This window comes from Dromiciops gliroides, chromosome 2, assembly GCF_019393635.1.
Source record: "Dromiciops gliroides isolate mDroGli1 chromosome 2, mDroGli1.pri, whole genome shotgun sequence".
In the NCBI taxonomy this organism is placed as follows: domain Eukaryota; kingdom Metazoa; phylum Chordata; class Mammalia; order Microbiotheria; family Microbiotheriidae; genus Dromiciops; species Dromiciops gliroides.
Window position 1 is genome coordinate 605,099,927 of NC_057862.1, and position 144,179 is coordinate 605,244,105.

The 144,179-nt window shown below is 40.1% G+C and overlaps 3 protein-coding genes and 1 long non-coding RNA gene across 5 annotated transcripts; 2 read left to right on the forward strand and 2 right to left on the reverse strand.

The window, feature by feature from the left end:
* Positions 1-3,213: 3,213 nt before the first annotated feature.
* On the reverse strand, positions 3,214-20,165 carry CRIPT (CXXC repeat containing interactor of PDZ3 domain). The gene is made up of 5 exons (XM_043990149.1): positions 19,983-20,165; positions 8,125-8,190; positions 6,979-7,033; positions 4,910-5,013; positions 3,214-4,441 (listed from the first exon to the last, which is right to left on the reverse strand). Exons 1-5 carry the CDS (start codon positions 19,996-19,998, stop codon positions 4,377-4,379), a joined length of 306 nt encoding a protein of 101 aa, XP_043846084.1. The 5' UTR covers positions 19,999-20,165; the 3' UTR covers positions 3,214-4,376.
* A 28-nt stretch (positions 20,166-20,193) lies between these two features.
* On the forward strand, positions 20,194-55,535 carry PIGF (phosphatidylinositol glycan anchor biosynthesis class F). 2 transcript variants are annotated; one of them, XM_043990148.1, is made up of 6 exons: positions 20,194-20,386; positions 22,729-22,980; positions 26,511-26,602; positions 29,121-29,237; positions 37,000-37,108; positions 55,193-55,535. In XM_043990148.1, exons 2-6 carry the CDS (start codon positions 22,753-22,755, stop codon positions 55,304-55,306), a joined length of 660 nt encoding a protein of 219 aa, XP_043846083.1. In that variant the 5' UTR covers positions 20,194-20,386; positions 22,729-22,752; the 3' UTR covers positions 55,307-55,535. The 2 variants fall into 2 exon arrangements, with proteins under 2 accessions (XP_043846083.1, XP_043846082.1); XM_043990147.1 differs by lacking the exons at positions 37,000-37,108; positions 55,193-55,535 and adding an exon at positions 33,217-35,200 and having other exon boundaries at positions 20,254-20,386.
* RHOQ (ras homolog family member Q) lies at positions 54,878-97,697 on the reverse strand. The gene is made up of 5 exons (XM_043990146.1): positions 97,517-97,697; positions 96,742-96,800; positions 57,610-57,774; positions 56,743-56,838; positions 54,878-55,879 (listed from the first exon to the last, which is right to left on the reverse strand). The coding sequence occupies exons 1-5, from the start codon at positions 97,656-97,658 to the stop codon at positions 55,724-55,726; spliced, it is 618 nt and encodes a 205-aa protein (XP_043846081.1). The 5' UTR covers positions 97,659-97,697; the 3' UTR covers positions 54,878-55,723.
* Positions 97,698-100,499: 2,802 nt separating this feature from the next.
* On the forward strand, positions 100,500-121,386 carry LOC122740023. Its single transcript, XR_006354703.1, has 3 exons — positions 100,500-100,646; positions 117,071-117,306; positions 121,148-121,386. It is a non-coding gene; the product is annotated as an uncharacterized LOC122740023 (long non-coding RNA).
* The last annotated feature ends 22,793 nt before the right edge of the window (positions 121,387-144,179 follow it).

Here is a 144,179-nt window from a genome sequence, read left to right on the forward strand (position 1 = left end):
TTTCTGGCTGCTTGGAGTATTTTCTCCTTCACCTGATAATTCTGGAATTTGGCTACAATATTCCTTGGTTTTCCTTTTGGGGTCTCTTTCAGGAGGTGATCAGTGGATTCTTTCAATGATGATTTTATCCTCTGATTCTATGATACCAAGGCAGTTCTCCTTAATAATTTCCTGGAATATGGTGTCTAAATTCTTTTTCTGGTCATGGCTTTCAGACAGTCCAGTGATTCTCAAATTGTCTCTCCTCGATCTGTTTTCCAGATCAGTTGTCTTTCCAATGAGGTATTTCACATTTTCTTCTATTTTTTCATTCTTTTGATTCTGCTTGACTGATTCCTGGTGTCTCATGGATTCCTTATCTTCCAACTGTCCAATTTTAATTTTTAAGGCATCGTTTTCTTCAGTGAGATTATGCACCTTTTTTTCCATTTGGCAAGATGAATTTTTTAAGGCACTGTTTTCTTCAATGGGATTCCTTATCTTCCAACTGTCCAATTTTAATTTTTAAGGCATTGTTTTCTTCAGTGAAATTATGCATTTTTTTTCCATTTGGCCAGTCAATCTTTGTGCTTCCTTTTCCAAGCTGCTGATTCTTTTTCATAGTTTTCTTGTTTTGCTTTCATTTCTCTCCCCATTTTTTCTACTACCTCTCTCAATTGATTTTTAAAATCCTTTTTGAGCTGTTCCAGGAAGGCTTTTTGTTCTTCAGACCAATTTACCCTCCCTCGTGAGGCTTCACATGTAGGCAATTTGAGGGTATTGTCCTCATCTGAGTTTGTGTTGGCTTCTTCCCTATTGATACAGAAGCTCTCAATGGAGAGGGCTCTTTTTTGCTTCTTACTCATTATTGCAGCTTATTTATTTATTTTTTAAGTTGAGGTCTGCTCTGGGGGCACCAGGGTCCCTGTTTTGGGCTTCTTGTACAGGGGTATAGGTGCTGTGTGACTGGCTTTTTACTCTGAGGCCTTTATAGTGTGTGCAGTTCTCCCCCCTGCACTTCCTGTCTGAGTGCGCTCGGTCAGGCGCCTGATCTGGCCTGTCCTGTTAGTGGCCCTACAGCTAGCAACTTGCCCTCTTGGCTGGTGCAGGTAGGTTTTTCCACCGTCCTTCTTGGCCACCAGATTTTTGAGCCAGGTTCCAGGGGCCTCAGTTGTTCAGCTGTGGCCCGCAGCTCCTGCTGACTTGCCCCAACCCCCTTGGCGCTGGGCTGCTTCCCTGCGCTGGGCCTCCCTTTTGCCCGAGTCAAACCGACCTTTTCCTGAAGTCTTCTAAATTATCTCTGGTTGGAAGACTGTGTCTCTTTGTCTCTTTGCAGGTTCTGTAGTTTCAGAATCTGTCCAGAGGCTTGATTTAATGTTCTATTTGAGGGAACAGGAGAACTCAGGCAGCTTGCTGCTTCCTCTCCGCCATCTTGGCTCCGCGCCGCGCCCCCCCCCCCCCCCCCAGTGCCTTTTCTTTTAAATTAAAAAAAATTTTTTTTTAAAGGCAGTTGGGGTTAAGTGACTTGCCCAGGGTCACACAGCAAGTAAGTGTTAAGTGTCTGAGGCCGGATTTGAACTCAGGTACTCCGGAATCCAGGGCCGGTGCTCTACCCACTGCGCCAAGTAACTGCCCCGTGCCTTTTCTTTTGTAATTGTTCTTTCCTTTCCACTCTCATTCCCCCGACGCTAGGTCAAATCTTATCATCTCGTACATAATCTCTTAGATGTTTCTATCTTGCCTCTCCATCCACTTGATCCATTCTGTATGTTATTGCTAGTTTTATTCTCTTAAAACTCTAAATTCATTCATTCATTCTTCTATTAAAAAAAGAAAGAAAATGTGTAATGGTTCCTCATTGCCTGACTGAAGAGTTTAAACCCTTGACCTGGCATTGAAAAGCTTCTATATTGAATAAAGCAGATCTGACCAAGCTGGTTTAGTACCTTCAGGTGGGAGACTGGAATGAAATGCGACAATAAGAGAGCTGACAATTAACAAAAGGATATCTACTTGGGGAAGGACATTGTGAGTGAGGAAAGTTCTCCACCTAGCACACAGTCTTGGTTCCCTGCCTGGGCGCTGCTCATAATGATGCTTCAACCAAGCATGATGGAAGAGCTACAGCTCCTCATGCCCTGACTTTTTTTTTTTTTTAACTCAGGTGACCAGGAATCAATCTCTCTCTCTGGCAACGAGGTTTAAGTGACTTGCCCAGGGTCACATAGCTAGTGTCAAGTGTCTGAGGCCGAATTTGAACTCAGGTCCTCCTGAATCCAGGACCAGTGCTTTATCCACTGCACCACCTGGCTACCCCAAATTCTTTTTTCTTTGGACCAATTAAGTCTCAAGGATGGTTTCAATGCCATTTAAGAAAAAACTCATCTATCATCCATGTCTGAGGGACCATGGTAGATACTTGGAGCACACACAACCTATCTCCCATTCCACCACAAATGAAAGTGATCCAGACTTCTCGATGTCTGACCCCACACTGCCTTTGCTCATCCCGTCTCTCTACCCCACCTCTTCTTATATTTAAGGGACTCAAGGTCTTTTGCCTTCCTAGTTTCCCCCTATGGAACCCTCCACTTTATCAATGTCCTGAAACGGTGGTGCCCCCAAACTGAACTCAATATTGTGGGTACAGTCTGACCTGTCAGACTCTGTAGCAGACTCATTAGCAACTCTGTCAGTTGTAGACATCACATGAAATAACAAATGCAAAGTGTTTTGCAAACTTTAAATGCTACAGAACTGCTAGCTAGTACTATTTTAAAACTTACTCCTTTGTATAAACAGTGATATCACCCCAAGAAAACTTAAGCTCTGGGGTCTATTTTTCACTTTGTCTTTGTATCCCAAGCACCCAACATGTCATCTTCACATAGAAGGCATAATTTTAAAAAAATGTTTATTTAATTGAATAAATCAAGGGACATAAATGTAATATTAAATATAATAATGAGAGCAATAAGAGCAGTGTAAGTTTGCAAAATATGGGGGGAGGGGGAAAAATTCTTGTTTTTCTTCCTTTCCTTGGAAATAATCTATCATCATTTGTTGTGATCCTGGCTTTCAAACTGGTTTTCATTATCCGAGAACCAACCTGCAGTGAAGACCTGGGGGAAATGTGTTTTTGACTTTCCCATCATAGAACAAAGTCATGGCTGGGAACTCCTACAAATATAAATCCTGGGGAAAAAAAGTTACATAAAAGAAACCAGAGAACAATTAAATGACAAATACAACTTTAATTACTTTACATAATCATTTCAAAACAAACAAAAAATACAGAGTATTTATACCCTACATTGGAGTTCCTAAGGACTGAATCAGTTTCATATTTCTCATACACCCCAACTTTTAAAAGGAAAAAAGATTTTTACCTTGCTGCATAACTGTCTCGCAATAAGCACGTGCTTTCAACAGCAGACCCCTGCACTATGCAGGTACAGCAAGCACATTCTTCCAGGACATCCAATATTGGATTGGGGGACTTTACATACACAATCCTGGCAACGTTAGCCATTCATATCACCTGGAGCATGCCTGTTATCGATGTTTGGGGGGAAGAGGGAGAAGTTGGTCTCTGTTGGTGGGGCTTTCACAAACAACCGTAATGTCTCCCCACACTGGTCAGCATGGCCACTCTCCTAGCTTTCCTAACACTGGCTGAATTCACAGAAACACTACTGCAGCTTATATTCCTGGGGTTTGTCTAGCTGGGGGTGGGGGAAACCTAGGCAGAGGGACAGGAGAAGGATTACTTCTATAAGAATGAAAATATCAAAATGAAAACTTTCAAACCCTCTCCAGGATGGTCTAATCAGTAGGTGGGTAAGCAGAAAGGCCACCTCAGCCACAATGGTCTCTGATAAAGCCCTATTAAATTTCAAGGGTTGTCTGCCCTTTTAAATTCTGATTAACTAAAGGATGCTGGTGCTAAGGGCCAGGCATCCTGCCACAGGAGACAAATGATGCTCTTGGTTGCCCAGGTTCACTGCTGTCAGGGCAATATTAGCAAACTTCTAACATTCTCATCCCTTTGGAAAAAATATCTACAGAAAAAAAGGGGGGAATGATTTAACTAAATATAGTCAGTACAAAGTGCATTAAAGCATTGGAAAATAGTTTTCATTCAATCTGCTCTATTAATAAAGCCTATTAAATGTTTGTAAAAATGTTACCTATTATAGATAGTAGTTATATTTTATACCATACAGGATTTCTTGGAAGAAAAGAGGAAAACTCTAAACATTGGTCTAATATTAGTCATTTGCCTTGAAATATTGTTTAAAACTAGTATGTACAAGTTATACCTTGGAAAACATATAGCAGAAAATAAAAATCACATAGAAATATAAAAGTGGAAGTCAGAAAGTCAATCAGTGCAACTAAACAGATGTTTGCTTGTAGTTCTTGGTATCCAAAACCTTTTTGCCACACATTGAGCAAATGCCTGAAATAAAAGAAAATAAGGCATGCATCATGTCATCGGTCTCTGTCATAACAGCAGCTGCTTGGTTTCTTTAGGGAAATTCTTAAGTTTACAAGGTTTTATTTTACCAGAAAGAGAATTTTTAAAAAACATAGAATTTTATCTATGGCCAAAGTTTAAATTAAGTTTTTTAGAAAGAAAAAAACAAAGTATGAATGTTTATTTAATTAATTAATTTTTTTTTTTTGGTGGGGCAATGAGGGTCAAATGACTTGCCAAGGGTCACACAGCTAGTAAGTATCAAGTGTCTGAGGCTGGATTTGAATGCAGGTCCTCCTGAATCCAGGGCTGGTGCTCTATCCACTGCACTACCTATCTGCCCCATGAATGTTTATTAATGGCTATGTTCTTTTATATATTCACCCAATAAATCCTGATTATAGGCATAAAATTTTCTATGAATGCAAGACAAGAATTAAACAAACCTACCTTTTTTGTAAGCACAGCCTTGGCAGTAATGAGAACCTGGCTGATGCACAGAACTTTTACAAATTCTGCAAGTGGAGAACTTATTCTTTCCATATGGGTCAAATCTAGATAAGGAGAAAAAAAGAGAAAAATAAGATACATGTAGCTACTGATATGCAGAAGGACTTCATACTAAACTTTCTGTATAATGCTTTGCTCTTGGTTTAAGGCTTCTTATGAAAATATACAGTGAGAATCAACCATAATCATTACAGAGTACCAGCACTACCAGACCAGGTGGAGAACACCTGGGATCAAATCCTGCCCTGGCTCTTACTAGTTGTGTGATCATGGACAAATTACTTAACATCTCTGAGCCCATTTCCTCATCCATAAAATGGAGATAATAAATATCTATGGCATATGTCTCACAGGATTGCTGTGCGGCCCAAATAAAGTAATATATGTTAAGTGCTTTGCAAACTTTAAAATGACATGTCAGTTATAGAGGCGGCAGAAGACAGTAAGCTGGTGATCAAAATGTAGGTCTTGTTTTGTGAGTCCGTTTCCCCATCTGGCTACATGTAAAATATAAGAAACATACATGATCTTTGCCTTCAACAAGCTTGGTTTATTCAACTTTAAGGATTTTTTTTTCAGGGTTTAATTATTTTTCTCAGTACAAACTTGGAAGCATGAATGAAATTAGAATGAAATTAGAATACTAACTTAAAACAGATACTATGTTTTATGTACATTTAGTACAGCTTTAAATATATTTTTTTAAAAGTGGGATCTCAGTATGAAGACAACATAAAGAGAAAACAATTTTGAAACTAATGAATAAAATCAAAGAATCAAGTCTCCAGGAGACCTGGAAATACTCTAAAGATGTTACTCTTCTTCCTATAGAAGGGATGGACACCAGATGAAAAAAGGAGTATTTTTGTATATGGCCATAGTGTGGATTAATTTTGATTGTTACAACTTTCCACCCTCTAGTCCCCCATTTGTGTTTTTAATTTGGGAGGAAGAAAGGAAGGTTAATGGGAAGTATAGTTAGTAATAATGTAATAGTAAGGTTGTTATTAAAAGTTTAAAAAAAAAGTGGGATCTCAATGCACAATGTGGGAGCCAAAGGTAATCTGAGCAACAGAAGAAAGCAATGAATCAACCAAAATAATGTAGACCAGTAGCATCAAATTCAAAGGGCTGCATGTTGACTTAAAAATTAATAGTACTGGGGCAGCTAGGTGGCGCAGTGGATACAGCACTGGCCTTGGATTTAGGAGGACCTGAGTTCAAATCTGATCTCAGACACTTGACACTTACTAGCTGTGTGACCCTGGGCAAGTCACTTAACCCCAATTGCTTCACCAAAAAAATAAAATAAAATAAAATAAAATAACAGTACTTATAATGTATTGTATTTTAATTAATTTATTTTGCTAAACATTTTCCAATTACATTTTAGTCTTGTTCAGGCAGCACTCAGGCCTCAGCTGCCAACTGCTCTTACTTGACATATCTGATGTAAAACCCAATACACTTTGCATATTAAGATGAGGTTGTTACAATGGTTGAAATATAGGTCACACCTCTAAAATGATAACTGTTTGAAAGGAAAGAAAACATACATAGGTAAACACAAAAAAACCCAAGCCACTAATTTTCGACTGTAGATTTTACACAAGATTGAGGAAAACTGGTTTCTATTTGGACCAATACAGTATTTTGCTGTTTAGTGGCGTATATCCTAGAGTAAAACTGGAAAAGGAATACAACAATCATGTCTTCTAGCAGTGTTACAAGAAGGGAGCAGCATCAATTTTCCATGTTTAGGAAAAGAGAACCCACATAAATAGGAGTTTAACAGGGATATGACATAGAAGTGGGGAGAGCACATAGGTGATGAAAGTTTACCCTTAGCTGGCACCAGCAAGGCATGCCAACAAACAAGTGGCATCATGCCCCAAGATTTTCCTATTCCTACTATGGACTCATATGCTAGAAATACCTTTGTCATAAGTGTTTATCATGAGGAGTAATGAAAAGTTCCCTTGTAACTCTACTAAGGCTCTGCGACTCACCTTGCTTTCTTTGAAGTCAAAGCCTTGTTTTCATTTAATTTCCTTCCACCACTTTCTATGCATGAACAAAACAGACATATATTTCAGTTATATCACATAATACCAACACAACTAGTTAAAAAGTTTATTCTTTGAAATCTTGCTGTATAGTCAAATAGTCTTCATGGGGAAACCCTCCCAAATCTGATTTAAAAGTCAAATTTTAAGAGCCCACTCAAGTAATTTTATTTATTACATAATAAAAATTTATGTAAAAAAGCCAATCATAACCTCTGGATGTTAGGGAGTACTTCAGGGATGGCACCATATTTAACTTAACTAAATTCTGTGAGCACCAGGATAATGAGCATGGTGCTGGGCACCCTGTGTGCTCTATAAACATGTCATGACAATAAAAAAATTTTTTTTCATTCAAAAAAACTATTTCAAGTGGTTTTTCCAATAACATTAAATTCCATGTTTCAATTGAGGTTACCTTTTCCATTCACACACCAAACAAACAAACCAAGACTACCTTTAATTTCTAGAATGTTTTAAATTTTACAAAGTGTTTTCTTCATAACCATCTTATAAAGTTGAGAGTCTAAAGTGTTACTTCTCAACTTGAAGATGAGGAAACATGAAGTTTAGAGCTTAAGTGCCATGCAATAATCATACAACTATGAAGTATCAGGGAGGGTCTTATTTTACTGAGCTTTTCCCAGTGGTACTCACTGCTTTACAGGAGGCCATATTCCTCTACTCATATTATTTTTTCCACGAAATAACAACCCAACTCTCTTGTTAGAGGACGCACTACTCGAAGTAAGTGAAACCAAAACTTGAGAGCAAATTCCTTAATAGCTTCTTGTTTTAATTTTTCACAAATTATTTATTTTCTACATTTCAAAGATACAGGGTTCATATACGGCATTCCATTTGACCTCATAATTAACTGAATTGTTTTAATTGAAATGGCTGAATGAAACACACCACGGAATTATCAAGGGAAACTATATTCAAATATTCAATGAATTAAAAAATAAGATATCAAATACTTTGCAAGATACTGTCTACATTGTAAAAGTGAAATTAATACATTGTTGGAAATAGTTTAATTCATGTCAGCAGAATCGCATTTAGGTTATTTTTTCAAACATGCAGTACCTGTAGTGTTCCGTGCTCCATCCTTCCAAGTATCTGGAGTAATAACAGTGCCAAGTTTCTTTTCACCTATTATGAAAACAAAGGAAATTAAGGGAAGTACGGGACTATTACCTAGCATGAATGACTACTTTCAAGAGAATACAGTGTGTCTAGGACACTAGTGTCAAATATAGCTTCATGTGGCCCACAACAATCCTGAGTACTGTCCCAAAGAGATTACAATGTAAATATTTAACAAAATAAATAAAATATAGATAACTTTACATTTAAAACAAAATCAATACATGGCCCGCAGAGGTCTTTCTGTATGATGTAGTGGCCCCCCATTTTTGTTTAAGTTTGATACCGGTGTTCTAGGATTCACAATAATAAAGAGGGACATACTACAGTAAAAGGCAATCACACCGATTGAAAGAGACAAGAATAACATGTATTACAAATATAGGTCCACAATTTAGTAAGAGCAAAGGATATTACAAGGAGACTTTTATCATATGTATACTCTAAGCAAATCTGGTAGTCAAAAACCTAGATTTGTATACATATGGCCCAGTCCTGCTGGTGGTCATTAACAAATATAGATGAGGTGCCAACCCTCTTCCCTTTATTCCTAAAATACCATAAATGCCTTGGACCTGTTACTGTGAATTCAGTTTACTCAGGTACATCTGGCACTTAGTAACACAGATGCCAACTGGAACCCCCTGCTGCCCGTCCCCCACCCTGGCTCCTTTGGAGAAGGAGGGGGAGCCACAGAGAGCAAATTCCTCTATTTCCAGGGATTTTACCCTCCCATCATTTCAGTATCTGGTAGGCCAGGCACCTGGATTAACTGGTAATGCTGTTCTATGGCTATTAATCTCCTAACTCCTTCTGCCCTAATCCCAGTAATTTAGAGTAGCTCTACTAAAACGAAAACCCCTCATTCATTTACTCCCCACTAATTTTTTCTAGCTCATCCATAACCCATTCTCAGGTTCTACCCTCATTCACCTTCCCTCCATAACTCTCCTTCATCCTATGTCACTTCTCATAATTTATCCATTTTCCTAGTGGTCACAGAAATCTTGTTCTCTCTGGAAGAGACTTTTCTGGTACTAGTTGGTCTTTTCATGCTTCCCCAAACTGGGTAGAACTAGGGTCCCTGCCATATAAACTAAGTGAGTTTTTTCCTAAAAAGTGATGAAGTTGTCCCCAAGACTTTATTGGCTGAGAAGACTGTGGCTTGAGGTGTTTATTCAGCTTCCTGTTTGCCTAAGGCTTTGCCACAGTAATCTGGACCAATTCTTCTCTCTATAGTCTTGATCCTATAATTAACAATAATATACTGTCCTTTGTCCTAGAATCCTATGCCCCATTACCTATTGCTGTTCATGACCTGCTAACGCCCAGGCTTGGGTTACCATTTTCTTTTCTGATCCTATCCCTAAATTGCTAGAAGATGTTCTACCAACATGGTGGCTCGGTCCATTATGCCTTCATCTTATATAATCTAAGATGGGACCTCACTGCTACAAGGTAATCTCCTCCATCTTCCCTAATTCTGTATCCAGTTATATCAGAAAAGCAGAGTTCCAGTTGGTATCGGGTCAGTAAGTATATGAGGTATCTAGGGCTTGAGTTCTTCTATTCTCAAGTCAGTCACTAACTGCTTATAAGGAGCTCTCAATCTAATGAGGGAGATTACAAACAAAGCAAATATATACAAGCTATATGTAGGGTAAAAAGGAAATAACCAGATGGCACTAGAATTTGGAGTGGTTAGGAAAGGCTTCCCATGGAAGATGGACTTGGACTTTTAGCTGGGACTTAAAAGAAGCCAGGAAAGTCAGTAGGTAAATTTCTATAAAATGTCCTACTGACATGCTGACTAGGTCCCTTATGTCTTCATATTATACATTTAAAGTGAGGAACATTTCAATGGGGGGGGGGGGCCATGGCGGGGCAGGGGGCAGCCAGAGAAAATGTCCTGAGCAGAGAGATGGAGTGTCTCATATATATGTCTGTGTATATATGTGTGTATGTATATGTATCTACACATACAAATATATGCACACACATATATACACATACACACAAGTGTATGTACATAGATACACATATATGTCTGCATGTATATTAAGAAGGCCAGTGTTACTGGATCAAAGAGTACATGGAGGGGAGTAAAGTTTTGTAAGAAGACTGGAAATGATCCAGAAAAAAGAACTGTGGAATCTGCATGCAGATTGAACCATGCTGTTTCTTTGTTTCTTCCCCTTTTGTTCTGATTCTTCTTGCACAACATGACTAATACAGAAATATTTAATGTGATTATACATATATAACCTATATCAGATTGCTTTCTGTCTTGGGGAGGGGGGAGGGAAAGGAGGGAGGGAGAAAAATTTGGAACTCAAAATCCTAGAAAGACAAGTGTTAAAAAAAAAAAAAGACTGGAAAGGTAGGAGGGAACTAGTTTACGAAAGGCTTTGAGCACCAGATTTTGTGTTTGATCCCAGAGAGCCAGTGAGTTTATTGCGGGGTGGGGGGATATGGTCAGATCTTCACTTTAGGAAAACCACTTCAGGGCCAGGGCATGAATTTGAGTAGGAGAAGATCTGAGGCAGGCAGATCCATTAGCAGGCTATTGCAACAGCAAGGGCTTAAAGTGATGAGGATGAGGGCCTGCACCAGGATGGGTGGCACTGGCAGAGGAGAGGGGTGGGGTGGGGTGGAGATATGGGAGAGATGTTGCAAAAGTAAAGCTGATGGGCCTTGACAACAGATTTGATATGGGGGATGAGAGACAGTGAAATGTACAGGATGACTCCAAGGTGGTGAGCCTGGGGAACTAGGATGAATAGTGTTACCCTGCAGAGTAAGAGGGAGGAAGAGTTTGGGGAGAAAGATAATGAGTTCTGGTTTGGACATGTTTAGTTTGAGATGTCTACTGGATGTTGAGAGATATGAAAGGCAGTTGGAAATGTGAGATTGGAGGTCAGCAGAGAGTTTGGGGCAGGAATTGTAGATCTGAGAATCATCTACAAAAAGATGGTAATTAAATCCATGAGGGCTGATGAGTTCACAAGTGAAGTAGTATAGCAGGAGAAAAGAGGAGCCAGGACAGAAGCTTGAGGGACACCTACTGTTAGAGGGTATAAACTGGAAGAGGATCCAGCAAAAGATAGGTAGGAGGAAAACCAGGGGAGGGAGGGGGGGGGGGAGAGAGAGACAGAGAGAGACAGAGAAAGAGAGAAAGACAGAGACAGAGACAGAGAGAGACAGAGAGAGATGTCCTGAAAACCTAGGAAGGAAGAGAGTATCAAGGAGAAAACAGTGATCAACCATACCAAAGGCTGCAGAAAGGTCTGTAGAATGTTAAAGTTGGAAGCCAGATTGTAAAGAGTTAAGAAGAGTGAGAGGACAGAAAGTGAAGGCTAATCTCTCCCCTTGAAAAATGAAACTGCTGCTTAATTTACTGTATAAATTAAAAAAAGGAACACCAAGGCCATACATCATGAGGCCAAGCTATCTCCTACACAAATGTCCACTCACCAAAGCTTTCAGTCCAAAAATAGTTCAAGAGGCTTTAAATGGCCCTTGTTGTCAGCTATTCATTTAGACATTTCCACACCCAGTTTCACCTGACTACTGAGACCACAGAACTAAAAATAAACAAGAAGGGCAAGAAAGAATAGACCCTTTTCTTAGGGCTATTATTAGGAGGAAGCACCAGAGATAGTCTGGACCAAGTCTGGCACAGCAGACCAGAGCCATTCCTTATAAAGACCTACTACCCCCTGCTTTAACCTCAGGTGCTTGTACTTGTGAAAGGCTTTGCTTGGACCAAGCCCAGTCAGCCCAAGAAATGATCTCACAGTGCTTCTGGGCCTGGCCCATTCTACCTCACTACCACTGGCTAAAAACTTTATAATGGGCCACCTATCAGGGCTTCAGCCTAGAAACAAATGAGTATGGTGTAAGTCCTGAAGTAGGCTGCCTTTAATAATTGTTCAATTATTATATAATCTAATGTCAAAACCAGTAGCAAAGCAAACAGAGATTTATTCCTGACTCTACCAAAGACTAGCTGAGTAACCCTGGGCATTCAGCCTCACCTTTCTTTGTGTCTACAAAATTGGGGTGATGGTACTTGGGCACCAATCTTCATCTACTTTCAAAAGTAAATTTTGATAATTATAGCATACCAATAATAATTTACATTTGAACAGTATTTTAATGTTTGCCAGGCAATTTCCTTGCAAAGCACCCCATGAGGCAGATAATGCAAGCATTACTGTCACTGTTTTAGAGATAGGAAACTGAAGCACAGATTCATCCAGGTACTTGCTGGGGGTCAGCAAGGAAGTTTCAAAAACAGGACTCAAATTCAATCTTCTGATTGCTCTTTCCACTGTAGCACTGTGCAACATAAACCATACTCACAGGTTGGGTTTGTATAGTTGTTTTTTTCTATGCCATAAAGTACACAACCAACAAGCATGTGCCAGGCACTATGCTAAGTGCTGAGGATAAGGATATAAAGAACGAAACAATGCCTACTTCTAAGGAGCTTACATTCTAATGGGGAAGACAGTAAGGGCATATACAAGTACAAGGTGACTAAGTGCAAAGTAGTTAAATACAAGGTAGCTTGGGAAGGCAGGCACTAGCAGCTGGAGGGATCAGAGTCAAGCTCTACAAAGAGAGGTCTGTATCATGCTCCTGGTGATCCTCCAAGCTCTGGATATGACTGATCTTACCCTCACCTCTAGAGGTATCTGAGCCAAAGACTAGTGAGACAGCTTCTAGAAGATAAGAACTTTTATAGCAAAAAGCCAATATTCTGCTAAAATTGTTCCAGGTACTAACTGGGCTCAGAAGGGAATGGCCTGGGGTCCTGCCTTACAACATCCTGAGCACCCAAAGAGAACTACATGTTAGAGAACAACCCCATAAAAGGCAGTAACTCTCCGAGCGGCAACCATTAGATTTGTCACATAGTATTAAAAGATTTGGTACCAATTGGCTAGTGTGCTTCCAAATAGGAGAATGCTAGGGTAGAAGCTAGGTCTAACTTAGCTCTGTAATTATGGAAATTCACTTCATCTCCCTAACTCAGTTATTACCTAGAAATGAGGGATAATTTACCTCATGCACAGGTATAATGAGATTTAATTTAATGAGATAAAATGATTTATTTGTAAGGAAACTCGCCAATAGAAAAAAAAAGTCTAGGACTTCACAAATATCACACACACCTTTCAAAACAGTTTTCTACTTTGCCTTTTTTGGCGCCATCAAGTGACAAAATTGTGCAATACTGGCAAATCAAATGAAAATCGAGGTAAAACACTTTTGGCAAATTAATATGCTTTGAAAAGTCAAACTAAGACCCAAAGCAATCACATATAAAAAAGTTATTTATTAATTCTTTGGTTATAATATATAAGATGCTAGAGATCTTATGTAAGATTTCAATGTCTTAGAAATTTGTCTTAGAAATGTTTTCTATAGAGGACTAATCTTCAGCCATAAGATCCTACCAAAATGAAATGTGAAAGAAAAGTAAAAATTTCCAAAGCATAAGGCTGTAACAAAAAACAGTCAAAATGATTGCTTGCAGCCAAATTACCAATAAATGTCCAAGGCAACAGCTAAATACTTTTGTTCATCCACTCATGACCCACCTCCTGAACAAGCCATCTAATGATGCAAAGAGCGCAGGACCAGAATCAAACTACACCAATGGCGGCCTGCATTTACATGCAATGCTTTATGGTTGGTGGGGGAGGGGGGGTTTACTTTATTTCTTATGAGATCATCATCATTTCACAGCACATTCCCTTCCACATGTATCTTGCTCTTCCTACCTATTGAGCTCTCCCTTGTAACAAAAGCTTAAGAAAAAGCTTTCAGATTTACGAAGCATATCATGTACATGATCTCATTTGAACCATTTCATTTCAACTCTGAGAGAGCCAGGTCCAACAGCTTTGATTCTTCTTCCTTTACAGATGAGGAAACAAAGCTCTGGTACTAGAGCCAGGGAGTGTTAAAGGTAGAGCTCCAGCTGCAGTTCTTTTCCATTACCCTACACTGCTTGAAAAGACCTCGCTCAACACAGTCTAGTGGACAAGTCGGAACCCTTCAAAGCCTCGATTTCCTCATTTGTAAAATGGGAAAGTACTTGCAGCTAACATTTTAGAGGGTTATCGTGAGTGATGTACCTTCAAGTCACTGTATCTAAGAGAGGTGTTATTATATGCAAGAAACCATACAAGATGCATCAATGCAGCCATAAAGACAAATGAGGCCGGCAAGGGATTTAACATCTAGTATCATACAGTAGACTGTTACAAGTGCCATTACTCACTTCTCTGAAAGACGGCCAATTGAGACATGCCTTTCATTTTATCATTATCTCCCTGTGTCCTGAAAAGTGTAGGTGAACTCCAGGAATCTCCTCTAGTCCATTCCCCTATTTCATGGGGATCTCTCCCTCATCTGAACTCAAAGCTCTTTATTATGCTCATGCATTTGTTATATTACAATTTGTATTGCTAATAAATTTATCTATGCACATGTCTTACCCAACCTCCCTCACTATATATAAACTCTATGAAAGGAGAGACCATGACTTACTTATCTTTGAATCTACTCCTGCTCAGCAAACCAGGCACTTAAGTGTCTCTTTAATGAAGAAAAATGGGTCTTTGTTCCTTTAGTTACTCACATCACTGCCTACTCCTATCTAGACCAAAATTCCTATAGTTATTGTCATTTCTTTCAGTGTATGGCTTATATTATATAATGATTTGCAGTTAAGAGTTGGAGCACAAGGATACATGGGCTTCAAACCTGTTGTGCTGGGCACTGGAGATACAGAAGAAACGTGAGAGTGCCCTCAAGGAGCTTACTATCTATCACAGGAGAGAAGTCAGATAACTATGATTTAAAGTAAAAAGCACTAAGTGCAAAGAAAACCCCAAAATACTATGAAAAATCTGAAAGAAGAGTACTTTCACCTAGAAGGAGTGGCCAAGAGAATCAGGAAAAGCTTTAGGAAGGATCTGGCACATGAATGAATCAGAAAGGTTACTTAGGTAATAATGTAAAAGTAGAATCAACAGGCTGAACTGATGAGATGGTATGGTGGGTGTGAGGGAGAAGGAAGCATCAAAGATGGTACTGAAGTTTCCAGTTTGGAAAAAAAGGAAGATGGTGGTACCATCCCCAGAAATAGAGAAGTTAGGCGAAAGGTGGGTTTTTCAAGGGAATGAAAATTAATTCAGTTTTGGTCATGCTGAGTTTCAGGTGTGGGGCTGGGAGGACATCCAGTGAAGCCTTTGGAAATGTTAAATACATTGCAACAGTTTCTCTGGAAGGCCACTGTTAAAATTTTATATTAAATATACTTGGGGGGATGGAAGAACACAGAGTAGTTTATCGGATTAAGCTACTGTCCATCATAACCCCAGCAAACAATGATCTCTTCCCCCAGCTACCATTTTCAGCATCTTCTGTACCTACCTACCAGAATATGGTTACATTCATTATAAATTGAATTACATAAGGCCTTACACTGTTCTTTAATCTTTTCAATTTTATTAGCATCTGACCTTGGAAGTCCCAGCTCCCTGCCAAACATTGCATGATCAAGGGCAAATCACTTCACTCTCTAAAGTGTTAGTATCTTCATTTGTAAGAAAAGGGGATTAGACTATAAAATCTCTAACATTCTGGGAACTGATCTTTGCAACAGGGTTATAAATGCATGGAACATATCTGATAATTGTTTTATATCTTTCACAGTGCCTAATACAGCACTGCTAGTACAGTATTAGGCCTATTCTGGTATTCAAGAAATACTTGGGAAATTTAGTAAAGTGATTAAAGGAGAAAGTAGGTAGACAAGGGATGACATGCTAGGAATGGAGGCAGAGAAAAACAATGTTTAGTTAGAATGCCTCAAAGGGAGGGAGCATAGTGTAGGGGAAAGGGGAGAGAAAAATGGGGCTGAAGTCACAGGCAAAAAGCTAAATGATCTCACAATTTTGTTTATAGCAAGCCCTAATCCCATTTTCCCTGCACCCTTATTTCCGTGGAAAATAAAATCATACTCTTCCATCCACTAAGTTGGATGAAACAAGAATATAATAATATTAATTCTACTACACTACAGAAACCCACTTTATAATAATATTAATTCAACAAATATTTGCTGAGTGCCATTCTATTGCATCAGGGCTCCTGTCTTCTTTGGAAAGAAGAGAATAGCCATTCCATAATGCACCAGCCTCCTGTCTTTGCAGAAAGGGGAGAAAATGCCATTCCAATCTATCCCCTCAGTTCTCCTGTCTTGGGAGAAAGCGAAATAAATACATCATTCCTTCAGCTGCCAGTACTAGTCCCTTACCTGAGTTGCTTAAGGCACACACCCACCCACACAGGTTTTCACTCTGAGGCCAAATCCCTATGGAAAACTCACTATAACTCATTTGTCACTTAACAAACTCCCACCAGTCATATCCTCTCCATACTCAGTAATTCTGAAACCCAGACTGTAATCATTCAAACCCCATTTTTCGTCTGTATTGATACAGTCCTTTTCTCAACTCAAAACCCCCAATGTCTCACTCTAAAGCACCTACGCCTTCCATTGTGCACTGCTCCATAGGTAACAAACCTGCTTTCATCTTAAATCTTTGCTTTTCTCACTTCTTCCATGTTCTGGCTCACACTGAGAACAGTCTCCTTGGCCTCCCTTCCCACTTTTACCCATTTCCTCCTTGTTTCCCACCTTCCTGCATGGAGGTAGGGAAGCTGCACTATGCCATGCTCCAGATTGTCAGTTTCTGGTTTTTCTTCTACATCATTATGCTACAGTAGCCCCTCTTCCTTTAATATTCCCTCAATCCCGATCTACCCCCAATTAGAATTCTGGTAGTTGTTATCTTTCTGCTTCCATAACACTTCTCTCCTTTCCTCAAGGAGTTCAGTGCCTAGATCACAATCTTTCTCTCCTCCTTAACTCTTTCCTTCATAGTGGACCTCAACATACACACTGATACTCTCTTTAAACACCTTAAATTCACAGTTCCTCAATTCACTCATTTTATATGACCTATTCCACCGCTCCACCTCAGTTACACACAAAGATGGCCATAACCTTGCTCTTGACATTACCCACAAATGTGCTACCTCCAAGATAATGAACTCTTGAAATTTCCTTATGATGGTCTACTGTCATTCTGCCTCTCTGTCTTGTAATCTCAAGTCCTGTTCTTTGTCCAGTGTGACTGACCTCCAATCCCTCAAAAACTCAGTTCCTTCCCATGCCATCACTCCTGAACTAGTCTCCTTTCTTCCCCACTGTGCCCCCTTGGTGAACCAGTTCAGCTCTACAATGTCCTCTTCAACTGGAGTCCTTGGCCCCCTTATCATATTGCTGATCATGGCCCATCAGCTGTGGCTTGGGATCACTCCCATTATTTACTGCCTTCGCTTCTACTCATATGCTGACGAACAAAGTGAACTTCTGCTCTGTGAAAGGAAAGAAAAAAACAAGCAGAGACAGCCAAAGGTGTAATGGGCCGTCTTGGGCTTTGTCCTGGACCCTCTTCTCTTATCCTGCAATACTATTTCACTTGGTGATCTCACCCAATCCCATGGACTCGAGTATCATCATCTCCATGCTGATAATTCTCAGATCTACTTTTCCAGCACTAACTTCTCTTCTGATGTCCACCTTAGAATGTCCAACTGCTTATTAGACATTATTAGACATTTCAAGATGGATGTCTTATAGATATCAAACTCGACATATCCAAAACTGAATTCATCTTTCCATTCAAATCCTCCCGCTTTCTAATTTCCCTATTACTATTAAGGGTAACACTATCTTCTTAGTCCCCCAGGGTCATGACCTAATGTTATCCTGAGCTCCTTACTTCCCCCCCACCCCATTTTATTGTATTATTTTATCATTATATTGTAACATCAATCATATATACCCTCTTCTTTTCTCTGACACTGTCATCACCCTGATGTAGGTCCTCATCACCTCACACCTGGTAACAGCTCACTAGTTGGTACTCCTGCCACAAGTTTCTCCACACTCCAGTCAATTCTCCACTCAGCTGAAAAATGATCTGCCTAAAAGGCAGGTCTGACCACATCACCTACCATTCAATAAACCCCAGTAACTCCTATGACTTCCAGGATCAAATACAAAATCCTATGGCATTCAAAACTCTTCACAACCTGGCCCCCAACTACCTTTTTAGTCTTCTTACACCTTATTCACCTTCTACTCCAATTCAGTGACACTGGCCTCCCTGCAGTTCCTCATAGAAGACACTCCATCTCCAGACTGCATTTTAGTGGCTGTCCTCCATAGTTGGAATACTCTCCATATCCATTTCTGCCTCCTGGCTTCCTTCCAAGTCCTGACTAAAATTCCACCTTATACAGAAAGCCTTTCCTGATGCCACTTAAGGCTAATAATGCCTTCCCCTTAATGCCAGTGCCCGTTGATTATTTTGTATATGTCTTGTTTATATATAGCTGTTTTGCATGTTGAGCTACTAGAAAAGATAGTCTTTTGCCCTTCTTCGTATCTCCAATGCGTACCAGATTGCCTGGCACATAAAAGGTGTTTTATATATACTTATAGATGGACTGATTACCTGCCTACAATGGGTACATTGTGGAGAATAAAAAATGAGAACAGTCCTTCTTAAGGAGTTTGTCATCTCATTAGGGAAAAGATATGTGTGTACACACATACATACATACACACACACACATATATTAAATGTTAATTAGAAAGTGTGATTAAGTATCAAATGAGTGTTAGAATCATTATTGTTCTTTTGGATATTAGAGAGGTAGAAGGATCACAGTGGGCTTCCACAGAAGTGGAATTAAACTAGACCTTAAAAGACTTGATAGAGGCAGGGCTTGATAGAGAGAAAAGGGTAGGTGAAACTTAGTAATGAGAAAGGCATCTTTTGGGGCCCAGGAGGGACGATCCTGGGTGGTGTTTTTTGGTTTGGTTTTGTTTTTTAAGAGAAGAGAATGATCAATTTAAAAATCAAGGTTGAAGGACTTAAAAAAAAAAATCAATGTTCAAATCTGGACTAAGGAAAGAGACTGCAGGGTATGATGGAAATGGCAATCACTGAAGATGGACCTGGATAGAGGACACAGGATCCAGTCAACCGGGTGCAGTGGGGAAGCACCCCCCCCACACACTTCCCCTCACTTCTAGAGTCGGAAAACCTTCCTTTCAATCCCTGTTCTGTCACTTATTACTTGGACAAATTACTCTTCAGTTTTCTCATCTGCAAAATTTGCGTTTAACATACATATGTGGTATCTGACTAAATCTATGATCCTACTAATTACATATATATGTAAGTACAAATGATTCATTCACATATGATATGATCCGACTGCTGGGGGCAACTGGGGAGCTACGGAAGTCTTGTGAGCTGGCGAGTGACGAAAGATAATAGCGCGACAGTGTGGATCTGTGGAGCAGAACGAGAGACCAGACGCCTGTTCAGATGCGACACATTCAATCAGGCTCTGGCCTCGAGCCGGGGAAAAGGAGGGTCATGGATGAAGAGAGAAAGAGAGAAGAAAGAGGCGACAGGGCAGGCCTTGTGGATATCGGAAAGAAGAGGGAACGCCGTATAAAAAGGGCACAGGGGTGGGGGGCAGTCGGGATCCAGCTCGCCTGAGGCTGAGGAGCACAAGGAACTTAAGGGGCTTGGGACTGAAATGGGGCAGGGGTCGCGCATTCATCTTTGTTCCCTCTTTCTCCCCCGTCCCCACCCCCACCTCCAGGGGCGTTAGGGCCCCTCACTCACATTTTTCGCAAACCATCCTGTCAGAGCGACCAAGTCGGTTTAACTACCTTCCTAAAGGCACAGGTTTGTTCGAAATGTAAACAATCCTACGTCCAGGAACCTCCTTCCGGGTCATAAAGGATTGACTTCCGCCTCCTTAATTTCACCCCCTCACCTGGAACGCCGCAGAAGTAATAGTGAAAAGAGGGCGGGACTTGTCTCCTCTTTCCGGCCTCTCTCCCTCTGCGATTGGCTACTGGAACTTCCCAGCCATTACGGAGGAAGAGCTCGCGCACGTGTGTGTGCGCCTGCGCGTGAAGCGCGTCGCCCAGTCGCACCTGAGAGCCGAGGGGGCGGGAGCTCGGCCTCAGGTGCTGGCTTTTGCCTTACCTCCCACCCACGTCTCCTCGGGCCCGAGGCTCAAGGTAAGACAGAACAGGGGGTCGCCACGCCCCTCTCCGCTTGTGCGGTGCCCGAGCCGGGCCCTGCTTCCTCCCTCCGCTGCGCTCCTGCTCTAGGGAGGGCGGTGAGCTCCTCCTCCGAGCCCCCGGCTGTGCGGTAGAACGGCCCCCGCTTCCTCTTCTCCGCCCTTCTCAGTTCCAGCCTGCTGTCACTCAGGGGCCCCCTCACCTCCTCGCGGTCTCTGATGTACCCTGTCCCCTTTATCTGATGATGCCCGCTGGGAAGCTGCCCCGGGGCGGGGGAGTAATGCATCCCAGGGTCCCGGACCACCTACAGAGCCCGAACTAGCCTTAGAGGTCACTCGTTCGGCTCTTTTTTATTAGAGGATGAAACGGAGGCCCCCTGGACTAATAAAATGACCTGTCCAACTTAACTGGTCTGCAGGTGGGTAGATTATCTTCGTGAAAAGGCTCTCTTTCCAAGCAGAACGAGATTTGTGGGAAACTGTCCCCGGTTTCCCCCTTGTTCTTGTGGGATCCTAGATCCGGACTGGATTGTGAGAGATTATCTATTCTAGACCAATCCCGCGGGTTTGCAGATGAGGAAACCGGGTACTGAAGATGTGAAGAGTTTTGAGTCCAGAGTCGTACATCAAATAAATGTCCGAGCTGGGAGTCGAAAAGAGCCCTTAGTCTACGCGCAGTCTCCTGTCTATTACACTTAATTTAGACTCGCCCCCATATGTAGGTTTCTTCAGGGGTTTAGCTTTAGCTGTAGCCACGTTAAGAGATCAGAGACAGCGAGGTGCCGCAATGTATATAGAATACTGGACCTGGAGTCTGAAAGACGCCATTCAAATTCAACATTTACCAGCTGTGTGACCCTCAGCACGGCACTGAACCTGTGCCTGTTTTCTCATCTCTAAAATGGAGACAACAGCACTCGCCTCCCGGTATTGTTGTGAGGATAAACTTAGATAAAATTTGTAAAGTGCTTTGCAAAGCTAAAGATATATAAATGCCAGCTATTATTTTTTAATAATAGTAGAGGTTCCTTAGTCTCAAACTGAGTATGATTAGCATCTAGGGACAATCTCTCAGTCTTCCAGCTCTGTACATGGGCTGTCCCTTATACCTGGAATTCTCTCCTTCCTCTCTGTCTCCTGGCATTCTCTGGCTTCCTTCAAGGCTCAGCTAAAGTTCTTCCCTGTGCAAGCAGCCTTTGCTTTTCCCTCTTGATGCTGCTTACTGCCTTCCCTTTGAGATTATCTTCAGTTTATTCTGTATAGATATTTTTTGTGCATAGTTATTTGCAAGTTGTCTACCCCATTAGATTGTGAGATTCTTGAAGGCAGGAACTGTTTTTGCCTTTCTTTGTATCCCTAGTGTTTAGCAAAATGCCTGGCACATAAGTACTTAATTAATCCTTGTTGACTTGTGGGAAGTTGGTGTTCCTTGATTCAGGATGGTATGATTAAACATTCCAGGTGATACCAGGCCAGTGCTTTTTTTTTTTTGGCAGGGCAATGAGGATTAAGTCACTTGCCCAGGGTCACACAGCTAGTAAGTGTCAAGTGTCTGAGGCCGGATTTGAACTCAGGTACTACTGAATCCATGGCCAGTGCTTTACCACTGCACCATCTAGCTGCCTCCTAGGCCAGTGCTTTATGAAGGTCCATGTGGTGTCACTTAGCATTTGACAGGAGGTGTAAATAAGATACTGTAATATTGGAGATGTAAGAAACAGTAACAATTTTTGACAGAAATTCTATTTTTAAGGGGTTCCCCAATGCATAGCTTTGATTCTAGCAGTGACTAGTGCCAAAGGCTTATAAATTTTTTAATCCTTTGCAAGTGACCATCTCTTACCTGAGGAGACAGTTTTTTTTTTTTTTTAGTGAGGCAATTGGGGTTAAGTGACTTGCCCGGGGTCACACAGCTAGTAAGTGTTAAGTGTCTGAGGCCAGATTTGAACTCAGGTACTCCTGACTCCAGGGCCAGTGCTCTATCCACTGCGCCACCTAGCTGCCCCCTCCCAGTTATATTTTAATCTGATTTGGGCAGCACTCTTAAGTTTGACACCTCTGGTGTCAAGAATAGCAAGTGGTTTGTTCTGTAGATGGGCAAAGAAAGGATGAGTAAAAGACTAGACATGGGCAGAAGATATAATGCTATTGGAGTTGGTAACAGGTTTGAATCTATGATCAAATTTACTATTCTATTTGTGTTCTAAAATGTATTCACTATGGTTGAGTTAATTTAAGCTCAAGTTCCTTGTTTTAGAATTTGAAATGTTTAGGACAAATATAGCATATTGTTATATGTGATGCATGCCAGTCTTTCACAAAATTCAATTTGCTTTTCAGTGGGTACACCTTCCAGGAAGCACCATGAAAGATACTGACATCAAGAAACTATTTTATGCTCACCATTTCTGTGTATTTTCCATTATTCTAACTACCTTCATTCCATCCTTATTCTTGGAGGACTTCTCTATCTTGGAAACACACCTGACATGGTTGTGCATTTGTTCTATATGTGTAACCATTGTCAATATAGTATTGTATTTAATAGTAAAACCAAATCCTTCTTCTAAGAGAAGCTCAGTTTCACATAAGGTAAGATTTACTTTACAATAACTGGTTTGGGGAATTGTGTCTTTTGAGGAAAGAATGGAGTTGTTAAGATATAAAATCAGTACAGATCCCTTTAGATTTTGACAACAGTGAATTAGCAGCTGTTCTTAATCAAATTTATTTTTTAATTTAGTGGAATTTGACTTGTTAGATGGGCTCACTAATGTTGTATAAGGGGTTAGTACTTTATGAAGGCTGGTATTCCTTACAGTTTCATCCATTTTTGACTTCTTATTTCATCTGCCTATAAATGCCATAAAGGATTGACTTTGGGATGAAGAAGGCCTTGCTTCCGACACATACTTGCTTACTGACTGTGGGCAAGTCACTTAACTTGTCCTTGTTCTAGGATTCTTAAACTGTGAGTCTTGACCCCATATTGGTGTAATGATTGGAATGATGCCACCTACTGGAGACTTGCTGTGGGAAAGCTCCACCATAAGGAAAATGCCTCAGAGAGCAAGGCCATTTGGCTTTTCCTTGTCGTCAGGAAATGACGTTTGCTCATGGGTGCTGCCTATCAAGGCTACCAGTCAATCAACTTGAGGAGCCTCCTATTTTCCGGGAGGAGACAGGAAGGAGGAAAGAGAGCTGGCGTGGAGAGCTCTCGCTCTTTTGGGTACCTGACTTGATGGTGGTGGTGGTGGTGGCAGAGGACTTCACAGGAAATTTGAGGAAAGATAGGAATGCCAGGCTGTTGGAATTCTGTTCTCAATCTTTTTCTTTCTATTTTTCAATAAACTCTTAAAAACCTAAACTTGTTTTATCAGTGATTTTTGTCAGTTTCCCCCAAAACTGGGGGAACAGATTAGAGTCCACATTTAGAATCTTAAATTACACATTGGTCAAGTAACTGAATGTGGGAGTCTCGAAAAATTGGCAACAGTAAAAGGTTATGTGTACCTATTTTATATACCTATATACCCGGGGTCATGTAAAAATTTCTTGTGTGAAAAGGGGTTGAAAGTGGAAAAAGTTCAAGAAGCCCTGCTCTAAGCAACTCTAAGACTATAAATTATAGAGTTATCAGTCACCAGGGTGTTTTCTACGCCCAGAGAAATCACAGGTTCAAATTTAAAGCAAAACAAAACCGAAAAAAAACTTCCAAAGAGGAGCTACCCAATGCACTGGATTTCTGTCTTTTTTTATATTTTGTGGGGAGATGTGCAATATGTATTATGGAATTCCTAAGCAAATCCTTTTTTTTAGTCTATAATGAAGATGACTAAAAAGCTGGTTTGCAGATATTAAATCTGTCTTGCTGAAACACTGGTCAAATCACTATAATATAGGAAACTGAATGTTGCTGTAATAAATTGAAATGTCTTCAGGTGCAATTTTTAGTACTTTGTCAGCTTAAAGGAAATTTTAAATTGCCTTATTTTAAAATCTAGTGTTTTAAAAATTTTTTAAAGCTTTATTTGGGCATGTGTCATCTACCAGGTTTTAGGCATATTGGCCAGTATATAGGTGGGCCAATTTCTGCATATAAAGTTTAACATGTATGTAATATAAATTCTGTTCTGTTGATTATTTACTTACCACATTGCTGTTAAGTGCAAGTTTCCCAAATGTTTTATTTCCTTCTAATTTTAAAATAAAAAATTCATTTCCTATCCATAGTACCTTGGGCAAGCCACTTAATCTCTTGGTCCTTAGTTTCTTTGATTTATTTTATTTTACTTTGGGGGAGGGGCAGGGCAATGAGGGTTAAGTGACTTGCCCAGGGTCACACAGCTAGCGAGTAAGTGTCAAGTGTTTGAGGCCAGATTTGAACTCAGGTCCTCCTGAATCCAGGGCTGGTGCTTTATCCATTGCGCCACCTAGCTGCCCCTCCTTGATTTTTTTAATTAAAAAAATATGAGTGTGAGGGTTGGACTAGACCATTGGATCATAAGGTTAGGATAAGAAGGTTCTTAGAAGTAATACAGTAGCATTTTCACAATTTTTTTTAATAGAACCCTCTCCACAACTGTTACAAGTGTTGGAGCCCTTTTCAGGATGATCACAAAGTCCAAAATCATAGAGATATAGATTAATGAATTTTCTTGTAGTCTACAGTAAGTTTATCTGAGGTTTCTTCCAGCTTTTAATACATAAACCTGGACTCTGTCTTTTATCTATCATCTTAGAATTTGGAGCTGGAAGAGAATTTAGAGATAACTTAGTCCACCCCCTTGTTTTACAAATGAGGAAATCAAGGCTTGGAGAGTTAGAGTAAGTTGCCTACCATCACAAAAGAGTAAGTAGCCAAGGCAGGATTTGAATCTAGGTCTTCTGACCCTGCCATAGCTGGTACTTTTTCCACAATACCATGCTCACTCCTCATCAAGATTTTATAAAGTGGAAGACAGTATGGCATAGTGGATAAAGTGCTAGACTTGGAATTATGAACATAAGCTTTGAAGCTTACCTCATACATTTATTAGCTGTGTGACAGTGGGCAAATTACTTAACCTTTCTGAGTCTTGGTTCCTCTTGTGTACAAAAAAGAGTAGTTACTGTAGAACCTATCTCCCAGTGTTGCTGTAGATCAAATGAAAAGTGCTTTGCAAGCTTTAAAGATTATGTAAATGTCAGTTATTATTCTCTGTATATCTCCTTGTCCTATTTAAATATAAACTACATAGCAGTCACTATATATTTATTAATGAAGATAACTTGTGGCCTTTAATATTGTACTCATATAAACAGCGTTCTGGCACTGTATTTACCTTACAACCCAGGATTCCAGGGTTGGGAAACAGAATTGGCACTTGATTTACACAGTGTTCTGTAGCGTTTTATTGTGTATGAAATAGTGATTTGACCCAAAGTATAATCTGTAGAAAGTCAAGGTATTTCATAATTCTCTCCCCCCACCCCATTTATTTTTATGGGGAAGAGAGGAAAAAAAACATTTATTAAGCACATGCCAGGTGCTATGCTAAGCTCTTTATAAATATTAACACATTTGATCCTCATAACAACAGTAATAACAGTTAACATTTATACAGTGCTTACTGTGTGCCAGCCATTATCTAATAAGTGCTTTATAATTATCATCTCATTTTGGGAGCAGCTAGGTAGCTCAGTGAATAGAGCACCAGCCCTGGAGTCAGGAGTACCTGAGTTCAAATCCAGCCTCAGACACTTAACACTTACTATCTATGTGACCCTGGGCAAGTCACTTAACCCCAATTGCCTCACTTAAAAAAAAAAAATTATCATCTCATTTTTTTTGAGGCTCACAGAAATCCTGGGAGGTTTGGTGGTGTTATTATCATCCCTGTTTTACAGTTGAGGAAACTGAGGCAGACAAGTGAAGTGACTTGCCCAAAGTCACATAGCTAGTACACTGAGACTAGATTTGAATTCACGTCTTCCTGATTCCAGGCCTGGCCTTCTATCCAGTGCACCACCTTGCTGCCTGAAGTGCTAAGGATATTAGGATATAAGGATATGATGAATTTGATGCTCTTGTAATAATAATGCTACCTTCACAATTTTCCATTTTTTGTTTTGTTTTTTAGATATCCAGACTTCTGAAATCTTGTGTCTACTTTTTTATATCTTGCCTACTCTATCATGCAATAATAGTTCTATATGGAGCACCACTAATAGAGTAAGTCTGAATTTACCATCTTATGTCACACAAATTTTTTTTGTAAACATTCTTTGGTAACTCATTTACAATCTGAGGTGCACATTAGAGAATGTTTATAGTTAAAGAAGACCCACTAGGATACCAGGTATGTGGTATTTGTAGCTTAATAGTGGCTGCTATTAATAAATCAAAGGTCAATGTTGTCATTTTTCTTTTCTTTACAGTAGGAACAGTAGGATAATTATATTCATTTGATGCTTCTGAGTTCATTAACATGTGAGAAATTCAAAAATCTTGCCTTGTTGAGATACTTAGAGAATCTGCAAAAATAATATTAAATGCCAAAGAATGATTTATACTTAGCACATTGAACTAAAGTAAATGAATGCACCTAAAAGCCTGTAAACCATTTATTTTAAGCCTGCTAAATAGATCTCTTATCATTTTATTTACATAATCCCTTGACTTAATAAGCTTTTTTTTCTTAGTAAAAAAGTAACATTGTGATTAACTCTTTTTAGAATAATTCCAATTTCTAAATTAGCAGAATATAAATTAGTGGGTTTTGTATTCTGTTTACTAAAGTTTAGTTTTTAGTGATTTTTGTGATTAAATACATACTAAACTTGAATAATACTTTGGTTATTTAATGAATGAATGAAACATTTATTAAGATGATTTCTATGTGCAAAGCACTGTGCGAAGCATCGTGAGAATAAATAGAAAGAACATGGGCCAACTCTCAAGGAGTTCATATTTAATGGGGAAGGCAATGCATATGGAAGGGTTAAAATGCAAGTAACGTGGAAAGATCCCATGGTCTTTAGGGTGCATCTACAAAGCAGATAGTAATGTTTCTTCTTTAATGTCATTTTCATTGAGAAAATCATATTAGTTTCTGATGTTAAGCCATTTGATGGTACCAAGGACTTTGGTGGCAGGAACTTTTTTGTGTCTTGAGTGGCTATGACTGTATCTCCACAGGATTTTCTTCCCAGAATGATGGCTAGGGCACTGGGCTGGAAACATTGCTTTTCTTAAGGCTCTTAGGTTCAGAGTTATGAGCTGTCTCCATCAGGGTCTGAGGGGGGAATAGTGGGCAAGGTGGTCGTGGTGATTTGACTAGCACATGCTTCTGGTCTCTCCCTAAAGGTGCCTCGAGGCTTTAGCTAGGCCAGTTTTCCTGCTTGGTGTATGGCAATTGGTGAGCAGTTGGGGATGATTGGCCCCTTTTCCATTCGAGTTGCTTTACCGTGTGATGACTGTGAGGGCTGAATTGGAGGCAGGACTGGTGGTCCAGGGAGCATTGCCACTCCTATATGCCTGTTGGTGACAGTTGGTCAGGTATTGTTGCTGGTCATGATAAGGAAATTGGGCCCCCCCTCGGTGATTTCTCTTCAGTGATAGCTGTGGGGACGACTGGAAGCAGGTGTGATCCTCCTCATAAGTCTCTTAGGTTCAGGGTCTTGTGCTGTCTCTGTCATGATTTGAAGGTAGAGTAGTGGTGGTGGTTTGTCTTGTCTGGCACATGTTACCCCTCATCTCAGCTAGGATGGCTTGTCAGCCCTGTGAGGGGCAGTTGGTTGGCAGTTGGTGGGAAAGGCTGGCCCCATCCTTAAATAATTTAATGACATACTATTACTTGACTCTAAAAAAGACAACTGAGTCATGAATAGGAGAGCAGGTGATTGAATTAGATTATTGTATGATCGAATTAAAAAACTGGTGTGAATTAGTGATTGAATTAGAAAACTAGTGTGAATTAGTGATTGACTTAGAAAACTAGTCTCAAGTTTGCTGAAGATTTGTTTGGAATGGATGTGAATAAATGTGGAAAAAGAAAGGTATGGGAGAAGTGAGGTTGAATGGAGGTCAAGGAAAATAATTCATCTGCATACTTAAATTTCATTTCATTTTTTTGGCTTCTTGGTTATTGAAATGGTTAATATCATACTTTTGTTATAAATAGAGGCCAGAGATTGTTTTATTGTGGTCACATATCTACAAAATTTTACTCTAAGAGGTATCTCACCAAAGTATACTTTTGTAACCTGCAGGTAATCTGATTAGAATTCCTATACATATACATTAGACAGTGTATGGGCATGATGTACTAATCTCCTAAACTCCTTTGGTAGATTGAATTGAATGAAAGTGAAAGCATTTAAGTGCTCACCATATACTAAACACTGTAGATACAAATAGAAAAAATAATTCCTATTCTCAAGAAGCTCACTCTCTAAATGGGGGAGACAGTACATGTAGGCGGTCCTGTTGCAGGGTAGGAAGGTTCCTGAGTTCTAAGGTTTGGGTGCCAAGGTATGAATCAAGGCCAATGGTGTAGCTTAGGGGTCCAGTTTGTATGGCAGTGTCTGGGGTTCTGGCAGAGCTGGGGCTAGGGGCCAGAGATGTTTTTTCAATTGCTAGAAAAAAATTTTGATTTTGTAAAGGTGGCCTATTTTAATCATTATGTTATTATATAAAGGACTTACAATTTCTGGAAATGATTTATGATTGTTGTTTGATTTCTTTCTAGGTTGATGCTGGAAACATTTTTATTTGCTGTTATTTTGTCAACTTTTACCACTTTACCTTGTTTGTGTTTATTAGGACCAAATATCAAAGCGTGGCTACGAGTTTTCACTAAAAATGGGTAAGTTGTAATTATTTGATTTATTTTCATTACTTTTTGTTTATATACATACCACATGACTGTATTTGAAGCTATAGCACGTGCCAACTAGATGTAGTTTCTTTTTCACAACATTTTATAACCTTAAAGTGGAATGAGTGAAATAAAATGTTTTGTGTAGAGTAATGTAAATTCTTGTTTAGTGATATATAGGAAATAACACTGTATTTGGGGTTCAAATCCTGACTCTATTGCTTACTTATCATGTGACATAGAAGGACATTCCCGAGGAAGTTGCAAAAATGTGGAGGTTAAACCAGGTGATTCTCAAAATTCCTTTGTGATTCTAAATTATGGCCTTTCACAGCAGGAGACTAGAGTGTAAGATCTGTCAACTTCCCCTGTGGAAATGTGTTCTTTAATGGCTGCTGAGATTGAACTAAACTATACAACAGCCTGGCATTGTTCAGTTTCTTTCAAAGAAGTCTGATGTTGAAATATTCTTATCAGAAAAGAAAAAGGGATATGAAGATGATTCTGTGTCTATAAGTGTTTCACTTCATCAGTGATCAAACTTATTGAACACTTATGACGTGCTAAGTTTTAGGGGATACAGGAAATAATTAAACATTCTACCCACAGGGGGCTTAGGATCCATTTGGATTGTTGTGGATCCATTGGGCTTAGATCCATTTGGAAGATAATACATGAAAAGATACTAACATCTAACCCCAAGGATCCTAGTAAAATTTTAAGCTATTAAAATGGCACTGGGTTTAAAGGCTTAATTGCTTAAAACTGCACTAAAACTTTTGGAACACCCTGCATAATTAATTAAAGGCTACAAGTTATAATTGGAATAAATTCAGATGATTAGCAGATCACAGTAGATGACGGAAAACTTAAGGAGGGAAGTTGACCTGGAGCTAGACCTTAGTGTGGTGCAGTGGGCTGGAGTCAGAGGACCTGGGTCACATTCTACTCTTGACACTCTGTAACTTTTGGCAAGTCACTTCATCTCTTGGGCCTTAGTTTCTTCATCTAAAGTGAGGATTGTGTTAGAAGCCCTTAGGGATCCATTCCAGTTCTCAGTCTGTGATCCAGAGTGAGGCAGTATTTTATTAAAAAAGGGAAAGGGAGGGATAATTAGACAGAAGGCACATTAATAGGAATGACCCTGGCATGTTCATGGGACAGTAAGGAGACCAGCCGAAGTAGCATAGTGCATTCATGTTAGGGAGTATTGGGAAGTGTTGGACACGTTAATTTAATTAAAATATTCTTCATATAGAATTAACTTTTTTGTTTATCACTAGTTTGAAAGTTCCTTGTGGGAATGAGATAGCTTCCAAGGCCCCATGTAGACTTAGAGTTCTTTGAACCATTATTCCAGTGACAGCAGGAAGAAGAGCAGAAAGTTTTTGAAAATTGACAAATTTTGTTGAGGATTTGATTTATTTACCATTCTTTTGTCTAAAGAAAACTAGAATTTGTCTGTTTTTGTTGTGAAAGATATGTAGCCTTAAATACCACAAATAAGTTTCATGTATGGTCATATTAAATTATTTGTGATCTTGTGGTTAAAGGCTCTTGTTAATTCTGTTATCAAGCACCCCACTTTAAGCAATTTTATATAAATTTAAGATTAGTAAAATAATCAATAAAACTGTCAACATGAAGCAAAAAGTCTGGTGACAAAAGTCTTACAAACAGTTCAAGGATGGTAAGTTATTTTGAATTCTTTGAAAGGTAATAGTTTCATTTTTTATTGTGTAGTATTAAGCAATAGTTGAAAACTAGTATCATGCTTGTACTGCAAAGGAACAAATTTTGACATAAAATGCTGAGACTATTACCATTGCTTCTAAATGTCTTGAAAGTGTTACCATTTGCTGTAGTTAAGATGTCTTTTGGTAGATTTCAAACATTGTTCTAAAGTATAACAATTACGTTTCCAGACTACTTTAGCAAAACTGAAGGGAATTAAATGAGAACCTCGGAGTTGGAAGGAGTTTCAGAATCCATTTAATACTTGGATAAGAATCTAATCTCCAACATTTTGCTTTGGTTGTCATTTAACCTTTGCTTAAAGACTCAAAGTTAGAGAGGACTTGCAGCTTTCTGAGGCAGCCCATTCCACTTTGGCATAGCTGTAATCGTGAATAATTTTCCTTTCAACAATATTTTCATTTAGTTTTAAAAAATGTTTTTGTCTGAAATAAAAATTTTATTTAGAAGTTAGTGAGGTTATCATCCATTTGTTCCAGTAGGATTTTGCCTAAGTGAATCTAAATAGTTAGTCTTCAAGATTTCTTAGAAATGGCTTCTTTAATTTCCTTTGGCTAATTATCCATTTCTTATCCAAGTATTGTGCTGAAATGAGATTTTCGTAAGCCTTTCCATTTAGTTATTGATGATGTACTTGTAAGATTTGACCTTGCCAAAAAAATTTGGTCAAACTGAATGTCTTGTAGACATCTTAAACTCAACATGTCTCAAATTAAACTCATCTTTCCCTTCAAACCCTTCTTGTTACTATCAAAATTATCACCATTCAAGCAGTCAGCCAGGCTCCCAAACTAAGTGTCATCCTCAACTACTTATTCTCATCCCCACCATGTGATTTTGTTGATAAAAACTGTCATTCTGTCTTGGCAACACATCTCATATATATCTACTTCCCTTTTCTGAAAGCCACCACCCTGGTGGAGGCCCTCCTCACCTCACACCTGAACTATTGCACTTAAAACCCTCCATAACCTGGCCCCTTCCTACCTTTCCAGTATTCTCACACCTTCCTTTCTTTCACATACTTTCACTCCACTGACACTGTCCTTCTTGCTTGCTGTTTCTTACACAGGCCAGTCCGTCTCCTAACTCTAGAGTGCTCATGCTGGCTGATTTCCTGCCTGAAGCACTTTTCCACCTCAGTTCTACTTCCTCTCTTCCCTGACTTCCTTTAAGATTTGCTTAAAGTCCCATTTCTGCAAGATTATCTTTCCTTAAAAATGTCCTCTGTCTAAAACCGCCCCCACTTTGTCCTCTCCATAGCTTATTTGCACATATTTGTTTACATGTTGCCAACTTCGTTAGACTAGGAACTTTTTGAGAGCAGAGTCCTTCTGGGGGGGTATCCCCAACACTTAGCATAGTGCCTGGCACATAGCTCACTTCAAAAGTGCCAGTTGACCGACTTCTTATCCCAGTGAGCCTGTTTACTTTATTGACTCCTCACCACTCACTTATTCAGCATCTTATGTGCGGAACCATGTCTTTACAAAGTACTTTGGGGTAAACAGAATAAAGTCCTTGCCTTTGAGGAGCTTTCATTCTAGTTGGAAATATACAGTGTACGTGTGAAACAGAGCTGGGGCTAACTGACTGAGTAATTAAACATAAAATTATAGATTTAGTAGTCACAGGGACTTTAGAGGTCATCTGATCTAACCCCCTCCTTTTACAGATGAAGAAACTGAGACCTGGAGACATTAAATGACTTGTCTAAGGTCACACAGGTAGTAAGCAGAGGAGAATTTCAAACCCAGCTCCTCTAAGCTGGAACCCAGTGCTCTTCCCACTACAGCATACACGCAGATTAAAATAGTACAGATTGAGTATATGACTGCGTAGGAGGACAAGGATTGAAAGAATGATGGCAGTGAGATATGGAATTAATTGGACCGAGAAGAAAAATAATTGTAATGATTTGTTACAGACTTTTTCTTCTTTTCACAAGAAAATAACATTAGTAATGATAGCAGATAATTAAGCAACACTTATAGTTTACCAAGCGTTTTACATCTAGTATCTTATATGATGATAATATAGCTAGCTTTACAGCATTTTAAGATTTACAAATATCAACCTTGGGAAATAAATGCTGTTATTATCCCTGTTTTACAAATGAGGAAACTGAGGCAGACAGTAGTTAAATGAATTGCCTAAGGTCGCATAGTAAGTGTCTGAGACCAGATTTGAACTAAAATTTTCCTGATTCCAGGTCCAACCCTGTGTTTGAGTTGTCATTGGTACTGCTTTGGATTACATACTCATTTGGATTGGCCAACTACTATTTCCTTGCGTCCATTGAGATAAGTGCATCATTATACATAGAAGGAAATTAGCTATATGCATACATCTGAAAATAGGGCTGCCTCAAACTGGGGCAAATCTTTATAGCTGTTCTCTGATGTGTTTTACACATGAGGAAAGTGAGGCTTAGTGAGGTTAAGCTCCTTCCTCATGGTCATGGCTAGTATCAGCTGGGTGGAATTCAAACAACAAGCTTTTATTAATCATCTGATACTATGTGCCAAGCCGTAAGGAGGATATAAGTACAAAGAATGAAACAGTCCCTGCTCTCAAATAGCTTATGTTGTAATGGGGAATGCAACAAGTACATTTAAGAATAGACACAATAAATAGAAATAAATACCAGGTACTTAGGGAGGGAAGTCACTGGCAGTTGGGAGGGATTGGATCAGGAAAGGCTTCCTGGAGGAGATATTGCTCGAGCTACATCTTGAAAGAAGAAAGGAATTATCTGAGGTAGAAAGGAATACATTCCAGGCATGATGGATAGACAGCCAGGGCAAGGATATGGGAATTGGGTGCTGTGGATAAAGGAACAGAGAAGGCCAGTGTGGCTAGATCAGAGTAGGGGTGGGGAGGGTAACATATAATGACACTGGAAAGATAGGTTGGGGCCAATCTGTGAAAGGCTTTAAAAGCTAAACAGTAGCTTATGGTTTTTTTTAGAGGCAGTAGGTTGCCATTGGATTTGACTGAGTAAGAAAGAGACAGATCTGTGTTTAAGGAAAATCACTTTGTTGGCAGTGTGTAGGATGGACTGGGGTAGGAAAAGACTTTGAGGCAGAGAAGCCAATTAAGAATCTCTTCTAGATGAGAAGTGACATAGGATAGAACTGAGGTGATAACTAAGTATAGAGAAGGGGTTAGTACATGGGAGAAATGTAGAGGTAGAACAAGATTTGACAAACAGTCAAGGATGACTCTGAAGTTATAAATCTGAGAGACTAGGAGGTGGTGGTGATTTGGAAAGAAATAGGGACATTTAGAATAAGGTTAGGGTTGGGGGAAAAGTTGGTTTCTGTTTGGGGCATGTTGAATTTGAGAAATTTCTGGAATATCCAGTTTGAAATGGGCAATCAGTGCTTCAGGACTGAAGTTTATTGGAGAGACAGGGACTAGCTTATAATTACACACATGGGAATTGTTGTGGTCACTGAGAGTGTAGAGAATATAGGCCTCGGGAGAGACCTTTAGAGAATACCCATAGTTGGGATATGGGTGATGAGCTCAATTAAAAAACAAAAAACAAAAAACATGGAGTATTGGTCATAATGGGTAGAAGAAAAAGGAGAAAATCATATTATCAAATCCCAGAGAGGAGAGAGAGTATCTAGAAGGACAGAGTGATCAATACTGATAAATGCAGCAGAGAGGTCTAGAAGAATGAGGACACAGACTATCAGATCTGACAATTGAAATGATTGTAACTTTTGTTTTGTTTTTGTTTTGTATTTTTGTTTTTGTGGGGCAATGAGGGTTAAGTGACTTGCCCAGGGTCACACAGCTAGTAAGTGTCACGTGGCTGAGGTTGGATTTGAACTCAGGTCCTTCTGAATCCAGAGCTGGTGCTTTAGGTGATTCATTCACTGTGTCATCTAGTTGCCCCCGAGATTATTGTAACTTTGAAGAGAGCAGTTTCAATTGAGTGATGAGTTTGGAAGCCATATTGCAGAGGATTAAGGACTGAGTAAGAGGAAATATAGGCAATGAGTGTAGACATCTTTTTTAGGTGTTTGGCTGAGGAAAGAATGAGATAGATATATAGGACCATAGCTGGAGGAGTTTTTTAAGACTCCACCAGTTCTTTCTCTGAAGGTGTCCTGTGGAGATAAATAGCATTTTTCATCATAAATCCTTCAGAATTCTTTTGGATCATTGTATTGCTCAGAATAGCTAAGTTGATCATTGTACAGTATTACTGGTACTGTATCAGTTCATATAAGTCGTACCAGGTTTTTCTGAAAACACGTTCATAATTTCTCATAGCACAGTAGTATTCCATCACAATCATATGTCACAACTTGTTCAGCCATTCCCCGGTTGATGGGGATCCCTACAATTTCCAGTTCTTGCCCACCACAAAAAAGAGCTGCTGTAAATATTTTGGTATACAGAGGTCCTTTTCCTTTTTCTTTGATCTCTTTAGGATATAGACTTAGTAGTGCTTGGGTCAAAGGGTATGTCCAATTTTATAGCCCTTTGGGCATAGTTCCAAATTGTTCTCCAGAATAGTTGGTTAGAGGGGCAGCTAGGTGGCGCAGTGGATAGAGCACCAGCCCTGGAGTCAGGAGTACCTGAGTTCAAATCCGACCTCAGACACTTAATACTTACTAGCTGTGTGACCCTGGACAAGTCACTTAACCCTAATTGCCTCACTAAAAAAAACAAAAAACTAAAACAGAATAGTTGGTTAGATCAATTCTCAACTCCACAAAAAATGCACGTGTCCCAGTTTTTCCACATCCCCTCCAACATTTGTCATTTTCTCTTTCTCTATTAGCCAGTCTGTGAGGTGGTACCTCAAAGTTGTTATAATTTGCATTTCTCTAACCAATAGTAATTTAGAACATTTTTTCATATGACTACAGATAGCCTTTATTCTGAAATTTGTCTGCTTATATCCTTTGACCATTTATTAGTTGGGAAATGACTAATATTCTTATATATTTGATTCATTTGTATATGTATTTGATAAATGAGGCCTTTATCAGAGGAACTTACTTGTAAGCGCTTTCTCCCAGTTTTCTGCTTTCCCTGTAATTTTAGCAGCATTGGTTTTGACTGTGTAAAAACCTTTTTAATATAATGTATTGCAAATTATCCATTTTGCATTCTGTAATGCATTGTTTTGTTTTGTTTTTTTAGTGAGGCAATTGGGGTTAAGTGACTTGCCCAGGGTCACACAGCTAGCAAGTGTTAAGTGTCTGAGGCCAGATTTGAACCCAGGTACTCCTGACTCCAGGGCCGGTGCTCTATCTACTGCGCCACCTAGCTGCCCCGTAATGCATTGTTACAATGTTGTTGTGTACATGGTTCTGCTCACTTGACTTTGCATCAATCTTTCAGGTTCTATGTATAATATTTCTAATTGGAATTTAACATCTAGAAAAGGGAGGGATCCATGAATAGATTTCAGAGTATCTTTGACCTTGAATGGATAAAAAATACATCTTAGTTTTCTTAGTGAAATTTAGTGTTTCCTTCAATTATTTAAAAATATTATTCTGAGGAGGGGTCTGTGGGCTTCACTAGGCTACCAGAGGAATCCATGACCCTGATCTATGTAGTAAGATACAGATTCATTAGTTAGGATGGGTGAATTCTGCTTTCATCTTTTCCAGTAATTTTCTGTGTGGTCATAGACATATCATTTGAAGACCTTTTGCCTTAGCTTTCATAAATTTATAAATAATGTTATAGATTTTTTTTTTGTTTTTTGCAGGGCAGTGGGGGTTAAGTGACTTGCCCAGGGTCACATAGCTAGCCGGCACTTTATCCACTGCGCCACCTAGCTGCCCCCTTTTTTTGTTTTTGTTTTAATGTTATAGATTTTTAACAATTAATGGTAAAGTAGTTTGAGACCCTCATTTTAAAAGAATAATAAAAAGTGTTCACTCATGTTGTTTGCTAACTTGTTTCTCCAGCTGCTAATCTGCTTGCTTCAAATGTTAAATGTGCTTGTGTTTTACAGAGCTACATCTATTTGGGATAATAGTCTTCAGATCACCACACTGTCCAGTGTGATAGGAGCATGGCTTGGAGCATTTCCTATTCCGTTGGATTGGGAGAGGCCATGGCAGGTCAGTTTTTGTTCCTTAAAATCAATAGATCGTGTGGCTTTAGCATGTAGATAAGATTAATGAACCAAAGTAGTACTTATAAATTTAAATCTCAGCTAATGTTTTTTCTAGGTTGTAATTGATCTTTTTCTTTTTCCTTCTAGTTTTTATGCTACTATTTGTGAGTGATATTTTCCTGTAGAGTTAGCATCTATACATTTATAAAATAATCATGTATTCTGGTTTAGTTGGGATAATCTAAGCTTTTTTCCTTTAAAAACTTGTGCTATGTAGATAGGCATAGTTAAGTGGGGTTTTTTTGGGGGGGTAATGAGGGTTAAGTGACTTGCCTAGGGTCACACAGCTAGTAAGTGTCAAGTGTATAAGGCCGAATTTGAACTCAGGTCCTCCTGAATCCAGGGCCAGTGCTTTATCCACTGCGCCACCTAGCTACCCCTTGAGTTAGGTATTATTTAATAGTATGTAACTATATTTTGTAATTAACATATTTAACCTAAACTACCATATTGCAGTTTAGTTCATAAAATGATTTAAAGTACTTCAAGTCTTAATCTGCAGCTTTGTTCTAGAGGAATCATGAGAGGATCAACTACCTTCACCTCTTTGCCTTACTTTACTCATCTGTGAAATAGAGGATTGTGACCATTAAAAATATGAAAAACATGGTATCTGGGTAATTCAATAATGTTGTTAATATAGCTGATGGGCTGTTAATAAAATGAGGTCTGTAGCTGTCTCTCTGACCGAAGAGCCCTTCCTCACAGTTGGGTCTGGTTTTTATACCTTTCCCACTGTAGGAGGTCCATCACATAGCAATCAAATCTAATTGGTTGACATGATTTGGAAGTGGGTTATATTAAAATGAAGCGAGGGGATATGAGACTCAAGTAAAGATGACATCAGGAAAAATGTAGAGATATGCCCTCAGGCTGATAGTGGCACAGTAGTTCCCACCCAGAACTGGTTTGTGCAGGTTAAAGGTCATCAGTAAAGTCCTTCAGCTTATCTGGAGAAAAGAATCTCTCTCTACCCAGGGCTCCTTTTGTGGCTTGGGTTTGACTCAGATGAGATTTGATGAAATCCCTCAAAGAGACCTTGCTTTTGAGTAGAGGAAAGGGAGGACTAAGAATTAAGGGGAGGTCACCTAGTCTCCCAAGATATCACTTGTTAATTTTAGTTCAGTCCTGTGAGAAATTATTATTATCTCAGAGGCCCTTTGTAACCTATGTAAATTCTATGTTCCAATGACTCTAACAGCCATTTCAGGGGAGCAATTGAACTGGCATTCCCCAGTGCCTATCCTCAATTGCAATGGACATTCAGGACTGCAGGTAGAAGCTTGGGTGTAACATTACTATCCTCTGTGCCAATCACTTTGGTAGCTGTGAAGAAGCATGAGAAACAACCTTTTCCCATCTTCTCTTGGCTTTCCTAGTTTTAATTGGGTCCCCACTGTGTCTACCCCCCACCTACTCCCAGCTGCTCAGAAATATGATGACTTGACTGAAAACTACCTAAACAAAACACATTGGGTGAAATTGGTAAGGTTCCAAGATGATTGACTGTAGCGGCAAACTTGAAAATTGGAGGAATTGCCTAACATCGACTCTATTAGCTGCCATTGTGGGAAGTGGATAAATCATTTTTCATCTGCTTAAGTTTTATCATCTGTAAACTAGGTAGAAGAAAGCCAGGACTAATATTAGTGAAACCCTTAAGGATTAATTACAACTTATGAACAAAATTTTCTTAGTTTCATTGTAGGCTTATTGACTGTCAACTTGTAAGCTCAGAAAAGCATATGGTGAAATTGTTTTATTTTTACAGTAGAAATAAATGATGGGGAGAGTATGACATAGGTATCAGATCTATAGGAATAGTTAGAAAAGATTGTTCTTGTGTTGGAAGAAGAAAGGTTAGGGTGCTTTTTCCTAGTATTTTCTCTTTATTTCCTTTGTCAAAATGCATCATCATTATATTTGTTTTGTTTTTTTGTTTTTTTCGGGGCAGTGGGGGTTAAGTGACTTGCCCAGGGTCACACAGCTAGTAAGTGTCAAGTGTCTGAGGCCGGATTTGAACTCAGGTACACTCCTGAATCCAGGGCTGGTGCTTTATCCACTGTACCACCTAGCTGCCCCTTCATCATTATATTTGAAAAGTTTTTGGTATTAGTTAATTTGTGGTAGAAATTTGGTTGAAATATTTTGCTGAGTACCCAAGTGATGTCAGAAGATCAATGTCTTTATTTTGTTTGCTATCCTTAAGAAGAGAATAAAAAGGGTATAAATAAACTGTAGTAATTGAACACTGTGAAATGGTGAAACGATTATTATTCTCTGAATGCCATCTCAATATATGGCTGTCCTAAGCTGATGCCTGGTGATATTGATTTGTATATCAGATTAAAATACTTCCTAGTTAGGTAGGTACCTTAGTAGTGGAACGTCAAGCAGTAAGTGACAGATTCTTTTTTTCGTTTTTGTTTTTTTTGGTGAGGCACTTGGGGTTAAGTGACTTGCCCAGGCTCACACAGCTAGTAAGTATCAAGTATCTGAGGCCAGATTTGAACTCAGGTTCTCCTAATTTCAGGACCAGTGCTCTATCCACTGCGCCACTTAGCTGCCCCTAAGTGACAGATTCTTAATATGTCTAAGTTCTTTCCCTAATTATTTTTAATATTATAGTGCTGTAATGAAGTTAGTTTGAGATGTTTTAAAACCATTTTTGAATTTGAATTTTTTTAATGTTTTCACCCTAGTGATAGAGGAAAAAAATACTTTGTAACCAAAATTTTATTTTTGAGTATTTTGGAGGTTTTTCTGTCAGTATTAAAGAACTTCATGTATCACAAATATTCATCCCTGAAGAAAACCAGAGGAATGCAAAAAGGATATGAGCAAGGAAATTTAGACGTGCTGTTAATTTTACAGGAGGATTAATCTCATTTAATAAGGAATTTTTGGGAGTTCTCTTTAAAAAAGAGACCATTTATAATTGGGGTTACATAGTAACTGTGGGAAAGAGACTGGGCCACTGTTTCCTCTGCAAAATGCACATAACAGCCCCATAAAGCAGGCACTGTTTTTATGAGTATCAAATGAGAGGATATATACAAAGCATTTTGCATATCATAAAGCATTGTGTAAAAGTAACTCCATAATCTTATGACAGTCTGAAAAAAAAAACATGTGATGAGTTAAATTTTTTTGAAGTAAAAGTCAGATTCCATTCTTTGAAGAGTTATTTTATTTAACTTAAATTTAGCTTTATGCACAGTATACATTAGGTTTGAATACAGGCAATATTGGTAGCAGTAATGCATCTGATTTGTATTTGACTCACTACTAAACTGTGCCATGTGCTATTGGAGTCTAACATACTGTAATGGAAGGTGAAAAAACGCTGGCATGGCCTCTTAGATATTGCACTGGATTAGAAGCCAAAGCCTGATTCAAACTTCATTGTATCATCTACTACCAGTTTTGGGTAAATCAACCTTGTTTTCCTCATCTGTAAAATGGCAGTAATTTTGCTTGTAATACTTGTGTTATAGAGTTATTGTGAGTATCACATGATGTAAAGCACTTTATAACCAAAGCAATATGTGTGTGTATGAATTATTGTTACTTCAGTATTTACAGTTGTTGGTTCTCCGTCTACTAGTGCAACATTACAAATCATAACAGAAGGGCCATCCTGTGGAGGAGGAATGATCAGGCTGGTTCTGTTTGGCTCTAGAGGGAAGAATTGGGAACAGTGCATGGAAGCTGCAAAGAGGCACATTCAGGTTTGACATCAGGAAAGCCTTGCTAACAACTAGAGCCATCCCAGAGTGGAAAGTTGCTGCCCTTGAGAAGCTTTGGCGGGATCCTCCTTTGAGGTCCTGAGAGACAGGCCGATGACCACTTGTCAAGTCTGTAATGGGGAAGACCTTTTTATGTATAGCTCGTACTGGATGGTCTCTGGTGTCCCTTCCAACTCACAGATTTTAGGGTTATTTCATTCTTTCATATGGTAGAAACAATCTCTGTGTCAGATTTTCATCAGAAATGTTGAATGCAAAGATTATTTCCCAGTCGGTAGCTGTCATTCTTATTCAGTATGTGTTTTTTCCAGTGGTGTAAAAGCACATACATACATACATACATAAAATATTATATATGTATACACACATATAAGTCGATATTTGCTCCAAGCTATGGTTAGTTAAGAATTTTTCCATTATTTACAATTGTGAAAAAAGTAACATTTGATTCCCCTCAACTTTTTTTTAATGATGTGATTTTAAATATTTTCGGATATCTATCTGCTTGGAGTTTATTTTGATATATGGTATATGAAATATATGATTGGAAAAAAGTGGACTGGCCATATAGTAAGAGTGAGGGACTAACAGATGGGTTCGCTGAAATGCTACACTGCTTCCCATGAAATGTAAGACTTGGGGAAGTCTTTTAACACATTGGAAGATATATGAGAGAGCATGAGCAAGACTTACATAAGTGTTGATGGGTTGTGATACTCATCAAAAGAGGAAGTACCCAGATCAGTAAGATAACAGATTAATTAAAATATAGAAGTATAAGTATGGTTTAGAATTCTAGCTTGTTTGCATTTTTTTTCCCAAAGTGCTATCCAGTTTTCCCTGTAGTTAGAATAAGACATTAGCAAAAGAGCTCTTTACATTATCATTTGTAATAATTTTTGGAGCATAGGAATATATTCTAAAATAATATGTTATGATGATATATCCTTGGTTCTGTGCTATTAGCATTTTTATGATTTGTATGATGCCATAAATGACATGCTTGTCAAATTTTAAGATGACATGAAACTAGGAAAGATAAGTAATAGGACAGATGACAGGATCTAAAAAGGATCTTGATAGACTAGGTTGAATTTAACAAGATGACTTTTTGTTCCTTGGCCTGAATCTATGATATTGTTAGACTAGGAAATTTCCCATGTGGAAATCCCTTAGCAGATCAGCAACTTACAGTCTTTGAATTGGCTGGAACCCTGATAGGTTAAGTTACTTGTCCTTGGTCACACAATCATCATGTCAGAAGAAGGACTTGAATCTGAATCTCTGTCTACAATATCATATCACACTGCCTCCCTAAGATCAGTTTTTATAAGAATAAAAAAAACCCCTTAGCTTCATATGTATAGGATAAATGAAGCATGGCTAAATAATGGTTTAGGTGTGAAAAAGATCTGGAACTTAGTGGTTTATTAGCTAAAAATGAATCAGTAGTATGATACGGTAGCTAAAATAGCTAATACTATGTGAGGCTGCATTGTGTCCAGAACAAGGGAGGAAGTCAGCCTGTTGTGTTCTTTCTCCTCAGACCCCATCTTGAATATTATGTTCATTTTTGAGTAACGTTTTAGAAAGGACGTGGGCAATCTGGAGCATACCTGGGGAGGAGATCTAGAATGGTCAGGAGACTGGAGACTATGCCATAAAAGACTCGAGGGATTGGAGATATTCAATCCAGAGAGAACCCTTTGGAGTGGGGGAGGGAAAGAGAAGACGACATTATAGCTATCCCCATTTGATGGCTGTGATGTGGAAGAGGGACTTAATTCTGCTTAGACCCAGAAAGCCAAGAACATGAATGGAAGTTATAGAGCTCACAGTAAGGAAAAATGTTGACGGTTATGGCTATCGAGAACTCAAGTGGGCTGTTTTTGGAGGCAGTGGATACTCTTTCCCAAGCTTCTGATCAGCCATTTTGATAACCTCAGATGGTCCTCAATCAATTGTCAAGTCTTGTCAAGTCTCTTCCCCCATCTCTTCCCTTATGCAGCCACCACCCTAGTTTAGTCCTTTCTAATCATTTCCCTGGAATCTCTTGTAATAATTGGCTAATGCTATGCTCTCAATCAACCAGGCCAGTAAACTCAGTCATTCTAAACTCTTTCCTCTCTCTTTCTCCCTATATCCAATCAGTTGCTAAGTCCTTTCATTTCTACTTATATATATCCTTCATATCTGTGTTTTTCTCCATTTACATGGCACTACCATAACTAAGATACTTCATCATCACCTCTTATCTCAGCTGTTGTGATAACCTCCTTAATGGTCTTTCTGCTTCCAGGCTGTATTCTCCAGTCCTTCTTCCACAGAGCTGCCAAAATAATCTTTACAAAGCACAGGTCAGACCATGTTATTCCCCTAATCAAGGAATTTCTGGCTCTATTTCTTTCAACATAAAATATAGATTCCTTAGTTGTTTAAAACTCTCTACATTCTGTCTCTAACCTTCCTTTCCTGTCCATATTCCCTTCCCCCTCAGTGTTGCAGTCACTGTTCTTTGAACTTGCTGTATACCAACTTCCTTCCTTGGAAAAAACGTAAAGCCAGAATCTTTTGATGATATAAATATTTGGAAAATATTGTTTCATTACAGTTAAACAGAACAGTGCTCCAATCAGAAATTTATTGGTGGTATTATGTTAGGCCTGTTGTTTTATATGTAACTTTTTTTTCCTTTCTGGGGCAGTGAGGGTTAAGTGACTTGTCCAAGGTCACACAGCTAGTGTCAAGTGTCTGAATCTGGATTTGAACTCAGGTCCTTCTGAATCCAGGGCCAGTGCTTTATCTACTTTGCCACCTAGCTGCCCCCATGTGTAACTTTTAACATTTAATGTAAAACCTCCAATAGCAGCTAATGTTTTTTAAGTTTTGTGGGTATGGCATTGCACCAACTTTAATATGAAAGAATTTTCCCCCTCTTAAATTTGTTATTTTTGTTGCAGAATCTTGAGACATTTATCTTTTTAAAAAATGATCTTTTTTCTAACTTTCAAGACACAGACCAGGGTGTTGTGTATGATGGAAACTGGAGGAAAGAGATGACATTTTAGTTGAAAGAAACTGATCCGCAAGTTTAAAAGATATGAATATTAGTATCTGTGTTTTTGGAACCTTCACAGAATTGAAGACATTGGGACATATGTTTAATGACTACATTTTTTTTGTTGTAGAACAAGTCATATAAATTCTAACATTTATGTGTAGTGTTCTTTTTTATCACACTTTTGTAGCACTGTAATTAAAAAACAGATAATCAGTCCATCATTTTATTTTTTTATTTTTTTAGTGAGGCAATTGGGGTTAAGTGACTTGCCCAGGGTCACACAGCTAGTAAGTGTTAAGTGTCTGAGGTCAGATTTGAACTCAGGTACTCCTGACTCCAGGGCCGGTGCTCTATCCATTGCGCCATCTAGCTGCCCCCACAGTCCATCATTTTAACTTTTAAACAATTGTCTTTCTATATGTAGCTAAGTTGGCAGCTAGATGGTACAGCAGATAGAGTGCTGAACTTGGTATCAGGAAAACCTGAGTTCAAATCCAGCCTCAAACACCAGCTGACTGACCATGGGCAAGTCACTTAACCCTGTATGCCTCAGTTTCCTCATTTATGAAGTGAGTTAGAGAATGAAATGGCAAACCACTACAGTATCTTTGTCAAGAAAACCCCAGTGGGGTCATGAAGAGTTGGACACAACTGAAAAGACTGAACAATATGTAGCTAAAGAACCCAAACTGTCTATAAAACTGTTCTAGAAACAACCTCAGAATCTTGGACATTTTAGAAAGAGCTTTCAAAAGTCGCAAAAATAAATAAATAAATAAAATTTAAAAATTAAGCATTTGGGAAATAAAGAGTAAGCTTCGACTATTTTGGGGGAAAATCTCCATCTCATGTGAAACAGCATTCCCCACCCCCCACCCCAGGTGGAATAAAGTTTTACTGTATTTATTTGAACATTGTTATTGAATTGAAGCATCCCAGTAGTAAGGTGGATGGTGTTGGACTTGGGGTCAGGAGGATTTGAGTTCAGATGTAGACTCAGATGTATATTAACAGGTGACCCTGAGCAAATCACTTAACCTCTCCAACTCAATTTCTTCATCTGTAAGATTGGTCTTTGTAGCATCTATATCTCACAGGGTGGTTGTGAGTTTCAAATGAGATAACATGTAAAGTGCTTTCTGAGCCTTGAAAGCTCTTTATAAATGTTGCAAAATTTAAAAAATATATTACTGTCCCCATTTTTTAGTCATTTTCATTTGCAGGAATTACATTCCCTCCCTCCCCCTGTGATTTCATTGGTTTGGGGAATTCTCAAAGACAAAACAACTGCCAATGAAGATCAACCCTTGCTCTATAACTTACAAGTTAGACAGTAGCCTGAGGCTTACAAGAGAAGTGACTTGCCTAGCTTCACACAGCAATTAATATTTATTAGGCGTGGATTTCCCCCAAAACTTAGGAAAATAGCAAAACTTAAGTGCTAGGTAGTATAAAATACTTTGATGTAAATCAAAATCAGGTTCATAAAATCTGGACACATTACTAAAATTTTATGTTCACTGTATTCAGGGATTTTATGAACTTGGTTTGATGTATTTTTTAGGTAACATGTTTACCCATACAGACACTAAGACTTAGGGCACCCTGCAATATAACTGTTTTTCTGGTTTAAATATATCTTGTACTAAACCAAATTTCACCTTTATTGGATACATTTAGTAGGAAGTTAAATAGTGTGTGGACTTTAGTGGTGGCTATGACTAGATAACAATCATGTTGATAAAGTAACAATTTTATTTTGATGTAACCATGCCTGTTAAACATTGTTTGGCTTATTACTACTCCAGTTAACTAAAGTCTTAGTTAAGGATCTCTGTAAGGTTTATTTAATTTTACTGTCTTCCACGTTACTAAGGACTGACTTTTTTACTTCTTACCCCCAATCAGCATCTCCCATATTTATACCCTTTCATTAACTTCCATGTGCATACAAAGTTCCTGAATGTTCTGGAAAAACTTTGTCCATGAGTATACTCATAGATCATTGTTTTCAGAGCCTAGAGGAGTGCCTGAGATATATTAGCTTAATAAATGTTTTTAAAATTGAATACAGCTCCACCACCAGAAAAAGATAAGCTTCATCAATACTCTCATCTTTTCATATGTTCCCATAGTCAGAAACCTGCCAGCTGGAAAGGGCATTTCAGTGAACACTGTGGAAGGACATTAACATTCAGGACCAGCTTAGTGAGACTTCATCATAATTTACAAGAAGGCCGTTTGGAATGCAAATGCAAAATTATTTGTATTTGTAACTGACACAATCTACATATTTTTGTTTTGTTTTTGCAGGGCAATGGGGGTTAAGTGACTTGCCCAGGGTCACACAGCTAGTAAGTGTCAAGTGTCTGAGGTCAGATTTGAACTCAGGTCCTCCTGAATCCAGGGCTGGTGCTTTATCCACTGCGCCACCTAGCCGCCCCTGACACAATCTACATCCAAAATAGTGAAACATTAGAAAGTATATGATGAGACCTTAAAGCTTTTAAGAATTTCCCTTTGATGAGGTATGATCCTAAAACCCTGTGGTTAAATGAAATAGATGACTTGGTCCAACTTTGGGTTCATCTTGCTCATCTGAAGGCAGTGGTTTTCAGTGTCTTCAGTGTTTTGATTTGCATGTTATACACCATTTCCCCCTCCTAGACAAAACATTCATGAGAGTGATTTGGAAATGCCTGATCTTTGAGTGTGAAAAATAGATGCTAATTGGAAGAACTTCTCATTTTACTTAGGATTTTAAATTAGTTTCAACTTAGTTTATAACCCTGTTGCTAACATAATATGTATACGTTTTTTATCTTTTGGTGACGGTAACACATCTATTTGCTGATTTCAAAAACAATATTTGTGTTTGTCACTCTTATAACATGGGAATAAACAATAAGAGCAAGGAGTTTGAAGTCTGGCTTCACCTACATATCTGTTAATGGCTAATTGTCTAATTCTCACTGCAGCATTGCTAAGCTCCTGAGAGTTCTCTCTCTCTGGTTTTTATTCCCAGGATACAGGAGGTGAAGAATAATATTTATTAAATGTGGTTGCATGTAAAGGGCAAAAGGACAACCCTTCAGGTGTTTTCTATGTCACGGGCATCTTAAAATAGGTTGCTTTGGCAGCTGCTTATTCATTTTATTCTCATTCTGATCTCGATTGTCGTGGAGAGAGACCTAAACATACTTACACATATTTGTAGACTGGGATTATAACATACTTTCATTTTAAGTATAATTCTTTCATTTAAAATTAAAATATACCACATCTATTTCTCTAGAGATAGAGATCTCTAATTAGATTTTCTCTTATGGTTAGATTCTTAAATAGTTTTGTTTATGAGAGAAAAAATCATTATTGCAGGTTGACGTAGGCTAGATACTTTTGAGAACCAAGATAATATTCTTTTGAGTTTTGATGAGTTGTTTATTTTTAAGAAAACACAAGTGATTTTTTATTGTAATGAAGAAAAATAATATGATTTATCTTTTTTAAAATAGTAAAACATGGGGGAAAGGCTATATATTCCTAGAATAGACCAAGTTTTTTTATAATTTCACATAGTGTGGTTAACTAATTTTTTGTAGTGGTGCCTTTGAATAGCAGGGGCTTTTTTTGTTGGGTTTGGGGGTTTGTTTTTTTGTTTTGCTTTGTTTTGTTTTTGCAGGGCAATGAGGGTTAAGTGACTTGCCCAGGGTCACACAGCTAGTAAGTGTCAAATGTCTGAGGTCGGATTTGAACTCGGGTACTCCTGAATCCAGGGCCGGTGCTTTATCCACTGCGCCACCTAGCTGCCCCCGAATAGCAGTTTTAAAAATTGATGGATTTTATGCTTAAAGTTTTGCTGGATTTTGTACTAAAATCTAATACTGGATTTTAACATTTCTTCTAAAATTCAGTACCTTGACCTGTAGCATTATTTTGTTTTCCACTTGATTGAATAGATGTGCCTTTTATTTGGTGATTTTTTTTAATCTTTTTTTTTTTTTTAGTAGGGCAATGAGGGTTAAGTGACTTGCCCAGGGTCACATAGCTAGTAAGTGTTTTGTGTCTGATCCGGATTTGAACTCGGGTCCTCCTGAATCCAGGGCCGATGCTTTATCCACTACGCCATTTTTTTTAAGATGAAATTGTGTCTCCATTTAATCTAACAAATTTAAAATCTCAGCTAAATATTGAATTCTGTTAAATTAATCATTTACTAAACACCTCTATAAAAGCTGAGTATTTCAGGTACAACTAGTAAGATCTTTTAAACAAGGAAATCAATTATTCTCGTGGATTTGCTGAAACTTATCTCCTCTGTTGTTTAAAAGCAGCTAGGTGGAGCATATGTGCCTGGAGTCAGGAATAGATACCTGAGTTTGAATCCAGCCTCACATACTGACTAGCTGTGTGATCCTGGGCAGTTCACTTAATCTGTTTGCCTCAATTTCCTCAACTTTAAAGTGGAGATAACAGCACCTACCTCGAAAAGTTCTTGTGAGGATCAAATGAAATATCTCTAAAGTGCTTAGAACAGTGATTGACACATAGAAGGTGCTATAATAAGTACTTATTCCCTTTCCCTTCCCCATTTCTGTGCTCAAGGAAATTTATATAGTCTTCTGTTACCCTTTACTGCATTTCTTGATGTGACACATCTATAAGACATTTCTATGAGATAAAAGACACCAAAAAGAAAAAATACAACAAAGCAAAAATGGAGGGGGGATGATATGAAAGGTGAATGTTACAACTAAGAAAAAAACTGATAGAAACTATAAACATATATAAATACTTATTTAAATATGTGTGTATATATGTATAATATATATGTATATACATAATCTTTTAAAAAATTGTTTTAGCAACCCATTTGGACATGTCTTTAGGCAGTACTTTATTTCACTCTTCTGCTTTAGAGACTACTTGGCCCACCTAGGTCCTCTTTTTGTATTTGTGTTGTTACTCCTAGCACTCCCAGCACAATGCTTGGCAGGTTGTAGTCTCTTAATAAATGCTTGTTAATTGATTACTCATCTCTTATCTGGGGGGCAGTTGTAGCAAGAGAGAGCTAAACTGTTCCTTCTATAAAGGAACTTTTAGCATAGAAAAGGACCTTGGAAATAATCTATTCCAACCCCCTTTATTTCATAGATGAGGAAACAGTGCCTATGCAGATAGTAAGTAGCAGAGCTAGGATTTGAATCAGGGTCCTAACTTCAAATCTTCTTTCCACCAAACTGGCTCCAAATTCATCCCTTTGCATTATTCCATTGTGCCTTTCAAGCAAAAAGACATAAAAACTTTTTTCTTGTAGTACCTTCTTCTCCTTCACTCACCAATTACCCTATATTTATTTTGTATCTAGTTTGTATACTTCTGTCTCTTTGTATGTTTCTTCTGATCAAATATAAGCTTACTGAGGGCAACAGTTGTTTGACTTTTGTCTTTGTGTCATCTGGGCCTAGCACATGATAGATAGGCAAATAATGCTTGTTGAGTATATCATATTAAATTGAGATTCTTTTTAAGATTAAGAAAGAGAAGGTACCCTTTGTGTATAAGATATCATCATTGGTATGAAAACTACAGAAATAAGTGATTAAGTAGAAGTGAAATTTGAAGAAAAAATGCTATTCATCATATTGTATTGGCATTTTTTAGTTTTTAATGGAGAACATTCATAGCAATCTTGAGTGGGAGGTGGCCAGTAATAGCAACCTTTCAAAAAAGGCTGGGGCTTATGGCAATGTTGCTTTTGCCACTGATCCCCTTTGCTTCAAACTGACTGCCTTTTACTGTTCCTTGTTTTAGTTTAAATTCTAATACAAATCTAAATGATTTATGATGAAGTCTGGCTTAATAGACATATCCCCATACCTTAGTCCTGGATCAATTATTTCAAACACTATTCAATTTAATAAAATCATAATGTAACAGAAAAAAAGTAACCTGTTAAGTTGGAATGTGGCCTCTTTCAGGAAGGTGAAATAAGACTAAGCAGTCATAATGTATAACCTGGTCTGGGATGGCTTTAGGATATGTACCAGAAGTTAGGTATTTTCTTTCCTCTATATTAGGGGATAGCTTTAATTGCTGGTGGCAAAAAAGCAACAATATTTTTCTAGATCTATGTAAAATAATTTTGAAAAGCATTAGTTCGGAACCACAATTCATAGTGTGTTAAACAAGTCATTTAAAAAGTTTTTTGGGGGAAGGGGGGCAGATAGGTGGCGTAGTGGATAAAGCACCAGCTCTGGATTCAGGAGGACCTGAGTTCAAATGTGGCTTCAGACACTTGACACTTATTAGCTGTGTGACCCTGGGCAAGTCACTTAACTCTCATTGCCCCGCCCCCCGCCCCCCAATTGTGTTTTGGTTATTTGACCACAAGTATGAAAAAATTTCAACTATTTCTAGATAATACAATGAAAGTTATACAAATGTCAGCCCTGGAGCATAGGTTTGAAATTAGATAGGGATTTAAGGAGAGTGGATTCATTTATCCAAGTTGGAGTTTATCTGGACAGCTAAAAGAAAGATCCACCAAGCCTTTAAAAATACTTTTGGATTTTAATAGACTACAAGTGGTCTGAACTTGTTGACTACAAATAGTTTGGACTTGTTTGACCATATACAGTAGATAAAAGGAAAAGTGGAATTAAAGGGAAGAAATAAAACCAATACAAATTAATTACAAGTTCTCCTTAACAGAAAAAAGCTATTGTTTAGTTTTAAATACAGGATAAGAAGTTTGAAGCTTTACATACATACTAAATTCTGAATGTTCATTTTATTTGTCATCAGGAGTTAATATGGGACCCCAAAAAATCACTTAGAAAAAACCAGAACTGTTATTTTGTATCTAAATTTAATAATGGTACTGCACATAGAAGCACTATTTTGAAACAAAGGTTACTAAAATACATAAAGCTTCATTCAGGCACTGCTAATCTGGGATTTTTGAAAGTTTCACCTAGTCTGGGCTGAGGTTCACTTTGCTGTAAAAGGTAATGCACTAAGCAGAGAATATGACCATTTCAGAGAGAAAAAAATATTTTTAAGGATTTCACCACATTTTATGCAAAAATACTAATTATAAGTTTATTATTCATTAAAACAGGACTTGTATTAAGCAATAAAAGAACAATTTAAATTATTTGGATTTACTTCCTGCATTTGTGTAATCAAACTTAATTCCTTTGAAAATGTAATTTCAGACTGGTCTTCCAGGTTAGCTTATATTACTGCAATATGGTTTTATTTTATTTCCAAGGAACTGCCTTCATTGGTTTTTTTTTTTAAATCCTTAAGCATTGGAATTTTACTGAAAGGCCATTTCCAGTGACCTAATATTAACAAAAAAACAAATCTTTGGTTGAGTTAAAGTAGCAGTAACTAGGATTTTTCATAAGAAAATGCTCATTTTAAAAGCTTTGAATAGGGGACAAATCATCCCAAACTCATCAAGGTCAAAAGAGTACAACCTAAGGCACCTCAGAATCACAGATGACATTATCATCTTTGCTAAAGCTCTAAAGACCAATAATGAATAGTTTATCTTTGGAATGTGAAGATGAAAGCCTGATGGTCTTAAAAATGCTTATTGCAACCAAAGTAGCATTAAAATCTTTAGGATTTTAGAGTTGGAAGGAGCTCATTTTACAAATGAGAAAAATAAGCCCTAGAGAGGTGAGGTGACTTGCATAAAATAATGACAGAGCTGTAACTAGAACTCAGGTCTCCTGCCTCCCTAGACTGGGAAGGTCGCATGTTATTTGAATTTGCACTGTTTATGTAAAATATGGCAATTGGTTTTATTAGCCCAATGGAGCTATGCAGTGCAAATTCAAATAATTTGACTACCTCAGGGATTCATGAACCAATTGAGACTCATCTACATAGAAATTCCAAGCTTTGAAGTGTAGTTTGGAAATTCTGAGTAAGCTCAGCTAGAATTCTGAAGATTCAATTCAGACTATTAAGAAAATCTGTTCATGGTCTAAAAGTAACAATCCACCAAACCTAATTGAAAATAGTAAGTGATTACTATTCGTGTTCTAGATGATAGGTTCCTAAGAGTTTAGAGCTAGACCATAGAGATCATCTCCTCAATCTCCTTCACTTCACAGGTGAGGAAATTAGTGCCCAGAGAGGCTGAGGGATTTGCCTAAGGTCACCCAGGTTAAACATGTGGAAATAGCCAAAATTCAGACTGGGGCCTTCTGACTACAACGTCATTATTTCTCCAACTAATTGCAAGAACAACTTAGATGATACAAAAATAACTTTTGTTTTTTACTGGTAAAATAATCCTGTAAAGTGGTGTAATGAAAAGATCACTGGACTTGGTATATACACCTGGTTTTGAGTTCCAGCTCTCGTAACTTCTACTTGTGTGAATGTTGAGAGGTATGACCTTATTTTAGGAATCACTTAACCCATCTGAGCATTGTTTTCCTCATCTGTAAAATGGGGTTATACACTTTGCTTCACAGGCTTGTTGTAAGGAAAACACTTTATAAACTGAGAAGCATAATAGAAATATTTATTATTCTGCAGAAGCCTTTGTATGAAAAAGAAAACCATTTCCTATAGATTTAACATACAGTGAGCCATTGTATTATTAATAGAATGACTGACAGCACATTTAAGTACTGAAATATTTCTCAAGTGGGAACAATCTAGTGCTCCATTACCCAGAAATAGGGAATTTAGTTGTGGTAACTAACCAGCTTATGCCTAGAACCTTATAGAAATCAGACTCAATATGATAGAATTCATGATTTGGACTATAAAACTAGATGTTCTACAACACTCTTAGCCACTTGAATCAAATATGTTATCTTGACTCTGAAATATGGAAAGGGATGGTTAACATTTTACAGTCAAGTAAAAAAGATGGTGGTGGTTGGGTTTAATTTACCCGATTATATAAGAGGTGCTGTCAATAATGTGATTTGAGGATGTATTCTATATTTAGACAGAGCAATGAGGGTATGTAGTGTATATATTTAATAAATACTTGATAAAAACGAAAATTTGCCTTAATTACTGACTACCCTTTGTATAATTGAGCCTTATTCAGATGATTCCATAAGAGTGTTGTTATTCAGTACTAGGCCAGTCTGTCATGGACCTCTAGCAAAGAGGTTCCTTTACCAAGAGGGCTGTGCTATGAAAACTAAGTATTATCTTAAAGTAGTACCATGGTACACACTTCAAGGACCAGAGGTTCCAGTATACTAAAATACATACAGATGAATACATTTAAAATAAAACCAAAAAGTCCAACCAATTCTTTTTCTCAGTATTGTACAATCTATACCAAGAAAGTGGGAGAAGTACTACAGAATTGGAGAAGGACCCATGTCCTTATTTTTTAAAATTGTGAAGAAAATGGTCTCCGTCAGTTATGAGCAGATGTCAGTTCCTGGGAAAAGCCCAGAAAGTAGTGACCTTGTAGAAAAAGAAACTTGGTGATGAAAGATCCATGTGAACAAGACATACCAGACTTACTGCGTTTCATTTTTGGACGTGATTGCTACAGCTGTAGACGAGGGCAAATGAGATCTACTCTACTAAAGTATTTGATGAAATTTCATGCTATTCTTGTGGGAGGAAATGGAAAAAACATAAGCTAGCTGGTGGATTTGGAATGAGTTGAACGAGTCATTTTTAATGGTTTGGTGTCAGCTTAGGAGGACTACAGTGGAGTGTCCTGGAGGTCTGTGCTTGGTCTTGTGCTGTTTGGTGTTTTTATCATGGACAGAGGCATGGGTGGTGTGCTTTTTAAATATGCAGATGATTCAGTTGTAAGGGATAGCTGATACACTAGATGATAGGATTCAAAAGATCTTGATGGTGTAGAAAATTGGGTCAAATCCAAGACGAAATTTAATAGGGATACATGTAAAGACTCACTTGTATTCAAAAAATCATTTTTCTAAGGCCAATATGGGAATGTGGTTATGGCAGAAGTTTGTCTGAAAGCAAATCAAACCATATGTGGAATAGAATCTTCAGTTCTGGGTACCACAAATTAGGGCTGAAGTTGAAGAGAAGAAAATTTAGGCTTGATGTAAAGAAAAAACTAAAAGGGGGAAATACAATATTTTGGAACACAGTTGATTCCCCCTCTTACTTGAGCTCTTTCAACAAAAGCCAGAGGGTACTTATAGGGTATATTGTGGAGAGGATCATTTTTCACCCATGGTTTTGACTGGTGACCTCAAGTCTCTTTCAACTCTGAAATTCTATCATCCAATAGGCAAATAAAACCAATATTCCTTATTCCTGTCATTGTAAGGCTCAAGGAACTGATTAAAAGACTAATGCTAAGAGTACAGGAGCTGGAAGTCGAGATCTGGTTTCAAATTCTGGTTCTCCTACTTACTGCCTTTGTAATGTTGGGCAAGTCCCTTCACCTCTGTGAACCCTAAGTGTTCCCATCCATGAAAATGAGGGAGGGGGTTGGTCTAGAATCAAAGGTTCTTAACCTTATGCTTTGATAACTATATTTCAGTTTCTGTGTGATCCTTTGTGTTTTATGCACATAAAAAGATTCTGAGAAAGGGTCCACGAAACAAACAAGGTCTAGAGGATCCCTAAGTCCATCGTACCTCTGTGTATTTATTACCCTATTACCAAGTCTGACATGAAGCCTATAGGCCATTCAGTCTTGGCTCTTTTGGTGGGGAGGGGTCCCAGAAGGGCTCATTTTGCTAGAAGCTGCTCTGTGATAACTGTTTGGATTTCTAGATCTCTCCCCCTATTTCATACAGTTCAAAGATTTTTCTGTGTTTGGTGACCACATATTCCTCCTTATTCATCCAGTGTGCACATCCACAGCAACAGGGCAAGAATTTTTTTTTTTTATAAAAGATCTGAATTGAGCCCAAGATATACAGCAAAGTGGGAAGATATTTAATAAGCTTGACCCAAAACTTAAGTTTTAGCATGTTTCTCATGCAAGTTTTGGGAGCATCAAACTAAATCTACAGTTGGCAGAAGTCCCGATACATCTTAATTGCACATTAACTAAAAACTGTACAGCATTTAGTGTTCATGATAAATGCAGGTATACTCTTATTACAGTTTTGGCATTCATTAGGAAAGCACGTTAAGCTTTAAAATAGAAATGTTTAGATTACACAGAACTTGTGCTCAAGTACAAGATAAAACATTTCCCCTCTTGTCTCCCACACTCTCTCCTTAGGTCTGGCCCATCTCCTGTACGCTGGGAGCCACCTTTGGGTACGTGGCTGGTCTTCTCATTTCCCCTGTATGGATTTACAGGAACAGGAAGCAGCTCACATACAAGAGCAGATAAGTGGAGCAAAAAGAGAAGGCGTTTCTTTGTGCAGATTCCATAAAGACTGTGCAGAAATTTATGTGGTCAAAGCAGAAGATTCAAACCTTCTGAAGTACTACTACAGAGCCAAGCAATTCCATTTACAGCATTTTTTATGCAGTTGCAACATGGTGTGGTTGTAGCTTTTTAAACTATGAAACCCCTGAGAGATTGTACCTTCTAGCTGAAATAAAGTATTTGTAACAGATTGTGGCTTCAGATGCTGTTGACTGCTTCCTGGCCTCTGGATGGCCATTCTTAATGAACTTCACAGATTTCTGAAGGCAGTTACTTTCTTGACCTCAGCTTCTAAACTTTACCGGCAAGAGGTCTATCTGTACCGTTTCCTATAATGAGAGAGAGATACATAGTATTCCTGGCCAGTGCGGCCCTGTCTCACGTGATCAAACAACAGTTAATGCATCTGGATCCTATTCTTTTTTTCACTGTGTGTTTCTTTGGAGTTAAAATGGCTATGATAGCTTCATCAAAAACTGTCTTCAGGCCCTTCTGTGTTAAAGCTGAGCACTCCACATAGCAGCATGCTCCTATCTGTGGGGAGAAAAGGTCAATAATTATGCATTTTTCAGTTTTCCAAAGGAAATTATTAAGGGTTTTTTGCTTGGAAAAAAAAATACTCTAAAATGTTTCATTCCTGTCTTCTGATAAGAATTTTTTGATATTTGAAAGATACTTTATTTACATTTAATTTCTAGATGACTATTACAAGGAACAATATAAGTTTCAGAACCAAATTGCTCAGTTTTCTCTTAGGTTTAATCTAGAGGCTACTAAGAATTCTAAAAGAAAAGTCTTATATGTGCCACTATTATTTCTTTTTCTTTTTTTTTTTTTTTGGTGAGGCAATTGGGGTTAAGTGACCTGCCCAGGGTCACACAGCTAGTAAGTGTTAAGTGTTAAGTGTCTGAGGCTGGATTTGAACTCAGGTACTCCTGACTCCAGGGCCGGTGCTCTATCCACTGCGCCATCTAGCTGCCCCTGCCACTATTATTTCCTCAAGTGACTGATGTTTATTGCTATCATGATTAATTCTACAAGAAGTTGAGAAAAATAATGAATTAAAGTTACTTTTAAACCAAGCTTCAAGATTGATAATTTTGTTTGAAAAGTTACTGAAATCTTGCAGCTGCTCCAGTAACCTGATGCATGTACTAAGTTTCTTTCACCTTTAAATGGTTATTCATCATTAGTCTAACTAGTAACCAAAAAAAACTTTAAGCATTTTAATTTCCTCTGACTCATCTGCTCATATTTCTGAGTTCTTAAAAGTTTACTTTTTAGAAGAAAGTACTGGCAGGTATTCATGGGTCCATCTCTTGACATTATTTTTACCTTATGCATCTTAATAAGAATAGGTTTATCTTAAAAAGGATAACTAAGAGTGATTCATTTACCTCTTTTGCTAGTTTTTGTCCTTGTTCCACACATACAGGTTTTTCTTTCATATCATTCAGTCTTGCTAAAGTTTTGGGGTCATCTCGAAGATCAATCTAAGAAAAATCAGTAAGGTACCAAAATTACAAGTCTTTTCAAGATTAAATAAAATATTTAGTCCCACATTCCTAAAGAAATTAGAAAAAAAAAGAATGAGGTTTATTTTTTTCAAACTATTAAGTAGTTGCTTCTTCGAGCATTATTTTCTCCAAACTGAATATAGAATTTAGTCCTAATCCACAGGAGAAACAATCTGGATTACTTGATGACCCTTGAAGCCACCTGAATGACCCAGACTATACCCCCAACCAACTACAGCAGCTAAATGGGAATCTTTTTTTCTGAGTTCAAACATGTTTTCTTAGGTATTAGGCACCAAGGGGATACAAGATAAGATGCTTTTCTTGTATTTAAGCTTACAATTTAAGAGGGGACATAAAATTATTTTTAGTTATTTATGACTATATATAACACATGCATATAATACTGTGTTTGAAGGCAGAATACAAAAAATACTTTCTTTTAAGAAAGGTACAGAGTTCTGGGGGAGCATAAAGGGAATTATTTCTAGTGGAGAAATCAAAGGTCATGATTGGGCCTTTCAGCAGGTTGATGTAAAAATGTGGGACTGGTATATCGAGGACCCTGACTGGTCTAGTTTGGCTTTGGGGCAGTAGGAAATGAGGCTAGATCTTTTTAAAGCGAGGCAGTGGGATGTCATTGGTTTCTGAGCAAGCAATATACTCATACCTCTGTCAGATGATTACTCAGGGTAAAAGGAGAGCTACAACAGAGTAGAAAGGGAAGAGACCAGTTATCAGACATACCTGGGTTCCAATTAATAAGAAGGGTACATTCGGTGCATATTCCTTTAATTCTGGTACCCACTCCTCCTTCACGTTTTGAAAGGAGGCTGGGTTTACGACAGAAAAACATATAAGGAAGACGTCAGTCATAGGATAAGATAAAGGTCTCAGGCGATCATAGTCTTCCTGGGGAAAGAGGAAAAAACTCTGTTGCATTTTAAAGTAAAATATTCACGAGCAGCAGACAAATGGAATGTGTACAAATGGCTACTTTAAAACACTTTAATTCCCCGTTTTTCATGTTGATTTCAAAGGTGCTTTAGTTGTTTTCAGTCACGTGTAACTATTTGTGTCCCCATTTGGGGTTTTCTTGGCAAAGATACCATAGTGGTTTGCCATTTCCTTCTCCAGTTCATTTTACAGAGGAGGAAACTGAGGGAAACAGGGTTAAGTGACTTGTCCAGGGTCACACAGCCAATATGTGTTCTGAGGCTAGAATTGAACTCAGTTCTTATTGACTCTAGGCCCAGCACTCTATCCAGTGTACCACCTAGCTGCTTTTTGATTAAAATATTTTTACTTTATTGTAGTTAAACATTGGGGCAGAGGTCAATAGAAGAGAAACTATAATGACACCATTAACGAACAACATGGAGAATAATGGTTACTAAAAGCCATTACTTTTTTTTTTTTTTTAGTGAGGCAATTGGGGTTAAGTGACTTGCCCAGGGTCACACAGCTAGTAAGTGTTAAGTGTCTGAGGCTGGATTTGAACTCAGGTACTCCTGACTCCAGGGCCGGTGCTCTATCCACTGCGCTACCTAGCTGCCCCAAGCCATTACTTTTTAAACTCAAAGCCTTGGATTTCCTAACTCCAGCTTCTCTTCACATATTTTGATCATACTAGCTTGAATCCACTCTACTTCAGACATACAATGATAAAAACTTGTATGTTAGTTTACAGTTTATAATGTAAGTTACTCATATTCTCTAATTTGATCCCCACAACTCTTAGTTGTAGGTGGTACAGCTATTATTATATTTATTTTACAAGTAATAATAATGACAACTAGCATTTATATAGAGCCTTATCTCATGTGATCCTCACAGCAATCCTGTGAAGTAGGAGCTATCATTAACCCCATTTTATGGAGAAACCGAGGCTGAGAAAGGTTAAATGACTTTCATGTGGTCATGTAGCCAGTAAATGATGAAACAGAATTAGAACTCAGGTCTTCCTGCCTCTGGGCCCAACACTATTCACTCAACCACCTTGCTGTCTCTAAATAAGTAAATTGGGATTTTGAAAGCTTAAGTGTCTTTCCCAAGGTCACACATGTATCCTAGAACCTCAGAGTAGAAAGGGGCCTTACTGATCATCTAGTCCAGCCAATACCTGAAAAATAATCCTCTACCACATACCTAAGAAATGGCCATCCAGCTTTGAATTAAAGACTTGTAGTGAGAGGAACCTATTTCCTTCCTTGGCAGCCAGTTATATTTTTGTATAGCTCTAATTGTTAGGAAGTTTTACCTTACAAAATTTTTTGCACATATTGTCAGTCACAATTGTTGGTTTGTTGCAACTTTTTTTTTTTTAAACTTATGAGAAGGGGCAGCTAGGTGGTGCAGTAGATAAAGCACTGGCCCTGGATTCAGGAGGACCTGAGTTCAAATCCAGCCTCAGACACTTGACACTTACTAGCTGTGTGACCCTGGGCAAGTCACTTAACCCAAATTGCCTTACCCCCCCCCCCCCAAAAAAAAAGAGTTTAAAAATTTTTTTTAAACTGAATGAAACATTTTTTTAAAAATCTGTTTCCATCACAGAAAATTTAACCTTCACCTTTACAATCTGATAGTTGACAAAATGAATGTCTCATAAATTTGGTAAAAATTCAACTAATAATTGGTTTCTTAAAGTTTTGTGTCTGGATGACTTTGCTATCCCTCACCCAACATATACAAATCACAGTGGAAAAGAAGGGTTATCTCTGTCTAGGATGTCTCATAATTGTGCTTTAGGAATCTGGTCTAAATGCAGGAAGTGGGAATTCACACATTCACATCTTCTGGGTTCTTTACTATAAATAGATGGGGAGTTTGTGTATGTGAAACTTAAATACCTCAATGGATCCCTCATCTCACCAGTGTGGGCAGTCTTTCAGTTAGTATAGATCACAATCCATCCATTACCTTATCTTGTGTAACTTATCTACATACTTCCAACAAATTCTCCGCAGGGGGCCACCTAACTTCTAGGTGTTCAATACCAGTCCATCTCACTGGCTTTCGCTACATGGCCAGTCCACCATATTTTCTTCTCTTTTATATCACAATTTATCCAGTTTTCCAGACCAGAATCCAGTTTCCTCCTGATGACATCTTACCACTTCAAGAAGACAAGAGAACTCAGAGACTTTATATGTTTTGTTAGTTTTTTACTATCTCCTTTCTGTTATAATATACACTATCTGTAATATGTACTCTCTGCAGAGGCTCTCCCTTTGCAAGACTAATGTCAAAGCGTCAGTTCATGAGGACAAAAAAAGAAAAATCGCCCCTCTGGACAAAACTTTCCTCTCTTCCTTTTCTACATTGTTGTTCACATATTATTAGTTAGCAATAGTTATTATATTCTTTTTACTGTTCCATCAAGGAAATATTTTGTTTCTTGAGGAACAAAAGGGGGGAATGTGGTAAAAAGTTTTAACAGTCGGTTAGATAATGGAGAGACGCCAGTTTTTGGGTTTTTTTAGGACCACCCTTTTGGGGAGGAGACCAACAGCATTGCCTGCTGAGCACTCGACTTCTGACTTCCGGGGTGCGAGCTTAAAAGGCAAGGAGAGAACGGAAGTGGGAGCTTTTCCTGCTCCGCTGGTCTCCTGGCTGCACTGCACAGACAGACGCGGACTGGAGTTTGACTCGGCCCAGCTCTCGGTTAACAGCACGCGCTTGACTCGGTCTCTCTCCCCAAAAGTGGCCTTGGGTTTTGGTGAGTTTTATACAAAATATAGACTAAGCCTAGACTTAAGACGATTTGTATTGTATTTCTACTTTCCTATCCTTCTAATCAACATCACCTTGTGACTAGCATACAATAAAGGCTCTATCTAGAAAACCAGAAGCTTCTTCCATTTACTAGTCTGGGAGATAAATTGAGGGAAAGGTTAAGTAGGGGAGATTTATGATCTAATATCCAATTTTAATCTCACACTGGGTTTTGTATATAATTGATGATTGGTACTATGCTTCCGTATTTACATCCACCCTCAATTGCTATTTCAGGTAGTATTATCAGTGAAAAGAAAATGAATTTTGGAGTCAGAGGACCTTGGTTCAGATGCCAGCCATGGTCAAGGCATTTCAATTTGTGCCTTGCTTTCCTCACCTGTAAAAGAAGGTTCTGAAGTAAAAGACCCCTAAAGTTCTTTGCAATCTAAAGCTATGATTCAATGATTACACCACTGAGCCCAAAGTATACCAATCCCCCCCCCCCCCGGTCTTTTTCAGATCAGCTGCTGTGCAGCTATGACACTCTCACAACTAAGGAATTTGCTTTTCTTTTGACCCATTTGCAAATTTGATAAACATGATAGCTACACCTTTTTCTAAGTCATATCAAAATATTAAGTAGTCATGATTCAAACTCACTCTTCAGATCCCAAATACAGTGCCCTCTCCACTGTACTACATTGGCTTTCCAAATCCATATTCACTAAATTTATCTGGCATGTTCAAGGAATGAGAATGATAACCTGTTCATTTGTGGGTAACCAATTTTCACTGAATTAGGATACAATTAAAAAAACACTTAACATGCTTATTCTATTGATAAAATAATCTTTGAAGCCTGTCTTAATAAAAATGCTGATGAATAAGATGCCTCCTTTTGTAGGGCACATCAGTAATCAGAAGAGTTTGTTCTGGTATTTGACGACTGAGTGGATAAGAGGGGAGACACAAATTCCTCTGTCTCTTCTTTTATCCTCAAGTTTAAAAATAGAGAGAGGACTGTAGTCAAATCTGTTGCTTTTGAGCAAAGTGATAATACGCCATTGCTGGGGAAGGACCAAGAAGGAAACTTTAATCACAACAGGTATTAAATGGGAAAGGTTACATAATACATGTATTTATGGTAGAAAAAACAGACTAGAGTTCACCCTCACTCTCCATTTTGGCAAGTCACAACCTCTGTGGCTCAGCTGCCCCAAATACCTCAGAGTAAATGTTGTCATGAATATTAAAATGTTTAGATAGTGGTGAAGTAAAAATAATAATAGCTAGCATTTTTATTTTATTTATTTATTTATTTATTTATTTATTTATTTATTTATTTATTTATTTATTTTTTGCGGGGCAATGAAGGTTAAGTGACTTGCCCAGGGTCATACAGCTAGTAAGTGTCAAGTGTCTGAGGCGGGATTTGAACTCAGCTACTCCTGAATCCAAGGCCAGTGCTTTATCCACTGCACCACCTAGCTGCCCCCAATAGCTAGCATTTTTAAGGTTTGTAAAGTCCTTTATAAATAGCTTATCTTATTCTCCTTGGGAAGTAGGTGCTATTATTACCCCCAGTTTACAGAGGAGGAAACTGAGGTAGTGGCTTGCTCCAGGTCATAACAGTTTAGTGTCTAAAACTGCATTTGGACTTAGATCTTCCTTACTCCCAAGTGGCATTGCCCAACATACTGTGCTACCTACCTACCTATATGTAAAAGTTGACTAATTTTATTGGTAGTATCATGATCTGAAACTGAAAAAGACTTTTCAGAAGGCATGTGTATTTTTAAATTGTGCTTTTGCTGAAAGGAATACAGTTGTGTTCATGTTGCTTTGTTTTCTTGGGTCTTTCCTGTCCCTTTTAAATTGTAAATTACTCTTCCAGAGAGCAATTGTCTGATTTATTTCTATCATAGCCACTTAACCCAGGAACTTTATTCTTCTGCACTCTTAATACTAAAACAGAACAAACCTATGCCCTGCTGAAACTTGATTTGTGAAACGGATGTGGCCCACATCTATAGTATTAAAATAATTAATCCTTTTTCTTCAATGCACCTTTGACTATGACATACATTGTGAATTGTGATGGTGTGTTCCAGAATGACCATTTAACTAATCTAGACGATCAATTTTCATATAATTTGAATCCACTTTAAAAAAAACCACATGAACAATATTGAACATAATCTTTAGGATTTTAAAAACTTTATTTTATTAAAAGACCAGGAAGCTACTTTAAAACATTTCAAGAGATGCTATTTCTCTGACTTAAAATACATCAATAGAGTCTGTGGCTAAGATGAAATCTTTCAGCCTCTAACCTTAGATCCAATGTTTGACTATGACCATAAGGATCAGTCTATTACCTTGATTAACTAAAGTATTGATTTCCTTTAATTATATGTTAGCATCATTTTGTTCACTTATCTATCCATGGTGCATGCAATTCTCTGAGATAAAACTGCTTGAACTCTGAGCATCTTGAATGAACTCAGGAAGAAATTTTTTAAGGAGTAAGTAAGCACCCATCTGTCTCATCCTCTGTGTACTTTTAGTTTGTCAGCATAAAGGAAGTGTGCATTTGTGGTCACTGTCCTTAATTTGGGAACGGTCAATTATCCAAGTCACTTTTCCTCATTTGCCCATGGTCAAATCTGAATGCTCTTATTAAATTTTTTTAAACATCAATTAAAATTTTTTAGTTCTAATTGAGGAATCTGGCATATATTTTTAGGTACTAATACATTTAAAGCTGGCAACTAGAATAATATCAGGAGCCCAAGGAAGAACCAAAACATTGAAAATGCCCACAGTAAAAAAATCTATAAAATAGAAGAATTCTCTAACCTGAAGTTACAGGCTCAAGCAGTATGCCAGTATGCTCTGAGGATTTCTGCTTCCTCTTAATTCTGGCCAAAGAAACAGCACCTCTCTTCAGAAATGCTTTGAAGTGATTTTCTTTTCCTAGTGGTACTCTTTTAAAAGATTTCTATTTGAAATATTCCAATGAATTATGTTTTCAAAGCATGTTTAGAAATTACTATCTTATTCTTCTGTCTCTATCCTTCAGGCCTGGGTCCTGCCAACAAGACTGTATATTGGTAAAGAGAATCTTTGGCCACTTAACTGACTAGCAAAAGCCTAATGAATAGCCCAAGAACCCTAAAAGTAGGGTTTACTGCTACCTGAGTCAGTAATGGGCCTTAACTGATGACTGACAGAATCCTCTGGAGCCCCTCGATTCTGTTATTAGAAATCTTGTTACTCTGCTTACTTCCCACTCCCAACCTGACTCTTCAAAAACTTCATTCTTGGGGCAGCTAGATGGTGCAGTGGATAGAGTGCTGGCCCTGGAGTCAGGAGTACCTGAGTTCAAATCCGGCCTCAGACACTTAACACTTACTAGCTGTGTGACCCTGGGCAAGTCACTTAACCCCAATTGCCTCACTAAAAAAACAAAAACAAAACCAAAAAACTTCATTCTTACCTACCACCTCTGGCTTTGACCTTTCAGGTGATAACTGTCAATCAGAATCTGGACAGAGGTGAACTATTACTGACTCTGACCTCTTTAGATCAAGCAGATGAACACCCCAGTGAATCAAAAGGAACTGAATGGTACTCACCCTGCTCTCATGCCCTGCCAATGGTGCCTATTAACTTCTTTTTTTTTTTTTTTTTTGCTGGGCAATGGAGGTTAAGTGACTTGCCCAGGGTCACACAGCTAGTAAGTCTCAAGTGTCTGAGACCACATTTTAACTCAGGTACTCCTGAATCCAGGGCTGGTGCTTTATCCACTGTGCCACCTAGCTGCTGCTGCCTATTAACTTCTTAAATCTGTGTTGTACATGTTGGCTCTAAAACTGGCAAGTCATGCTGGCTCTGCTTTGAATTACACGTGCAAAGCACTTTACAAATTTTAAAGTGTTATTATATAAATGTCAGTTATAAAGAGTTATAAAGGTTAGCATCTCCCTCAAGATAAGTCATTTTTAAATTAGGGATACACATATATTTGAGTATTTGTATTAATTATAGACACAAGGGTATATATGTATGTGTATATGTGTGTACATATATATCTATATATAAAATGTACCTTGCCTAATATTAGTTGATTTAAGTACTAGCTTATGGTACAATAACTAGTAATTAAAAGACCTGGGATATCTGCTCTAATAAGTGATCTTTCATTTCAAGTTAAGATAGGTAAGGGAGCATATGAAAAACACACTAAAATACTTCAAGTATTTATTATATTTCATCAGTATGGGGACTCCCCTCCACAAATGCAGGTTTTTGTCCTCTCTATCTAACTCAGGAAGAGTTAGCCAAACAGCTCATTATAATGAGATTGATGCCACATTACTGAGTTTCTAGGCTTTAAAATCTATTCATTGTTCAGGCTACTTAAATACTTTCAAAGATCCTTGATTCATCAAGGTGAATGAAATCCTTTCATAGAGGCAGACCCCTGCATACTTTACAGAGCCGTAATTCTATGAATGTAGGTGCTCCCTCCATTCATAAAGATCACAGTTCTTGGGGGCAGCAGCTAGGTAGCTCAGTGGATAAAGCACTGGCCCTGGATTCAAGAGGACCTGAGTTCAAATCCAGCCTCAGACACTTGACACTTACTAGCTGTGTGACCCTGGGCAAGTCACTTAAACCTCATTGCCCTGCCCCCCCAAAAAAAACTGGAAAAAAAATCACAGTTTTTCAGTGCCTAGAGAGCTGAAGAAACTGGAAAAAAATCCACCACCCCCCCTGCCCCCCACCCCCACCCCAAGCCAAACTTGTGATGAAACTCTTTGTGTTTAACAAGACTAGTTCTCAAGACAACAAATATACATTACTGGCATGTACTGGAAGCCCAGCTAGCTTTAGAATGTACCAAGATATGCATTTTGCTGGCCTAGTCTTTCAAAAATTACCTCTGATGGTGCCTTTGGGTAGGACTTGATAGTCCATTTACACAAAAACAATTGTCATCTAATAAACCTTTAATGATGGTTTTGCTGATAGCCCAAGCCTGGCGAACTAAAAGGCATGAGAAAAATCTTGGTAGCTTTGTCTAAGAAAAACGAGGAAGCTACATGTGTTTCTATATATTAACATAGCCATCTTAACTATAATTAAATATTCATTTATTCATATTAATTTACATTGTATATGTTGATTTCTATATGCTTATCTTTCCCATTTTAAATGAAAACACTATAGCAGATGTGGTTTTTTTTCAATCCTTTTAACTGCTGTTTATTCTACAATAAACTGCTACTTAGAAATCACAAAGCAATATTACTAGAGGCTTGTTAGGTACCAGGCACAAAGCTAGGTGCAATTAAATTAGATTCAACATTTATTGAGTAGCTATACTGTATAAGACTTTTCAAAGGATACAAAAATGAACTGTAATTTTTTTATGGTGGTCTTTTTTCATATATTTATTGTTAACACTGCAATACATAATGGCCAAATATCCCAGAAAAGAATATTTTTTGTTGCCCCTGGGTATATGATAAAATCCATTCTACCAACACCTTTCTTTGCCTCTCCACGAATGCCTGTGGGTTATACTTCCTGTTACTTGCATCTTCCTTATTCATGTATAGCAGAAATGTCAAGATTTCTGGTTCATCTCCTTCAGTAATATTTCAGAGAGAGTGCTGACCTGCTTTTTTTTTTGTTTTTGTTTTTGGTTTGTTTGTTTGTTTTTTTGGGACATTGAGGGTTAAGTGACTTGTCCAGGGTCATGCAGCTAGTAAGTATCAAGTGTCCGAGGCTGGATTTGAACTTAGGTCCTCCTGAATCCAGGGCTGGTGCTTTATCCACTGTGCCACCTAGCTGCCCCAGGAATATTTCATTCATTGATCAAGGGTCTCAACATTTAGACTACCAACAATCAAATGAAAGTTTGGTGGTTCAAAACACTGATTCTTAGCCCTCTTTGCCCCATTTCTAACCATTCTGCCATGGTTTCTGCAGAGGTAGGAGAGTCACATAAGACTGAAGCCCATTTTTGTTTTGGTTTCATGGATTGCCATCCTCTTCCCTTTGCCTCCCAAATTCACCAAGTGGCTAGGCTGGTCATTGGAAAACAGATTTATTCATTCCAAAGAGAAGAAAAAGGGAAAAGATTTGAAAAAACAATTTCAAGAAATCTTTCTCAATACTTGATCCCTGGGGGCAGCTAGGTGGCACAATGGATAAAACGCTGGCCCTGGATTCAAGAGGACCTGAATTTAAATCTAGCCTTAGACATTTAACACTTACTAGCTGTGTGACCCTGGGCAAGTCACTTAACCTTCATTGCCCTGCAAAAAAAACCAAAAAAACAACAACATAAAACCCTTGATCCCTAATATCACAGTTCTGTATGTGCTTCTAGAGGAGACAAAGATACCACTAAAATGAATAGAAGACAGAAGAACAAAGCCAGATTGGATCAAATGTATATAGAGCAGACAACACAATTGTGAGAACAATGAGGGATCATCTGGGAAAAAAACAAACAGAAGATATCAAAAGCACTGAAAAAAAAATTGAGACCTTATTGATTAAAAAAAAGAAACAGAGCACATCAGTAGCTACCAACCCATATATCCACTTGCCCATTTACATAAAGTCTTTGGAAGTTACCCGAGGGCATCTTTGATGAGGGAATAAGGGAAAGGCTTTCATAAGTGATAGTCAACAACAGACCTTACCTCTACCATTTCACAATTTTAGAAAACATAAGATCCCATTGTCTTATTTTTTGTTGATTGAAAAAACATTTCATTTTGGCAAAATAAAATGCCAGCCTATGAGCTCCTTCACAAGCTGTTTCCCATACATACATTAAAGCCACTCAGGAGTCTTTGGAAGATGGAATGATTCCTCTGTTCAGGAAAGGCTCAGATCATGAACATCAGGTAAGGCCTAAAAGAAGGGACTGTTTGTCAAATATATATCACCACGGGGGGGGGGGGGGGATTGGGGAGAGTCCAAGAAGGTTCTCTATGGAGGGTGAGATCCTCCAGATATTCCTGTTTGCAGATAACATTGTTGTGATTGCATCAAACCCCAAGACACTGCAGGGCCTCCTGGAAGAGATCTGTAATTACTCAAAGGAATTTGGCCTGTCAATCCACAAGGCAGAGACAAATGAACAAGGAGTTGAACTCAAGACTGAAAACAGGAGGAAGAGTATGAGATGAACTAGTCGCTTTCAGAAATCTGCCAAGCTTTTTGCCCGCCACCCAGCTTCCCACAGAAGCAAAGGTCCATCTTCCTAATACTAAAATTCTGTGGGTGCTGCGATATGCCAATGAGACGTGGAATGCTGCTGCCCCTCAAAAACTAAGAACGGGTATCACCCAGAGGACAATGGACTTGGTTGGGAGCATGCTGCAGCATGTGACCAACAAGAAATTCTGAAGAACAGGAGGGAATGTGTCAGGGGAAAAAAGAGGAGCTCGTCACATGGCAATGGCAAGGGAAGTTAGATGAACAGCCAGAGTTCTCCACAGGAGAAATGAAGGAAAAGCTGCAGAATGTCGGGTGAACCCCCACAGTGAGGGAGAACATGGTCAGGAGTCACCCAGGATGAGTAGGCACGTATGGGTTGCAACCTGAACTGGTGGAAGGAACTACCAAATGAATGTAATAATCACAGAACTTTCTGAATGCAAAGGTAAGTATATATGCCTTGAGGGAGTTGATGAAACAATATAGACTATCTGGTTAGCTAAAGAAGAGGTACACATAGTCATTGCTATATGAATTTGAAGTAGGCAGAGATCATTATGGGTAGAAATAATTAAAAGAAAGCTTTATGAAGGAAGTGGGATGAGCTGGGCCTTAAAGGAAAGAGGCTTCAGTTAAGAGATTCATAGAAATAATAGAATTGTAGGCTTGAATCTTATTTTATTTTTTCCAATTACATGTAAAAATAGTTTTCAATATTTTATTTTATTTTATTTTATTTTTTGCGGGGGCAATGAGGGTTAAGTGACTTGCCCAGAGTCACACAGCTAGTAAGTATTAAGTGTCTAAGGCTGGATTTGAACTCAGGTCCTCCTGAATCCAGGACCTGTGCTTTATCTATTGTGCCACCTAGCTGGCCCCAACATTTGAGTTTTATGATTTTGAGTTCCAAAATTTTCTCTGTCCCTTCTGTCCTTACCCCTCCCCAAGGCAGCAAGCAATCTGATAAAATTGTAGACTTGAAAGAGACAATTTAGTCCAAACCTCTCATTTTGCAAGTAACCAAACTTAGGGCCACGGAAATGATTTACTAACAGCTACACAACTGTGACAAGTGTCATAGAAAATACTGCAGCCTGGTCTCTCCTGCAATAATTTTCTGTTACTGATGAGGAAGGGCATTCCTGGTGAAGGGAACATATGATACAGAAACATCGGATATAAGCATGCCAGAGCCTTAAACATTTACGTTTTTAGTATAATTCAAGGATGGCCAAAAATCTCTAAAAATTGTCTTGGTGTAGCTGTTTTAGTTACTTCTGTATATCCTTTCCACTTCTGTGTTATCTCCTTGGTCTAGCTCAAACAGGCTTTTTATTGTGTAAGACAATATCAGGGGCCTCGGTGATAAAATGAAGGACCCTACACATAAAATATCAGGCTCCAGGAGTAAATTCTCTCTCATCTGAACTGGAAAAATTTTCCTGGGTCTGTGATTTAAGAAAGTCTTTTTAAATTAACTTCCACAAGCTTTACAGCATTAAACAAGGGCTTCCTTTTCCCTTATGTTCTAAAAAAAATTTTATATAAAGGATTAAAATTCCAATTTTAGTGAGAATATTAATTTTTAAATCTTCACTAGAGAGAGAAGAGGTCTAAAAAGAAGCTGTGAAAAAAATTCCTTGTTTTCTCTTTTCTCATGGTTTATACCTCACCCCCAATTTTTTCAGGGGAATAAAAAGAAAAATCTCTCCTCTTTCCAAATTTTGTCTAGCTTTCTTCTCCTCTGAGTTTTCCTCTCTCTATCAATTTTATAATTTCAATATTTTTCCTTTAAAAAAGCACTGAAGAGGGGCAGCTAGATGGTGCAGTGGATAGAGCACCGGCCCTGGATTCAGGAGTACCTGAGTTCAAATCCGGCCTCAGACACTTGACACTTACTAGCTGTGTGACCCTGGGCAAGTCACTTAACCCCAATTGCCTCACCAAAAAATAAATGAATGAATGAATAAACAAACAAAATAAACAAATAAAAATTAATTAACTAAAAAGCCCTGAACAAAGCTATATTGCTAATATACCCTATTATGTATGCAATTAGCCCTTCTGACTTGAGTGGAACAGGAATCCTACCCAATAGAATATAAAAAGTCAGTCAATTCAATCCATCAAACATTCATAAAGCCCCTACTAGGTAAAAGTCAACATTTACAGGGAATCTGAAACTAAAATGAAAACTATCTGCTCTCAAGGGACTTACATTCTATCATTGTGTTTATAATATGTACAGATAAAGTAAAAGCAAAACTTTGAGTAGGAAGAGACTGATGGGAACAAAATAGAGCCTTCCAGGCTAAAATCTATGTAAAGGTATGAGGTTGGAGAGCCCAGTATGGCTTGAAGGCTGACACCATGAAAGAGAGTAATATAAAGTAAGTCGGGGAAGGTTGTTTGCACCTACATAGAGTGCTTTAATTGCAGAGATGAGGAAGTTCTACTTAATCCTTGAGGAAATAGGGAGCCATTGAAGATTTCGGGGGGGGGCAGGGCACTGAGGGTTAAGTGACTTGCCCAGGGTCACACAGCTAGTAAGTGTCTAAGTGTCTGAGGCCGGATTTGAACTCAGGTCCTCCTGAATCCACGGCCGGTGCTTTATCCACCTCGACACCTAGCTGCCCATCATTGAAGATTTTTACATAGGAGAATGACATGGTCAGATCTCCATACTTTTGGACGTTTTTGAAAGTGTGGAGGACAGATCAGAGATAGAATGGACATAATAACCATGGAGATCAATTAGGAGGCAGCAGTCATTGTTAAGGGAAGAGGCAATACTACCCTGAACTCAGATGGGAGTCACCAATGACAAAGAGCACCATATGAATAACTAATCAATAAACATTTATTAAGCACCTACGAAGCACCAGGCATAGTGCTAAGTGTTGGGGATACAGAAAGAGGCAAAAGACAGTCCCTGCCCTCAAGAAGCTTACAGTCTAATAGGTGTTTTCCATTTCCAAGTAACACTCATATAACCGGCTACTCTTCTAATTTATTCAAATTATAATGAGCTTTGAAAAGTTTTTAAAGTCAAAATTATCATCTTCACAGTAGAATTCAAATTAAAATATCCTGGGAAATACACTCTCCTTCATATTATAGTTGACAAGGTTGACTCCCCCAAAAGTATCACTAGATCTTTACAACCACCTTGTGAGGAGGCAGTGCCAGGTTACTCCCATTTGACAGATGAGAGAACGGGATAAATTATTTGATTTGCCCAAGATCACATGCATGGTATGGGCAGAAATCCCTTCTTCCATGCCCTAGTGCAGCAAAAAATGAAGCTATCGATGTGAAGAGGATTTTGGCCCCAGGGGAAGGGGGTGGTGGTGGTGGTGGAAAGGGGCCGAGTTAGGGTATGAGAGATCTAGATTGAATATTTGCTACATCAAATCAATATGCTAGAGAAAGAGCTGTATATGTTAGCATGGAAACATAACAGAATTAATGTCAGTAACATGTATTATGGTTATGGGCACATACGTTTTACCCTCCTCTTCTCCTCTCAATTATAAGGTCTCCCAACTTTATTCACCAGTGCTTTTTTATGTATAGGCAACATGTCAGTGTAGTCTAGCAAATAACTTGATTAGTTACAAACTTAAGTATTTGAATTTTCATTAGTCATTGGGCTAGTGGTCCAGGAAAAAGAAGAAAAACAAAGTTGAGTGCACAGAGTAATCCTTTTTTACAAAATTAGGTTAAGGGGGGCAGCTAGGTGGCACAGTGGATAAAGCACCGGCCCTGGATTCAGGAGGACCTGAATTCAAATCTGCCCTCAGACACTTGACACTTACTAGCTGTGTGACCCCAGGCAAGTCACTTAACCCTCACTGTCAGCAAAAAATAAATAAATAAATAAAAAATAATTAGGTGATAGACTTTATAACACACTAAATACTTAGGAGTGTGGATAAAACTTAAGAAACCTTAAAGCTCGATAACTCTTAATTTGTGTTTTATGAATGAACATTTATCAGTTTCTTTCAAGGTTTACAGCAGTGATCATGAGAAGGCCTTCAATCCCAAGCATCTGTTTCTAGTGAGAATCTAAAAATAGACCCCCAGGGAAGGCCCTTAATGACATCCAAGCTACAGAAAGGGTAGTTATTACTGAAACTTAGAGGACACCAAGGAGGGACGCTAACATGTGTACTAAAAATGGTTTCAGAAGATTAACATTCTTGTCACTAAAGTATCCATTTCCACAAAATGTGGGTTAATAATAGTCTATACATTTTTATTCCCTGTATCAGTATTTTCCTTTCATCACAGTTAGCTCATTTCAAATTTATTTTGGTGGAATTTTTTTTAAAAAATAGACCACTAAGTTTTTTCTTTATCCTAGAACAACTGTTCTTTTTGAAAGGGGATAGGTTGGGAGTCTCTATGAGAGGCAATTTCATGTTTGGAGAGTGGTATAAGCACAGCCTGGTATCATGGTGTGCCATAATGGAAAGAGCACCAATTTGGAGCCTGAGGACCTTGGAATTTTGGGGAAGCTCCCTGAGCCTCTGTTTTCTCATATGCAAAAGGAAGAGACATTTGTGTTCAGTGGGAAGCACACCGGACTGGGAACCTCAATGGCCTGTTGTTTAAATCCCAACTTTAACGACCTAATACCTGTTGGACCTTGGGCAAGCTACTTAACCTGCCCAAGTCTATTGGCTCATCTGTACAATGAGGAAAATAGACAAGATGGCCACTAAATTTATTTCTAGTTCTAAATATACGGTTGCTAAATCTATGGTTGCGTTAAATCCTGGGATCATTTTGTGTTCTTGTTGGTAAACATCCTCTGTTTTCTAACTGACTACTCACAGTAGAATGTACACCAGATAAGGACAGGAACTACCTTACTTTAGAACCTGTATTCCCAGAAGCTAGTCTCTGGCACATAGGAACTAAATGCTTGTTAATTGATTGACCAAAAGAAGAAAGTTTAATTTACTACCAGATTTTTGGGGGGAATGGGGGTTGAGGAGGGAGGCAAGAGAAGAGTCCTCCAGCTCAGGTAGATCAGGAGTGAGAAGTATTCATTATTTAAATAAGTGGAATATTGTAAAATACTTTAAAAAGAACTTAAAGAATATTTTAAAAATAAAGAGCATCTACTAAGATTTATTATCTACAGCTCTGCTAAGAAGTACTATTTTTACAGTTTATTTATAGGTCTGAATATCTTCCCAGTTAAGGGATTCTCCCACTTGAATAGTTAACCTTGGGGCTTTCACCAATTTGGATTTTCAAAAATCTTTGTCAATCTTCAGTCCTTGCCAATCGGTCATTTACATATACAGATCTGATCATATCACTTTTCCTTCTCAAAAACCTTTAATGGTCTGCCATTGCCTCCTGAAAAAAAAAAATAAATAAAACAAAATAAATAAATAAAATAAAATAAAAAAAAGATATAAATTCCTGAGAATAGACCTCCATGATGTAGTACCTGATCTTTCTTCTCAGTATTTTCCTTTCCTTCCCTCTAAATTCCAGCCAAATTTTATTTACTCACTATTGCCTACTCTTACCTTGCCCTCTCCTTTCCACTGTCAATTCACAAAGGCCTGGAAGAGACTCTCCTCCCACCTCTTCCTGTTGAAAGGCTGGAAACTGCTAACTGGGAGAGACTTCAGAATAGAGCCCAACCAACTTGTGCTACCTACCACAAAGCCCACTGTGAACCTTAAAAGTGATATATAAATGTGGGGTATTATTGCTAGGAAAGCAGCATGGTACAACAAAAAGAGTACAGGATGTCAATCGACTCTTGTGCCTCACATTCCTTAAGACATATAAGGTCTTTCTCAAGCTCCAAAATCTCAGATTCTAGAGGAAGGGAATTTGGGAGGGATATCTATTTAAGAGTTTATGGAGTCAAAGGATAGAGCAGCTTGCTAACAAATTAGTTTCTGCTGGACAGTTAGGAAATAATGAAATAATGAGATATGAGGCTAGCAAGAGAAGTAGATGGAAAACCTCAGGGAGTGTGGAGGCACAGATAGGTATAATACAAACCTACTCTGAGGAAAGCAAGAGCACTAACGAGAGGGAGGATGAGGCAGATCAAGAAAGACTTGGAAGAGGGGGCACCTGGGCTAGGGCTCGAGGGAAGAGAAATAAGGATTCTGAGAGCTAAAGATGAGGAAGAAGGGCATGCCATCCATGGAGGGCAGTTCAATTGAATGCATGGAGGCAGAAGATAAGAAGGTGAGTTTGGAGAATAGCTTATTGGTCAGAAAGGCTCACTGTCCAGTCTGAGAGAGGTGACGGTCTTGCCAGACACTACCCTGGTCAGACCATACCTGCAGTACTGTGTTCAGCTTGGTGCACCTCATTTGAAAAAGAATATGATTAAGCCACAGAGTATCCAGAAGGCAACCGATAGTGAAGGCAGAGTCAAGAGTCCATGCTATACAAGGAGTAGCTGAGCCAACAAGGAACGTTTAGCCTAGAGAAGAGAAAACTTAGGGGGAATGTGCCCTCTGTCCTTCAGTGCCTGAAAGACTGTTGCACAGAAGAAAGATCACACTTAATCTGCCCCTGGGGGGGTGGGGGGCAGCTAGGTAGCACAGTGGATAAAGCACCAGTGCTGGATTCAGAAAGACCTGAGTTCAAATCCAGCTTCAGACACCTGACACTTATTAGCTGTGTGACCCTGGGCAAGTCACTTAACCCTCATTGCCCTGAAAAAAAAAATCTGCCCACAGGGCAGAATTAGGAACAATGGACTAAAATTCCAGAGAGGGAAGATTTAGGTTGATGGTAAAGAAAAACTTTCAGCAATTAAAGCTGGAATGGACTGCCTTGGGAAGTAGTGGCACTCCCCCTCCACTGGAGGTCCTTAGGCAAAGACTGGATATGTGGTAGAGGGGATTTTTTTTTTTCAGATAGATTTTGAACTAGATGGCTTCTTGGGTCCTTTCCACCTGAGATTCTGGGAGTAACTGGAATGAAGGCTGGGAAGGTGAATTGGAGCTGGATTATAGACAGCCTTTGATGCCACACCAAGAAATTTGTAGTTCATCCTAAAGGCAACAAGAAGCCATTGGCATATGATGCTAGACCTTATCCATAGTCTGAAGACTTTCTTTCATAAATAGACCCTTCACACATACACATACACACACACACACACACATGCGCGTGTGCACACGTCATTTCTTTGACATTTATAGAAGCTCTGTACCCAACGGGTGGCACTCAGCAGGAAGTCCCCAGAGCACAGTACATCAACACATCACAATCTGCATTAGTCAACATCAGAGGCTTCCACACCATTAGGCAGATTCTTTGCTCTCCGCTGTGCCTGTTTTATTTCTCTCCTTTCCTGTCTACTTAAAGGTAACATTCTTTATTACTTTCCTTCATCTTATCACCTACAGCCCCAGGTTCCTGTCTTACAAAGGTTCCCAGCATAGCTATTTCACAAAAGAGTTATCTACACAAAATATCATATTTCTAGGGAATGGCCCAGAGGATGATAATCAGACCACCTTGTACTTGTATAAAGTTTACAGTTTGGGGAAGGCTTTTTTTCCATGAACTTATTTCATGTGATTTTCCTACCAAGTCTGAGAGACAGGTAGGACAGATATCACTTCACTATTGAAGAAAGAGAGTTGAAGTGATTTGGCTAAGGTCCCCTACTAATCCAAGGGTCAGTGTGGAACTAAAAATCAACTAGGTCCCCTGACTTTTAGGATGGTGCTCTTTTCATTCACAGTCTTGGAGAAGGGGAAAATGAATGCGTTAGGATGATCTAGGTTCTAGATTTATGCTAAAAATACAGATAAAAGGTTAACTCTGATTTCAGTAGGTGTGCATGGTGGAATGTTCCAAGAAAAAAAATATCCAAAAGATGTCTAAAAGCTACTTTGTAAAAATGTAAAACACTATAGAAATGTAAGGAATTACTGAACTTTCTGTACAGAGGCTAACGGGATCTGGGAAATGTAAATCATCAATGGAAAACACATGTCGGTTACAGCCAGAAAGCATATTGGAAATGCTTAAGCAAAGAGTAAAAGCAACCCTGGACTTGGACGTTTCAAATGATGCCTCAAGTAATTTCCTAGGCATCCTGTACATGCCTGTAGCTTTCCTGTAAATTATAATTTGACACACATTTAAATCATCCTTTGTGTTGCAAGGTGACTCAGCTAGTCTATGGGCTAGACTTCCCACCATAAAGTAGCTGGCTAGGGAGACGGGTGACATTTGCTGAACCAAATCTGATGCATACTGGAATGAAATCACACAGAAACCCAAGTGACACCGCAGGAGCCCTGGAAGCTAAGGAGGAAGGAATTATCAGGAGAAAAGCACTACTTTGACAAGGCTATCTTTTGCTGAGTACATCCTATGTAAATTCTCCTAAATAAATCCTCCTGAGTCCTCGAGACAGAATAAGGGCAAATTTTATTATCCCTATTGATCCCAAACCACAGATGCCATTGCAATGGCTCCTCTCTCTCACCCCAGCATTTACTTGATGATTCTATATGACAAAATTACAGAACACAATGATTTCATAATTAAAATTCCAAACAACCCAAAGAGTACTGGAGATATATACACGGGGAGTATAAGCAAACTGCTGAATGCTACCAGTGACAACTTGCATGGCGGAAGTAAAGTGAAAGACATCACCAGAAATATGTATGACCAGAAAATGAGGTAGGATACTTGTGGTCAATGAGAGAAAACAAATGGACAACCTGCCGAGTACCCTGGTACTCTTCAGACTCCAACAAAAGAATAAGAGGAAGCCCTCAATGCACTGAGTCAATCTTCCAAAGGGGATTCCATATGGAACCACAGATGAGAATAGTACAATAAGTGAGGCTGTGAAGAAGTTTCCATCTACAGAGGTATGAGGCAGAGCCTGATAACTATAATAGGACTAGTGGGTCTTTGACCAAAGGATTTAAAGTGGTGGGAGACAATTACTCCCTGAGGTGAACATTGTATCCAACAGCAACCACCATTCCTTGAGACAGCTGGGTGGCCCAGTGGATAAAGCCCTGGGCCTAGAGTCAGGAAGATCTCAGTTCAAATCTGGCCTCAGACACTTACTTAGCTATGTGACCCTGGCATAAGTCACTTAACCTGTTTGCCTCAGATTTCTCATCTGTAAAATGGGGATAATAAAAAAGTACTTATCTCCCTGGTTTTTTGCTTGTTTGTTTTTTTGTAGGGCAATGAGGGTTTAGTGACTTGCCCAGGGTCACACAGCTAGTAAGTGTCAAGTGTCTGAGGCCAGATTTGAATTTAGGTCCTCTTGAATCCAGGGCCAATGCTCTATCCACCATCCAAGAGTTTCAATACCATGTTATATATGTGGAGCTGATGCTTTATTCATTTAGACCCAGGAACCTTTCTGCTAATGTGCTCCTTAAATTAAGAAATTAGTTTCATGGAATTGAAGTAGGACAAGGAAAGCAATGTATTAAAATAACTACCTACAATTGGATTTTTTAAAAGAGCTTCAATAATATCAAGGTAGATTAGACCTCCTTAAAAGAAAAATGGCAAGGAAAGTCAAGGAAGAAGAACAAGGTCACAATAAACTGTCTATCTCTATGTACCTTTCTTACTGATATTCTCTGAGTAATGAGCTCATTATGCATCCAGTTACTATTTTTTTTTTTTGCATCCAGTTACTATTGAAGAGAGAGACAAAACAAACCAGGGTCCTTGTACTCCATAAACTTTCAGGCTAAATGGAGAAAGAAAATTCTCACAAGAAAAAAATTAGAGAATGATACAGTTCTACTGAATCAAATGCTAGATACAAATTACAAGTGATGGAGAAATTCAGAGAAGGGGCAGGCAAAAAGGGAAGGGAGAATTATGGAGAGTAAAAACTGTCTATATTGGCATTTAAGGAGAGTGAAGGTGTCATGCTTTCTCTAGACTGAAATTAGACTTGAAAAGCCTAACAATGCCAAATGCAAAAGTAACCAAGGAATATGTCTTCAGGAGTGTGCTGGAGCCAATGTATACTGGCTCCCAGGAAGGAATTGTTCAATTTTCCATGTGAGCATTTATACCTTGGGAATCAGCAAATGCTACCAGTCAGGGCTTAACTAAGAAAGCCTGTCCAAAGACTGAGTCCATGGTAGCACCTGGACCAGGGAGGCCCCCAGAGGAAACAGAGGCCTGCAGCAGCACCCAAACAGGAGACAACTGACCACAGAGTTCTGACTGAGGACACTGAGGCTGACCACACTCCAAGTGCAGCCTCATCAGGGGAGGTGGAACCCTAAATTGGGAACCCAGAAAATTGAGGTCAGAAGCAAACTAAGAATGGTTACCACACTGAAGAGTCTGAGAAGGGACAGAGCTGGGCCGTGACACAAAAACACAAACCAGAAACTAAGGTTAGACATAAGAGTAAGCAGAATATAAGACAGAACACCTTATAAGAAAAGATAGAGTTGTCAAGAGCTGTCCAAGAGGTACACCCAAAAGAAGCAAGTAACTCCACAAATATGAATAAAGAAGGCTCAGAGGGAAAAAATGATGACCATAAAAACTTCCAAGAGATGAAGCAAGAGATCAAAGAAATGGAATTATAATTCAAATGAAAGCATTGGGGGAGAGAACTGGAAAAGGAAATAGCTTACTACAACAGATGGAAAATCTTACCCAAATAAGATTCCCTTAATGTCAAAATAGACAAAACAACTTAGGAGCTCAATGAAATAACCAGGAATATGACAAGTCGATAAATATTTATTAAAGTGCTTACTATATGCTACACATAGAGCTAAGTACTGGGAATAAAAACACAAGCAAAAAGAAAGTTCTTGCCCTCAAGGGTCTTATATTTCAAGGGGGAAGATGACAAGGAAAAGGAAGCTAAGTGGAACAAGAGGGAAAGGAAAGAAGGTACCCAATTCAAGGATATGGTGGTGAAGAAGTCCAAAAAATTAAGGATGGATGGAACCTCCTCAGAATGGAGGTTCCAAGAAAAACTCACCAATGGAAGAATGAGTCTGGAGAGGTGACTGGAGAAGGCAGAATAATAGCAAGTCAGGAGAATAAAACCTAAAAACTTTTTTTTTTAAATTAGGCATTATACTATGACAAACAACTAACCTAGAAATTATGTTAAGAATGACTAATGCAGAAATAGGATTAATGTTATTATGTGTGTGTGTGTGTGTGTGTATATATATGTGTGTGTGTGTGTATATATATATATATATATATATATAACCAACCTATATCAGATTACCTGCTGTCTAGGGGAGGGGGGAGGGAGGGAGAAAAATCTGAAATTGTAAAGCTTGTATAAACAAAGGTTGAGAACTATCTTTACATGTAACGGAAAAAAATAAAATACTTTATTAATTTAAAAAAAAAGAAATTATGTTAAGAAAAGATAATCTAAGAATTACCCAACTCCCTAAAAAACATGACCAAAAAATAGGTTTGGATACCATATTTCAAGAAATCATTAAAGAAAACTGCCAAGATTTATTAGAAACAGAGGACAAAGTGAAAAGAAAAAACAACTCCACTGGTCACCTCCTGAAGGAAACCCCAAAATGAAAACTCTCTAGGAACATCATAGCCTGAATCCAGCATTTCCAGAGCAATTAAAGAATATGTATATTTTAAAGAGAGAAGAATAAAGAATCCAATCATTAAGTCAACACAGTATCACACAAGACTTGGCAGCGATATCTACAACTTAGAGAAAGTGTTGGTATACAATATTCCCAAATGCAAAAGACCAAGGTGCACTAATGCACTGTTGGTACAACTGTGAAATGATATAACTATTTGGGAAAACAATTTGAAACTGTATCCAAAAAGCCACTAAACTGTGTACAATATATCTTCTGACCTAGCCATAATACCTAGGCACAAACCCTAAAGCAAGGGATCTTAACCATGACCCATAGTCTGAAAGATCCATAAACTTGAAGGGCAAAAAAGTTCTTTATTTTCACTAATCTCTAAGTAAAACTCAGCATTTTCTTCAATCATTTAAAAATATTATTCTTTGAAGTCCACAGGTTTTACCAGAATGGGTAAGGGGGACCATGAAAGAGAAAAGGTTAAGAACTCCTTTCCTCAAAAGATCAAATTGAGAAAGGACCCAAGTGTACAAAAGCATTCACAATAGCCATTTTTTGTTATAACAAAAAACTAGAAACTAACCAGCTGAGGAATGCCATCCAAATTATGGCACATGACTGGAATGTAATATTACTGCATCATAAGGAATGAGGAAAAACTTATGAAGACATGAGTTGATGCAAAGGCAGATGAGAAGAATCAGGAGAACAAATGACACGACCCCAGTATTGTAAAGACCTCAGAATTCTGATCCAGGCAATGACCAACCACAACTCTGGAGGACAGCGATGAAGCATGTTTCCCCCTCTTGAGAGAAAGGTAAAGGCTAGAGGTACAAAGCAAGACATAATCCATCTTCAGACATAGCCAATATGTGGATTTGTTTTGCTTGACCATGCTGAAAGAGGTGTTAGCATGGAATAAGGTTAGAGTGCTCCTCATGGAGTCAGGAAGACATGGGTTCATATTCTACTTCTGATACATGTTAGTTGTGTGACTCTGGGCAAGTCATTTAACCTCTGAAGCTACAAGTTGCAAGAGAAGGTGCCACTGGTTGGCATTTCTCATCTGGGAGTTCTCTTTAGCAATGAAATCACGAGTCTGGTCCCCAACCATATGCTAACTTGTTACAAGGGAAGGGCTTTTTTTTGGGGGGGGGGAGAAGTTAAGGGGAAATAGTAATAGGGATAGCAAAAATAAAGGGAAGAAAAGAGCTTTAATGAAGCATTAAAGAAAATACACAGAAATATATTTAATGTGATTTTACATATATAAACTATATCAGATTGCTTGCTGTCTTTGGGGAGGGGAGGGAAGGAAGGGAAGGAGAAAAATTTGGAACTAGAAATGTTACAAAAACAAATATTGAAAACTATCTCTACACGTAACTAGAAAATAATAAAATACTTTTATGATTTAAAAAAATGCACAGATCAAAAAGAAGTCCAGGGAACAACAAAGACCAATGAGATATGTTTGGAACTAACATGCTGAACTAAGTATGTGCCTTTAAAAAATCAAGCTGTACTTAATGAGATTTATGGTTTCATATATAATCCTTTTTTCCTGTTCTGCATGGAAATAACTGTGACTTGGTATTTGTCAAGTTCAGAATAACAGAAAATAATTTTTAAAAAGTAACCAAAGGGGCAGCTAGGTAGCACAGTGGATAGAGCACCGGCCCTGGAGTCAGGAGGACCTCAGTTCAAATCTGGCCTCAGAAGCTTGACACTTACTAGCTGTGTGACCCTGGGCAAGTCACTTAACCCCAATTGCCTCACCAAAAAAAAAAAAAAAAAGTAACCAAAGACTTCGTAGCCATCCTTTCAGTCACCCCAACAGTGAACTACTCCCATTCCCTCCCCAGGACCAGGGGCTGAACATTTCCAGAAGATAATCAAGGCCAATCATTGCGCCTGGAGTAGAGGAGAAGCCTTTGAAAATTAAACTGCGGCAAATAGGATTTTAATTGAACTGGACAATCAGAATTAAATGTTCTTTCAAAGCTATTGCTGTTAGACAGCTGAGCTTTGAGCCAACTTATTTGTAATTGCAGACCATTATGTCGTCTCACAGAGGAAGATTTTCTACATGGGAATAAGTCTGACTTTTAAAAAAGAGTTGGGGCGGGGAGGGGTTGAGACATTAACACAAAAAACAATTCAACCTGCCAGGTGCTTCCCAACAATTACTAGGGATACTTTTGACTTGTAACAGGTCCCTGTTTGTGATCTGCTAGGTTAAATTCTAATCCTAAGTCAGTCATCAGCACCAATTTCTGTCTTTGGAAATAATTTTGGGCAAAGCCAATTGAGTGTCACAAGAAGGGGGCCCTAATTCTGGCTATGGTGCTAGCCTAGGTTTTGCTATTCCAGTGTATGAAGTCTACAAGGGGCTTCAGGAACCAATAGTAGGCATGACGTGGCCAAACAAACAAAAAAATTATAGCACTCACCAGTCATCAAGAAACACTTATAGAATTTCTACTTTGCAGGGCATCCTATGAAGCTTTGCTAACGACAGGATGTAGTAAGGGAAGCTAATGAATCTGAGCATAGATATGGGATAAGATCAGAGTGTGTACATGGAAAGTTAGCTCTACCACAGACACAGGCAGTTCTCTCCAGCTCTTATTAGCATGTCAGATTCTTCCTCCTCCACACCCCAGCTGAAAGGAAACATTGGTATAGACAGTAGAAGAGACATGATTTGTAAGTACTTCCCACCCAAAGAAAGGCCAAGATAGCACATTCAACAGGAAAGCAGTGGGCTCCTAATGGGCTCCTTGGGGTTACCTTCAACTTTACCCTGAAGGGAAAAAGAGAAAGGAACTCCTGCCAATGGTAGGGGAGATACAACAGGGAAAATGGAAGAGAGAAGTTTCCTCACTATCCAATCCAGCCCACCTCTTGCCCCAGGCCTCTGCCTTGTGTATTTTATTATTATTATTTGGGGGGTGGGGGGGGCAATGAGGGTTAAGTGACTTGCCCAGGGTCACACAGCTAGTAAGTGTCAAGTGTCTGAGGCTGGATTTGAACTCAGGTCCTCCTGAATCCAGGGCCGGTGCTCTATCCACTGCGCCCCCTAGCTGCCCTACCTTGTTTATTTTTGAAAACACAAAGTTAATGGCAAGATATGACTGGTAAACAAAGGGAAGGTAGGTATGGGGAAGAAGAAGCTCAGGCAAAGAGGACACAAGCTATGCCCATCGTTGGTGCTACTGTCCTCACAAGCCCAAGTGTGTATCCTGCTTTAAACAAATAGGGCACGTGGAAATCCACATAAACCAAGCACATTTGGGGTGATTCCGCACTTTACAAAAGACTTACTTCAATATTCCTTTAAGAAACAAGACTTCTTGGAGCGGCTAGGTGGCGCAGTGGATAGAGCACAGGCCCTGGAGTCAGGAGGATCTGAGTTCAAATCCAGCCTCAGACACTTAACACTTACTAGCTGTGTGACCCTGGGCAAGTCACTTAACCCCAATTGCCTCACAAAAACAACAACAACAACAACAAAAAGAAACAAGATTTCTGGGGCAGCTAGGTGGCACAGTGGATAGAGCATGAGCCCTGGAGTTGGGATCACCTGAGTCTAAGTCTCTGGCCTCAGACACTTACTAGCTGTGATCTTGGGTAAGTCACTTAACCTTAATTGCCTCAAAAAGAAAGAAACAAAGAAACAAAGAAAGAAAAGAAAAGAAAAGAAACAAGACTTCTTCCCCCAAACTTATCCATTTAAAATATAATTCAATTTTAAATGTTTCATCTACATACATTTCCAGTAACATGTCCCTTATAGAAGAGAGCATGAAGCAATGAAAAGTAGGACTAGCTTGGAATCAGAATTCTAATCCCAATTCTGTTCCTTCCTACCTGTAGGACCTTGGGAAAGTCACTTGATTTCTCTGGGTTTCAGTTTCCTCATTTATAAAATGAGGGAACTGGATTCTATCATCTCTAAGGTCCCTCCAGACTCTAAATCCATGACCTGTTCAAAAGCAAGTAACATATAAATAAGTAATATATAACATTTTTAAATAGCACATATTATTAGAAATGAGATTTTGAGAACCCCATATTTAAACCTGGCAAGTCGATCATCATCCAGAATTTAATCTAACAAACACAATATTTGTTCTAACCTCAAATTACAAACCAAGCCCACTTTATACATTAGGGAATTGGCAGGCCTGACATTCAGGGCTCCCACGATTCTCTTGATAAAAGGAGGCCTCATTTAAAAAAAAAATGCCTTAAAAAAGTTAAACATAGGAAACTACACTGAACTAGCACATACCAACCATACCTTCTAATGACTATTATCAGTTACTGGGTGATAATCTTTATAATTTAGTTTTCAACACTCTGTAGACATTAATCCTGATGTTAGGAATCTAGTGACTATCAAGACATCTAAGTCTCCCCCGTCTCGTGTCCCTCCCTCACCCTTCTCTGAATTCAAGGCCCAATTCATGTCCCATTTCTCCCATGAAGTATTTCAGCCTTTACTTATTTTTCTACCCCTTCTTCTCTACTGTTTTAGCTCTATGTTCCCCAGCCAGGTTAAAGAACACATAAAAGATGCTCAGACACTGAGTGAGCTAAAGAGAAGCAACACCATAAGCTAGGGTGAGTAAACTTTTTTTTCTTTTTGGGGGGCAATTGGAGTTATGTGACTTGCATAACTCCATGCAAGCTAGTAAGTGTCTGAGGCTGGATTTGAACTCAGGTCTTCCTGATTCCAGGGCCGGTGCTCTATCCCTTGTATCATTTAACTTCCCCAACAGTGAATAAAAATTTTAAAATATATATTTTGATAACTACATTTCAATAGAAGCATTTTCCCTTGTAATGCTTAAACATAATTCTAATAGGGGGTCTTCACCAGACTTCCAAGGACAAAAAATGTCCTTCCCATACTAAGGATGGTACAGCATGACACTCTGGATAGGAAGGCCTGGTAAGCATCCATGCTTTTTGAAAATGACATAGCAGGCTCAAATCTAGACCCCAAAGATAGCTAACATAACCACAAAGCTCTAGGCGAAGGCAGAAAAACATGGAGACAAGGTAGGGCAAATATGAATGCTTTTCAAGTATCTAGAGGACCAGTTACATGAAGCAGGAATTAGATGCTGGGTTGTGGGATCATAAATCTACAGCCACAAGGGTCATCAGAGACTAACTCCCTCATTTTACAGATAAGGGAAACTGAGGACTTGGAAAAGTAAGTAAACACAGGTGTCCTGGGAGAGGTGGTAACCCTTAGACTCCTGGCCCTGTTTCTAGCCCAGCCTCAGGGTCATCAGCCGAGGAAGCAACTTCTGTGAAGAAGGGGCCTGTCAGCCATCCCTACTAACTGCCAGCCAACAGCCACTCACAGGTCACACAAGCAAGTCTAGCTGAGGGAAGGGTGGAAAGCAGCATGTCCCAGGCCTGTCAAACAACTCCCATCACTCCTTTGACCAGCACCTCCTCTCAGACCCTGATGAGGGCAGCACAGACCCCGAACCCAAAAGCCTCGGGAAGGACAATGCTTCCAGCCCAGTATCCGAAGACATCATCTTAACCCCCATTGCCCGGCAAAAAAACCAAAAAACAACAAAAAACATTTCTAAAAATGAAATGGGGCTGCCATGTGAGGTTGCAAGTTCCCCACTACTGGATACTGGAGTGGTTTGCTCAAGATCATTTTACAGATGAGGAACTGAGGTAAACAAGGTGAAGTGACTTGCCCAGGGGTCACCACAGTTAGTGTCTGAGGCCAGTTTTTTTTTTTTTTTTTTTTTTTTTAGTGAGGCAATTGGGGTTAAGTGACTTGCCCAGGGTCACACAGCTAGTAAGTGTTAAGTGTCCGAGGCCGGATTTGAACTCAGGTCCTCCTGACTCCAGGGCTGGTGCTCTATCCACTGCGCCACCTAGCTGTCCCTGAGGCCAGTTTTGAACTCAGGACATCCTGACTCCAGGACCATCGTTACATCCACTGTAACACCTAGTTAGCCTCCAACCCCTTATCTATCAATTAGCTCCTTAGCAGGGCTCTCCAGGTAGGCAGCTGAGAGCAAAGGTCCATAGGTATAAGATAGGCAGGTAGGTAGGCAGGTGGGCAGGTGCCAGAGGACCTGGGACTTGAAGGGGAAGAAAGGAACACAGTTGACAGAAGTTGAAAGGTGGCCCATTTCAGTTCTGTGAAGGGCCCCCCACTGTGAAGCACATTTAGCTGAACTGGGCCTCTAGTCTCCTTGCAGGTGCTCTCCTGGACAAGGCTGCCTCCTCTCTCTGTCCAATGGCTCTCCTCTCTCTTCCATGTTGCAGGCAGAGCCTAAAATGGGAACAGTGGGATGCTGGAGGCAAAAAAATGCTACTCGCCAACAGAGTCAAGTCAAAGGAGCTGGAGACCAGGGGGTCAGGAGCTGATAGAAAATCCAACTGCAGGCCAAGAAATTATTTAAGTTTCAATGACCTCCTTTGTCCCTTGTCTCTCCCAGCAGTACTGTAAGGTCATTAGCACCAACTGCCCAGCCGTGCATCTTCATCAGGATGTTGGAGAATAAGGGAAGGACTGGGGAAAGTTTTACAAGCAGGAAGAGGTTTTTATTGTGTGTTTAATACTGCTAGAATCTACTGCTCAGCCTCCACAAACCTAAACCCACAAACACCCAAATCTCCACTTTGTTGTTGTTGTTGTTGTTGTTGAGTCGTTTTTCGGTTGTGTCCAACTTTTCATGACCCTGTTTGGGGTTTTCTTGGCAAAAATACTGGAGTAGTTTACCATTTCCTCCTCCAGCTTATTTTACAGATGAGGAAACTGTGGCAAGCAGGCTTAAGTGACCTGTTCAGGCTCACACAACTAGCAAGTCTCTAAGGCCAGATTTGAACTCATGAAGATGAAACTTACTGACTCCAGGCCTAGCACTACCCACTGAGCCACCCAGCTGTTCCCCTAAACAATTAATCACACAGTAATCAACCTTGTGGTAATGTTGTTGCTTAGTCATTCAATTGCGTCCAACTTGTAATCATGTGGACCATAGCATGCCAATACTGTCCATGGGATTTTCTTGGTAAAGTTCCTGGAGTGGTTTGACATTTTCTTCTCCAGTGGATTAAGGCAAACAGAGGTTAAGTGACTTGCCCAGGGTCACACAGCTACTAAGTGTCTGAGGCCAGATTTGAACTGAGGTCTGGTTTACTTCAAGCCTGGTGCTCTATCTTCTGAGTCATCTAACCTTCCCCACTAGTTCTAAACAAGAGACTTAAAGAACTTGGTAGGGTTCTGGTCACCAATATTTCAAAAGCTTTCTGATTTCATTGGTGTGGTTAATGTAAATCATGCTCCCTGAAGCACTTGGTGGACAGTCTTCATGAGCCACTCTAACTGAAAAGAAAAGTTGCCTAGAACTGAGCATCTATGGGATATCCAGTTTGAGATGTCCAGTAGACAGTGGTAGATGAGCCTGGAGTTTAAGAGAGAGGTTAGGGCTGGATAAGCAGATCTGAATATTGTCAGCATATGGAAGATAATTAAATCCATGGGAGCTGATGAAATCCAAATGAAATAGTATTGAAACAAACTAAATGTATCCTTTAGTGACAGTCAGGCAGTCTCTCTCCAGGCCCTCCTCAAAACCTTCTAAGGTAGCCAGAGGTTATACAGGCCTTTGAGAGCCCAGAATAGCCTATAGAGTATGATGGGATGCTAGCAGAAGTCACCAAACCTTAAGAAAGCCAGGGATGAGTTGAGAGAAGGTTGAACTGTTCAAATGGGAGCACATCATATCATATTACATTATATTCCATTCCAGCTTCTCTAGCAGACTGATGTTTTTTTTTTTTTAAATAAGCAATAGTGGGTTTTTTTTTTAGTTTTCGACATTCATTTTTGTAAGATTTTGAGTTCCAAATTTGTCTCCCTCTCTTTTCCTTCCCTTCCCCCTCCTCAAGACAGCATGCAATCTGATATAGGTTATATATTACAATCATGTTAAATACATTTCCACATTAGTCATGTTGTGAAAGAAGAAAGGGGAAAACCATAAGAAAGAAGAAACCAAGAAAACAACAAATAAAGTGAACAAAGTATGCTTCAATCTGCATTCAGACTCTATGGTTCCTTTTTCTGGATGTGGAGAGCATTTTCCATCATGAGTCTTTTGAAATTGTCTTGGATCATTGTATTGCTGAGAAGAGCGAAGTCTATCACAGCTGATCATCACACAATGTTGCTGTTACTGTGTACAATGTTCTCTTGGTGCAGACCAACTTCTCTGTCACTCTATCCTCTACTCTCTCCCTGCCTACTGGCTGCCTCCATTCCATATCTTTCCTCCCCTTTGGGGCCAAATTCATTGAGAAGACCATCCACAATCTATGCCTCTACTTCTCCTCTTAATTTCTTCTTAACTCTCTACAGTCTGGCTTCCGGCTTTATTATTCAATGAGGACTGCTCTCTTCAAAATTATCAATGATCTCTCTTAATCACCAGATTGACAGCTGTCAAGGTGAAGGACGAAGACTGAGAAAAGACCATTAAATCTCCAACCTCAGACACTTACTATCTGTGTGACCCTGAACAATTCCCTTAATCTGTTTGCCACAGTTTCCTCATATGTAAAATGGTGATAATAATAGCTCTTTACTTCCCAAGGTTGTTGAGAGGATCAAATAAGATAATAATTGTAAAGCACTTAGCACAGTGCCTTGCACATAATAGGCACAATATAAGTATTAGCTGTTATTATCCTCCTGGTTACTCAGACTTGTATCCTACATACCACCATCAGCTCTTCACTTTCTCTCTTCTCTCACATTGGATTTGTTGCCAAAAGTAATTCATTTTACTTTTGCAACTTCTCATATACTCCCTCTTCTCTAATCTGACATTGCCACATGCTGGTGCAAACCCTCATCATCTCACACTTGGACTACTGCAATAGCCTGCTGTCAGTCTCCCAGCCTCAAGTCTTTCCCTACTCCAGCTGGTCTTCCACTCAGTTAGTCTGATCACTCACCCCAACCCTCACTCCGTTCAATAAATGCCAATGACTTCCTATTACTTCCAGGATCAAATATAAAATCCTATTTAGTATTTAGAGCACTTCATCACCTGCCCACCTCCTACCCTTCCATTCTGCTTATACCTTATTCACTCCCACATATTCCACAATCCAGGGACGAGGGTCTTGTGCTGTTCTTTAGACAAGACACTCTTTCTGTCCTATCTCCCTTTTCAGTGGCTGTCCCCTCATGCCTGGACTTCTCTCCTTCTTTTCCTGTCTCCTGAACCCCCTCATTTCCTTCAAGCCCCAGCTAAAATCCTACCTCCCACAAGAAGCCTTTTGCAAACCCCCTTAATGCTAGTGTCTTCCCTCTGTTGATTACTTCCAATTTATCATATACGTGTGTTTGTGTGTGTGTGTGTGTGTGTGTGTATCTTGTATGTACACAGTAGTTTCCATACTGTGAATTCCTTGAAAACAGGGATGGTCTTTTACCTTTCTTTGTATCCCTAGGGCTTAGCACAGTGCCTGGCACATAGTAGATGCTTAATAGATGCCTGCTGACTCTTATAAAAAGACAGAATCAAGTTTATCTTGATCAAGGGCAGGACTGAAGTCTATGGACAAGAGCATCAATACTGGAAATATGGAATTGTTCGTTGGAGCAAGAGACACTAAAACAAGGAGTCCCTCAGAGGGTTTTGGGGACTAATCAAAATTCAGGTTCAAATGTGTACAAGTAAACTTACAGAGATCCCCCTGGGGCCAAACTCTACCTCTGCCCCATAATAGCTTCCTGACCTTTGGCCTATCACCTTTCCCTCCCTTAGCCTCTGTGACCTCACCTGTAACATGACAGAGTTAGACTATATGATCTGCAGCAGCTTCCAGCTATAAATTCCATGATCTTATGATCCTAGAATAGATATATGTATATATATATATATGTGTGTATATATAGACATGTATACACGTGAATATACACACACATATGCAGGTATGTATGTATGTAGGTATCTATACACATATGTATAGATACACACATGTGTTTGTGTATGTATGTGTGTGCATGTGTATGTGTGTATACATATACATATACACCTCCAAAAGCAGTTTAGGTTAATTCACAGATGGTCAGTGATACAGGACTGGGATTTAGAGGAATGTTGTCAACTTCTTAAAATCTGGTATCTGGGGAAAAGTCTAGGTCTCTCCCCTGGATGTCCTTTCAGTGATCTCAGAGCCAGTCCTAAGGACTAGATGAGCCGCTGGCCTAATGTCAAGAGGCTCATCCTTCCCACATACCTTCCAGACTCCCTCCAATTCAGAGATGTCAAGAATTCTAGTGGCCCACCCATTCCAAGTGGGAGAGGATTGAACTAGAGAGCCTTTGAGGTCCCTTCCATCTTTTTTTTTTTTTAGGGCAATGAGGGTTAAGTGACTTGCCTAGGGTCACACAGCTAGTAAGTGTTAAGTGTCTGAGGCCGGATTTGAACTCAGGTACTCCTGAATCCAGGGCCAGTGCTTTATCTACTGCGCCACCTAGCTGCCCCCAAGGTCCCTTCCTTCTTAAATCTCTAATCCTGGGAATAAACCTTTGAGGTTATCTGGTGAAATTCAAAAGGGACATTCCAAGGTTGTCTCAGGCTAGAGGTTTCTTCCCTGGTTAGAGGAAGTAACTTTCTCAGTGGTAAGGCCGGAGCCATCCTTAGGCCTTTCCTAACTCCCACAGCTGCTGAGTTATTTTCTGATGGCTAAACCCTCAAATGTCATTTTAAAAGTACCTCCAATGACATCTGAGAACTATAAGAGATTGTGTGTGTACGTGGGCACACAGGCACGTGCAGAGAGACAGACGTGCATCTAATATTGTCTATATGGCTACATAAACAATAGTACATACTATATGATGTGCGCTTACCACACACATGGGTATTTCCCAATATTATGTACTAGGAGAATGAAAACACAAGATTTGGAACTCCCACAATCCCCAGCTCTACCACACTAGTCCTCATGATTCCATGTATTTATTCTTGGACCAAGGATAAAATGAGCTTCTCTCCCATCTAAGAGCGTATCAGATTCCACATCTACTCCAAGGATTAAGTGATTAGAATAGAGTCTCGGCCATGGAGCAGCTTGTTGGCTCCTGAACAGATCATCAAATGGCAGGAGAGGGACACAGAGCTAGGAGGTCAGTAAGGTCAGCTTCGCCCCTCCCAGACCTCCCCTGGGCAGTGCAAAGCTCTACCCCCAGGGAGGAATGGGTGACTTTGTGTCTTCTCCAAAGTGACCCAGTCTTGTCTAGCCAAGTAACACCACGAGTTCATTAAGCAGAAGCCTGTAGTAGAGTCCTCTCTGTCTTGTCACAAGAGCATGGTGCTAAACACTTCTAGTTACATCATAACATCTTATAGACAGTTACGTTGTATCTTAGTCAACGTGAGCAGGTGTTCCCTCCACAAGCATTGGGGGAAAAAAGAGGAACAGATCATTGATTACAGTGGATTAAGGCTAACTCTCCATCGCCTGCGTTTGTGAGGTACACTAATTAAAATGAAAAGTATGTTTGCTTGGAAATCAAGAGATTTCTAACTTTATGACCTCGGACAGCCAGAATTGCTTTGGGCTTTGTTTTCTAATTTGTAAAATGAGGTAATAATGCCTGTCTTATGGGAGAACCAATTAATAGGTGGAAATGCCTTACAATTTTAAGGTATAGTTACATCAGTATTTCAAAAGATCTGAGTAGCCTTTCCAACGTCTCTTAATTCTAGTGCCTTCCGTATGTTGATTATTTCCTAGTTCTCTTCTATATCTCTTGCTTGTTTCCTCCCCCCTTCCCCATTAGACTATGAGCTCCTTGAGAACAGGAACTGTCTCTTGCCTTTCTTTGTATCCCCAGGTTTAGCATAGTGCTTGGCACATAGTTGACATTTAATAAACGCTCATTGACTTGACTTGGAGAGGGCCCATAGCCACTCCACTCCTAAGTATGCTGTCTTCATGAATTGCTATACCAAATTTGTTTTTTTTAATTGGAAGCAGCTAGATGGCTCAGTGGATAAAGCACCAGCCCTGGATTCAGGAACACCTGGGTTCAAATTCGGCCTCAGACACTTGACACTTACTAGCTGTGTGGCCCTGGGCAAGTCACTTAACCCTCCATGCAAAAACAAAAAATAAAAAAGACAAAAAAAAAATCACCTTGGTGAGTTTCTCTGAACTTGGCCAGTCTACTTCTTGGAGGACACACAGAGTCAAGTTGCTGAGCCCATATCTGGAGCTTTTCCAGCTTGGAAGGTCCTGCCTGAGCTTGTGATCTTCTGGCACAAGCTTTGAGAAGCCAGGGTCACTCACCTCCATGCCCCAATGATGAGACAGGTGAGGAGGACTTGAATGGAAAAAGCTCCTATTGGTGTGTGTGTGTGTGTGTGTGTGTGTGTGTGTGTGTGTGTAGTGAATGTCCACATACCCCTGTGGTTTGTGATTCTATAACCTCCTCAACCATTTCTCTCCCATTCCCAGAGAGGCTAGTGGTCAAAGGATAGGACCATCTTCTGAAGCTGGAGATTGGATGCAAGCCCCATCAGCTGGTAAAGAAGCATTAACTACGTCTCATAACACTTACTACAATTTGGAATAATCAGAGAGTGACACACCAGATCTTCCTCTCTGAGAAACGCTCAGAGGGTTGACTCATCCCATTTCTGTCGTGACCACTGCAAACTACCCAGTCCTCCCACCCCCTGAATCATTCCTGAAATATACCATCCTAATATGAAGTTAAACTCTCAAGGTTAAGAGGTGATAATATTGAGACAATAATGGTTTGTTAAGAACTTAGATTACTGGGGGAAGCTAGGTGGCGCAGTGGATAAAGCACCAGCCCTGGATTCAGGAGGACCTGAGTTCAAATCTGGCCTCAGCCACTTGACATTTACTAGCTGTGTGACCCTGGGCAAGTCACTTAATCCTCATTGCCCGCCCCCCCCCCCTTAGATTACTTAAGGTATGAACCTGTAACAGCAAGGACTTTGCTCAAGGCCACTGCTTGGTCAATATGGTGATCATTTAGACTATTAATTTCTCTCTTCCTGAGGGGCAGCTAGGTGGCACAGTGGATAAAGCACCGACCCTGGATTCAGGAGGACCTGAGTTCAAATCCGGCCTCAGACACTTGACACATGCTAGCTGTGTGACTCTGGGCAAGTCACTTAACCCTCATTGCCCTTAAAAAAACAAAACAAAAAATTTCTCTCTTCCTGCTTCCTTCCTCCAAGCCATCTAGAACAGGGATAGGCAGACTGGCAGCCCTAAGTAACAGTGTTTGCCATTGAAAGGTAATGATGTAATTCAGAGTTAAGTGTTTTCTCCAGATCTTAAATGTGATTGACAGATTAATGCTGTACCACACGACAAACCCACCACAGAAATTAAAGTATAAGCCACTGAAAGGCAAAAGGGAAAATAAACACAGGCTAAGAGATGAGGCACTTTGCTATTTGCTCCTCCCCACACACCACAATTCATTTCCCACCTCTTTGCCTTTGCATAGGCTGTTCCCCCTGCCTGTCATGCTTTCTTCAGAGCCACACCATGAAATCCCTAGCTCTTAAGACTGAGCTAACAGGCCACTTCCTAAAACAGGCTTTTCTGATTCTGGGTATTAGTAAATACCTCCTTCCCTCTTAAAATTTTTTAAATTTTGTATTTATTGTGAAAATATTGTTTATCTGTACACGCCATCTCCTTCCAGTAGAATGTAAACCATACCTTGAAGTTTCTTTTCTGCCTCTGTATCCCCAGAACCTGCTGCAGTATCTGACATAGAGATGCTTAAGAAATACATGTTAAAGGGGCAGCTAGGTGGTACAGTGAATAGAACACCGGCCCTGGAATCAGGAGTACCTGAGTTCAAATCTGGCCTCAGACACTTAACACTTACTAGCTGTGTGACCCTGGGCAAGTCACTTAACCCCAATTGCCTCACTAAAAACAAACAAACAAAAAACAAACAAACAAAAAAATAGAAATACATGTTAAGTTGAATAGAGTATTTTTTTTAAAAGGCTGCTGAGGGGGAAGGTGACTCATTAAGATAGATACTCAAAAGACAGTGAGGGAGGAGAATACAACCAAACACAAGAGTCTGGAACCCTGGCCAAGGAACTAAAACCAACCTGAAGACTGAGGGACATCAAAATAAGGTTAACTGCTCGTATTTCTGTCAACACATGTTTCTCCCAACAGCCCTGTTAATGAGGGTTACTGGTTTTATCATCTTTGTTTTCTGTGTAAGGAAACTGAGTTTCTGAGAAGGAAGGTGATTGGTCTATGGTTGACAGCGAGTGAGGCCAGACTGAACCCCACATGACTCCTGACTCCAAGTCCAAAACTACCCACAAAACCCATCACATCCCCACACCTGAGCTGGCTCACCCTATGCTATCTCTGGGGAACTATCCTTGGGGGATTCAAGACTCACTGGGGCAACACAGAAAATAATTCTTTGCCACCTAAACACAAGAGGGATGCCATGGCATATTGGGGTTCAGGACCACAACTGTTCCAAGTGAGTTCCTATCTGATTCATTTCTATGTTGGAGGTGCTTCCTTTTTTAAGATACTGTCTCACTAGATGCAGACTTGAGACCACTGTCACTTCTACTGTCTTATCCTAGACTTTCTTTTGGTTTATTTGAACACCTGAATTCTCTAAATGTGCTAACAATTCCCACTCCAGACTGCCCCAGACAGGAGAGTGAACATTCACTATGTCCAGTCACATTCATCAAGAAGAAATTGTTAGGGGGCAGCTAGGTGGTGTAGTGGATAAAGCCCCGGCCCTGGATTCAGGAGGACCTGAGTTCAAATCTGGACCCAAACACTTCACACTTACTAGCTGTGTGACCCTGGGCAAGTCATTTAACCCTCACTGCTCTGTAATAATAATAATAATAATAATAATGACAGCAACAACAACAAAGATAGAACCTCTGACTTAAAGCAAAATGATCAAATTTACATTATAAAAGTAAACAAAGAATTCTAAACAATTACTTTGATGGCCGAGTGTTCCCTTCTGCCCACAAAGACTCTTATGTCTGTCTAAACCAGGATGGCATTGAAAAAAAATCCCTAGTATCTCTAAGAGATTTATCAAAAGTTGATGACACACATAAATCACAGAAAATCATGCATTTAGAGGTGGAAAGGAAATCAGAGACTGTCTTTGTAAACAAGTCCCAAAGTAGTGCATTAGCCCTGATAAGCAGTTTGCCTTCATCCATGTAATTCAATCACATGCAGTTTCAAAAATTCCAAAGAGTTGTTCCCATAGCTAAGAAGGAGGGTTTAGAAAAGTCAAATCCACAGATGATGGAAAAATGATAAACTTGCCTGTAGGGGTAGCATGGATAGAAATGGGAAAGCCAGCCTTAGAGTCAGAAGGACCTTGCACTGAAATCCCCATCTCTGCCACTCATTACTGCCTGTGTGACCCAGAACAAGTCATTTTAAAAAGTTTCCTGGGGTCTGCAAGATTAAGACAAAAAGTTGCAAAGCAATTGTGGATTTGACAGGTGGAAAGTATCCTCACCGGAAGTTTCCTGGACCAAAGAAATCATGGAATTACAGAGCCAAACGACTCTGGGCCAAAGTCCCAAACACAAAGAAACCAAACATGATTTCAAACGCTAATTTCAACCTGATTGCCCTTTAAAGCTTTCTTCCATCAGAATATGGCTGTACTCAACTTTTTCTTCCTCTCCCATACCTCCTGAGCTCCCCATCTCCACCCCAGCCTCTGACAAAGGTACAGATAAGTAATGGTCAAAGGTAGGCCAACCAGAAGGGGCCTTAGATTATGGAAGCTGACTAATAAATGAAAATTAGAGTCTCAAACACCAATCCTTATTTCTATATCGGCAGAAGCTCAAGCAACTTAGCAACCAGAAGCCAAAATAAACTAGTCCTGTTTCCAAAGTTATCTAATTTTCAGAACACTGAAACTCTTTTCTAACTGGGACCCACAACTGTGGGTCCAAATCTGTGAGCCCCTCTCCCCAACCCACATACTATCCCCAATTTCCCTGGGGACTATTCATTCATCCTTCAGGACTCGGTTCTGTTAGGCATTTATCGGGCCTTTCCATAACCAATGGCAAACAAATCTCATTTGCCCATAAGAGCAGATTGGGTAAAACTTCATTACACAAAATCATCCTATTCTCTTAGCCAAGGGATTGCAAGGCAGGGAAGAGCTGGGGCTAAGTCTTAGTCCCATTTCTGGATTTTGAAGCCCAGATTCCCTAGTCTACAAATACTTGGAAGAGGCTGCAGAAGTTGCTCGCTTCTTCCTGAGGAGACAGTCTTTTTTTTTTTTTTTTTAGTGAGGCAATTGGGGTTAAGTGACTTGCCCAGGGTCACACAGCTAGTAAGTGTTAAGTGTCTGAGGCCGAATTTGAACTCAGGTACTCCTGAATCCAGGGCCGGTGCTCTATCCACTGTGCCACCTAGCTGCCCCGACAGCCTTTTTTAAAAAGAATCCAGCCCAAGTCTCCTGGCCTGCTTACCCAGCCATCTAGCTCCCTGATACAAGTTCCTTCCTGATTCATGCCTAAGTCTTCTCATTTTGCTCTTTTTCCTCATTTGTTTGTCTGCCTGTTTTATTGGTTTTCTGCAACACCACAGATTGCATTTTGGGGACTTGAGCCCCAGTGTGCTGTGATGTTGTCATAAACAACCAGGACCAAATGCCTAACCATAATATTAGATGATGCCATTTCCCACCAATCAGGTCTTGCAGGCAGGGAGACCACTCACCAATGAGGGACAAGGCGCTGGAAGGGAGAAAGACCTGGTCATCTGGAACTAAAAATAAGACTGCCTCACAATTGGCCCAGGCTACTTTGCAACAGGAGTTGGGACACACACACACACACACACACACACACACACACACACACACACACACCACAGGCACACAAGTAAATGCAGTACACAGGCAAAAACTTTCACATATTTAAGGAAGCCCATTTTTGTTGCCTTGCTGTTCTGCCCTTAAAAAAATAATAATCATTTCTTGCCATTTACTGACTTAATAAAAAATAAAATTAAAAACCCTTTACCAGAGAAGATCACTCCCCCATTTCTCCCTTTGAGACAACTACCCATTTTTTAAAGATCGTATAAAAAAGATTATCCTAAGAGGTCTAGGACCGGAGGTGGAAGCTGGAGAAGGGAACCATCCCCCACTGGGGCATTTGTCAGGGTCCTCAGGGCCACTCACCTGACCAGCTGTGTCGTAGAGTCCCAAGAGATACTGCTTCCCACCCACGGTCACGCTGACTGCAAAGGAATAAATGGGGAGGGGCAGGGAAGTTGGGAAATGGGGGAAGGGGAGAAAGAAGGGGAGGAAGAAATATAAAATGGCCCAAGTTGTATCCCTCTCCTTTTCCCAGCAAAGCTTCTCCCCACCTGCCGGGATCTGTTGGGAAAGGGAGCAGAACTACTCAAGAGCTGTTGCCCTATCCCCCACCCCAAGCATCTGAAAAGTGGGGGGAAATCCAGGCACGCGGTGTCCCCAAGTGCCCAGCGATGACAGCTCTTCGCTCCCCCCCCCCCCGCAAGTACCACTTCCTTGACCCTTCTCTTCCAGCTGAGGCCAAGGAAACTGGGGGCAGAGTCAGAGGGGGGTGCCTGGCACCAACTAGAAGGTCAAGCTAGTCGGACAGGTTGGGGAAGGACTTGGGAGCAGCGGGAGAGCATGTCAACACTGAGTTTGGAGAGGATGGGAGCTGGGACTAGGATGAAAGGTTTCTGGGGTGTCAGCCTTAAGGACAGGAAGGACTCCGAGGAAAGGACGCAGGTGCCAGGAAAGGAGTTAAGAGTTGGGAGAGGGAGCAGGGCTGGGGTACAGAACACAAGGAGAGATGGAGAGGGGCTGGCCGGCCCGGGAGGGGGGCTTGCCAAAGTTGTGCCAAAGTTGCCCCTGCCCGGGAGAGTGGGCCGGGGGCGGCGGCCCCTTAGTCAGCAGTTCCGGCTACGGGGCCACCGGCTCTCACCTGCATAGTGGTCAAAGACAGTGGGGACGTACTCCTCGGGGAAGGCGTCGTTGGCGTAGCTCATGAGGAGGCACGTCTTGCCCACCGCCCCGTCGCCGACCACCACGCACTTCAGCATCAGCGCGCCGGGCCCGTGAGCCATGCTGCGCCCGGCCGGCCTCCGGGCATGGTCCCCCCGGAGCCCCCGCCCCGGCCCCCGGCTCAGCCCCAGCCCGCCTCAGGGCTCAGCCGCCGCCGCCTCGGCTCAGCACAGCAGGGGGAGCACCCCCGCCCCATGCAGCGGCTTCCCCCGGGGGAGGGGGCGGCGGGCCCGGGGCGCTGCTGCTGCCGCCGCCGCCGCCGCCGCTGCTCCGGTCTCCACCCCCTCCTCCTCCTCCTCCTCCTCCTCCTCCTCCTCCGGCGCCGCCGCTGCCGCTGCGCCCACTGCCCCTCTAGCACAGCGCCCTCAACCTCTCCCGAGGATACAATGTATCATAAGACTGTACGGTCCTCGGGGCAAACAGCAACTTTGGGGAGGGGAGGGGGCGGAGGAGGAGGCCGCTCTCCCCGCCCCACAACCCCCCTGCCCCCACCCCTTTGGGTTCGGCCGCTGGAGGGAGGGGGTGTGGTGGGCGGTATAGAGAGGGAGAGGCCCTCCCAATAAGTGCGCTACCACTTTACTTTGGGGCCCTCCTCTCCCTCTTCTCTCGGCCGCCGCCGCCGCCGCCTCTCTCGCTCTATCTCTCTATCTCTATCTCTCCTCCCCACTCTATTTCTCTCTTCCTCCCTCCTTCCCTCGCCCCCTCCCGAACCGGAGCTCCAGTCCTGCAAGCTCACCCTAGCTTGGCTCCCAGAAAGGGGAGGAGGGGGGGGCGAGAAGAGGAGGAGGAGGAGCCGAGGTGGAGGGAGGGGTGGGAGAAGTGGAGGAAGGGAGGGGGGGGTAGCTGAAGAGCAGCCGAGGGCTCCTCGTGAAAGAGCCCGCTTCTCCCAGAAGCGTCCAAGGGTGTATCATGCCTCCGACGGGAAGCCTTTTAACCACCAGGACGACATGATAATAATTTGGGGGAGCGGGAGATGGAAGTGGGAACCTAATAATTTTTTTTAAATCCACTTAGAAGGTGGAATCTGTTTTATGCGTCCTAGAGGACACTTGGAGATTAGAAAGCAGCGAGGAAAAGAGGTTAGGGAGTTTAAAAGCCTGAGCTGAAAGCCAAGGACTCCTTGGTTCTATGGTTGCGCCCCTACTCCCTCTCTCTCTCTCTCTCCCTGTCTCTCTCTCTCTCCCCCCCCCCCCCCGCCCCACACATACTTTCACTGCACCAGTAGGAATCTTTTACAATGTAATAGGTGACCAAGGGGAGTTAGAGCCTTCATTTAAGAACGAAAACAAAAGCTATAAAGCAAATAGGAGACCAAGACCCTTATTTGGTCTCAAATGAATGCCACAAGTTAATATCTGCCTGAAGGCAGGGGAATGGATGGAATGACCTATCACGGTCTCCTTCTATCCGAAAGGGTCCATGAAAGCTAACCTTTCATGGAGAAGGTTTTACATGATGTCACTCTCCTTTTCAGTAACGAATTGGACTTTAATTGAGTTGACATTTTATGAAGCTCTGTTTCCTGTCTATGGCGGGATTTGATAGCTTTGGTTTTGCTAGCTAGTCATTTCCTCTTTTCTTAGATCATCTTTTAGGAGAAACATGACAAGCGTTTTTTATGGGCGCTGGGCGTTGGGGGGAGGTATTAATCATGCTGGTCCCCCGAAAGGTTCCAGGTGCTGAAATGAGTTTAGCTTTATCTGTTCGTTCATTTGCTCACTCATGCATCACGTCCATGGCTTTGCCTAGGGTCTGAAGAGTTGTTGAGGTGTGAGGTCTGCCGGGAAGGAACTATCTGTACAGCTCATGAATGGACTTTGAGTAATGAGGGTGATCGAATCCTGGATGGAGGAGGGTGAAGGAAGGGGTAAAATCGCAACTCAACTATTCATTCACTCACTCAACAAATATTTGTAGAGGTCCACTATATAGAAACCACAACTCTAGGTATTGGAAGGGCAAATAGATGGCCCAATGGGTAGAGTGCCAGACCTGGAGGAAGACTCATTTTCCTGAGTTCAAATGTGACCTCAGATACTTATTACATATACTGTGTGACCCTAAGAAAGTCACTTAACCCTGTTTGCCTCAGTTTCCTCATTTGTAAAATGAACTGGAGAAGGAAATGGCAAAACACTTCCAGATCTTTGCCAAGAAAACCCCAAAATGGGGTCACAAAGAGTTGGGCACGACTGAACAACAGTACTAGGAAGTACTAGGAAGAAGAGGAAGGTTATGTGACTTAAGGGTTTGAGGAGTCCCAAAGATAGGAATAGATCCAGTCCCCAAGGTGCTGTTTGCCCTAGTTCATCAGCCCATAGAATCATAGATGTAGAGCGGGAAGGGGTCTTAGAGATAACATAGTCGAACTGTCTTTTTCCAGATTTAGTAACTGAGGGTGAGGAAGGGCACTTCGATTGCCTGAGGTTACACAGCTGGCCGCGGTCAGAGATGGGATTTGAAACTTGATTCTGTCAGGTTCCAAATCCCAATTTCTATCCATGCCACAAGACACACATAAAAAGTTAATAATACTAGTTAAATAACGATGTAAAATAGCTCCAAAAGAGGTGTCACTAAGAAGGATATGATTAAGTGCCAAATGAACAGTCTAGACAGTAAGTATGAATTCAGAGCAAGAAGAGCTCATTCTGGCTTGGGGGTGTGGGGGGGTGTGGGGGGGAGGTTCCATGAAACCCGACGGGAGTAAGGAGGAAAGTAGGATTGGAACAGTTTAGAGATGGGGCTGAGAGTGTGGTCAGAAGATAGTTTGTAAGCCAGCCTGGCTACAATGTTATCATTCTTTACTGAGTGCCCTCACCTTGAAAGACGGGGTTGGTGATTTAGACACAGTCCCTGAATCATGGAACTTAGAGTCTAATTAGGAGATAGAATAAGGCATACAAAAGGGACACTAGATAGTTGATGTATACTAGGCAACATAGAAATTCATTGTCCATAACAAGGCAACAGGCAATTGCCCCCAGGGAAGGGGTAATTCACTGGTCAGATTGGATGTGAATAAATCCAGGAAGATATAATTAATCCAGGTAGGTTCCCTGGGGATTCTGAGGTGGATATTCAGGGTTGGAATACTGGCACAAAATAGGAAAGGGAACAGCGAGAGGAGAATGTGGAGGAGAGATAAGAGAGAGGAAAGGCCATCAGGAGGAGTTAAGGAGAAATAAGTGCTGGGAAAAGGGGAGCAGAGTAAGTGGATGAAGGAGTTACCAGAGATATGGGGAGATCTTTAAGAAGAACAGAAAAGACTTGCAACTGTTACAGAATAGTTGAGATAGAGACCTGACTGGAATGGATGACGTGGCTTCTAGAGGTCTCTCCAAGGGGTCTGTGATCCCATTTCCTAAGCGGGATATTTTGCTTAAGAAAAGGTAAAGTCCCTAAATGACACTTTCACATCAGAAACAAGGGGGAGGGGGGGGAGAGGCTGAGGACTTTGGTCTATAGTTCCTCGTTCTCTCAGAAAGAGCAGCCTTGGAATCCTGGAGTGAAGAATGCACCCAGGAAAGGTTCTGGTAATCTTAGAGAATTCCAGCAGGGAACTGAAGTCAGATGAATGATGCATCTGATGATTTCACTGGTGAAGATGACCTCATTGCTTTGGCTCATGGAAATGCCTGCATTGATTGCCAGGAATACACAGGATTTGGGGACCCATTTTATACAGTGAGGGGTTAATCTCTTGATACCTAGAACCCCAGGGCCTACCAAATTAGATACCTCCTGCCTCTGGTAACTATGCAAATATAGTTTTGCATGCAGAACTAGCTACACAGAAGCTTGATTTGTCACAGCCTCTGGCTCCAAAGTGAAAAGGGTCCTGTGGAGAACATAGTTCTCAAATATGAAGAGTGAGAAATAACATTGTTTCTGTGAGAAATAACTTCGTTTCTGTGAGAGATAACTTTGTTTCTGAGGACCCAACAGTATTTTTGCCAGTCTACTGCCTGCCCATCCCCCACCCATCCAAGTACTTCACTTTAACAGCAAATGACATAAAACAAGAATGATCTTTTAATTACCAAAACAAATGGGTTTCTCCCACACCTTGGTCCTCCTCCTTCTCTACCTGTCTGTTTCATGGAAACTGGAGACTAGCCTCTCTTGGATACTCCTTCCTCTCTGGGTTCTTGTGACACTACTCTTTCTTGTTTCTCTTCCTATCTATTTAGCCATTCCTTCTCTGATTCATAGAATGTTCATAATCCCCTTTAAGACCCCTCCCCCCAAATATGGGTGATCTCAAAGGCACTGTCCTAAGCCTCTGCTCACTTTATACTCTCTTGATGACCTCATCTGCTTCCATGGGCTTAATGATTATCTCCATGCAGGTGATATAGATAGAGGGATGGATGGATGGTTGATAGATAGATGGATAGATAGATAGATAGGTAGATAGATAGATAGATGATGGATAGATGATAGATGAATATATAGAAGGGTAGATGGATGGGTGGATGGATGGGTGGGTGAATGAATAGCTAGCTAGCTTGACATAGATATTAATAGATGTATATATGTTTATATACACACAATAAACACACATATATACACAATAGCTAATAATAACAATAACTAAAATTCATATAGTCTTTACTATGTGCCAGGTACTGTGCTAAGCACTGTATAATTATTATTTCATTTGATTCTTGCAACAGACCTGGGATGCTATTTTCCTCCCCGTTTTACAGATGAGAAAACTGAGGCAAACAGGTTAAATGGCTTGTCTCGGGTCACACAACATATAATACACAGAAAGTTTTAAACTACACTGAGTTTTGGGGATACCCTGTATATGTATGTATACATATACATGCATGTATGTATGTGTATGCATATGTCTTGCTCCAGTCTTCCTTGAGTTTCAATCCTTCATCACCAATTGTCTATTGGATATCTCAAATTAAATGTTCTGGAGACATCTCAAACTCAATATGTCGAAAACTGAATTATTTTTTGTTTTTTAATTTTTATTTATTTAATTTTTTTTGGTTGGGCAATGAGGGTTAAGTGACTTGCCCAAGGTCACACAGCTAGTAAGTATCAAGTGTCTGAGGCCACATTTGAACTCAGGTCCTCCTGACTCCAGGGCCAGTGCTCTATCTACTACGCCACCTAGCTGCCCCCTAAAACCGAATTATGATATTTTCCTTCAAACCCAGTTATCTTCCAAACTCTTTTATTTCTGTTAAAGGTACCACCATTTTTCCAGTCTCCTAGGTTCATAACCTTGACATTATCCTTGACCTCTCATGCTCCCTCAACTCATGCATCCCATCAGTTGCTAAATCTTGACATTTTTGCCTCTACAAAACTTCTCACATTTTGACCTTTTCTTTCTATTCACTTGGCTTACCACCTTGATTCAGGCTCCCATCAACTCTCATCTAGACACTTGCAACAGCCTTCTAATTGGTCTCACATTCTAGACCATCCTACTTACTACTGGGACAGGGTGGGGAAGAGAAGGGAAAGGAATAATCATTTATATAGCCCCTCCTATGTGCTAGGTACTGTGCTAAGTTCTCATTTAATTCCCACAACAACCCATGGGATAGGTGAAATTATTATCCCTATTTTATACATAAGAAAACAGAGGCTGGCAGAGGTAAAGTAACTTACTGAGGTTCACATAGTTCATGTCTGAAGCTGTATTTGAACTCAGGTCTTCCTGACTCCCTGTGCTCTATGTACTTTGATACCAAGCTACCAAAGTCATTTTCCTTACAGGAAGATTTGAATCTCACTCAATAAACTTCTGTGGCTTCCCTATTGTATTGTGTGTGTGTGTGTGTGTGTGTGTGTGTGTGTGTGTGTGTGAGGCAGTTGGGCTTAAGTGACTTGCCCAGGGTCACACGGTAAGTGTCAAGTGTCTCAGGCTGTATTCGAACTCAGGTCCTCCTGAATCCAGGGCCAGTGCTTTATCCACTGCACCACCTAATTGCCCCCCCCATTGTCTTTTGAATCAAATATAAATTCCTAGAGACAGCTAGTCATACATTGTATAGAGTGCTGGACCTGAACAAGATAGAGCTGAGTTCAAATTCAGCCTCAGACATTTATTAGCTGTGTGACCCTAGGCAAGTTACTTAACCTCTGCCTGCCTCAGTTTCCTTCACTGTAGAATAGGACTAAGAACACTACCTGCCCCCCAGGGTTGTTGTAAAGATTAGATAACACAATATTTTAAAGGGCTGAGAACATATTAAGTGTTTAATAAATGTTTGTTTCCTTCCTCTGACTAGCTTTTAAAGCCCTTCCAACCTGACCTCAATCTATTTTTCTAGCCTAATTGTACACTATTTTCCTCCCTATGGGCAGCTAGGTGGTACAGAAGATAGAGTGCCTGGAGTCAGAAAGACTCATCTTTCTGAGTCAAAATAGGACTTGACATGTCCTAGATGTGTGACCCTGAACAAGTCCCTTACCCCTGTTTGCCTCAGTTTCCTCATCTGTAAAATGAGCTGGAAGAGGAGATGGCAAATCACTCCAGTATCTTTGCCAAGAAAACCCCAAATGGGGTTATGAAGAGTTGGACATGACTCAACAACAACAAGAACAACAAGAACAACTTCTATCAACATTTTTTTTTGGTTGGGCAATAAGGGTTAAGTGACTTGCCCAGGGTCACACAGCTAGTATGTTTCAAGTGTCTGAGGTTGGATTTGAACTCGGGTCTTCCTGAATCCAGGGTTGGTGCTTTATCCACTGTGCCACCTCTATTTACATTTTTCATATCTGACCCTCTATCTACATTTTTCAATCCAGTCAAACCAACCTTCTCACTCTTCTTCACACATAGCATTCCATCTCCCATCTGTGACTTTTTGCTGATTGCCTTACCTATGCCTTGAGTGCACTCATAGGGCAATTGATTCAGAATTTGAAAGAACCTTAGAGACCACTGAGTCCATCCCTCTCACTTTTCAGATGAAGAACCTGACACAGCCGATTTCAATGAATTGCACAGTCACTAGCTAATAAACAGCAAGTGTGAGACTGGATTCAAACCTTGGTTGTCCTTCCAGATGTAGCTCAAGCAGCACTTTCTACATGAAGTCTTTCCTGTTCTTCTCAATTATTATGCAATTCCTACTTTGCATTTATTCTCTCTACATTTATTCTGTATGCATTTAGCCCTATCCTTGTTGTCTTCCGCTTTAGAACATAAGCTTCTTTCAAGTAGGAATTATTTAATTCATTGAGTTTGTATCCTAAGGGCTTAGCTTAATATATACTTGTTGATCTGTATAATATAATAGTATATAAAATAATCACATATAATCTATATACTAATATAAATTAATGTATACTTGTTGATCCATAAGAGGCATTCTTCCCCTTTCCCTTTCTTTCTTAACTCTTTCCTCTTCCCATTCATCTTCCTTTTCTTCTATGCCCTCCTTCATCCTTGTTTCCTCCTTCCCCCACTTTCTGCTTCTCCTTTTCTCCTCCTTTCTATCTTTCTCCCTTTCTTTTCCTTCTCCTCTCCTCATCCTTTCCTCTTGTTAATGCATTATTATACTCAAATCCATTTTTCTCATTCCTTTGTTTCCCTCTTTCTCCTACTTCCCACTCTTATTTCTCTCTCACACCCCCCTCCCCTGCTTTGATGTCTAAGCCCCCAACCCAATACCTGCTAGAATGACAGAAGGCTTCTGGGGTTTTTCCCTTTTTCATTTGAAAGGAACTCTGCTCCCTTACAAAGTTACAGAACTAGAGAATTATCCTCATTCTGAAAAACTTGATTATTGTCTTCCTCATATCCTGGACCCTGTGCTCCCTACCTACAACCATGCCAGGCTGCCTTGGAAAGGATAAATTTCAGGAGAGAAATAAACAGCACCTACTCTGGTACTGATATAATTAAAGAGAAGGGGGCCAGAGTGCAGAGGCCATAATCCAACTTTAGTTGTTCCCAAATCCATTTAGTGAGCAAATAAGGTCTTGGTCTATTGACCATGGGATGGGCCAACCCATTGGATGGGAAAGATTTGATTCTTGCCTTTGTGCAGCAAAAGGGGAGAAACGGTTCCTACTCTCGAGGGGAAAAAATTTGATGGAAGAAACAACAGTCTACATTGCTCCTGTCTGTAAGGGGGCAGTTGGGGAAATAAAACATAATCAAATTAAAGAATAAGAAACTTCAAGCTCCCTGGCAGGCAAGGACTTGAGCTTATAAGTGTTTACCTTTGTGGCCTCAGTGCCTAGAATAGTGCCTTGAACGTAGGTAGACACTCAATACATGTTTGTTGCTGAATTGAATTGAATTTGTAGCAGTGTCAGCAGTACAAACCATAGTGTAATCAATCCAATGCCAAAAGGTTCAATTCACCAGAACTGTTTTATCCTAGGTGCACTTTTCCACTTCCTTTTATGCCTTTCTATTTTTAAAGCCAAACCACAGTAAGACAACTAACTTTGATATACATCTTAATTTTAAAAATATTATATAATATTTTATTTTCCCCAATTACATGTTAAAACAATTGTTTAAACATTAAAAAAAGTTTTGAGTTCCAAATTCTATCCCTTTCTCTATCCCTCCCCTCTCCCCTCCCCCCCCATGGTAAACAGTCTGATATAGTTCGGTATATATCTTTAAATGTCTCCTTGGATATTTGTGACAAAATGACCCTCAGGGTTCTGCTAAGTCAAATCAACAAGTACTAGGCAGTGTGCTAGGCTTGGGGGATAAAAAGAAAGGAAAAAACAGTCCCTGTCCATGAGGCGCTCACAGTTTAAAGAGAAAGACAAGGGGGGCAGCTAGGTGGTACAGTGGATAAAGCACTAGCCGTGGATTCAGGAGGACCTGAGTTCAAATCCAGCCTCAGACACTTGACACTTACTAGCTGTGTGACCCTGGGCAAGTCACTTAACTGTCATTGTTCTGCCAATCCCACCCCCCCCCCCGAAAAAGAGGAAGTCAACATCCTAGCAACTATGGCCAAACATGATATATAGAGAGAAGGTAAGTTGGAGATAATAAAAAATGATAAATAATAAATAAATGATAAAAAATTATAATAAAAAATTCTAGAGCCTTCTGGCTCTAGTATTAACAGGTACCGGGAGAGGGTCTTATAGAAGGTGGAATTTTAGCTGGAAGGAAGGCAGGAGATGGAAATGAGGAGGGAGAAAATTGCAATCATGGGGGATAACCAGTGAAAAGGCCACAAGTTGGCAGAACAGCAAAGAGGTCGGTGTCACTGGATTGTGGAGGTGAGTGAGGTGGAAGAAGATTGGAAGACTGTAAGAAGAATCTCTCTGTCTCTATTTCTCTCTCCTCCCTTCCTCCCCAGGTAATGAGTAACATATAAAAAGACTGGAAAGGTAGGAAGGTGTCAGGTTAGAACCAAAGAAATTTATAAATTTACATATATATGCATATATGTGTGTGTATACACATACACACCTGTATACATATACACACACATAATATTTGTGTCTAATGGGAGCCATCTCTAGGGGGGAGGGAAGAAAAAAGGAAAAAAGAAATTTGCATTATAATTTGATGATATACTTCAAAGGAATAGCAAGTTGTACATAATAGTTTGTAGTTTCATGTGCAATCATCCTTTTTTATTATACTGTGTTATGGATATACTTGTCTTATTCCTTAAACTAAAAATACATTCTTTTTTTTTAAAAAAAGGAGCCAAAGAGGGGGCATCTAGGTGGCGCAGTGGATAAAGCACTGGCCCTGGATTCAGAAGTACCTGAATTCAAATCTGGCCTCAGACACTTGACACTTACTAGCTGTGTGACCCTGGGCAAGTCACTTAACCCTCATAGCCCCACCAAAAAAAAAAAAAAAGGAGCTAAAGAAAAAAGATTTTCTATTTGAAAAAACCTTTGATCCTGGATAATGATAGGGAACAGCTAGTGTTTATTGAAAGGGGAGGGGGGTTGATATGGTCAGACTTGCACCTTAAGAGGATCAAAGTGATTGTTGAATGGAGGATGGATTAGGGAGAGACTTGAGTCTGGGAGATGAACCAGTGGGCTATGGCAATAGTGTAGGAATGAGGTGATGAGGGCTTTCACCAAGGTGGTAGCAGGTGGTCAAAGGGGAGAAGGAGTATAAGAGAAATATTGAATAGAACCTGGCACCCGACTGGATATGGGAGTGGGCTGAGAGACCTTGAGAATGACACCCAGGTTGATGCTGCTGCTGCTCATCTCTCCTCCCTCCAAAAGTTATGCCTTATCCTTCTCTGTGCCCTCTCTTCTGTACAACTATAATCCAGCACAACACATGTTCAGCCTGCTCTTAGGGTGAAAAAATCTATTTTATTACAGTGTGTAGAGACCTAAGGGTACACAATCTCATTACTTGATTTCATTTGATTTGTTTTAACACAATAAGGAAGCTTTGACATTTGCTTTCCAATCCCCCTCTCAGCTCCCAACCTTAATTTTGCCCACCAGTCCAAGTTAGAACTTTCTTCCCTCTCCTTCTCTCCCCCTCATTTTCTCTTTCTCTCATCTTTTCTTATTCTCTCTGTCTCTGTCTCTGTCTCTCCTCCCTTCACTAATGAAAGAGCAAATTCCTATTCATCTAGTTTCCCCAGGATTTCAGGGATGGGTTCAAACTGGAATTAACTTTAGGTAGCACTTTGCTGGTCCTTCACTCATAGAAAATCCCCCTGAGCCATTTTCTCTCTTTTTTCCTGTGTGTTTTCTCTGCAACATCCCTTGTACTTGCTCCTACTTTCCAACTCCTATTTGTCATTCCCATGTTGCAGGCCATTACCTATGGCTTAGAGTCACAGTCTTCTAAACCATACCCTAGGCTTCATCCCTTCTTCCCTTTAATGCATCCCACACATCACTGCCAGGCTTATTATCTCACAACACTGCCTTGATCATATCCCTCCCATCCTCAGATATCTTCAGTGGTTTCCTGTTGTCTGGAGGAGACACACCCCCAACCTGCCACAGTGCCCTCCACAGTCTGGTTCCCACCTACCTCTCAAGGCTCACCTCTTTCTATTCCCCTATAGATGCCCTCTGCCCCAGCCAAACCAATTTACTTTCTGGGACCCCCGAATGAGCCTCCCATTCTCCCACTTCCACACCTTTGCTCATGACATTAACCTCTCCCACATACACACCCCTAGAATATGCTCTTCTCTCCTGTTTCCTTATTGAAATCCAGCATCAGTTCATATCTGACCTTCCCTGTGAAACCATCCAACTTCACACCATCCCTGTGACCAGGCAGCCTTTAGTCTTCATTGGATTCTTAGCATCTGGCCCATGCTGCCCTATGACTTTAACTGTCTTATAAGTCTATGTCTAGTCTTCCCATTAGACTGGAATATCTTTAAGGGCAGCGACTATCTTAAAATAGCAGCTCTTCATGTTTATGTGGCACTTTAAGGTTTGTTGATCGACTTACGTACTTTCTCTCATATGACCCTTACAACAACCTTCTGAGGGAGTTAAAAGATTATTCTCGGCTTTGTTTTAAACACAAGGAGGCTGAGGCTCAAAGAACTTAAATGACTTTCCAAGAATCACATAGTATCAGAGTTTAGATTTGAACCCAGGCCTTTCTGACTCTAAGTCCAACTCTATCCACTATGCCACCAGGCTGCCTTATACTTCTGTGTGACTGTAGCCTGGAGTCAGAAAGACTCCTCTTCCTGAGTTCAAATCTGGCCTCAGACCCCAGATAAGTCACTTAACCCTGTTTGCCTCAGTTTCCTCCTCTGTAAAATGAGCTGGAGAAGGAAATGGCAACCCACTCCAGTATCTTTGCCAAGAAAACCCCAAATTGGGTCACGAAGAGTCAGACATGGCTGAACTAGATGAATGGCCTCTGGTCCCATTGCAGGCTTCCCTGCAATGTCAATCCACTCATCTCCTATGCTTTTCTGATCATTCAGTTTCTCTAAACAGCTGTGAATTTCATTTCATTCCACCTCTCGTGACTTAACGTAGCTCAACTTCACTTTTCATATTATCTTACCTAAGCTCTGAAGTTCCATGCCATAACTTGGTCATGAGTGAAGAAAATAGTAATATAGCCCATGATAAACCAGGGAAAGGGGTGGGGATTGGGGGCAGGGTGGAGGTGGAGGTGCTACAATACCTCCTCCATCCCTTTGGCTTCTTTCAGTGAAAATATCAAATTCAGGAGAAAATGGTACTGTCAGTTCCAGGTTTCCTATAGGTGAGATCTGGAAACGGAAGCCATTGCTCCTCTCTCCTTTGTCCATTTCCAGGTTGCTAGGATGTTTTTGGGTGCTCATGGCTCTGGGCAACCTCCCTTCTTTCCTCCCCCTGCCAAGGGAGCCAAGATTTAAGCCAGCTAATTGCTCCCAAATGAATGTATCTTCCCTTTTGGTGAGAGACCTGGAGGCTCACACTTGGCCATCACTGACCTCAGGCTCACCTAAAAATACCCAGGGCCAGCTTTGATGAAAGGCTGCTGCTCCTCTGCTATTGGTACAGCACCAGGAGAGCTAATCCCATTCTGCCCAGCGAGCTTTTCCTCCTCACTTTGATCACACCATGTGTTCTTGTGTTTCCATGAATTTAACAAGTCTTTTTTGAGTTCCTGCTATGGGCAAGGTGGAGATGCTGGGTGTGCAAAGTCTTTGCCCTCAGGAAGCTTACAGTTTAATGGAGGGGGCTGGAGGGAGGATATGTGCACAGATATAATGCAGGTTAGAATGAGAAAACTATAGGAAGGGGTGTCAAACTGAGAGGCAAAGGCATGGAGAACCCTTCCTCAGTTCCTTCTTCTACTCATCTCTCCTAACCCTATGTTGCTCCAAATGTTGGTTCTGAGATCTTTCCTCCTTACAAGTTCTCAAATCAGCCAATCAATACATCTTTATCTGGTCCCTATAGGCAGCTAAGGGCCCAGAGTCAAGAAGACCTGAGTTCGAATCTAGCCTCAGAGACTTACTAGCTTTTTCACCCTGGAATCAGGAAGACTCCTCTTCCTGAGTTCAAATCTGACTTCAGACACTTACTAGCTGTGTGACCCCCGACAAGTCACTTAATCCTGTTTGCCTCAGTTTTCTCATCTGTAAAATGAACTAGAGAAGGAAATGGCAAACTGGTATCCTTGCCAAGAAAACTCAAAACGGGATAAAAAAGAATTGGACACAACTGAACTACAACCATAACAGAATGATCATTTTTAGGTGGCTCAATGGATGGAACAGTCGTCTTGAAATCAGGAAGGTCTGAATTCAAAGCTGGCCTCAGACACTAGCTGTGTGATCCAGGGCAAATCACTTAACCCCTATTTGCCTCAGTCCCTCATCTATAAAATGGGGACATACAGGAAAAGAAAGCGGCAGACCACTCCAGCATCTTTGCCAAGAAAACCCCATGGACATAAATAAAGTCTACTGTGTTGTGACTGAGCAACAAGCCCCATATTAGGGTTCACTCCCTCTGCCAATAAACACTTATTGCCAGGTCTGTGCTAAGCAGTGAAGATACAAAGAAATGCCAAAGACATGGTCTGTGCCCTCAGGGAGTCCACAGTCTAATGAGGGAGGCAGCTCAAAGGCGGCAGTGAGATTCAGTCATTCCAGATTGAAATCAGAGATCATCTCATCTCCAGCTTTCTCAGGAGCCTCTCGCACCATCCCTGCCTACAGACTCAGTCTAATCTGATGCTAGAACACTGCTATACATGAAGCTCTTAGGGCTCAAGCCCAGGGAGGTGCCTCAACTTCTGACTGAAAGGCACAGGCACTAAGTGCTCTAGGAGTTCAGAGAAGGTAAAGAGATCAACATGGACTCTAGTGGAGAGGGAACAATTCACAGGGAGGTAGAACCTGAGATGGACTAGGGAAGCTGAATAAGATTTAGCCGGGCAGAGAGAGGGGAGGTGTAGCGAGCTGGGGAAAAGGCATGGCATTTCCAGACAGCAGATATAAGCAGGTATCTTGAGCTTCAGTCTTGTATCACTAGGTGCCTCAGGAAGACCTGAATTCAAATCAAGCCTCATGTACTAAGCTGTGTGACCCTGGGCAAGTCATTTAACTTCTGTCTTCCTTAGTTGATTCAACTGTAGAATGGGAATAATAATATCACTTACTTCCCAGGGTTGTTGTGAGGATGAAATGAGATAATATTTGTAAAGTGTTTAGTGTAGTGCCTTGCACATAGTAGGTACTTATTAAAATACTTTCAGGGGCAGCTAGGTGGAGCAGTGGATAAAGCACCAGCCCTGGAGTCAGGAGGACCTGAGTTCAAATCTGGCCTTAGACTTTTTGACACTTACTAGCTGTGTGACCCTGAGCAAGTCACTTAACCCTCATTGCCCTGCAAAAATAAACAGATAAATAAATAAAATATTTTCTCCCTCCTGTATTCCATGAACATTTCAAACTAATTACCCCATAGGCATTTTTATTTTCCTCTCTTGCTTACCCAACAAAAATGGGCAGGTAAGTGGTTAGAGCACTGGACCTGGAGTTAGGGAGAGGTGTATTTAAATCTAGCCCCAGACACTTACTGTGTGACCCTGGACAAGTCATGTAACCATTTTGGGCCTTAGTTCCCTCATCTGTAAAACGGGGATAATAATAATAGCACCTACTTTTCCAGGGTTATTGTGAGGATTTAATGCCATATTTGTAAAGTGCTTTGCAAGACTTAAAGCACTAAATAAATGCTAGCCAGTATCATTAAGAGTCAGTCAAGTGGAGTTTTGTTCTGCCAAATCAAATGCTTTTCTGTAATCAACAAACAATAAGCACAATGGTATCTTATATTCTCTGCATCTTTCAGTCAATTGTGAGATGGTAAAGATGTGGTCCATTGTTGAATATTGTTTGAGAAAGCCTACTTGTTCCCTCTTAATGCCCTCATTGAGGACAAATGGCTCTCATCAAGATTTTGTATAAATGTGAGAGTAGGCATAAAGGTTGCTAGTTATTGATGTTCTCAGTCACCTTTTTTTGGTATTAATAAGTGTCAAGATTTTTTCCACATCTTTGCAACCCTCCCTTCCTTTGGATCTTTTATGTCAGACCCGAAGGCTTTCCCATTTATTTTGCCTGCAGCATGAATCTTCTGAACCCCATCAGAATGCTTTTTTCTGTCTTTGTTATGTGGCATTTCTACTGCCAGAACATCTCTAGGACTGTGATGTTAGGATTCACTATCTTTGTTGGAGAAAAGAGTTTGTTGAAGTGGATTTTTGTAAATCTTTTCCATTTTCTTCGGCTTTTAGTTCTTCCTTCTGCTTTCATCCTTGAACACCCTTGGGATGACTTTGATTAGATGCATATCTTTCTTCCCCCTCCCCTTCCCCCTACTCCTGGCCTTATCAAAGTATTTTTTTAAAATGTTTTTTTTTAAATTTATGGAATAAAACAAGCATTTCTATAACATAGTATAATCAAAAAGGTAATTGCACATGAAACTGCAGGTCTATTATGCACAACTTGCTATTCCTTTTATTTTTTAATTTTTTTGGTGAGGCAACTGGGGTTAAGTGACTTGCCCAGGGTCACACAGCTAGTAAGTGTCAAGTGTCTGAGGCCGGATTTGAACTCAGTTCCTCCTGAATCCAGGTCCAATGCTTTATCCACTGCACCACCTAGCTGCCCCTGCTATTCCTTTTAAATAAATAATAGAGTTATCATGTAAATTTCTTTTTTCCCATTTTTTTCTTCCCTCCCACAATGGCCCCTTCCACCCTAGAAATCTTTCAACTAGAATAATTTTACCCTACACTGTTTCTTTCTGTTTTATGAAACGACACTGCTGATAATCATCCATCATTCTCCTTAAGATTTTATAGACCAGTTTATAGTCTATCCTGGCATTGCTTTTGGTCCACAGATCCCTCTATTTGGCAAGTAAATCAGATATTTGCTGACTATAGTGCTTTCTGGGATGTTTTGGTCTTTTTGTTGTAACAATTAATTCACACTGATTAAACTTCTAGATGCCAAGTGAACGAGTCTTTCTTTATTAAGCACTTACTACATGCTAGGCACTATTGTAAGGGCTGAGAATGTACATAGAAGCAATAAGGAATACAGTCTCTGCCCTCAGAGAGCTTATATTTTAATGAGGGAAGACACCACTTAAAAGAGAGCAGAAAAGGGTTGTGGGGGTTTGTGAAGGTACTTGGTGACAACGCATGACAGAGAAAGTCCTATGGAGATGAGTCAGCAGTGGGCATGAATATAGATGAAGACAGGGCTGGCCTGGGCCTCCTGCTTAAAACAGAGGGTCGGGGAGAAATCAGCCAATCAGAAGGAGAGGCTGCAGGGGTGGGAGGGTACTTCCAAAGAGAGGAATAATGCAGGAGTGAAGTGAACTTCCTGGGTGAAGATGTGTCTTTGGGCATGTTAGAGAAAGTCCTGTGGAGATGAATCAGCTGTGCAGCCTGGAAAGGGATGACAGTGAAATTATTGTAGTCAGTTCTGAGGTCATTTCTGTTGTCCATTTCCATTTTTAAAGCTTTCATAAATAATTCAAGGTTAGGTCATTTTAATTATATTCCTTATCTTCTCCCCATTATTATTCTTTCTTTTGTTTTGTACAAATTTTGATCTTATATCTGATGAACTGATAGTCTAACTGCACGCAGACAGCTGATTCAAGGATAACTCCTACGTCAATAACAAGTCTCTTCCTTTCAGTTAAAATGCAGTCAGTTTCTTTCTTTCTTTCTTTTTTTTTTTTTTGGATGGTGGTGGTGTTGGTGTTATGTGGTACTCAAAGTCTCCAGTACCTACAAATTCTTTTTTTGGGGGGGGGAGCGGAATATATTCATGATATAGAGATGTGAAACTTCTGTAAGAATCTGTAAGTCTTGGCCCTCTTTAATTTTTCTCCAAAACTATAAATCTATTTTTTCCTTACCTTCTCCTCTCTCTCCCCTCTCCACTGTAGACTCCACATATCAGAGTATGTGTTAATTTTATCTGAAATCAAGTTTTTCTTTGAGTTTCTATACCATTTATCCTCAGCTGCAATTATTTTCAGGATGGTCCTTATTTTTTCTTCAAACATTTATCACTAGCATATCTATGATACAGGATAACCAAATGTCCCAGAGAATATTGCTTCTTGTTGTCTCTGAGTGTATAATAAAACCCATTCCTTCCTTTGACTCCGAAGGGAGTCCCTCAAGGTCCATTTCACTACATAGACTGAATCTGTTAACAGAACAACTTTCTTTTCCAAGGACCAAACTAGCTAATTATAGAGAGAACCATTACCAGTAGGTGACAAATTTCCTTTGCCCACAGCATCCCCCAAAATAAAGACAAACACATTCTTAGTCCCATGAGCCTGTTTTTGTAGTAATTGGGGCAAAGAGATGGGAAAGGGGCCAGAGGGTAGTACTAGGAATACCACAATTTTGAGACCATTGAAAAATTTTAATTTTTCTGTTGATGCTTTAAATGTAAGATCCTCATCCAGTGACTGACTGGTGGGTGGACATATTGGTGAAGGAACTTCATCATAGTGATAATCTTGATATTCTTGCTATAAATAAAAGCAGAAGAAATAAGAAAGTTGCAGTTAAATGAAAACATAAAGTATAAATCAAATAAATACAAAGTAATTTAGTCTGGGAGGGAATGAAAAAGGAATATGACAGTAGGAATATAATAATAATAATAATAAGGAGGAGGAGGAGGAGGAAAAGAAGAAGAAGAAGACACTTTAAGGTTTACAAAATATTTTACAAATGTTATCTCATTTAATTTCCACAGCAGCCCCATGAGTTGGTGCTGTAATTATCCACAATTTGTAGGTGAGAAAACTGAGCTGAGGGCAGTTAAAAGCCTTGCCCAATATCACACAGCTGATAAATGTCTGAAGCTGAATTTGAACTCATGTCTTCTTGACTCCCAATCCAGCATTATAGCTACTATGACACGTTGCATTGAGGAAGAGATAGATGGCATAGTTATTGCAGAAGAAATCCATCTTGTCTTCTCTCTGTCTCTGTCTCTGTCTCTCTCTGTCTCTCTCTCTCTGCAACCTCATCAGTTTCCATGATTCAAATATCATTTCTTTGTAGATGACCCAGAGCTCTATATCCAGCTCTAGCCTCTCTCCTGAGCTTTAGTTCACGTGACAAATTGCCTATTGAACATTTCAAGTTCAGTGTCGAGGAGACATCTCACGCCCAACCTGTCCAAAACTGAATTCATGATCTTCAGCCCCTAACCACCTTTCTTCCAAACTTCTGTTTCTGCTGGACATAACCATTCTTCTAGTCTCCCAGATTCCATCTTTCTACTACACCAAGCTACCTCCTCACATATTTGCATTTCTTATTTGTTGAGGTTTTTGGTTGACCATGAAGCTGCTAGAAATAGAATACATATAGCATACTCTTATGCATTTCTTGAAGTGCATTGTTGATTCTACAGAGGATGGATGTTTTTTGGACTCAGTTATCAAATCCTTTAAACTAGAGCAGGAAGGAAAGAAACAAGTATTTATTAAGCACCTACTCAGTGTCAGGAACTGTGCTAAGTGCCTTTTACAAATATTGGTCATCACCACAACCCCAAAAAGTGGATACTATTATTATTATTTTTAGTGAGGCAATTGGGGTGAAGTTACTTGCCCAGGGTCACACAGCTAGTAAGTGTTAAGTGTCTGAGGCCGGATTCGAACTCAGGTACTCCTAACTCCAGGGCCGGTGCTTTATCCACTGCACCACCTAGCTGCCCCCAGATACTATTATTATTAACATTTTACAGTTGAGAAAACTGAGACAGTGTGTATTAGTTGGAAAGTCCACATTAGTGGGATCAGGCTAGCATGAGTTTAGAATTCTATCTTCCATATTAAACAGCTGTGTTACCTTGGGCAAGTCACTCTGCTTTTATGAACCTCAATTTCTTCATCTGTAAAAGGGAGAGTAATATATGCCTAAATGAGTTGTTGTGAGCCTCAAACGAGATAATATGCAGTCCATGAAGTGTTTTATAAACTTCAAAGTGCCTACAATTGTGAGTTACAACAACTATTAGCTGTGTGAACCCAGGCAAGTTTGTTAATTTTTCTTTTTTTGTTGTTAATTTTTCTAAGCCTCAGTTTTCTCCTCTGTGCAATGAAGGGATTAGACTGGATAATCCTAAAGTTTCTTTCGGGTGTAAATCTATGAACTACAATTATTTATTGGGCATTGCTTAGAAATTGTTGCAATAATCTAATTTTTGTTAAACAATTGAATAAAAAGTGTGTGTTACCTGTCAGAATTTTTCATTTGATGGTAAGTGTGTTTGCTGGTGTGATGCTCTCTAGCCTCTCAGAGGGAGCTGGGCAGAACAAACTGTTAGCCCGACACCACAGAATGAAACCCCGCCCTATCACACTCTTCTCCACAGCAGCCTCATTAACACTTACTTAGAAGGTGTAAGTAAAACTGTTGGGGAGAATCAGCAGCTGGTAAGTCTGCCGTCTTGCTCTGACTGATTTCCTTCTCCTTCAGGGGTCCCCTGGTAGATCTGAAGATGTGATGTTTGCTGCAGTGGGGGTCATGGGGAAGAGAAAGTTCAGTCTGATCCAGAGATACCCAGAGAATCAATGATCATCAAGACCCTCAAATACTCTGAAGAGACCTGACATAAAGAGAGGGGATTGAGAAAAATCAAGAAGAGGGGAACTGAAACCACCCTTACTACCCTTTCCTCACTTCCCCAGGGTCATCTGACCTCCGTGAAGCAGGTTGGGCAATTTTGTGCATGACAAGCTTCTTAGGAAGATCTGTGGAAGTCAAAAGCTGAGTTTACCCAGAGAATTAAAATCCCCTTGAGAACCAACAGTGTCCCAGGCATTGTAGGCTATTCACTATTATTCCTAGAAAATGGCTCAGAGGGCTAAAAGTCTCCCTATTCTCCACACCCCTGTTCATATTTCCTACATATCCTTCCTCACCTTTTTGGTCTTCTATTTTTTCCTGCTCTCACCCTCTCTCCTCCCCACCCCCATGTTCATCCTGGGCCAATCCTACCAAACTTCTGATGATAACCACATCATTGATGTGGACTTGGAATCAAAGGATCTCAGAGTTAGAAGGAATCCCAGAGGTCCAACCTGTACCTAAGTAACCTCTGTACCAAAACCTGTAATCAACTAGTCAGTCAATTGATCAGCACATGTTTTATTAAGCATTAGTAAATGCTTAATTAGTAAATGTTGTTTTCCTGATACTGTTAAAAGCTGGGGATACAAAGACTGGTAAAAATACAATTCCCATTCTTTTTTTTTTCTTTGCAAGACAGTGGGGGTTAAGTGACTTGCCCAGGATCACACAGCTAGTAAGTGTCAAGTGTCTGAGGCTGGATTTGAACTCAGGTACTCCTGAATCCAGGGCCAGTGCTTTATCCACTGCATCACCTAGCTGCCCCCTACAATTCCTATTCTTAAGGAACTCAGTCGAATAGGGGAATCATCATATTTGTATACAGGTAATGTAAAGGAATTGTTAAGGAGTTTTCCTGTGGCAGCTTTATATAACTTATAGACATGTCTCTGAATGAGTCAGAAGGAATAACTTGATTGGTGGAGCTTGCAAATTAGCCATGGTGGGGGCTTTAAATAGCTAAGCCCTTGAGAGTGAGAGTCACTCTAGGTTTATAGCATTGATGGAGTGTGACCTTGTAGGTGGTTTCTTTTGCCTAGTTCTCTCTTTCCCCTCACCCCACCCCTTAATCAGCTGTGTGATCTAGTAGGTGATTTACTCAAGCAGAAAAGACACACTGTCCCACAACTAGAGAGTCATTTCAAGAGAGTTTGACACTCAATTGAAGGAGCTGAAATACATATTTCTGAGAGAAATGGCTACAGAGAAGCAGTGACCAGGGGAAGGAAGTAGCTTCAAGGAGTATACCCCCTCAAAGCAGAAAAGAACCAGCAATGGATTCTAGAGAATGCTAGCACTGATGGCTGCAAATTAGGCTGCAAAGAGGATTACATGAGGAAAGAAGAGACTTTCAGGCTTAGCCATTTCAGAGTTTTAAGTTGCCTTTGCACACATGTTATCTACATGCATGCCTTACTATCTGAAAAGGGTACATTTAATATTTCTGCTTTTTTGCATTTGGTTGTGAGGGTTTTACGTCCTAATACATGGTCAAGTTTTGTGAAGGTGCCATGTATAGCTGAGGAAAAAGTATTCTCCTTTCTATTCCCATTCAGTTTTCTCCAGAAGTCTATTGTATCTAACTTTTCTAAGATTCTATCCATCTCTGAGAGAGGGGAAAGGTGAGGTGCCCTACTAGTATGGTTTTACCATCTATTTCCTCCCAGAATTCATTTAACTTTTCCTTTAAGAATTTGGATGCTATGCCATTTGATTCATATATGTTTAGTAATCATATTACTTCATTTGCTATGGTTCCTTTTAGCAAGATGTAGTTTCCCTGCCTATCCTTTTAATTAGGACTATTTTTTTTGCTTTGGCTTTGTCTGAGATCATGGTTACTATCCCTGCCTTTTTTACTTAAGCTGAAGCATAATACATTCTGCACTAGACCCTTATTTTTTGGGGGGAGGATGAGGCAATTGGGGTTAAGTGACTTGCCCAGGGTCACACAGCTAGTAAGCATTAAGTGTCTGAGGCTGGATTTGAACTCAGGTACTCCTGAATCCAGGGCCGGTGCTCTATCCACACTAGACCCTTATTTTAACTCTGTGTGTCTCTCTGTTTCATGTATGTTTCTTGTAAACAACTTATTGTTGGATTATGATTTCTAATGCAATCTGCAATCCACTTCCATTATTTGGGTGAGTTCATTCCATTCACATTCACAGTTGTTACTAATTGTACATTTCTCTCTATCCTATTATCTTCTCTCTCTCTCTCTCATCCTTTCTCTAAACTCTGTTTTACTTCTGACCACTTCCTTCTTTTAGCTGCCCTACCTTTTATCACACACACCCTTAATCTTATCCCCATCCTCTCCTACTTCCCTGTTGGGTAAGATCCATTTCTATTTCCAATTGCATGTATATATTTTCCCTTTTTGAAACAATTTAGGTGTTAGTGAGGTTCAACTGTTGTCTACCCCACCCCATTTCCCCCTTCACATAAAAGCTCTTCCTTGGACACCTCTTTTATGTGAGATAATTTCCTCCATTGTTTTTCCTTCTTCCTTCTCCCAGGGCATCCCCTTTTTTGCTTATCCATTCCCTGCTCCATCTTCTTAACATGATCGACTCATTCCTTCAGTCTCTTTCTATGTAGAATCCTTCTAACTGCTCTACTAATGATGAAGTTCTTAGAAGATACATATATAATCTTCCCATATAGAAAGGTAAATAGTTTAAACTTATTGAGTCCCTTTTAATTTCGCTTTCATGTTTAACCTTTTTAATGTTCCTCTTGAGTCTTGTATTTGAAAGTCACATTTTCTATTTAGCTCTGATTTTTTCATTAGGAATGCTTGAAAGTTCTCTATTTCATCAAATATCATTTTTTTTACCTTGAAGGATTATACTCAGGTTTGCTGAATAGCAAAATCATTATTATAACCATTCTTGGTTGTAATTCCAGCTCTTTTGCCTTCCAGAATATCATAGTCCTATCCCTCTCCTCCTTTAATGTGGTAGCTGCTAAATCTTGTATTAGCTTGACTATGGCTCCACTGGATTTGAATGATTTATTTCTTGTTACTTGAGATATTTTCTAACTTAAATTTGACTATAATATTCCTGGGAGTTTTCATTTTGAGATCTCTTTTAGGCAATTATTGGTTGATTTTTTCTATTTCTATTTTACCCTCTGGTTCTATGATATAAAGGCAGTTTTCCTTGATAATCTCTCAAAATATGATGTCTAGGCTCTTTCTTTGATTATGGCTTTCAGGTAATCTAATACTTTTAAAATTATCTCTCCCTGACCTATTTTCCAGGTCAATTGTTTTTCCAATGAGATATTTCAAATTTCCTATTTTTACATGCCTTTGACTTTGTTTTATTGTTGTTGTTGTTGTTGTTTTTGGTGAGGCAATTGGGGTTAAGTGACTTGCCCAGGGTCACACAGCTAGTAAGTGTCAAGTGTCTGAGGCCGGATTTCAACTCAGGTCCTCCTGACTCCTGGGCCAGTGTTCTATCCACTATACTACCTAGCTGCCCCTTGTTTTATTGTTTCTTGGTGTGTCATGGAGTTGTTAGCTTCCACTTGACCAATTCTAATTTTCTTACTCTTTAACCCAGAAGCAGATATCTGATTCACTGTGGTTGTAAGCTTGGTGTGCAGGTACCCTTCCCCCACTGGGCTGCTGCCACTCTAGTCTGCTTCCTGAGCAACACAACAGCACTGTGCCTCAGCTCCAGCAGAGACCCCTGCTATCTCCCCCTGGGCAACTGCTAGACCCCCTCACCAGTTCGTGAGCTGAATTCCAGAAGTAGCCTCTGACACTGATGATTCTGAGGTTCTGGAGGCATGGCTTGCCTGGGGCTGGATCTTCACTGTATGGCTGTACAGCCCTGTACAGCAGATCTTTTTTGCCACCCTTTTATGCCATCTTTGGCTGGAAAATGGTTTCACTCTGTTCTTTTGTAGGTTCTGCTGCTCCAAGAATTGTCTTATGGCATTATTTGGTGGTATGTGGATGGATCGTGGGGAGCTCCAAAAGTTACCGCCTTTCCTCTGCCATCTTGGCTCTGCCCAGGGCTAAGTCCCAATTCTAATTTTTAAGAAATTCTTTTCTTCAGTGAATCTTTGTACTTCTTTTGTCCATTTTTCCAATTCTGCTTTTTAAGGAGTTATTTTCATCATTGAATTTATGTATCTCCTTGGAAAATGCTATTCATATCCAGAGAAAGAACTATGGAGTCTGAATGAAGATTGAAGCATACTGTTTTTACTGATTTTTGTATTTTTGTTCTTTCTTTCTTGTGGTTTTCCCCTTTTGTTCTGATTTTTCTTTCACAACATGACAGATGTGGAAATATGTTTAACATTATTGTAATATATAAGCCATATCAGATTGCTTGCTGTCTTGGGAAGGGGGAAGGAAAGGGAAGGGGGGGTTGAAATTTGAAATTCAGAATCTTACAAAAATGGATTTTGAAAACTATCTTTACATGTAATTGGGAAAAAATAAAATACTATTAAGTGAAAAAAAAGACTTTATATATCTCTTTTTTCCATTAAGCCAATTCTTTTTTTAATGTGTAATTTTTTCAGTATTTTTGTTCCTTTTTTTTACTAAGCTGTTGTCTTTTCATAATCTTCCTTTGCTTTCATTTCTTTACTTAATTTTCCTCTACTACTCTTATTTGATTTTGAATATGTGTGTGTGTGTGTGTGTGTGTGTGTGTGTGTGTGTGTGTATTAACTCTTCCAGGATTCTTGTTGGGTTTGTGTCCAATTCACTTTTTCCCCCCTTTGGAGGCTTTGTTTGTAGCTGTTTGACATTTTTTACTTCTTCCGAGTTTGTATCTTGATCTTCCCTGTCACCATAGTAGCTTTTAATGATCAGATTCTTTTTGCTGTTGTTTGCTCATTTTCCCACCTTATTTCTTGATTTGGAGCTTTATGTTAACATTGGGTTCTGTTCTCAGCATGAACAGGCTGGGGACACTGTCACAAGCTTCAGACTTTCTTTTACTGCTCTTTTCAGAACTAGTTCTGGTGGTTTGGAAGTTTCTGGTGCTTCTAAGATGATGTGACTAAGGGTGGGGTGTGGCCACTGTTCTCTTGGCACTCTGATCCTTACCCAAGAAGGGCCCCTGATACCTTGGAATTGCAATTGATACTTATCCTCAGGGCTTCTTTTCCCTTGGGGCCAGAAGAGTTACTGCCTCTCAGGGTTTCCACTTCCTTTTGACTGAACATACTCCTTTCTACCCTTGAACTATGTCCCAGAAGTGGGTACAGGTAATGGGACTGTCAAACATCATCTGATCCTGCATCCAGTGATAGCACAAGGATACCCTGTAATCTCTTTCTGACAAGTTGCCAGGTTCCCTTACCATCTCTGGCTTGAGAGTTCCTAAAGCTGCTGCTGCTTCTGTTACCACCACTTAGTCCCACCAGTGGTATTTCTTCCATGTGGGCTCTGGGATAGCCACCTTCCCTGTGTCACAGATCTCTCTTTCTGACCTCTTACCTTGTCTTGGGCTGGGAGGATACCTTCTGACCTTTTGTTGGCTCTGCCACTCCAGAATTTGATTTGAGGCATTATTTTATTTATTTATTTTTTTTTTTAGTGAGGCAATTGGGGTTAAATGACTTGCTGAGGGTCACACAGCTAGTAAGTGTTAAGTGTCTGAGGCCAGATTTGAACTCAGGTACTCCTGACTCCAGGGCCGGTGCTCTATCCACTGCGCCACCTAGCTGCCTCGAGGTATTATTTTAAAGTCATGTCAAGGGGAGTATTGGGAGAGCCCAGCTGAGTGGTTCTTTGACATCTTGGCTACACCAGGAAGTCTCCCTACCATACCTCTCTTAATGCAATCAAAGATTGAATTCATTTTTGTGACAGCCACAACACATTCTTCCATCCAATCAAATGTCCAGATCATTTCCAGATGAAATGCTTCCAAAACCATGACTCTTTTATTTTATATTTGGAAAATTGATTTTCTTAAACTTGTTAGTCAATAAGCAATTGTTAAGCACCTATTCAATTCAATTCAATAAACATTTTTGTTTGTTTGTTTTGCAGTACAATGAGGGTTAAGTGACTTGACCAGGGTCACACAGCTATTAAGTTTCAAGTGTCTGAGGCTGGATTTGAACTCAGGTCCTTCTGAATCCAGGGCTAGTGTTTTATCTACTGTGCCACCTAGCTACCCCACAATAAACATTTAATAAGCATCTATTATGTGTCAGGTATTGTGCTAAATGCTGGAGACAAAGAAGGGGAAATGCAAATTTTCTTTTAAATTTCCTCTAATAGAGAGGCATGACATAGTGGAAAGAGTGCTATCCTTGGAGTCAAGAAGACTCAGGTGCAAATATTACTTGTGAAACTTATTAGCTGCATGATGCTAAGCAAGCCAGTTAATCTCTCTGTGCTATTTTATAGAAGATCTCCAGGGCGTACATTAGTTTAGTTGATAGGGTGTACATTAGTTTGATACATTTGATTAAATGAAAAGAGATGGTTTCATCTGATCAAGATGTCAGAACACTTTAAGTGGGGTAGGATGATTGGTTGGTTGCTTAGTTCAATCAACCCTCACCATTACATATAGATGAAGAAACTGAGAACCAGAGATTTGACCAAGATCACATAAGTACCAAGAGGGAGAGACAGGGTTCTCTGACTACATTCAGTAAGTCAAGAAACATTTATTAAGTGCTAATATGTCAGGCACTAAGGGTTGTGGATACAAAAAAAAAAGGCAGAATATACTTCTTGCCCTCAAGGAGCTCAGTCTAATGGTGAAGAAAACATCAAAACAACTATGTGCAAACAAGCTATATACATGGCAAATTGGAAATAATCAACAGAGAAAAGACATTAGAATTAAAGGCACTCAGAAAAAGCTTCCTGTAGAAGCTTGTTGTGGTGGTTTGTCCTTTTTTGTGAGTGTATTTACACTTGTTAGGTACAAGGTTATTATGTTTATTTGCTGCTATAAATTACATCTACTCTATTCCCTTGATCTACCTTTCTATTTCTTTATTTAATTTAAACATTTTAAATCTTAAAAGTATTTTATTATTTTCTAGTTACATGTAAAGATAGTTTTCAACATTTGTTTTCATAAGATTTTTTTTGGGGGGGGCAGGGCAATGGGGGTTAAGTGACTTGCCCAGGGTCACATAGCTAGTAAGTGTCTGAGGCTGGATTTGAACTCAGGTCCTCCTGAATCCAAGGCTAGTGCCTTATCCACTGTGCCACCTAGCCGCCCCCTTCAGAAGATTTTTTTTTTTTTTTAGTGAGGCAATTGGGGTTAAGTGACTTGCTCAGGGTCACACATCTAGTAAGTGTTAAGTGTCTGAGGCCGGATTTGAACTCAGTTACTCCTGACTCCAGGGCTGGTGCTCTATCCACTGTGCCACCTAGCTGCCCCGAGAAGATTTTTAATTCCAAATTTTTCTCTCTCCTTCCCTTTCCTTCTCCCTCCCCAAGACAGAAAACAATCTGATATAGGTTATATATGTACACTCACATTAAACATATTTGTGCATTAGTCATATTGTAAAAGAGGAATCAGAAAAAAGGGAAAAAACTCAAAAAAGGAAAAAAAAACAAAAAAAGCAGAAATAGTATGGTTCAATCTGCATGCAGATTCCATAGTTCTTTATTTTTTTTTCTGCATGTGGAGAGCATTTCCCATCATGAGTCCTTTGGAATTGTCTTGGATCATTGTATTGCTGAGAAGAGCTAGGTCTATCACAGTTGATCATCACACAATGTTGCTGTTACTGTGTATAATGTTCTCCTGGTTCTGCTCACTTCACTCAGCATCAGTTCATGTAAGTCTTTCCAGGTTTTTCTGAAATCTGCCTGCATATCATTTCTTATAGCACAATAGTATTCCATCATATTCATATACCACAACTTGTTAAGCCATTTCCCAACTGATGGGCATCCCCTTGATTTCTAATTCTTTGCTACCACAAAGAGAACTGCTATATAAATTTTTGTACATATGGGTCCTTTTGCCTTTTTTATGGTCTCTTTGGGATACAGACCTAGCTGTGTTACCAGTGGGTCAAAGGGTATGCACAGTCCCATAGCCCTTTGGGCATAGTTCCAAATTGCTCTCCAGAATGGCTGTATCAGTTCACAATTCCATCAACAATGCATTAGTGTTCCAATTTTTCCCCAGCTTCTCCAACATTTATCATTTTCCTTTTTTGTCATATTAGCCAACCTGATAGATGTGAGGTGGTACCTCAGAGTCGTTTTAATTTGCATTTCTCTAATCAGTCGTAGTTTAGAGCATTTTTTTCATATGGCGATAGCTTTGTTTTTTTCATCTGAAAACTGCCTGCTTATATCCTTTGACCATTTCTCATATGGGGAATGTGTCCTTTGTTCTTTTTTTTTTTTTTTGGTTTGTTTGTCTTTGTTTTGTTTTTTGTGTGGGACAATGAGAGTTAAGTGACTTGCCCAGGGTTACACAGCTAATAAGTGTCAAGTGTCCGAGGCTGAATTTGAACTCAGGTCCTCCTGAATCCAGGGCTGGTGCTTTATCCACTGTGCCACCTAGCTGTCTGCACCTTTGTTCTTGAAGAGGACCATGACATAATCCTGATGTCATGACTTGCACTGAATTGGATTTAAGTGAGGGAGTGCTGTGCAAAGTCACCAACCTTATTCTCTTCTCCAGAGCCATCTGAATCCAGTGGCAAGATATACATCAGGATGACTGGAGATGGCTCCAGATGTTTAAGGCAATTGGAGTTAAGTGACTTATACAAGGTCACACAGCTAGTAAATGTCTGAAGTCAGATTTGAACTTAGGTCCTCCCAACTTCAGGGGCAGTGTTCTATTCACTGTGTCACCTAGCTGCCCCTGGGTGGGATTTTAGCAAGTATTTGAAGGAGTCCAGGAAAGCCAGGAGAAAGTGATGAGAGGGAAAGTATTCCAGGCATGGGGCAGGGGTCGCCAAAGAAAATGTGGAGATTCTGGAGATCTTGTGTCTTGTTGGAGGAACAGCAAGAAGGCCAATGTTATTGGGACACAGAGTACCAGGTCAGGAATAAGGTGTAAAAAGACCAGAAATATGAGGGATGGTGGTGGAAAAAGTAGATTATGAAGGCCTTTGAATACCAAACACAGGATTTTATAATTGATCTTGGAGGTGATAGGGAGCCACTGGAGTTTATTGAGTTGAATAGGGGTTGGGAGGTGGAGGGGTTTGATATGATCAGACCTGCCCTTAAGGAAGATCCCTTTTACAGCTAAAGGGAGGATGGATGGATTAGGGAGAGACTGGTGGCAGGCAGATCAACCAGCAGATCAGGCAGTAGTCCAGGTGTGAAGTGAGAAGGGCTTGTACTAGGGCATTAGCATTGTCAGAAGACAGAAAGGAATATATGCAAGAGATGTTATCAAGGTAAAATGGACAGGCCTTGGCAACAGACTGGATATGGCAGGTGAGACACAGTGATAGCCCAGGGATGAAATCTATGTTGTTAGCCTGGGTGATGAGTAGAGTGACACTACTTACTATACACCACGTTGCTTACCCTAGCCTCCTTGGAGACAACATGCTCTGTTTTTCTGGATATATTGCTTTCCAACTCTCACACAAAACTCTTTTGGAATGAATTAGCACACAGAATCATGAAGGATAAAACATAAAGAGGGGGGCAGCTAGGTGGCTCAGTGAAAAAAGCACCGGCCCTGGATTTAGGAGGACCTGAGTTCAAATCTGGCCTCAGATACTTGACACTTACTAGCTGTGTGACCCTGGGCAAGTCACTTAACCCTCATTGCCCTGAAAAAAAAAGAGAAAAAGAAAACAAGGAGGAAACTCCTGATTATTCCTCCTATCCCTCTTCTACAGGTTTTTTTGTGTTTTTTTTTTTGTCTGGGCAAAGTTTTGCTGGGGGTTAAGTGACTGGCCAAGGATCACACAGCTAGTGAGTGTCAAGTGTCTGAGGCCGGATTTGAACGCAGGTCCTCCTGAATCCAGGGTCGGTGCTTTATCCACTGAGCCACCTAGCTGCCCCCTCTTCTGCAGGTTTTTAATGAGAAGTAGCATGAAATCCCTTCCCTTAAGGACCTGTCATAATTCATCCTAGAATTGTGTCAGTAATCAAAGTCAAGCTGTCTAGCTTATAGTTTAAAGTCTCCATTCTCTTCCATGTTTTGAATTTGGGACATTTGCCCTTCTACCATCCTACAACACCTCCTCATATTATTTCTTTTCTTTTTTTTTTAAATTTTTTTTTAAATTTTAGTGAGGCAATAGGGGTTAAATGACTTGCCCAGGGTCACACAGCTAGTAAGTGATAAGTGTCTGAGGTCAGATTTGAACTCAGGTACTCCTGACTCCAGGGCGGGTGCTCTATCCACTGCTCCACCTAGCTGCCCCTTCCTCATATTATTTCAAAACCCGTTAGCAGTGACTTAGCAATCTTAGCTGCCACTTCTCTCAGTACCCTGGGATGTAGATCATTTGGGTCTGTTACCTTGAGCTCATCATCCCTACAATGATCAATGTGGTTACTCATGTTGCTCAACTATACATATTTGCCAATTTGTTTTAAAGGATTTTTTTTCAAATGGGAGGGGATTTTTGTTCATTGAAAAAAAAATTTAATTTAAGTAAATGAGCCTGAAGCTGGATGAGAGAGACTGAAATAATTCTTTGTCTTGCATTTCAATTACTCAGCAACAATTTATTGGGCAGCTGCTTTGTGCCCCAGCTGATAGCAACTTAGAGCTGTCAGAGATGCTGGGGTGGGGGAAAGGGAGTCTGTTGCTTAGCAGCAAAGAGACACCTGTGCTCCTGAGAGAACCTGGGACTTGTGAACAAGCTACCCATACTCCATGGTTGAAGTCATATCTACAGAGGAGCCATCTCTGCCATTAGAAAAAGCTGATGTGACTAAAACCTCCATTGCAGGGGATTTCCTCTTTCATTTACTCTGGACCTGGCCACTTCCCAGCTCCACTGGGGAGCTATATATATCCAATGCAGAGCATTGTGGAGAGTGCCTTTTGTCCTGTGGCTGGCCCTGCCCTTCCTTTGTGCTGTGAGCATGTGCTTCTTTCTTGGTACTGCCCTGCCTTCTGGTGCAGGGGAGATGTATCTAGTCCTTTGTAATCCCTGGAACAGCATGGGATCTCTGGTGTGCATCTATGGGAGGCAGGAAGTATTTGGGAATGGTGCCAGTGAATTGGGGCAGTGGCCACTGATAAAAATTTTGTGTCTGAGTATATTTGTGGCTATGAGCATAGTTTTGAAGTTGCATCTACATCTAATAATAGAGGTAATTACATGGGACAATGACAACCAAAGTTTGTTTTCTGTCACACACTTTCCAACAGGTGAAAACATGATTTTTTTTTTTTTTGGTACTGATTGTAAGTATGGACTCAGATTTTGTCCATCATCCATTATTTTTAGGGAAACAGTTTTATATATTTTAAATCATTTTTACTAAATGAAATAGTGCTTGTTTAACTCAACTGAAATGATTTTCTATTCTGTTTCACCTGAGAAATATCCCTCTTCAGCATCTAATAGCTGTTAACCAGTATGCTTAGACTCTGTATAAATTTTCCATTGTGGAGATTTCTAGATTGAGGTGTTCCCTGTGCCTATCACTGATAGCATGTAGGTTTTACAGGAATAAGTCCGGGGGCAGGGGGGGGGCAGCTAGGTGGCACAGTGGTTGGAGCACCAGCCCTGGAGTCAGGAGTACCTGGGTTCAAATCCGGCCTCAGACACTTAACACTTACTAGCTGTGTGATCCTGGGCAAGTCACTTAACCCCCACTGCCTCACAAAAAAAAAAAAAAAGGAATAAGTCCAAATGTGAGTCTAAGAAATGATTCCCGAGTGGCATATTACATTTCATATTTCTTTATAGACTTTGACATTATTGAAATTTTTGGGTAATTTTCTGTCTTGTAGTATTGTCCAAAATTTTGGATCTCTTAAAAATATGATTTCCATGAAGCTCCTTTAAGTGCATCCAGCCATTCTTCAAAATGTTCATTTTTTATCACTTCTATTATTTGAGGACCCACAATATCTCCTCTTTAATTTTAGCCTCAACTATTTATGGAAATCTGTTTTTTAAGTAAAGAAAACCCATGTCATTCCAAACCATTGCCTTGACAAAAATTTTCAATAAACCAAATTTATTTATACAACTGTGGTAAGCTCAATCAATTAGTAAGCAGGCCTACTGTGCACCAGATTTTTTTTTTTTAAAAAGACTAAGCAGTGGTTGACATCACATTTTTCTTCCCTGGAATCAGTTCTGTCCTTTGAAGCTAGTGTTTTTGATGTGTTGGGTTTTTTTTTCTTTCTCTCTGCTGTGCCATTCACAAAAAAAGCAATAGTATTTCAGACACCCAAGTTATAATTCTGGTAAAAGAGAAATTCACTTTCACATTCTCAGAATGTTTTTCATGTTTAATGTTTCTCAACCAGGGCTTTGTGTTTTGAACACACTTTGATGCCCAGAGGGCATCCTTTCAGCCTAGAAGCTAAAAGTTCAGCCTGATTTTTGGATGTTAGCATCATACATAATCAATAAGCATAGAAGTAGCCAGTTCAAATCTGTCCTCAGACACTTATTAACTGTTTGACCATGATCTCTTTTTTTAATGTTGAAATGCAGCCATGAAGTTTTTATTAAGAGACTTGACACTTGTTTGTGCAGAAATGAACGCCAGCATTCAAGACCTATTAATTTATTTTGCCATGGGAATGTTTTTAGCTTTTTTTACAGGCTGTTTTAGGTGTTTGGCTTAAAAATCCCAACCTTGGGGGGGCAGCTAGGTGGTGCAGTGGATAGAGCACTGGCCCTGGAGTCAGGAGTACCTGAGTTCAAATCCAGCCTCAGACACTTAACACTTACTAGCTGTGTGACCTGGGCAAGTCACTTAACCCCAATTGCCTCACTAAAAAAACAAACAAAAAAACAAACAAAAAAAATCCCAACCTTGGTTGAATGGGAAGGGGAGGATGGGGCAAAAGGGGAAGGTTTTGGTATGAAGACGTAAATAGACACTTCAATAATAACATTTACAGACTCTAATAAGTCATGAAGGGAAAATGTGCAGAGAACAGCTTTCTCAGACAGATGTAGTCATCTGCAACCCTCACAGATCTACCTTATCAAAATAAGCCTTATAATTACAATTGGAACCACTGGTTCATCATCATTCAAATTCCAAGTTTCCGCTGTTTTCTGACATTCAACAGGTATTTATTAAGTATGTACAACTTGTAGAGGTATTCATTTCTCTGTATAAAAGAGGTCTTCTAGCTAATGGTAGGTTTAGATATCCTATAGCATATTTAGACTTAGAGATAATCCCTGATAGAGTTGTTAAACATGAATAGCAATATGGGCATGATTGTTTTTTTTTCCTCTCTCTCTCTCTCCAAATCATAGGAACCCCAAGCAGTATGTGACAAGATACACATATTCTGTCAGTACTGTCAGTTACTGTCATCTAAGTAAAGTCATACAGCACAAGTGAGGGAACCAAGCTTTCTCCTGATTATCCATTTTTATTCCCCAAATGAAATTTATATGCTTTCTTAATGTTTCATCTCTGAGATTGAAAAGTTAGTTCAAAGATTCAGATGCTTACAGGGCAAGAATTTAAATAAAACACAATGTTTATAAAGTGTAAAATACTTAAGAAAACTGGTTGAGAAATGGTAGTGATGCTTACCAAACAATGCCCAATGTGCAATTGGCAGAGGCGCCTGTTATATATGAGGAGCCTATATATTGAGATTCTGCATGATTTGAACAAGCATGAATATTGTCCTAGCCTGTCCTACCACATACCACATAAGCTGGGACCTTACCCAGCATATAAAAAGGAACCTTCTAGTGACTTCTCACTATCCCCTCTATCCTGATCTCCCTTAGTCCTTCATCAGAGGACCAGACACTCCCTCAGTATATAACTATGAGCTGTCATACCAACTTGATCTTTTTCTTCTTCCTTTCCCTTTGGGGCTCCCTCTTTTTTCCTTTTTGCATTTTTCTGGAGTATAGCAAAAGAGGAGAAGAGAGGAGAGGAACAGAAGAGAGGAGAGGAGGAGAGAGGGGAGGGGAGGTGTGAGAGGACAGGAGAGGGGAGGAGAGGAGAAGATAAGGAGGGGAGAGGAGAGGAACAGGAGAAGAGAGGAGAGGAACAGGAGAAAAGAGGAGATGAGAGGAGAAGAAAGGAGAGAAGAGGAGAAGAGAGGAGAGGAGAGGAGAGGAGAGGAGAAGAGAGAAGAATGGAGTAGAGGAGAGGAGAGGATCAGGAGATTTTTCCTCCCCTCTACCCTTCCCCATGCCTATGTTGCTCAATCACCTTATTACCACCCCATATTGCAAAATTTATATGAAAATTCCCATATTACTCAGTAATGGTGGGCGATAGAAAAATTCCATTTGCATTTTAAACTCAGCATTAAGAATTCATTTAAAATACCATGAAATTTCCACGTGACAAAATGTGTGGACAGTGTTATCTGATCAGTCATAGAATAAAGCCACTTTTGTGCAGTAGGGAGAGCTGAGAGTATGTTTTTGGAGATCTCTTACTGTTGGGGAAGAAAATGTGGAAGAAGATTGAGGGTGGCAGGGCTTAAACTTCAAGGTTGTACCACTTGCCACCCCCCACCTCTGGAAGCTCTAAATCCTTGGGTAGTTGAAGCAGCTACAACAGTGAAAGCAGGTGTTTGAGCACATGGTCAGGGACAGACACAAAAGAAGCAGTAGGTGATTCTCTCCGCACCTGCTACTGTAGGGAGTAATGGAAGAAGAAGTCCAAGAATGGGAATTTTCTTTTCTTAACATGAAGGAAAGAAAAAAACAGCCCTGAGCTTTATGGAGAGAGAGAGGGTAGCTCTGCTGACATTTCTCTTGAAAATCAGAGCAAATTCCACTGGTAAGGAACATGCCTTTTAAGCAGGAAGGAGACGTTTGGTCTAAGCCCAGAGCACATTTCACACAAAAATTCCCTGAGTAAATGGAAAAACCATGGATAAGTCTCTATTTTGTCCCCTTGTTTTGAGGAAGATTCAGCCACGGCCTTAAGGGAAAGTCCTCAACCTCTACCATTGAGGCAGAACCCAGCACATTTCACTATCTTCTCCCCATCTCCTTCTAACTGGTGCACTTTATTCCTCATTAGAGCATATATGGAAATCAGTGTCCTTATGGGGGGGGGGAGAAGGAGCAAACATTTGGGAAGATAGACTAGATGGAGATTTGTATGCTTTGGTTTTTTTTAATTAAAAAAAAATTATTTTAGTGAGGCAATTGGGGTTAAGTGACTTGCCCAGAGTCACACAGCTAGTAAGTATTAAGTGTCTGAGGCCGGACTTGAAATCAGGTACTCCTGACTCCGGGACCGGTGCTCTATCCACTGTGCCACCTAGCTGCCCCTATGCTCTGTTTTTTGATCTAAGCCCAGAGCACATTTTGCACAAAAATTTTATTATCATAATTTGTTTTGATTCCCTCTCAATCCCTGGATTCTTGGCTTTCTCTGTACCCCAATACTTTGCACAGTGCCTTCCACGTAGTAATACATTAATACATTCTTGGGGACTGTCTCTCCCAGCATGCCATCCCTTATAACAAATATTTTTTTAAAAATAAAAGAAGATTAGGGGCAGCTAGGTGGCGCAGTGGATGGAGCACCGGCCCTGGATTCAGGAGTACCTGAGTTCAAATCTGGCCTCAGACACTTGACACTTACTGGCTGTGTGACCCTGGGCAAGTCACTTAACCCCCATTACCTCACCAATAAATAAATAAATACATACATACATACATACATAAAAGAAGATAAAAAAAGATTTAGCAAGACCAATCACTACATTGAAAAAAAAATCCCCTGACATTATAAGCAGTGTTCCATAGCCATGGACTATGTCTCCCACTTCTGCAAGGGAGTAGGGATAGGTGTCTTCTCATATCTCTTCTTTAAGGCCAAATTTGTTCAAAATTTGTCAGTTTTTAAAATTTATTATTGTAGTCACTGGGTACATAGTTTTCCTGGTTCTCTTTATTTCACTTTGTATTGGTTCATGTAAATCTTTCCATGCTTCTCTGTATTCATCATACTTGTCATTTTTTACAGTAGTTATATTCTATTGCATTCTTGTGCCACCATTTGTTTAATGATTCCCCTATCAATAAGCTCCTATTTTATTTCTAGCTCTTTGCTACACTTGGCATGTTTTGAGGGTCACTGAGAAGAATCTTCACTTACTTAACGCACTGCCTGAAATCTTGGAATTAGAGATTAAGTCCTTTGGTTCTTGAAGACATCTCAACTGGTTATCAATGATCAAGGATGCTGATTCTGGTCAGAGTAAGATGTGAGAGTAAGACTCTTTGAGAATGAGGCATTTGATAGATTTCTGGGATTTACAGGGGGCACTAAGAGGTGAGAGGGTGTCCAGGAAGGGAAATAAGGGGATGCCAGAGACAATTCTGACTTCACAGTTTTGTTGAGGATTGTACCTGCCCTCTCAACCATTCTAGATGTAAATTAACTCTTTATTCCTCTTCTTAAACAATGAACACATTTATTAAATCCAGTAGGTGATATTTACAACAAATGCCTTAAAGTTCAAAGAAGGGAAAGGTCACTGTGGTCAAGGAATAAGTGGGACTTCAGCTGGACCCCGAGCAATGAGAAGAATTTGGAGTAGCTGGACAATAAAGCAAAGGAGACCTGAGGTAGTGGGAAGCCTGGTCAGAAAAATAGAATTAGTAGGCTTCTCTAGAAAGGAAGAGGAGAGAATGAGAGGATTTAGGGCTAGAAGGGACCTTACAGGTTATCATGTTTTGATTTTACAGGTGAGAAGACTGATGAGGAGAAGAGGAAAAGAGAAAGTATATGGGCATTAGTTCCTGAGGCAGAGTTTGAACCCAGGTTTCTCTGAGTTCAAATACAACTTTCTATTTTCTACCCCAGAGCTGCCTCAAGAAGTTATAGATGACTCCAGCGGGACAGTCACCAAGCTGATCTGTTCCCTGGCCATTTATTCCTCTCCTAATAAATCTCTTTTTATTTTACAAGAAAAAAAAGAAGTTATAGATGACCATTATGGAAAGCAATTTGGGACTATTCCCAAAGGGCTATCAAATTGTGCATACTCTTTGATCCAGCAATAACACTACTAGGTCTGTATCCTAAAGAGAGGGTAAAACGGGGAAAAACCCATTTGTACAAAAATATTTGTAGCAGCTCTTTTTATATTGGAAATTGAGGGAATACACATCAATTGGGGAATAGTTGAACAAGTTGTGATATATGATCATAAAGCAATATTATTGTGCTATATAAGAAATGGCATTCAGGATGATTTCAGAAAAACCTGGAAAGATTTACATGAACTGATAAAGGTGAAGTGAGCAGAACCAGGAAAACATTGTACACAGCAACAACAATATTGTACAATGAACAACTGTAAATGACTTAGCTGTTTTCAGCAATACAATGATCCAAGACAATCCCAAAGGACTCATGATGAAAAATGCTATCTGCCTCCAGAGAAGGAACTGATGTCAGCTGAACAGACCGAAGCAAAGCATTTTTTTTACTCTTTCTTTCTTTCTTTCTCTCTCTTTCTTTTTCTTTCTTTCTTTTCTTTTCTCTTCCTTCCTTCCTTCCTTCCTTCCTTCCTTCCTTCCTTCCTTCCTTCCTTCCTTCCTTCCTTCCTTCCTTCCTTCCTTCCTTCCTTCCTTCCTTCCTTCCTTCCTTCCTTCCTTCCTTCCTTCCTTCCTTCCTTCCTTCCTTCTTTCAATTTTTCTTGCACAAAATGTATATGTAGGGGGCGGCTAGGTGGCACAGTGGATAAAGCACCGGCCCTGGATTCAGGAGTTCCTGAGTTCAAATCCGGCCTCAGACACTTGACACTTACTAGCTGTGTGACCCTGGGCAAGTCACTTAATCCCCATTGCCCCGCAAAAACAAAACAAAACAAAATGTATATGTAAGTGTTTTACATGATTCTACATGTATAACCTATATCAGATTGCTTGCAATCTCAGGGAGAGGGGAGGGAAGGTAGGGAGGGATAGAATGTTGAACTCAAAACTTCAAAAAAATAACAACTAATGTTAATAATGTTTTTAGATGTGATTGGGGGAAATACAATATTATTTTAAAATACAAAAAAGAAGTTATGGATGATTTATATTATATGGGTAATAATGAAGTATTCCTGTAGATAGTGAACTCCCTCTGATGCATTTAAGTTTTTGTTTCTATAAGCTATGACCCAGACCATCTCTTAAGACTCAGGGTTCACATAAACTAGGTCTGATCTGGGGCCTCATCCCAAGAGGTTCATTATCTCTTTTTGAATCATTGTTCTTATTCTGCAGTTGTTCTAGGGAAATCTCCATATATTCTCAGGATATAATTTATACCTAGTTTTCCCCAATCTACCTACTCTTCAAAGCATCAAAGAAATATGATATACAGAATAGCTTTTTTTCCCAAAAAAGTATTTTATTATTTTCCAGTTACATGTAGAGATAGTTTTCAACATTTGTTTTTATAAGATTTCTAGTTTCAATTTTTTCTCCCTCCCTTCCCTCCCTCCCCCCTCCCCAAGACAGCAAGCATTGTGATACAGGTTATATATGTACAATCACATTAAACATATTTCTGTATTAGTTATGCTGTGCAAGAAGAATCAGAACAAAAAGAAAAACCTCAAAAAAGAAAAAAACAACAAGAAAATAGAAATAGTATGGTTCAATCTGCATCTAGATTCCATAGTTCTTTTTTTTCCCTAGATTTGGAGAGCATTTTGCATCATGAGTCCTTTGGAACTATCTTGGATCATTGTATTGCTGAGAAGAGTGAAGTCTATCACAGTCGATCAACACATAATGTTGTTGATATTGTGTACAATATTCTCCTGGTTCTGTTCATCTCACTCAGCATCGGTTCATGTAAGTCCTTCCAGGTTTCTCTGAAATCAGCCTGCTCATCGTTTCTTACAGAACAATAGTATGGAATAGCTTTTATTTCACACTTTCTTCTCATGGGGGAGAGGAGGAGGAAGAATACCCTTCTTCTCCCTGCCTCCTCTCTTTTGCTGCTTTTCAGAAGACTGTATAAGGAAAAAAGGAAAGAGGCAGAGAACAGAAAAAGGTCAAGTTGGTGTCATAGCTCACTGTTATAAATCAAGGGAGGAGCAGCTTCTTTCTCAATGAAGTTCCATTCCTGAGAACCCCAGTAAGCCAATCATCTTGAATACCTTGTGTCTTGTCAGCAAAGTGCCAGTGTGTGTGGGGGTGCCCCTTACATTCCTCCAAAGAGCCACATCCTGTAATCTTACCACTTTGAATTGGGGGACTCCTCAAATTGATTTGTAACTCCCCTAATCAGTGACATCCCTTACATTTACATATATCACTATGGACAAAATGATCTCCATACAATAAGAGCCTCAAAACCAATGTATTGAGCTGCACTGCAATCAACTTGTATGGAATCTAACAGAATTAAACTGAATAGAAACTTAGGATAGGATGAACAACAAAAAAAGTTACTGTGTTAATTTCTCTTTGAACCCACTCATCTCTGAACTCCTTTAGTAGGGGGTCCAGTATAGAATTCCTCCTCTGGATCAGGTTTGTGGCTGTCAAGCAATCAACTCGTATGTATTATTTTGGCCAGGTGCAGCTAATTCCTTACCCCTAATCAATTCCCTCTCTACTTTATCTAGGTAAGGTCAGTTATCTGAGCATCTGGGAAGAATTGATCCATATCTGTCAGGAACAGCCCCTGCCAAATAGAAACCATAGAATACCTTAGAAACAGGGGCAGGAAGATGCTAGTCCTGAACCCTTCTTCTTCTTTTTTTGGTGAGGCAATTGGGGTTAAGTGACTTGCCCAGGGTCCCACAGCTAGTAAGTGTCAAATGTCTAAGGCCAGATTTGAATCCAGGTACTCCTGACTCCAGGGCTGGTGCTCTATCCACTGTGCCACCTAGCTGCCCCTGAACCCTTCTCATTTTATTACCTTTCAATTTCCAAGTGGAAAGAGCAATGTATTGGGAGTCAGGAGCCCCAAATTCTAGTTTCAATTCACCTGTTTAGGTCCCAAAATGAAGGGGTGGGACCAGATGATTTCTTAGAGTCCCTTCTAGCTTTAACATCTAGTTTTAGATACTCACTAGCTGTGTGACTTTTGGCCTATCAATTTGACTTCTGCTTGCCTCAGTTTCCTTATATGTACAATAAGGATAATAATAGCACCTACCTTCCAGGGCGGTTGTAAGGAAGTGTTCTATCTAGCTATTAATATTATTTTTAAAAAATTAGGCATCAACTATGTACCAAATGATAGACAAAAGTAGCAAGATATGGTGGGAAGGGCACTAATTCTGGTATCAAAGGATGTAGGTTCAAATCCCATCTCTGATATTTGCTACCTCTGTAACCTTGGGCAAGTATTTCATTTTCCTGAGCTTCCATTTCCTCAAATGAGAGGATTCTTCTAGATGGCCTCTGATGTCACTTCTAGCTCTGGACTGATCATCCCTGTCTTCAAGGAGTTTGCAATCTAGTGGCTTTCAATCTGCAGTCTGCTTCTCTCCTTCGATGCTGACTCTTGACCTCCCCTGACCTCCTGCCTCTCTCTCAGGCTGCCTGTCTGAACCATTGACAAATTTTGGTATAAAACATTGGTCTCTTCTGGCTCTGCTTACTTGCCCTGACCAGTGACTCCTGACCCACCCTGTGGGAAGCATTAGTGCTGGAAGAGACTTCAGATCATTCAGTTTTCCCCAACTTCCTCATTTTATAGATGAGGAAACTGAGGTGATGTGATATATCCCCGATCACATGACCAGTTAGCACTTTATTTTCCCCGATAGATTGCAAGCTTTTTAAAATGAGCTGTTCAGGCAGCTAGGTGGCCCAGTGGATAAAGCACCAGCCCTGGATTCAGGAGGACCTGAGTTCAAATCCGGCCTCAGACACTTGACACTTACTAGCTGTGTGACCTTGGGCAAGTCACTTAACCCTCATTGCCCTGCAAAAAAAAATGAGCTTTTCTCTTCTTGTAGCTCCTGTAGCACCTAAAAAATAATTAGTCTTTAGCAAATCCTTGCTGATTCAACTGAATTTGGTGACCATGTTGGAGCCTGTTTGAAGTGGAAGCATTAAGGAGTGCTGTGACCTTGAGAACATTTGTCCCTTACTCTGTGTTATCCTCTATCCTCTTGAAAGAGCTGTGTATGCCCTGGAGGGCACAAGAAGAAGAGGAAGTATGGATGTACAAACTATAAGACTTAGAGCAAGAAGGAACGAGAGATCATCATCCAGCCAGTAACTTTAGAGATGATCCAATCCAATCTCCTCATCTTCTAAAGGAGAAAAAAAGTCTAGAGAATTGAAATGACTTCTCCAAGGTCATGCAGGTGGGAAACAATGTCTGGATGAAAACTTGGCTATGGTCTCACCACATCATGGCTTCCTTCAGTCCTCCTTGACCTGTGTGCGTGTACACAAGAAACAACCACATCAGCTCTGGGAGCCTCCTTCTCTCTCATCATTTGACCACAGCTAGTCGAGGCTGAGCCAGGGCACTCAGCCTGGGTTCCCCACCCTTGTAATATCTCCCCCTCCCCCCTCCCCAGCCCCAGACACTGTCTGAAGACAGAGATAGAATCAGCCAAAGAATAAAAACAGACACTGTACTATTTCCTCTGGCAGCATGGTTAGCCAGCTGAAAACATCCAGCTGTTTTAAGAACAGACCCTTCTGTTAGTTGGTAAAGCATTTAGTGAAGGTAGAGGAGGAAATGGCAACAAGTATTACTGATCCTGAGAGGCAGCTAGGTGGCAAAGTGGATAACTGGGCTTGGGGTCAGAAAGACCTTAAATTCAAATCTGGCCTAAGATACTTACTAGCTGTGTGACCTTGGGCAAGTCATTTAACCTCTGTTTGCCTTAATCCACTGGAGAAGGAAATGGCAAATGACTCTAGTATCTTTGCCAAGAAAACTCCATAGGCAGTCATCAGATGCCTAACTCTCTCCTCCAGAGTCATCAAAGTCTAGTGGCAAGACAAAAGTCAAGATGAGAGTAGGTGGGAGTCTGCATCATGTCTCTATCTCCTACCTTTTTCCTGAAGACCACACACACATCTTTTGGCACCTTCTCCAAAGTTGCTGCTCCTTTTCTCAGAGTCCTGGACACAGGAGGATGGATTGGAATACTCTGCTCCCCAGTACCCCTCCCTCTAACAACCTTGATTTAGAAAGGCCAAGGCCATCTACTGCATCCCAGGCCATTACTGTTATCTTGACTTTAGTTGCCACTGGGCTCAGATGACTCTTGAAGAGAAAGTGAGGCTGATGACTTTGTGCAACTCCACTTCACTTAAATCCAGTTCAAAAGCGAGTCAGAACATTACCCCTGATGAACACAAAAACTTAACACATACTAGATACGGGACTATCTTTTATCTTTCTTTGTATCCCTAAGTTAGCACAGTGCCTCACATGTAGTAGGTGCTTAATAAATGTTTATCGATTGACTCAATGACAATTCACTGCCTCACCTGACTCCCTCTATAGAAACTCCTACTCAAGAAAATTTCCCAAGGCAATGAGGGCTTGTTACTTGCTTATATTCATATATCTAGTATGTGTCAGGAGCAGACCTTGAACCCAGGTCTTTCTTACTCCACTATCACTTTATACACTCTACCATATTGCCTCTCTTGAAAGTAACAATTAAGACAAGTTCAGTTAAAGAGAGGAGAAATTAGGAATTGCTGTAGTGCTTTCCACATTGCTGGAACAATACACGTGTTAAGTTTTGGTGCCTGGGAAACAAAGCTCAAAATCACACTACCCTGGTTACGGTTAATGCCAGTTAGGCAAGTTGCTTTATCTTTCTTTGACTTATTTTTCTGATCTGTTTAATGGGGTTAAGAATTCTTGCCCTGAAGGGGTGTTATAAAAATGAAAATAGTTAATGGTTATGAAAGGACTTTTAGGGAAAAAAACAAGTAAGAAGTTATCTCTTCCAAGGCAAAACAGAACCCATATGTTCTGGGTTAACTTTGGCAGAGACAGAGCTTATGGTCAAAGCAACTTGATGCAAATGATTTTAAATGACAGAGGTTATGCATGTGATTTTAGCTTAATGCAGTACCAAGTATAGCTTGCGTTTTCTTTTGATCTCTTTCTCCTTTTTTTCTTTCTTTCTTTCCTTTGTTGTGCTTTCTTTAATTCTCCCAGTAAAATTGTGTACTTGGAGAAGCACTGTAGCTCGAGTCCTGAGACTTTTGAGACAGTCCCTAGGTGTGAAAGGGGGCCAGTGTACTGGAGGCGGAGAGAGCAGGTTTGAATGTCATAAACGCACCATTCTGTCTTAGTAATTGTATCACAGTTGACAGATGCTGCAGCGGTCATGTGACCAGAACATGACCTCATAGCTCCCTAGCCTCCTTCCCTCGCTCTCCCGCTGCCTGCCTCTTCCCTCCGCGGAGGGAAGAGTAGGCGTGGAAGGCATTTCCACTGTACAAGTTGGCAAGTTATTTAAAGGAGATGTGGGAATTTGGGAACTCACAGATGCTCCCTGAGAGGAGGGACCGGCAAAGACATCTATAACTAACTGCTTAACTGCCTTTTTTTTTTTTGACCCAGGCAGAGAACGGGGTTGGTTGAGATGTTTCTATCCCATTCCAAAGTGAATCAATCTTTCAACAAGTCTTCACTGAGCACCTCCAGCTCAGCCCTTTTGAGGATCTCAACCTTCCCTACAGTGAGCATATAGTCTAGTTGGAGGGATGACTTAGTTATGGGGGAACTCCCCCCCCCCCATGAAAAATACAGGACAGGAGGGTAGCTAGGTGGTGCAGTGGATACAGCACTAGCCCTGGATTCAGAAGGGACCTGAGTTCAAATCCGGCCTCAGACGCTTGACACTTACTAGTTGTGTGGTCTTGCCCCCACAGAAAACAAAACCAAAAAAAAACCCCCAAAACAAAACAAAAATACAGGACAGGGAGCAATTAAAGCTGTAGTTTGTGATCCAGACTCTAATAAGGGCAACAGAAGTTCAGTTCTGAGCCCCAAATTTTAGTAAGGATGCTGCTAATCTGGGGGGAGGGGAAATGATCAGATCGAGGTGACCAGGATGGTGAGAAAGGCCTGAAGATCACCCATCCATTCATCAGTCAATGAATCCATTTTTATTGAGGACATATGTTAATATGTCAGGCACTGTGCTGGGAATAAAAAGACAAAATTGAAATAGTCCCTCCCCTCAAAAGAGTTTACATCCTGAAGGAGCTGGGAGTGGGGACAGGATGTACATATAAATAGCTACACAATAGATCCAAGTTGATGGGGGTCACCAACAGGTGCAAAAGGAAGGGTGGAAAGACTTCTTGAAGAAGGTGGTGCTTGAGCTGTCTGGAAGGAAATGAGAGATTGGAAGAAGTGGAAATGAGAGAGTGTGTCCACCAAGAAGGGAAATGGACTATTGTGGCTGAGGGACTGACCACAGGAAGGTCAGTATAACCTAATTGGAGAGTCTGTGGAGGGGAATAATGTGTAATAAGCCTGGAAAGGGAGATAGGCTTAGGTTGTGAGGAACTTGAAATGGTCAAGAGTTTAGATTTTATCCTAGAGATAAGCCATCTGGAGTTTATGGAGTGAAGAGGGGTGAGGGTACAGAGGTGCATTGGTCAGATCTGTGCTTTAAGAAATCTCTTTGGCGGCAGCTAGGTGGCACAGTGGATAGAGCACTGGCCCTGGAGTCAGGAGGACCTGAGTTCAAATTCACCTCACACACTTGACACTTGCTGTGTGATCCTGGGCAAGTCACTTAACCCCAATTGCCTCACCAAAAAAGAAATCCCTTTGGTGGCTGTATGGAGGACAGATTGGAATGAGGAGAGACCTGAGTCAGGGAGACCTGTTAGAAGATACTGCAGGAAGTAGTTGGTTCCCCTTCATTGGAGGTCTTTCTGTTAAAGATTGGACAACCACTCATCAGATGTTATAGAGGAGATTCTTTTCAAGTATAGGTTACACTCAATGGTTTTTATGGTCCCTTCTAACTGAAATTCTGTGATTGAAAAGACAAATTGCTCATTGAGGCTTGGAGTGGTCAGGAATGACTTCTCAGAGGGGGTTCTCACTACTTTGGTTCTGTGAAGAAAGGAAGGAGACCAGCCAGACTCCTGTTTAATTCTAGACCCAACTAATTATCTATTTGTGGTGTCTGTCCAACATACTTATAGTGACAGATGAGCTCCATCCAACTGTGTATCATATTCTGGACAAATTAGTATACTTTATTTGCTCCCAGAGAGTCTTCTCTTATAATAAAGAATAAAAGGAGAGAAAAAATAAAAACCCAGTTAAACCAAACTAATAAATTTGTGAACTGAATCTAATATTATATACAATGTTCCACACCCAAAGTTCCCCACTTCTTCAAAGAAGGGAGGAGTTGCATTTCATATTTCTTGGTGTCAAGCTTATTATTATACTTTTGCAGCCTTCAGTTTCCATTGTTTTGTTATTTTTTCTTTCCATTTATATTACTGTTATCTGTGCATATTGTTTTCCTGGTTCTGATTACTTTGCTTTGTCTCAGTTTATATATCCATGCCTTCCCCATACATCTTGTATTCATTATACTCATATATATTTTTTTTTAGTGAGGCAATTGGGGTTAAGTGACTTGCACACAATTGTGTGGTCACACAACTAGTAAGTGTTAAGTGTCTGAGGCCGGATTTGAACTCAGGTATTCCTGACTCCAGGGCTGGTGCTCTATCTACTGCGCCACCTAGCTGCCCCATACTCATAATTTCTTAATACCATTCCAGTAGTCGATGAAGATGTTAGAATGCCAGGCTTGGACTCACGAAGATTTGAGTTCAAATCTGACTTTAGACACTATCTTTTTGAACCTTGGCAAGTCACTGGACTGCTGTTTGACTCAGTTTCTTCGACTATAGAAAACAATAATAGCACCTACCTCATAGGGTTGTTGCAAGCATGGAATGAGATTAATATTTCATAAAATGTTTAGCACAGCGCCCAATACATAGTAGGCACTTGATAAATATTTATTTCCTTCCTTCCATCCTTTAGGTATATGACTAGAAGTGTGATCTCTGCATTAAAGGCTATGGTCATTTTAGTAATTTTCTTTGCATATGTAATTCCTAATTGATTCCCAGAAGGATCTAGTATGGGAAGACTACACATGAAGAAGTGGTGGCCAGGAAAGAAAGTTTTGGTTTTCGGAGTCACAGGGATAGTGAATAGAACTTTTCAAAAGTAAGGGTAATAATATTGACTGATTAAAGTCCTCAGAGCAAGAGGTAGAAAACAGGCTGGGAGAGGTGATTCACACATGGTAACAGGACAGAAGGTGAGATATATAGATTGGATGGCTAGATGGGATGAGAAGCGTTATTTAGGGCCAGTCTACTTATTCCTGTTATCCAGGGCTTTGCGGCTTCCCCAGATTCTCCTGGCCTAGGCATGGAAATAGATCAATTCATCCATCAATTACAAAGTATATATTATACACCTACTGTATGCCAGGTTTTTCACTATATGCTAGGATTACAAAGACAAAAATAAAATAATCCTTGCTTTCAAGGTGCTTACATTCTATCAAGAGAGATAGCATATACCACATATAAGACTATAAGTCTTGTATACTAGACACATACAAAACAGACACAAGATAACCTTGGAAATGAAGAAGAACGTCCCCTTTCCTTCAAAACAACCAAGACATAGCTACATAAACCATGACTTGGGAGTACCCTCTAAGTCTGACCAACCTGAGGCAATACCCTGCTTATTGGGAGCTCCTTAGAGTTGTGTTTCTGCCAATTCCTCCCCTATCTTGTACTTGTAAAGTTGACTTCTTGAACCTAAGGGTAGGTCTTCACATTTATCTCTATT

Excerpts from the sequence above, each read along its gene's own strand:
- CRIPT (XM_043990149.1), bottom strand. Across the intron at positions 7,034-8,124 it reads TGGAGCACGGAACACTACAG|AAAGTGGTGGAAGGAAATTA; the intron begins GTACTGCATGTT and ends GTTCATGCATAG. Across the intron at positions 4,442-4,909 it reads AGGCTGTGCTTACAAAAAAG|GCATTTGCTCAATGTGTGGC; the intron begins GTAGGTTTGTTT and ends CTTTTATTTCAG.
- PIGF (XM_043990148.1), top strand. The coding sequence starts at position 22,753 with ATGAAAGATACTGACATCAAGAAACTATTTTATGCTCACCATTTCTGT. Across the intron at positions 22,981-26,510 it reads GAAGCTCAGTTTCACATAAG|ATATCCAGACTTCTGAAATC; the intron begins GTAAGATTTACT and ends TTTGTTTTTTAG. Across the intron at positions 29,238-36,999 it reads CGAGTTTTCACTAAAAATGG|AGCTACATCTATTTGGGATA; the intron begins GTAAGTTGTAAT and ends TGTGTTTTACAG.
- RHOQ (XM_043990146.1), bottom strand. The coding sequence starts at position 97,658 with ATGGCTCACGGGCCCGGCGCGCTGATGCTGAAGTGCGTGGTGGTCGGC. Across the intron at positions 57,775-96,741 it reads TCTACGACACAGCTGGTCAG|GAAGACTATGATCGCCTGAG; the intron begins GTGAGTGGCCCT and ends CTCTTTCCCCAG. Across the intron at positions 55,880-56,742 it reads GACAAAAACTAGCAAAAGAG|ATAGGAGCATGCTGCTATGT; the intron begins GTAAATGAATCA and ends TTCTCCCCACAG.